Source organism: Pelodiscus sinensis, chromosome 7 (genome assembly GCF_049634645.1).
Source record: "Pelodiscus sinensis isolate JC-2024 chromosome 7, ASM4963464v1, whole genome shotgun sequence".
Lineage (NCBI taxonomy): Eukaryota > Metazoa > Chordata > Testudines > Trionychidae > Pelodiscus > Pelodiscus sinensis.
Window position 1 is genome coordinate 44,820,938 of NC_134717.1, and position 144,179 is coordinate 44,965,116.

At 43.3% G+C, this 144,179-nt stretch overlaps 1 protein-coding gene across 2 annotated transcripts; it reads left to right on the top strand.

Annotated features, from left to right (window-relative positions):
• Positions 1-25,576: 25,576 nt before the first annotated feature.
• On the top strand, positions 25,577-96,764 carry MTX2 (metaxin 2). 2 transcript variants are annotated; one of them, XM_075933707.1, is made up of 10 exons: positions 25,577-25,748; positions 60,652-60,699; positions 61,677-61,723; positions 82,229-82,301; positions 85,984-86,060; positions 86,821-86,913; positions 87,748-87,786; positions 88,156-88,281; positions 88,984-89,060; positions 96,245-96,764. In XM_075933707.1, the coding sequence occupies exons 1-10, from the start codon at positions 25,709-25,711 to the stop codon at positions 96,453-96,455; spliced, it is 831 nt and encodes a 276-aa protein (XP_075789822.1). In that variant the 5' UTR covers positions 25,577-25,708; the 3' UTR covers positions 96,456-96,764. The 2 variants fall into 2 exon arrangements, with proteins under 2 accessions (XP_075789822.1, XP_075789823.1); XM_075933708.1 differs by lacking the exon at positions 85,984-86,060 and adding an exon at positions 80,538-80,615 and having other exon boundaries at positions 25,640-25,748.
• The last annotated feature ends 47,415 nt before the right edge of the window (positions 96,765-144,179 follow it).

A 144,179-nucleotide genomic window follows, 5' to 3' on the forward strand; every position in this document is an offset into this window, starting at 1 on the left:
AGCTAAAGTTACACCAATGCAATGATGTTAGCGAGGGGACGCAATGATGTTTGTCTCAACCATAAGCTCCCCTTCTACTCTATTTTGCCTGAGTGATCCTTACCGCCTGCCCTCTCCCAGGGGCTGTTAGGCAAGAGTAGAAAGTAAATAGGCTCGCACCTCTTTGCAGCCCAATCCAGTTACATGTATTAATTTTGGGTACATCTACACAGCAGGGCTAAAGTTGTAATAAGTTAGGCAACTTAGCTATCTCAATTGCGAAGCTGAAATCAAAATAACTTCACTGGCTTTTGGTGCCATTTACACAGCAGGGAGTCCAATGAAGAACACTCTTCCTTCCACTTCCTTTACTCCTTGTAAAATGAGAGTTACAGGAGTCAGAGTAAGAAGTACTCCAGCTTGACATTATTTTGAAATAAAGGCTTTCAGTGTAGACATGCTCTTTGTTACTTCAGAATAAGTGATGTTATTCCAAAATAATGCTTCTGTGTAGACATCCTTCTAGTGCTCAGGTTCTTGATTATACCATATGAATAAAGAAATACTCCACATCACATTCATTTACAATAACTCCCGCCACATTCAAACTGCTCTAGTTCAGAAAGGTTGGGTTTGCCTGCAGATCACATCTTGTGCGAAAGGGACTGAGGTCTCTATGCTGCGCAGTTCCAAGTTAAAAATGAGGAATAGCTCTGTGACGTTCATCCAATTGTGGACAAGGCTGGTCTCTCTCACCCAACTTCTATTGTGAAATAAGGAACAAGGTAAAGCAGAGCTGAAGGAAATCTCAAGGGGCCTGTTTTAGACTGATTTCCTGCCTTCTTGGGTTTAGTTGAGAAGTGTAACAGAATAAATAATGGCAAAGGACAAAATAGGCTCATGGCGGACAGGATTTTAAAAAGTGAAGCAAACTAGTTGTTAAACATAAAATCCCAGTTCAAAGGTGATTGAATGTCTGAGGATTTGTGACTTTACGGTACCTGAGAAGAAACCAGCCCAGGTCCAACAGTTATTGCCTGTTTTTGGCTGCTTCCTGGCCTAGGTAGAATAGTGATATAAGGTAGTGATCTCACTGTGGCTCCTTCTAGGCAGTTGTCCACATTACATGCCCACTTATCACAACTGGCACTACTTTTCACTCTGTTGATAATTTTGACAGAGAGCAGAGGGGCTGAAAACCATGGTGCGTGAATTTCTCTGCAGAGGAGGGCTCAGATACATTGGCTAGGTAGCATGGGAAATGTACACGTCTTTTTCTTGCACTTCTCCTTCTTCTGTGGAGAAAGAAATTCAGTCTGCTGGTTTGTCATTAGCTCTACTCTCACTTCAAATGTCTTCTTGTGGCTGGCAAAGGGTTGTATTCCAACAGGTGATTTCAAAATTCCACGCTAATTTTTATCTTCATGTATAATCTATAGGATGGCTAATACTGCTGTGCCCCAGAATATGTTCTTTGGAAGTTATTAATGCTGACGATTATGTCTTGGATTCCCAAAAAGCAAACCAAAACATACCTTGAATCTTTTCCATCCTTGAAGAAAAATGGCTGTTGTTGTTTAGGTCCAAGAGGTGGAAATCAAACCAGGACTGTGAACTGAACTGGTCAGATAGGCTGTGAAGTTGCCAGTAGGATTATTTGTTGTATCTTCCAACCCAAGGTCCCCTTCAAAATAAGGTTGAAACAGAGGCTTTCCCACTAGAACTTCTCTTTCTCTGAAGCATCGAGCATAATCATCACCAGTGACTGCTCTGCTGATTGTTGCTATCACAGATGGAAATGTGAGAGATCGCAGGAAACAGAATTTTCCCAAACATTGTAAAAAAGAGGCCAGACAACACAGCCTGAATATTGAGGTGAAAGACAGATGGCTGGGCGGGGGGGAGGGAAGGGAAAAGGGAGAGGCACATGAGGGATTCTTGACAATGAGTATGGTAGAAAGTATCTTTAGTACTTGAGGGATGTGACCTCCCTAGACTTAAGTGTTAGGTTACATGTTGTATTTTACTTATATTTGCAAAGTAAAATGAAATTGTAAGCCCTAAATTATACATACTTACAAACTCATGTGCATAGCAACTGGATTACCTGCATGAAAAGTCAATATTTACAGCTTCTTATCAAATCAGTAGCACCAAAACTGAATGTTCATATCTTGCACTGATCACTCACTAAAGCATCAGAAACACTGACTTTTGACAGCTCTTTTAACAATTACAATAATTAAATAAAAAGAGAAGACCCCAAATAAGAGAATTACAACAAACATTGGAAAACTAAATCCAAATAAAAACGTTTTTAATCCAAATATTTAAAACTACTTGATTCCTTTACAAATAATTTCTGCTGTTTTCAATTGCATTTTCCCACCCAGCCTACTATTCCTTCTGTTTTAACTACAAATACACAGTCAAGCCCAGTAACTTATTTTCCTAACAGCATGTGGTTCTCACGCAAACTTTGAAAACATCTGTGTTGCTGCTGCCTTTAATGCTGTCACAAGGCTGAGGGGTTAGTGGGTTGTCATGGTTTTCATTTTCATAATGGTTTCCATGTTTGTGCCAGTCACTTCAATTTTGAGGAAATGTATCAATTTTATATAAAGGTCAGGTAAATTCCTCATTTGGGGGCTGCTCCTGTTCCCTTAAAGTCAAAGGAAAGACTCCTATAAATATTAGTGGAACTAGATGAGGCCATTAGACCACACCAAGCCACTTACAATTAATTTTCTCATGCTATATATTTTCCGGAATAAATAAATACACATTTAACTTGCAGCAAAGCATAGCTCCATATCTATCCAATTGACACAGTATGAATATGGGAATGTGATTGCAAATTAAGACTCAACTCTACAATTTCCTCCACAAGAGTAAAAAAACAACCCATTGGTATGAACCTAGTTTGTGTTAAAACTTAGTGCTTATTTTAAATATAGGTTTTTTTCTCACATGATATGGACAGTTTAATGACACCGTGGTTCCCCATGAACAACTTTAACTGTGCACATCTTAGCTCCTGTTCTTCTGCCTTATTCTCTCAGTAAGACACCCAGAGGAATGAGATAATGCAACTCATGTGCCAATTCCTGAATAATTGAATAAAAATGTCTGTAATATACATGGGCGTACACGAGACAAATAAATGATAGATAAGGTCTAGCATTTATTCATTCAACATTAAACCCAGCAGTTGGGGTGTTGCATATGTTCACTTTGATGCCTAGCAGTTGGAAACAGGTTGTCAGTTATGTTAATAGGAATAAAGACATAGTTCATAATTCTCATTGGAATTAGTACAGTACTCCAGCCTCACCGTAGTGAATAGTTACCATACTCTGCATTATTAAGAATAATGAATATTGTGTTATTTTCACCTTATTTCCCTCCAGACTTCATTAAACAAGAAAACCCAAAAGAGATACTATATTTGTTATAGATTACCTAGTTACTATTGGCTTAAGCCCATAGTCCCCAAAAGGATCTACAAAAAAAATATATTTTTGCCAAAGAAGATGGAACAAAATCATTGACTGGGAAGGCCAGTGGTGTATCTGTCATTTTCTATGGAGGAAATAACATGCAGCTGCCATCTCTGAGTGGGATAAATAGATGTTTGGATTATGTACACTTTGGATATTTAGATTATCATGGATAACCTTGTTTCTTTGTAAATCACATGCAGGCAATAAGAACACATCACATTTGAAATGGTCACACAGAACTGAATATGTGTGGGCCACTTGCATTTTAGTGCTGCAAACCTTTCCTTTAGGGTCATGACAGACTATTTTGAAATATAATGTTGGTTGCCTAAATAGCTGTTTTCAGGAACAAGGAACAAAATGGTAAACTAATCAACAGAAACAAGGACGATATTATCTCTTTTAAAAATCTGAGCCCTCACTCTATTTTTAGTAAAAATTGAAGCAATAATTTACACATGAAAGAGTAAAACAAAGCAAATTATTAACTTTCCTCTCAAAAACTAGACAAAATTCAAAATGAAAAGACCTGCTTTGCAGTGCAAATTATTTATTGTAAGCACCTACAAACTTTGGATGATTTTTATACTTTTAAAACTATATTATTTTCTTAATGTAAATGCTAAGTCAATACGTAATAGTTATTACAAGTCCATTTATTTGCTGTGCCATGGGAAATAGGTATGGGGAAAAAAACTATCCATAAGACACATGCAGTGTCATCATGTCACTAATTTCATTTGCATTTTAACCTTAAACATTTGACTGATTTTCCCACTACAAGTACTTACCAGTTTTTTAACTGGGATAAGGTATCTTGTTGAATCAGAGACAGAGAGATTAAATTGACTATTTGTACAGCACAGTAGGGTCCTGGTCCATGACTGGGGCTCTTAGGCAGTATGATAGTACAAGTATGTTATTATGATATCAACCACTATGACTACATCTAGACTGTAGGCTTTTTTCGGAAGAAGCTTTTCCGGAAGAGCTCTTCAGAAAAAACTTTTTCCGAAAGACACCATCCACACTGCCAAAGTGCATTGAAAAGGCGATCTGCTTTTTCGGAAGATAGCGTCCACACTGAACGGATGTTATCTTGCATTTAAGCTGTGATTACTAGGGAGAGAGTGGCCACTAGGGCACCTGTGCTTTTTCCTCTTTCTTTTTCTTTTGAAAGAACTCCTTCTTCCCCATCCACACACGCCTTTTTCCGAAAGAGCTCTTTCAGAAAAAGGCTTCTTTCACAGAGAAAGAGGTTTACCAATGTCAGAAAAGCCCATCTGTTCTTTCGATTTTTTTTTCTAAAGCACGCGATTGCAGTGTGGATGTAAGTGAAGTTTTTTTTGGAAAAATGGCTGTTTTTCTGAAAAATCTCTGTAGTGTAGACATAGCCTATGATACATAGGAACAGAAGAAAAACTGCTTTATGTCTGTTTCATCACAACATGTGTTAGGAAGTTAAATAAATACCTGTTTCTGGTCATTTACTATTTATTCCTTTGACATTTTAGTGTTTCTAATCTGCAGGGTGATTAAGTATATAATAGGATATGCACACCAAATATAAAACCCAATCGATTATAACAGTCACTCTGCGCTAATATAATTTGAATACTTTTCATTAAGATGATTTTTGCATCTGTAGGACATTGTGGCATCTAAGAAAAGATTTATGGTGTGATGCATAAATCAAAAACAGTTTCCACTAAACCTTTATATCAGGAGGAGTTCAAAGGGCAGCCCACAAGGTTCTGCAGTTGACCCATGGTTGCCCTCTTTAACACAGAAAGCTGGCCCACTGAGACTACAGATCCCAGAATGCTATGCACTACCTTGATCTGAATAGCTGATGTTTACTTATTAAATTGCTTGAGCATGAAACAGAGAGTCAGGAAACTTAGGTCCTATTCTGGACACCAACTTCAACTTATTTTGTAAACTCTGGGATTGCTATCCAATTTTTCTAGGTCCTAGGGCATCTGAAAGATGGAGATAATAATACCACTGAGACTGCTAGACATGAATGAGACTGCTAGACATGTGCAAATTACTACAGTAAACTTCTGATAATACGGCACCTTTGGGACCCAGGGGGTGCTGGATTATCGGATATGCCAGAGTATCAGGAGGTACTCCGGAAGGGGGGCTATGAAGGGGGTGGGAGGTGGGGATGGCGTGGGAAGTCCCGCGCAGCTGCCGGTGACAGGCCAGCTGGGGCTGCAAGTGGAAGCAGCGACTTGGAGAAGCGGCGGGGCAGAACAGCTGGGGTGCTGCCCTGTTGGTACCCTCCCACTGCCCCGCACCCTCCTGTTCGGTGCCCGGCAACATCCCAGCTGCTCTGCTCCGCAGCTTCCCCAAGTCCACTGCTCGTCAGTTTCAGCAGTGGCACAGAGCAGAGCAGCTGGGATGCTGCCAGATGCCGAGCAGGGGGGTGAGGGGCGGTGCTGCGGGACCAAGCGGGCAGCACCCCAGCTGCTCTATTCTGCGCCTCTTCCCCAAGTCCGCCACTGGTCAGTTTTAGCAGCGGCAGCAGCAGACTTGGGGAAGTGGTGTGGAGCAGCTCCAATTGTCCGGCTGGCCGGAGCACTTCCGGGTTCCAGTTGGTGCCTGACTATCGAGAGTGCCAGATCACTGGATGCAGGACAATTGGAGTTTTACTGTATTACTATTAAATATCTACCTTATTTTAAGCAAATTAGTTGCTGTCCTAGTTGCCCTCAATTGCACAAAGTTTTGATCATCTTTGATATATGTGTTTTGTCAATATATAGACTTGTAATCTCAGATAATGTGCAGTCTGGGCAGTTTTGTGTGAACATGGGATGCAGGATTAGGCTTCTAATCTACACTACCACTTATCTTGGCAAAACGTATGTTGTTCAGAGGTGTGAAGAAATCACACATCCCTAAATAATATAACACTGACAGTGTCCACGGCATCATGTTGGTGGAGTGGCATCTCCCACTGATGTAACTACACTGTGCATTGATATGGTTTTATTGTGATATTTCTCTCCCACCGGCATAGAGCAGCTATACAAGTGATCTTACACAGCTGCATCAGTACAGCTGTGCTGTAATAAGCTCACTAGAGTAGCCGTGGCCTTTTATGTTAAACAAAATAAGTATATATTGACGCAAACTAGCTTCACAATGAAACTCCTTTGCTTATGTTGTATTTGTGTTTTTGTTTCCTAAAACACACAACGGTAACAGCCACTGGCAATTAATGGCTTGCAAAGTAGCAATTAAAACTAAATAAACAAACAAAAATATCAGCCTGAAGCATCATCATTAGAGTTACTGCTACTATTCACCAAAAAGATATATTTGATACTACACATCAGCATAGAGCAGTTTTTTACAGCAAGTTATAAAGTCCAGAAAATATAGGTTTAAAATGGAAACCATTGATGCACCCTAGCTACAGTGGCATAAACAGTGCATTTTTACCAAAGTGTTTATCAGAAGAATAGCTTTTCTATTACAGTGTAGGCCCCTGCAGTTGGACCTCATTGCAGGAGAGTGATTTATAATTTCAGCAGTTATTGTTTTTATTAATGGTTCAATGCAGCTGTGGGTGTATAAAGTTACTGATGTGTACAGTATGTGTCTTCTGGATCAGGACCATTGTTTTATGAGGGAAAAATGGTGCACTTTGTTTATATATCCTTTATAAAAATGACTGTATTCTTGTAATACGATTTTTGTTATATTACCGCATCAGTGAAACCTGAGAGTTAAGGCTTTATATCCATTATTCTTCATCTTAATTGCCTTGCTTTAATAAATTTACATTCTTAATGTCCTTTTTTACATTCTTTTAACAAGTAAACTGGATTAAACACAATAAAGTCTAGAGTGGTATTTGAAAATAGATGATACAAACCCCACTAACTATACATTTTTTAATGACTAGCAAAGATTGGATTTTGCCCAAGTACTGTTCATATAATGGATGCAATTTCAGTTTCTGGTAATCTTTACTATTAAATTCTGTGGTGAATATGAGTATGGGATTTAAAAAAAAAAATCTATGCATTCGTCTATTCATTGATTTATAAATAAGGACTTTCTCTTTATCACATGCATGCCTCAAATTAAAAGCTCATTATAAAATGCACAAAATGTAATTTAAAAAGGCTTTCTATAAAATCCATATATCTTTGCTCCTAAAAAAAAAAAAAAAAATCTGTTCAGAACTACACTAAAAAACTTGGCAGAGCAAACATCCATTATATTGCATTCTGAAGCTTTCAGATCTGGTCTTGCATCCCAGAGGAAGTATATCCTTAATGCATGGGGCAACCACTACGAACATCCCACTGCTGATGCCAAATTGTTTAGTTGCAAGACCTCAATAGGTCTTCCCAGGACAGAAGACATCTCTGATATAACCTGTCACATTATTGGATTCTAAAGATCACTGTTGCATGGAGGAGTGTTTGCCCCAAAAGTCTGTACAAAGGGGGTCATGTGAGATGTTGAATGGAAGCTTATGTTCTACTAATTCTGTATATGCTATTCATGTACTTGTATAATATCTGTATGTGGAGTTATAAATATGTACTCTGCGTTGATGCTGGAAGATTCTCTGTCTGAGACAGAGCAATGGGCAAAGAATGTTCAGCCACTGGCTATGCTAATTAGCAAGGAGACAATGAATCTCTAAGGGTATGTCTAGGCTACATCCCTCTGTCAGCAGAGGGATGTAAATTGGACATACTGACATTGAAAATGAAGCGGGGATTTAAATCTCCTGCACTTCATTTGAATAAAAATGGCCACCGCGTTTTGCCGAGTCAGCAGTTTGTCAGCAAAAAGCAGCTGTCAAGACAGGGATCGGGCAACAAAGAAAGCCTTTGTCGCTCAATCCTGTAAACCTCGTTTTACGAGGCATAAGGGATCGGCTGACAAAGGCTTTCTTTGTTGCCTGATCCCTGTCTTGACAGCTACTTTTTGCCAACAAACTGCTGACTCAGCAAAATGCAGTGGCCATTTTTATTCAAATGAAGCACGGGAGATTTAAATTCCTGCTTCATTTGCAATGTCAGTATGTCTAATTTACATCTCTCTGGCAACAGAGGGATGTAGTCTAGACATACTCTAGGTGCCAATACACACCTGAGGAATGTGACTGATACCTGCAAACCAGCCGGGGCATAATGGCTACCAGCATGTAAACAGAGATAGGTCATTCAACCATGTGACCTGCTCTGGCTAGGAGGATGCCAAGAGGGGTATATAAGTGCCATGTGGCAACCTCCATCTGGTCTTCAGTTCAGCTCTTGATCCCAGGTGCAGCCTTGCAGGGAACAAGGAACCGGAAAGAACCGTGGACCCATCCTGACAAAGGATTACACCAGAGACTTTTAAGATAGCAGTTTATAACATCTCTGCTAAGAGCCTGTATCAAGAACTGGGTGATTCGATGCATGTAATGTATTCTCCTTAACAACCTTATTTTCATGCTTTTCTTTCTTTTAGTAATAAACCTTTAGATTGTAGATTCTAAAGGACTGGCTCAGCGTGGTCTTGTGGGTAAGATCCAGAGTGTAAATTGATTGGGACCTGTGGCTGGTTTCTTGGGACTGGAAGAACCCATTCGGGGCTGATTGGTGCACAGGAAAAGCTGGGGTTTCAGAGGGGTTTTGCTCGTGTGGCTTCTGGCTGGCCAGATTGGCACCTGAAGCATTTGGTGTAACTGATTTGTGACCTGTCTGGAAGGTCTCCAATCTGGGACTGTAAGGAGCCCCAAGTTTTGAGCAATTTGCCCTGAGCGGACGCCCTCAGCTGTGGCCAGACTCAGCCTGGTCTGTCACATAACCCCAGGTATTGGAGCTAGGGTACCGGAGTTGATTCCTCCCCCTCTTGCTTTAAGTGCTTTCCATCATATCCAGGGTTTACAATTTGGATCAATGGCTTTCAGCACTTCCACTATACAAATTGTTCTAGCACCCCTGAGTGCTAAGTGCAAGACCATGTAAGGCTTTATAATTTTGATCAAGATCTCTAATTTTAGTTGGATATGGCTAGATGGCCAGTGTAGAAAATATAGTACAATTGTCATATGCTTAAGTTAGAATATCATACCAAATGTAGGAGATGGAGCTAGCTGGATCTTCCAGCTGGATTTCAAGTGTTGCCCTAAGCAGAATATGGTTCAGTTTTCTAGCCATGAGATTGCATAGGTGTGATTTGGTGTGGTGAAGTCCGCATGAAAAAGAACCATCATAGTTGTGGGCCTACCCATAAATGAAAGAAATGTATTATGTATTACTAGTGGCTCTTGGGATCCAAGAGCAGTGATGATTCCAGCTTGCCTCAGGCTATGTCTACACTACACTTCTTTTTCAGAAAAAGGTACTCTAACTATGCTCTGCGATTTGCATACCTTTTTCTGATTGTTTTTTCGGAAGAGGCTTTTCCGAATTTTGGCCCATCCACACTGGGCCAAATTTCAGAAAACCCTTCTCTTTTGGAAGAGCCCTTCTTCCTCATGAAATGAGTTTATAGGGCTTCCGAAAGTGCACGACTGCTCTTCCACAAAAAATGTTGGAAGAGCAGACACATTCCCAGGACGCGGCGGAGTTTTTCCGGCATACCTCGGGTATCCGTAATGTAGTCATAGCTTCAGAGACTGAGAACTATACTGTTAAAGATCAGACATACACTAACAGAAAGTGCACTCACCGTTCTGGCCCAGGCCTCTGAATGTTTTTCCATGCCTATCAGCCTTACCTTCTCTTTGACATGGGTTGAGAGTGCGTTTGCTTTCAGTCCCACCTGGGAAAGCTAAAACAAACAGATCCAGATCTTCAAAGGCATTTTGGAATCTTTCAGGATCATAGTGTCTAGGCTTGATGAAAAAGACATGTATATCTGGATATCACATTTATATGAAACTTCAGGACTCCACAGATTCCCGTTACTGCTACAAGTGGGGTAAGATGGATCTCTCCTATGTGACAACCTTAAAGGACACAGAGTGAACATTTCTGACAATACTTAAGTATCTCTGCATTAACTGTGTATTGTGAACTATGTAAAAAAAATGTGACGGTCAGTCTATCTTTATTCTATGGCTAGGGCACGGCCCTCTAAGGTTCCAGGAGTGTGAGATACATGAGAGGAAACAGGAAGTGGTTCCAGGACATTGGTATTCAGGAAAAATCCACAGTACTATTTTTAAGGGCCTATAACCAAAACTGCAGGCTGAGGTTCCCTTCTTTCCCAGACAACCTGGAAGAACCCTGGGAAGGAAGGCAATGTACAGGGAGAGACACTAACAGGAGTAAAGCTGCTGATTTTTTCCATTACTGGTCTGGAAAGAATGAAAAAAGAGGACAGTTAGAAGAAGTTGGTTTAAGTATGTAGCTGGTCTGAATTAGCAAAGCCCAGGATCAGGCCTGTGGGATTCTTGATCCTAGGAGAAGTGTTTGACATTGTGGACTCAAAGAGTTTTGGCCTCAATACAAGAGTTAATGATTAAGCCCCACCAAAGGAGAATAGCCATCTAAATACACTGGTCTGTGAGTAAATCATTGCTAGACTTAAGAGGGAGAGGAAGGGATGGGGGTCTGCATTGCCACACTGTGCCACAGAAAAGGCTGTGCTCAGGGATGACACCGGCCATAACACTTGATGTCTAAGGCCATGTCTTCACTTCCCAGAATATTGACGCTGTGGCAGTCAATCTTCCAGAGTTCAAATTAGTAGATCTAATAAAGACCTGCTAAATCAGACATTGAGGGTATGTCTAGACTACATGCCTCTGTCACCAGAGGCATGTAAATTAGACTACCCGACATAGTCAATGAAATCGGGATTTAAATATCCCCAGCTTCATTAAAATAAAAATGGCCACCACGCTGCGCCGGCTCAGCTGATCATCGGCACAGCGCGGCAGTCAAGATGTGGATCAGTTGACAGGGAACGCCTTTGTCGACCACTCCCTTATGCCTCGTGAAACGAGGTTTACAGGAGTGGTCGACAAAGGTGTTCCCTGTCGACCGATCCGCATCTTGACTGCCACGGTGTGCTGACGATGAGCTGAGCCGGCACAGCATGGCGGCCATTGTTATTTTAATGAAGCCGGGGATATTTTAATCCCGGCTTCATTGACCGTGTTGGGTAGTCTAATTTACATGCCTCTGGCGACAGAGGCATGTAGTCTAGACATACCCTGAGGGTGCCCCTGTTGATTGAGAAACTCTTACTCCTCTCAAGGAGTAAGGGAAGTTGATGGGAGTGTTTCTCCTGTTGACCTCTTGCTGTGATGATGGCGCCGAAGTTTGGCTTAAGGTACATCGATTCCAGCTACGTTTTTACATAGCTGGAATTGCGTACCTTAAACTGACTGTCCCCTGTAGTGTGGACCTGGCAGATTATGCCGAGCTAACAATATGGAGTAAGGTCCCCCACGTCCTCAGTTTCAACTCCATCACTCATGGGGGAGACACAACCACCAGGCCAGTGATCACAATTCATTGAAGGATTGTATTCGCTGGCAGAAAAAGTGTGGTGGTTTAGTTGGTTGTTTTTGTTGTTATTGTGTTTTAACCATGAGATAACAAACATGCATTTGCTATCTCACCGTAAAATCTTAACTCAGACAAGGGTCTGTAATTTTACCATGAAGAAAACTAGGTAAGGTCAACTACCAACAGGGAATATAGTCTTGACCATTACTATGTATTCACCATTAAAAATAACTTGTCTTCATTGGGATTTTATGGCAAGATAGCTTATGTGAGCTTATTTTACAGTTTGCTTTTTAACAGTAAAACATTATTTTTTCCTGAGAAGACAAACTGACTGAATGTGTCCAACCATCGAACAATGCAACAGCAACCACAGGGGCATCTTTCTGCATCGGCTCAATAGGATACTCTGACCAACAGTGGAAAACCTCCCTGAGGCACTAGGAGGGGTTCATAGCTGTGTCCTAAAAAAAAAAAGAAAACTGTTGAGCAACATGGTAATGGATTTAATTGTGCTAAGAGTTGAGGAGGGATTTTATACTGGAGAGAATAAGGGCTTGTCTCCATGGGGAAATTGTTTGGCATAGCTATAGAGAAATAAGCTATTCTACTATAGCTATGCTGGAATACTTACCCATGTGGACACATTATTCTGGAAACATTTTATTCCAGAACAATCAATTTATTTTCAAAGAAGAATCACTTTTATTCTGGAACAGAGTGGCCAACTGAGGAATAGTTTATTCTGCTATGGTCAATTTTCCCATGTAAAGAAACCCAGACACCCTCACAAAAAGGTATTCAGGACAGCTCGAAGAAGAGCAGGGCATCGTGGCAGTGGTGACTAGGTTAGGTCACAAGAGGAGCTTTGCTTTTTAAAATAATCTGAGTTGGTTTGCTGCTGTTGCTGTATTTGAAGAGGAAAGCCTATCTAACTTAGCTTGTAGTTAGTTAATCTTATGCTTCTCTTTAGATGGCTGCTTGTTTTAAAATCAATATATCCCTAATGATTTGTTCCAACAGTTACATAAAAACGTATTTTTAAAGAAGCTGTTGGTCAATATTACTGACCACAGATTGCTGAAGGGAGGACCAGGCAGGCATCCAAACTACAGGTTGTACCTCCAAAATCTGGGACTCTCTGGTCTGGCAGCATCTGTGGTCTGGCAGAACCATGGAAGTTCCTGGAGCAGATAGCCCGGGAGCCTAATGGCAGGGGCCAGCTGGCTGGGAAATCAGAGTCAGCAGCCCAGCTGGAGCAGCATGGGACCAGGGCTGGAGCCTTCCAGTAGCCCCTAGGAGCACAGGGCTGGAGCCCACGGCTTCCCCAGGCTGCGTGGGGACAGGGACGGAGCCCCACAGTTTCCCCAGACTGCGTGAGTCTGAAGCCCAGCGGCTTTCCCCAGTTGTGCTGGGCCAGGGCTGAGGCTGTGCAGGGCCAGGGTTGGAGCCCTAGCTTGGAGGCTGCTCATGGCTGCACAGGACCAGAGTCCCACAGCAGGAGCCGGAGCCGGAGCCTGTGCTGTCCAGGGAGCCAGCAGTAGCTGGGCAAACAGCCCAGCCAGGTTGGGGTGGAGGGCGAGGCAGGGTTGCCTGCTGAAAACTTTCCCTGGTCTGACAAATTCTCTTCTTCAGGACTGGTCAGGTCCTGATGATGCTGGACCAGAGAGGTCCAACCTGCAGATGTGTCTGCATGGTGATAAATGCATGCTTATATTTTTTTTGTTAGATCTAACAATCCCCATAATATCTGGTGTCCATTGTTACAGGGAGATCACTGTCTCCCTGGCTATACTATCTCCAAGCTATACTCACAGGTAAAAATTAGACTAACAGGAATCCAGGACACCTCTGAGGTGAAGATGTGACTAGAGCTGTTTTCAACCACTTTTTTAGGAACACCTTTTCAATCATCCCGATTAAAAAGGAATATTAGGTGTGTAGCCAACAAAGCAGTATCAGTTCTTCACTATATGGTTTGCTTGTATGTTGTATCTTCATTTCCTGCCCTTTGTCGGCATATACAAGTTCCCTAGGAGTGGGATTTCCTGTGTTTGTAAGCGCTTAGCACAAGAGGTCCCTGATCTAAACAGCCTCTGGGAGCTACCATAGTATAAATATTTACTCCTAATATTAAGAGAATAACTAGAATTAATGTAATAAGGCATTAATAACTAAATAATTTCTTCCCAAAAATGTATAGTTTAAAAGAAAGGCCCACAAGTTTATTACTTAGAATTTGTTATGAGAAGTTAACTGGAACATGGAACTGATTGTTACTGAGATATGGAGCTTTTAACTTCTGGGTCATTGGCTCAAATCCAGCAGCACTGGTAGTGATTAATAGCCATTTTCATTTGACGGGCATTCATAGACCTATGTGAGAAGCTGGTGCCAGTATGAACTCTAGTGGAATAGTGTCCACATTTAACAAAAGCTACTGTTGTGTAAAGAGCAGCAGGACTCAAACTAGGGATGTGAACGACTAGTTGCTTTCATCCCTCTCCTCCTTGCTGCCTTTTTCGGAAAGAGGCAGCAAAGGGGGGAAGAAGAGCAGGTGACAGGCAGGTGACAGGCGTGGGCTCCATGCGGTGCTGCCACTTTGAAACAGTGTGTGGAGCCTGATGCTGGGCTTCCCATGGTGTTTCAAAGTGGCAACACTGCATGGAGCCTGGGCTCAGCTGGTGACTCAGAGTGACCGCGCCTCGGCGGGTATCATGGGGCCAGCAGGGGACTCCTTAAGTCCCCCACTGGCCCCAGGCTCCCCACAAATTGCATTGAATATTCAATTAGCCAAATAATTACAATTTTACAACCCTAACTCAAACCTTGGTCACTAGAGCTGCTAGACAGCAGGTAGCTCTATGCCATTATTAGTATCAGCTATAACCTATAACGCATATGTGACTATACACTATGGAAAGTCCCACCTGCAAGACCTGATTGGCAGCCACCATTAGCGACTCCTCTTGGCCCCTTGGTGCCATATAAACCCATGCAGAGTGTCAGGAAACGTTTAAGTAACAATGTTGATTCTTAGTGAGTGGTCATGACTGGCTCTGTTCCTGGCATTGGCTTTGGCTCTGACTTGTGTCATGAGCTTCACTTGGAAGCCTGACGAGTTCTGACCATGGCACTAACCTTTGCCTGGACAGCTAACTTTGAGCTGCCTTCACATCTGTCAGGGTGGAAACCTGGGGCTCGACAATTTAGATGGGATGGCAGGGTAGCAGCCCTCCCTGTTTCCAACCATGATGATGCAATGGTGTTTGATTAAAGGGATTCCAAACAATTTCTTTCAAGCCAATGTATTCCAAAGGTACACAGCAACCCACACAAAAGTTTTAAACCCACAGTGAGCCTGCATGCCTGGGCTTGTCTGCACCTTATCATTCTCTCTCAAAGCTTAAGTGAACCCAGCTGTCTCAGGCACATCCCACCAAGTTCTTGCCTTAACTCTACAGCCTTGCTGCTTGCTCTGTCTCTCTCAATATCTCTCAAGAAGCTGCTGTCTGCTCCCCTTCCTTTTCCTCTATGATGGAGTTTTTTTTACAGCTTAGTGTTATTTTGATTGTAGATTCTTGGCTTGGAAAGAGTGGCTGGACTTGCTAGGAAGGTCTGGATTTTGTAAAGGCTAGCTCAGGCATTTGTTCCTTTAAGGGCCTTTCATATTCTCCCTGGACGTATCTTCTCTTCGTTTTAGTTCATTTCCTGCTTGCTCCTCCCGCAACTGTCTCCTTTGATTTTATATGCAGCTAGTATAATATAAAACAGGTGAATGGAGGTACATACAATACTCAAAATAATACCTGTAATGGGGTATACAACCCCTACCTGGTGAAGAAACAGGTGAGGAACTGCTTTGGGCACCAACAGCCCTGCCCCACTGCACATACAAAACCTGTGCAAGCTGCAGGGAGAACTTATTAAACCCTGGATTGGATGCTGGTGGAGGTGAAGGCAACCTGCCTCATCCCAAATGGATCACATTGCACCACTGGGAATGAGCGGCCCTAACATAGCCTCATTCTCTACAGCATCTGACAAGACTCTTATCTGCTTTATTCTGTCCTGTAATCAGCATACATGTAATTTAATGCTGTCTTTTATTCCTGTTGTTCCTATATTTTCATGCTCATCGCTTTTCCAGGTCAGGCCTAGCTTTACTAATTAATACATCTCACCTATGACACATTTTGCAAATTATTTGTTTTGCAAATTTGGTATTTCTTCCCCCCCCCCCCAACCACATTAGGGGTACATCTACACAGATCTTAATAGGAGTGTGACAAACTAGACAGGGAGGGGGAGAGATTCAACAAGTCTAGGTGGAGCTTATGCAACTTTGTTCAGAGTTTAGCTCTAAAACAGAAAAGTAAGTGTCCCTTAAAAGAGTAGTCCATTCCTTACAAGCACAAATAAAAGGCTATCCTCAAACTAAACTTAAACTTAAGGGGTCTATGAAATAAGGATTGCTTCTTGCGGGTTGAAATGACCATGAGATCAAATCAACCCAGACCCACTTCCCTCAGCTACTGTCTCTCACTGGCAGTCAGCCCTCAGTTAACCACAGCACATCTCTTTTAGTGCAGAAAATAAATCCATGACAGCAGGGCCATCCATGATACCCTACAATTCCCTGCATTCGGGGGAGGCAATAATGAATATTTTGACAGCCAGGACAGTTTTGCTCTTAGTCCAGCTTTTAAAAAAAAATTTTTAGACCACATCACAAGGTGCTAATACATCCTCTTTAATGTTAACCAGTCTTGTCCAGCAACCACACCCAGTAGTAGCTCCTTACATTTTCAGATAGCATCTTTCGGGAATAAGCAGACTTGTTTAACTCCTTCTAACGGTAAAAATGTGACCAACTGCCCCACATCCAAATTGACAGGCTGCTTCAAGATTTTGCAGCATGGTGAGATATGCAGTACAAATACCAGAATGGAACTTTCCACCTGTTATCCTCACTTCAGCAGTCTGAATTATGACTATAAAGACTGTGAAAATGAGGATTGTCGCTACTGAGCTGCTGGTTTGGCATTCCTGAAGTTTCAGCAACAGGATTATGATTCACACCGGAAAAGATCATTGAACGTGTGTCCAGCGCTGGGTACATCATGGACCTGTGTGTACATGGAGAGAAGGTGCAAAGAGATCAAATCAGCCCAAATTCAAGCCTGGGCCCATGCTTTACAGTTCTTACCCAGTATCAGATCCTCCCTTGGGAATGTTTGCATGGCTCCCAGGGAAGTTTCCAGAAGCTGCACACCCATGAGAGGAAGAAGCTGATCCTAAATTTTCACTCTAGGACTTTCCAACTTTTTCTAACAAGGTTGCACTTCTCCCCTCACTGATGTGGCACCTGACTGAGAAGCAGAAAGACACTTCTCACATTCCCCTTTCACACCAGAGCCTAGGGGGGCCCAGCCTAGTAGATTTTGTGTGCTCCAACCCCATGGTGGGGCAGCAGGCGGGCTGTAGCACTGCACAGGCTCCTCAGTGCAGGGGTGGGGGCATAAGCTTTGGGGGCTAGACCAGGTAAACTGCAGGCCACATCCAGCCCCTGGGCCTACGATTCCTCACCCCTGCCTTAGGGTTTTGTCTACACAGCAAAGAAAAACCCATGGCTGGATTCGGCCAGATGACTTGGATTCATGGTTGCTTGGCTGTTGGGCTGTTTCATGGCTGTGTAGACTTCTGGGCTTGGGCTGGAGTTGAGGTTCTAGGACCCGTTGGGATGAGAGGGTCCAGCCCAAGTGCAGAAGTCTACACAGCAATGAAACAGTCCTGCAAGCCCGAGTTGGCTGGCACAGGGGAATTCGTTGGGCATTATTAAAGTCCCGTTGTGCTGGTCAAGTGGTACAGTGCATTTCAGCTCCTGAAATGGTTTTTTTTCTTATCTTATACTCAAATCAGAACTATAATCTAAGTTTCATACATATGCTATATCAGGAAAGAAGACTTGCACTGCACATCCCAGATCCAGGGAACCCACATACGTATTTCATTTTTATACCAGAAGCAGAGTTGAAGTGCCTGTAATATTTCAGAAATCAACCATATTTACTCTATTGAAGGATTTTGCATCAATCATAAGTTATGTAGTGAAAGTCATCACCCCCTAACGATACACTTTACTACCACTTACTGGATTGTGGTGTGGTTAATATTCCAACCAACAATCAATCATAATAAACAGAATTATAATAAATATTCTCATCCATTATATTATTGGCCAATGTTTTTGATACTACTTGACTGATTCTAATTTTGATTTGGCTCCCTTTGTGCTTTTATGTCTACAATGAGAGAGTTATTATCTCCAGGATAAAGCTGCAGTCCTTTCTCAAGCAATATTTCCATTTAATGGAAATCCATAGGAGTTTTTCCTGAATACAGGTTTGCTAAGGAGAGAATGATATTGCTCAAAGAATGAAAGCTATTTTTTTGATAAAGAAGATATTTTAAAAGATACTTTCTTCCAATCAATATTTCAATTTAGATTTTTTTTTTCAAAATTGGAAGGAGGCAGTAAATATATCAATATCTTTTATTTCAAATTAATCAAATATACAAGAACAAAAGTTGCTCTTCTCAGGCAGAAAAACTTAAAAAACAGACTGCTGAGAGAAACTGCTGAGCTTGAATTCATATGCAAATTTGACACCCTGACCCAAGGTCTAAATAAAGATGTGGTTCTTGGATGACAATAGGTAATTTCTCATTCAGGTACTCTGACCTTCTCACCACTGTTGGAGATAAGGCACATCCATTCTGAAATAATTAGCACTGATCTCACAGTCCCATCTTTCTTTCTTTCTTTCTTTCTTTCTTTCTTTCTTTCTTTCTTTCTTTCTTTCTTTCTTTCTTTCTTTCTTTCTTTCTTTCTTTCTTTCTTTCTTTCTTTCTTTCTTTCTTTCTTCAGCATCTGAGGAACTAAGTTGTAGCTCATGAAAGCTCATGTTCTAATACCCTAATAAATATAGTGATATATGGTTGTGACTACTTTCTTCCACTATTTGATCTGAGGAAGTGGGTCTGGCCCACGAAAGCTCATCATCTAATAAACCATTTTGTTAGTCTTTAAAGTGCTACATTGTCCTAATAAATATGTTAGTCTTTAAAGTACCATTGGACTTCTAGTTGTTTTTTCTCAAAAAGACTAACACAGCTACCTCTCCTAATTCTGTAAGTATTATCTTTGATGAGGCAAGACAAATAGGCTTGTTTTCACTAGCTCTGTATTAACTTATACGTATCTATCCAACATGATATTTGTATCACTGGTGAAACACAAAATTTTGCTGCAGAATGATGACCTTCAATATGCTGTATGTATCATTCAGATTTTTAAAAGTGTGAATTTTTCAGTGGATAGTGCATGGCTGTATTCAGGCTGAAATGTGCACAACCATTGTACTACCGGAATAAAGCATTTTCATTTGTGATCTTTGATATGGCAGTGTTATGAATGGAAAAGGTCTTAGACCCTCATATTTCCCCGAGGCTCAGTTCAGGGGCAGAGTTGAAGTAATTTGATGCCCTTAACTTTGCATTTCTATATTTTCAAATGTTTGTTGAAAATAAGTTCTAACTGTGAAGTTCCTGGATTTCCACTGTGTGCTTTTTTGACAACTACAATCTAGTATATATTTGAGAGAGTCTGTTATTTTCTGTGAATTCCTTTACTGTTTGTTTTTGTTTTTTTGTTTTAAATTGGAATGATTTATTTGGCCACATGCAGGTGAGAGCATAAGGCATATTCTTCACTCCTTTTGGATATCCTCCACTGGACCAGAGGACCATCATGATGCAGCTAGTGGAGAAGGGAAGAGAATTCTTCCTGTGACTCCTTTCTCCTCCTAACTGTACTGAGGAGGGTTACCAAGGTTCATGCACTATTCGCAAGGTCATATCTGCAGCCTTCCACTTTTACAATCAAGCAGCCTTTTGCTGGTGACTCACCCATCCTGCCGCAGAGACAAAACAAGGCTTCCTCTGCAGTGATTCCTCCCAGCCATTGGGGACCACTATGGTGCCAGACCTGAAGTCAGTTGGGTGGATATTTTATACCCCCTCTTCCAGCTTTCTGTTCTCCATGTTTGCTTTGGTGCCGCCATGGAGGAACCCACCACCACAAAGCAAGAAGGAATCAGAGGTGGTCGGCTGCCTCAGCACCTTGCTGGCTGGACAGGTGATGGTCTAATGGAGAGGGAGGGTAGGAGCAACTAAGGATGTTGAATACGCAATGAGATGTCTATCCAACATAAGGCTGATTCGAGAGACAAGGTAGGTGAGGTAGCACCTTTTATCGCAGGGGTGGGGAACCTCAGGCCTGGGGGCTGGATGCGACCCTTGGGTTGCTAGATCCAGTTCCTGAGGCTCAGGGTTCCCTCTGCACTGGGAGCCCATGCTGGTGCACCATTCCCCTCTGCTGCCCCACCACAGAGATGGAGCACACAAAATGTACTAGGCTTGGTCCCTCTAGGCTCTGGTGTGCAAGGGGAATATGGGGAATGTCTTTCTTCTTCTCAGTCAGGGCACCACGTCGGTGAGGGGTTTTATTTTATTTTGCTTCTCACTTTTGTGCAACCCCCAACTGATTTTTCTTGGGTCAATGACATCCGAACCCTTAGCTGGAAATAAGCTATGCAATTTTAGCTACACAAATTGTGTAGCTTATTTTGAATGTATTTCAAAATAGCTTATTTTGAAATTTTTCGAAATAGAGTGTTATTCCGAAACGTCCCTTAATTCTTGTGGAACGAGGTTTACAGGGACATTGGAATAGCATGCCCATTATTTCAAAAGCTATTTCGAAATAACGGATGCGCTGTCAAGATGTGGAGAACGCTGTTTTGGGATACTGGAAGTATCCCAAAATAGTGCCACTGTCTAGATGTACCCACACTACTAAGTGCTTGTGATTGGGAAAATATTGCCTCTTAGAGGTATTGCTGAGGGGTGATGTTTAATTTACTGGGTGGGGACTGATGACAATTCAGTTTTGTATGATTAAGGGGTGGGGAACCTAAAGCCCAGGGGCTGGATCCAGCCCCTCGGCATTGAGGAGCCTGTGCTAGCACTCCAGCCTCTCCTGCCATCCCCCCCACAAGACTGGAACACACAAAATCTACTAGCCTGGGCCTCGTAGGCTCTCGTGTATGAGGAGAATATGGGGAGTGTCTTTCTTCTCAGTTGGGGGCCAGCTCAGTGAGAATTTGTTTTTTTTGGGTTGTTTGCTTCTCACTTGTGTGCGGCCACCAACTGATTTTTCTGTGGGTCAGCAGCCCTCAATCCAAAATAGGTTCCTCACCCCTGGTTAAGAGGATCCTTTAGATCTGGAATCGGGTTTTTTGTTGCCATGCTACCAACTCCATTAGACAGAAGGGTTTCATTTTCCCAGGCCTGAAAGAAGAGCTGTGGAAGCACAAAAGCTTGTCTCACCACAGATATTACCTCACCCACTTTGTCTCTCTACTATCTGGGGACCAACATGGCTATGATAACACTGCATACTAAATAAGGCTTACAATTGACTGATCCCCATATATGGAGCCATTGCAGTTTAATGTGGTATGTTGTGTTTGATCCAGATACATCCAAGAACTACAGGACTAAGGGGTGCAGTGTGTGAGAGGTTTGATCCTCAGGCCTTTGGGAGCCTCTGCCAAGCATGGACCTGTACAGTGTGTAGGGCAGGGGCAGGAAACTTTTTTCAGGATGTGGCCCCCAAATGAGAATGAGAAAGATACTACCCACAGTCTCCTCACACACCAGAGCCTGATGGGCCCCAGACTAGTAGATTTTGTGTATTCCAGCCCCTCAGGTAGGTGGATGGGGAGAGGGGGCTGGAGCACCAGGCAATCCAGGGGCTGCATCTAGCCCCCAGATCTTTGGTTCCCCATCCCTGGTGTAGGGGGTTGATCCTCAGCCCATGGAAGCCTCTGTGCAGCATGGGGCTGTAGTATATGTATGTGAGTGTGGCGGCAACAGGGGGAGGTTGCTGTCCAATCTGTGGGAGCCTTTGCCCAGCAGCAGATTACATGGTTTGTGTGTGGGGGAGGGGTGATCCCCAGTTCCCAGGAGGCTGTATATGTGTGTGGGGGAAGGGGAGTTGATCCCCAGTCCAAGGGAGCCTCTGTGCAGCAGGGGCTATGTGTGTGAGGAGGAGGGGGGAGTTGATCCCGTCCATAGGAGCCTGTGCAGCAGGGGCTCTGTGTGTGTGTGTGATGGGGGAACGGGGAGGGAGTTGATCCTCAGTCCATAGGAATCTGTGCAGCAGGGGTTGTGTGTGTGTGTGGGGGGGGGGGACTAGGGGGCTGATCCCCGTCCATAGGAGGCTGTGCAGCAGGGGCTGTGTATGTGTGTGTGGGGAGGGGCGGGGGCGGAGTTCATCCCCCATCCATAGGAGCCTATGCAGAAGGGGTTGTGTATGTGGGAGCTGATCCCCAGCCCATAGGAGCCTGTGCAGCAGGGACTGGGGGGGAGGGGAGAGGGAAGTGATCCCCAGTCCATAGGAGCCTGTGCAGCAGGGGCTGGGGGGGGGGGAGAGGGAAGTGATCCCCAGCCCATAGGAGCCAGTGCAGCAGGGGCTGGGGGGGGGGGAGAGGGAAGTGATCCCCAGCCCATAGGAGCCAGTGCAGCAGGGGCTGGGGGAGGGGCGGGGGAGGGAAGTGATCCCCAGCCCATAGGAGCCAGTGCAGCAGGGGCTGGGGGGGGGGGGGAGAGGGAAGTGATCCCCAGCCCATAGGAGCCAGTGCAGCAGGGGCTGGGGGGGGGAGAGGGAAGTGATCCCCAGCCCATAGGAGCCAGTGCAGCAGGGGCTGGGGGAGGGGCGGGGGAGGGAAGTGATCCCCAGCCCATAGGAGCCAGTGCAGCAGGGGCTGGGGGGGGGGGGGGAGAGGGAAGTGATCCCTAGCCCATAGGAGCCAGTGCAGCAGGGGCTGGGGGGGGGGGAAGAGGGAAGTGATCCCCAGTCCATAGGAGCCTGTGCAGCAGGGGCTGGGGGGGGGGGGGAGAGGGAAGTGATCCCTAGCCCATAGGAGCCAGTGCAGCAGGGGCTGGGGGGGGGGGAAGAGGGAAGTGATCCCCAGTCCATAGGAGCCTGTGCAGCAGGGGCTGGGGGGGGGGGGGGAAGAGGGAAGTGATCCCCAGTCCATAGGAGCCAGTGCAGCAGGGGCTGGGGGGGGGGGGGAGAGGGAAGTGATCCCCAGTCCATAGGAGCCTGTGCAGCAGGGGCTGGGGGGGGGGGGGAGGGAAGTGATCCCCAGTCCATAGGAGCCTGTGCAGCAGGGGCTGGGGGGGGGGGAAGAGGGAAGTGATCCCCAGTCCATAGGAGCCAGTGCAGCAGGGGCTGGGGGGGGGGAGAGGGAAGTGATCCCCAGCCCATAGGAGCCTGTGCAGCAGGGGCTGGGGGGGGGGGAGAGGGAAGTGATCCCCAGTCCATAGGAGCCAGTGCAGCAGGGGCTGGGGGGGGGGGAGAGGGAAGTGATCCCCAGCCCATAGGAGCCTGTGCAGCAGGGGCTGGGGGGGGGGGGGGGAGAGGGAAGTGATCCCCAGTCCATAGGAGCCAGTGCAGCAGGGGCTGGGGGGGGGGGGGGGAGAGGGAAGTGATCCCCAGCCCATAGGAGCCAGTGCAGCAGGGGCTGGGGGGGGGGGGAGAGGGAAGTGATCCCCAGTCCATAGGAGCCAGTGCAGCAGGGGCTGGGGGGGGGGGGGAGAGGGAAGTGATCCCCAGCCCATAGGAGCCAGTGCAGCAGGGGCTGGGGGGGGGGAGAGGGAAGTGATCCCCAGCCCATAGGAGCCAGTGCAGCAGGGGCTGGGGGGGGGGAGAGGGAAGTGATCCCCAGCCCATAGGAGCCAGTGCAGCAGGGGCTGGGGGGGGGGGGGAGAGGGAAGTGATCCCCAGCCCATAGGAGCCAGTGCAGCAGGGGCTGGGGGGGGGGGGGGGGGGAGAGGGAAGTGATCCCCAGCCCATAGGAGCCAGTGCAGCAGGGGCTGGGGGGGGGGAGAGGGAAGTGATCCCCAGCCCATAGGAGCCAGTGCAGCAGGGGCTGGGGGGGGGGGAGAGGGAAGTGATCCCCAGCCCATAGGAGCCAGTGCAGCAGGGGCTGGGGGGGGGGGAGAGGGAAGTGATCCCCAGCCCATAGGAGCCAGTGCAGCAGGGGCGGGGGGGGGGGAGAGGGAAGTGATCCCCAGCCCATAGGAGCCTGTGCAGCAGGGGCTGGGGGGGGGGGAGAGGGAAGTGATCCCCAGCCCATAGGAGCCTGTGCAGCAGAGGCTGGGGGGGGGGAGAGGGAAGTGATCCCCAGCCCATAGGAGCCTGTGCAGCAGAGGCTGGAGGGGGGGGGAGAGGGAAGTGATCCCCAGCCCATAGGAGCCTGTGCAGCAGAGGCTGGGGGGGGGGGGGAGAGGGAAGTGATCCCCAGCCCATAGGAGCCTGTGCAGCAGAGGCTGGAGGGGGGGGGAGAGGGAAGTGATCCCCAGCCCATAGGAGCCTGTGCAGCAGAGGCTGGGGGGGGGGGGAGAGGGAAGTGATCCCCAGCCCATAGGAGCCAGTGCAGCAGAGGCTGGAGGGGGGGGGAGAGGGAAGTGATCCCCAGCCCATAGGAGCCTGTGCAGCAGAGGCTGGGGGGGGGGGAGAGGGAAGTGATCCCCAGCCCTAAGGAGCCAGTGCAGCAGGGGCTGGGGGGGGGGGGAGAGGGAAGTGATCCCCAGCCCATAGGAGCCAGTGCAGCAGGGGCTGGGGGGGGGGGGGAGAGGGAAGTGATCCCCAGCCCATAGGAGCCAGTGCAGCAGGGGCTGGGGGGGGGAGGGGAGAGGGAAGTGATCCCCAGCCCATAGGAGCCAGTGCAGCAGGGGCTGGGGGGGGGGGGGAGAGGGAAGTGATCCCCAGCCCATAGGAGCCAGTGCAGCAGGGGCTGGGGGGGGGGGGAGAGGGAAGTGATCCCCAGCCCATAGGAGCCAGTGCAGCAGAGGCTGGGGGGGGGGAGAGGGAAGTGATCCCCAGCCCATAGGAGCCAGTGCAGCAGGGGCTGGGGGAGGGGGGGAGAGGGAAGTGATCCCCAGCCCATAGGAGCCAGTGCAGCAGGGGCTGGGGGGGGGGAGAGGGAAGTGATCCCCAGCCCATAGGAGCCAGTGCAGCAGGGGCTGGGGGAGGGGGGGGGAGAGGGAAGTGATCCCCAGCCCATAGGAGCCAGTGCAGCAGGGGCTGGGGGGGGGGGGGGAGAGGGAAGTGATCCCCAGCCCATAGGAGCCAGTGCAGCAGGGGCTGGGGGGGGGGAGAGGGAAGTGATCCCCAGCCCATAGGAGCCAGTGCAGCAGGGGCTGGGGGGGGGGGGGAGAGGGAAGTGATCCCCAGCCCATAGGAGCCTGTGCAGCAGGGGCTGGGGGGGGGGGGGGAGAGGGAAGTGATCCCCAGCCCATAGGAGCCTGTGCAGCAGGGGCTGCTGGTGGGGTGATGCCCAGCACGGACCATACGGGGATGACCCAGGGTAGGCCAGGCGCTGGCTGCCGTGTCGGTGCACTCCGGGGAGGGGGCCCGCGGGCCGGGCCAGGCGGCACTGCGGGAGGGGCGGGCCCGGGAGGCGGAGCGGGCCCCGGATGCACTTGCCCCGGCGCTGCCAGGCCGGCTCCTAGTTCCTGCGCGTGCCCTTAACCTTGCGGGGCCCGTTCCGAGCCCAAGCGGGGCCGCGGCTGCGCCTGGTGCGGGCGGGCTCGGCCGCAGGGATCATGTCGCTGGTGGCGGAGGCGTTTGTGTCTCAAATAGCAGGTAGCGGGAAGGAGGCGCTGGGGGGCGGGGGGCGCTGGCACGAGGCAGGCCGGGTTCGGGGCGAGATGGGCCTCGCGGCGGGGCAGGAGGCAAAAGCCAGTGGGCCCTGCGCAGCTCCCCGTTCCCGACTCCGGCCGCAGGGTGCGAGACCCGGCTCTCGTGCAGTCTGGCCGCGTCCCGTAGGCAGGGCCAGGCCCTGCTACCTGCGCGGTGACCATGCTGTTGATGATGCGGTCGGAGGAAGGTTTGTTATGGTGTTTAAGGAGCTGGATTCTCTATTGCAGGAACGATACCACGCGGCGCGGCGTCCCGCTCTGTGCGTTCTGCTTTGGAAATGTTGCGAGGCAAACCTCAGAGTTTTTAATAGCCTGCTGTCAACAACGTGTGTCCCCTCACTGGCCTCTTACAGAGAGAAACACATGCATCGGATGATTTGACTCGCCTAGTGTGCTTTTGTTTCCCTGCCACCGCAAAAGGATGTTTGTTTCTTTTTTAATATGCAAGGGCATTTTCCTCTTATCAGAAGTAGAGGTTCATTTGCTCAGGAAGGACAGACAGGGAAATAAGGGAGGAGGGGTTGCCTTGTATATTAAAAATGTACACACTTGGACTGATGTGGAGATGAACGTAGGAGATAGCTTAACCCAGAGACTCTCTACACAGCTAAAAGGGGTAAAAAATGAGGGTGATGTCATGCTAGGAGTCTACTACAGGCCACCCAGCCAGGTGGAAGAGGTGGATGAGGCCTTTTTTAAACAATTAACAAAACTATCCAAAGCCCAAGATTTGGTGGTGATGGGGGACTTCAACTATCCAGACATATGTTGGGAAACTAACACAGCGGGGCGCAGGCTATCCAATAAGTTTCTGAACTGCATTGGAGACAACTTTCTGTTTCAGAAGGTTGAAAAAACTGCCAGAGGAGAAGCTGTTCTGGATTTGATTTTAACAAATAGGGAGGAACTAGTTGAGAACTTGAAAGTGGAAGACAGTATGGGGGACAGTGATCATGAAATAATAGAGTTCATGATCTTAAGGAAAGATAGAAGGGAGACCAACACAATTGAGGTAATGGATTTCAGGAAGGCAGATTTTGATAAGCTCAGAGAACTTGTTGGTAAGGTCCCATGGGAAGCAAGACTGAAGGGAAAAACAACTGAGGAGAGTTGGAAGTATTTCAAAGGGATGTTGTTAAGGGCCCAAAATCAAACAATTCCGCTGTGTTGGAAAGATAGAAAATATGGCAAAAGACCAGCTTGGCTTAACAAGGAGATCTTGCATGATCTCAAAATAAAAAAGGAGTCATATAAAAAATGGAAACTAGGACAAATAACAAAGGATGAATATAGGCAAGTAACACGGGAATGCAGGGGCAAGATTAGAAAGGCAAAGGCACAAAATGAGATCAAACTAGCTACAGGCATAAAGGGAAACAAGAAGACCTTTTATAAATACATTAAAAGCAAGAGGAAGACCAAGGACAGGGTAGGCCCACTGCTCAGTGAGGAGGGAGAAGCAGTAACAGGAAACTTGGAAATGGCGGAGATGCTCAATGACTTCTTTGTTTCGGTCTTCACCGAGAAGTCTGGAGGTGTGCCTAACGTAGTGAATACAAGCAGAGAGAGGGTAAGTTTAGAAGATAGGATACACAAAGAACAAGTTAAAAATCACTTAGGAAAGTTAGATGTCAGCAAGTCACCAGGTCCTGATGAAATGCATCCCAGGATACTCAAGGAGCTGAAAGAGGAGGTATCTGAGCCTTTAGCTATGATCTTTGAAAAATCATGGAAGACAGGGGAGATACCAGAAGACTGGAAAAGGGCAAATATTGTGCCCATCTATAAAAAGGGGAATAAGAACAACCTAGGAAACTACAGACCGGTCAGTTTAACATCTGTCCCAGGGAAGATAATGGAGCAGGTAATTAAGGAAATCGTATGCAAACACTTGGAAGGTAATAAAGTGATAGGGAATAGCCAGCATGGGTTTGTGAAGAACAAGTCATGCCAAACTAATCTGATAGCTTTCTTTGATAGGATAACGAGCCTTGTGGATAAGGGAGAAGCGGTGGATGTCATATACCTAGACTTTAGTAAGGCATTTGATACGGTCTAGCATGATATTCTTATTGATAAACTAGGCAAATATAACTTAGATAGGGCCACGATAAGGTGGGTGCATAATTGGCTGGATAACCGTAGTCAGAGAGTTGTTGTTAACGGTGCTAAATCCTGCTGGAAAGGGATAACAAGTGGAGTTCCGCAGGGGTCTGTTTTGGGACCTGTACTGTTCAATATCTTCATCAATGATGTAGATATTGGGATAGAGAGTATGCTTATTAAGTTTGCAGATGATACCAAACTGGGTGGGGTTGCAACTTCTTTGGAGGATAGGGACATAATTCAAAATGACCTTAGCAAGTTAGAGAAATGGTCAGAGGTAAACAGGATGAAAGTTTAATAAAGAGAAATGCAAAGTACTCCAACTTAGGAAGGAACAATCAGTTCCATACATACAAGATGGGAAGCGACTGTCTAGGAAGGAGCATGGCGGAAAGAGATCTAGGGGTCATAGTGGACCACAAGTTGAATATGAGTCAACAGTGTGATGCTGTTGCAAAAAAAGCAAATATGATTCTAGGTTGTATCAACAGGTGTGTTGTAAGCAAAACTCATGAAGTCATTCTGCCGCTCTACTCTGCATTAGTTAGGCCTCAGCTGGAGTACTGTGTCCAGTTCTGGGCGCCACATGTCAAGAAAGATGTGGAGAAATTGGAAAGGGTACAGAGAAGAGCGACAAGAATGATTAAAGGTCTAGAGAACATGACCTATGAAGCCAGGCTTCATGAACTGGGCTTGTTTAGTTTGGAAAAAAGAAGATTAAGGGGGGACATGATAGCGGTTTTCAAATATCTAAAAGGGTGTCACAAGGAGGAAGGAGAAAATTTGTTCCTCTTGGTTTCCGAGGACAGGACAAGGAGTAATGGGCTTAAAGTGCAGCAAGGGAGGTTTAGATTGGACATTAGGAAAAAATTCCTAACTGTCAGTGTGGTCAAATCTTGGAATAAATTGCCAAGGGAGGTGGTGGACTCTCCCTCTCTGGAGATATTTAAGAACAGGTTAGACAGACATCTGTCAGGGATGGTGTAGACGGAGCTTGGTCCTGCCTTGAGGACGGGGGGCTGGATTCGATGACCTCTTGAGGTCCCTTCCAGTCCTATGATTCTATGATTTTCATCTTATAAGGGGACCAGAGCTATAATAGGTTCTTCGTTGTTTGGGAGTTGGCCATCTCTTTAGAAGTGAACTTTCTTCTTTTAAAAAGAATCCTCATCATTTTCTCATAGTGCACACAACTTGACACTTGTTACCAAAATATCAAGTTCACGTTCTGTTTTCTGGATCCTAGAAAATAGTTTTATTTTAATTTCTAGAAATACCAAAATGGTGCCCATCATTATGTTGTAGTTGCCCTTGAGGTTAACGGCAGCAACTATAGATAATTTAGCATAAATTCCCCTTTTCCCCTCAATGATTCCTCATCTCGTCAGTTACAATTTTTTTCCCAACTATAAGGAAGAAAGATGAGCCTTGCAGGAAGCATATGATTTGGTGATTTTTCTGGGTCTGTGTTAAGGTGTGAACCAATGACTACAATGTTTGGCACCTCCCCTTATAAACTTTAGGTGGGGAAACAACTTTTTTTGTGATGGAAGACTGACTTTACAGCTTGCATATTTAGTTTTACTCCCAATGAGAATGTCTTGGGCAATTTGGAAGTTAGGCAAGTTGTTCTTCAGTTTCAGATAGGGATTTGTGGAAAATACGGTGTTATGGTTGTGCAGGTGGCTGAATAATTCTCCTCTTAGTTAAGATGCTGCATAACACGCAGCACCAAATAAAGTCAGTAGTTTCATAGATTTTTTTAGGGCAGAAAAGACTTATGATGATTTAGTCTGATCTCCAGCATAACTCACAAGGTCATAACATTTCACCAAATTTCTTCTTTTTAACTTCTAGCTGGGTTAGAGTGCATTTTTTAGAAACACATCAGCTTTGATTAAAGACTTCAACTGGTGGAGAACCCTCCACATACCTAAGGAAGTTGTTTCAATGGTTTATTATACTTACTGTTAAAAATCTGTACCATATTTCTAATCTGAATTTGTCAAACTTCACTGTCCAGCTCCTTAATCTAGCTCACAAAAGCATAACAAGGTCTAAGTAGCCCTCCATTCTACTCTTCTCCTTTTAGGAACTGCTTGCCTGCCTTCCGTTTTAGGAGGCTTACAAAAAAGAGACCTGTCTGGCTGAGAGAGAAGGGGATGCAGGGTAGGCAGAAGATGCTTAAGCACTATTGGGTGGGAGCAAGGAAAGGCAGGAGGACATTACTTTTAACATCTCTTAGAACAGAGGTCTACTTCTGGGGCCTAGCAATCCCAAAATAAAAGCTGCCTCTGAAGGTAGTGCTTCAAACTTTTTTGTTTGGTTTTTTTGGCTCCCTCAGTTTTGAAGCTTAGCAAACAATTTTATAATCTATTAGTGACATGCTTCAGTGCAGTTCTGCTGTATGAATGCATTGAAAGAGCTTATCCTACATTTTTTTTCATTCATTCATTAGTGATCCCTCAATTCATAAAATACAAGGGAGTGTTGGCCTTCTGAGCTTCTAGAAGAAAGGGTTTGTTTTATTTTGTTTGCGGGGGGAAAACGTGTCACATTTAAAAGCTTTAAGCACATTTAAAAGTTCCAAAGATCTGTGGAGTTCTTCGACTCAAATAATATACATCAGTGCCAGTGGTGTTTAAAATCCATTGGCCAAGTTGCCTCAGGGTCAAGGCAGTTGGGTCGTGATCAGCACACATTCAAATGTGGCAATGACAATTTGTCTGTAGTGTTCTCATTCAAGTACTTGCATCGTTTTTGTGTTTGTGAATAAAATATTGGCTGTATGTTATTGTTACTATAATACAATACAGCTATTATGTCAGGGGTTCTCAAACTTTGTGATACCATGACCCACTAAAATGCTAATTTAATTTGTGTGAACCCCCCTCCCCACCAAAGTTAAGCCCAAAAAAAGGGGGGGGGGGAGCCAAAATTGTTAAGCAAAAATTGCACCACTTTGTCCAGTTTGGGACTGCACCCACCCCTCCCCCTGAGTCAGGCCCCCCAGTGTCCCCCACCCCCTGAGATAGGACCCCCAGCATACCCCCATCCCAGTGCACTCCCCCCTACATCAGACCCAGTCCCCCTTAGAGCCCCCCCCCATCCCAGTGCACTCCCTCCCACCCCCCCAGGCAGGCATCCTCAGCGTCTGGAGCATCACGTGGCCAGCTGCCGGTCTCTGCTGGTCAGGTGGGCCAGAGCAGTGTGGGCTCCGCTCTCACCCATCCCAGCAACCCCCTAGCGTGGCGCCCGGCAACTGCTCCCTCCTGCCTTCCCCCCCTTCACTAGATTCTGCGGCTCTCCTCACTCCCCCGCCAGACGCGGCAGGGGAAAATTGACCGGACCGACCCTGGACTGTCCAGAGAGGCCAGGGAGAGACAACTGCAAAAAAAACCCCAAACAAACAAAAAAAACCCGAATCCAGCTGCGACCCCTCCTGTAAGTTGGTTGCAACTCCCCTGGGGGTCGCGACCCACAGTTTGAGAAACGTATAATACAGCTCCTATATCTGTAATTATGGCAAAATGTCTTTCAGTAAATTGTCACTATATTTTAAAGTACTTTATTTAAAAATAGAATATTCCCAAACACAAAACTTCATGAAGATTATGTATAAGACATTCCAATTATTTCTACATAAAATATGGTTAGATTGTTGTAGGTTTTAAAAAAATATATAAATAGGGTTAAAGGCAAGGGAGGAAACCTACAAATGTTTGAAAACCTGCAAATAAGATAGGAATCCCAAAACTTAACTCTTCCCTCTCTCAGTATGCCAAAGCATCCTAGAGCAGTGTTTCTGAAAGTATGCCGTGAAATCACTTTGCAAAACACATTAACTGGCCCGTCCTGATTTGTTTATTTACTGGCACCATGGCCACAGAGCCTCACGGCTCCCATTGGCTCCGTTTCATCCTTTGCAGCCAAGGGGAGTTGTGGGAAGCGGCGTGGGCCGGACCACTGCTTCCCGCAGCTCCCCTTGGCTGCAAAGGACGAAACAGAGCCAATGGAGCCGCAAGGCTCCGTGGCCACAGCGCCAGTATATAAACAAACTGGGGTAGCCAGTTAATGTGTTTCTCAAAGAGATTTCGCGGCACAGTTTCAGAAACACTGTCCTACAGTGATCCTTACACTTCTACACAATATGCATATACAGGTTGGACCTCCTTGGTCATAGAATCATAGAATACTAGAACTGGAAGGGACCTTGAGAGATCGAGTCCAGTACCCTGCCCTCATGGCAGGACCAAGCACCGTCTAGATCATCCCGGATAGATGTCTATCCAACCTGCTCTTATACATCTCGGCTGTGTCTAGACTGGCCAGTTTTTCTGGAAAATCAGCTGCTTTTCTGGAAAAACTTGCCAGCTGTCTACACTGGCCGCTTGAATTTCCGCAAAAGTACTGACTTCCTACTGTAAGAAATCAGTGCTTTTTGCGGAAATACTATGCTGCTCCCGTTCGGGCAAAAGTCCTTTTTGCGCAGAACTTTTGCACAAAAGGGCCAGTGTAGACAGCTGAGATTTGTTTTGTGCAAAAAAGCCCTGATCGCGAAAATGGCCATCGGGGCTTTTTTGCGCAAAAGTGCGTCTAGATTGGCACGGACGCTTTTCCGCAAAAGCACTTTTTGCAGAAAAGCGTCCGTGCCAATCTAGACACGCTTTTCTGAAAATGCTTTTAACGGAAAACTTTTCCATTAAAAGCATTTCCGGAAAATCATGCCAGTCTAGAGGCAGCCCTCCAGTGAAGGAGGTTCCACAGCCTCCCTAGGCAATTTATTCCAGTGTTTAAGCACCCTGACAGTTAGGAAGGTTTTCCTAATACGCAATCTAAATCTCCCTTGCTGCAATATAAGCCCTCTGGACCTACGCTGTCCTGGACCAGGGAGTTTGCCAAACCAGGAGAGGTCAGTGCTCTCCTACTAGCTGCCCTGCTCCTGGGCTCCTCTCCTTGGAGCTCCCTGCCCTGCCATTGGTCTCCCTAACACTGGCTCGGCATGGCTCCCACCCCGCTGCTTGGCTGCTGCCCCATTTTCTCCCGGGGTTCCCAGTGGGGACTGCTTGGCCACTGCTGCCCTGTGTTCCCCAGGGCTCCCAGCTGGAGCCACCTGGTGCCACCAGCCCTGCTGCTGCTAGGGGTTCCCCAGCTGGAGGGCCTGGCTGCCCCGCCCAAGTCACTCTGGCCCCGTTACCACCAGTGTTTCCTGGGATTCCTGGCTAGGGCTGCCTGGTTGCAGGCAGCTCCACTGCAACCAGGGATTCTGGGACTCCTCGGTCACCTGGCCCTGCTGTGATGGGTTCCCCAGCTGGCGGGAGCTCCCTAGTGGCCCCACCCAACCGCCCGCGGGATTCCCCAACCAGGGAGGGGGCTCCCCAGATGCCGCCTGGCCAAGCCAGGGTTCCCCAGCCCCAGTGTTGCTCCCGCTTCTCTAGGGCTCTTTGGTCCAGCAACATCTCTGGCCCTTCTGGACTATGGATGTTGCCAAACCAGAGAGTCCCAGATTTGGGAAGTTCAACCTATACTTCCAGTGCTATCTTGATAACATCCCTCTTCCCCCCCCCCCCCCCCCCCATTATAACAGCCAGAATGGGTTCTCGCTGTCAGAGCTGCATGCCTACTTGTTGGCCCACCTCAAATCTATCCTTCCAGAATAGAGCAGTCCCACAATCCCCCATCTTTCACCCATCAGATACTGATCAAGCGCTGCTTGTACTCTGATGGTAGTTGAGTACTGCAGGTACTTTTTGCTGTCTACCATCATGCTAGCCTATCTCTGTTTGTTTTATTCTTGTGCTTGTTTTATTCTTCCTCTCTCTATATATTTGGTACTTCACTCATTTGTGACCCCAAGTACTGTACTAATAGTTGTTGTGCATAGTCCATTGAACTTTATTCTACAAAACAAACTTATAACTTGATCTCTGCTTTGTTGGAAGGTGCGTCATGTCTAACCTCTTATCTGGACTTAAAAGGTATTTCACCCATTAAAAAATTTTGGGTTTTCACAGCTAGTCTGCATTACATACCATACATTTTATATACTGATATATGGAAAACAACATTTTCTAATATAAACAAAATGACTGTGTTTTGAGATTAATTCATCCAGTGTCCACTACATATCTTTTAGTTTTTTCAAGATTTTACCCAGTAAACAAGACTCTAGGGTATTACTTTAATAAGATTTTAAAAGAGATGATTTTAAAAAACAAAATAAAAATAATCAAATATGTTCCAACAGATACCGTATACTGAGCAATCTGAAGAGAAGTACAGAGTTTCTTATTCTTATGCCAAAAGCAAGCAGTTGTGCAATACATGTAAGAATGTGCTTTTGAGGGTGAAAAAATGCTATATCAAAAAGAATACCATTCACAAATTATGATTGCTTTAAAATGTTATTTCCTACGTCTCCGTTTGCAAGCACTGGTATCCTATTACACATTCATAGGAATGTAATCATGACTGAGATTTTTTTACATCAGTAATAAAAATGAAATTTGATTGTTTTCATGAACAAGACCCTCTATTATTAGCCAATCATTTTGTCATGGCAATTCCAATTAACTCTAACTGCCCTAGCAATATAGCAGCCATAAAACATGGGGTTTTTTTCACTTGTGCACTTAAATGGAATCATCCCATCATAGTTTATTTTCTATAATAATGTATTGAAAGCAGAGGATTTTTTTTGTCAGGGAATGTGTCATAACTTCTCAGAGGACGTCAGCTTCTTTTAAGTACTGCCTATCCTCTGCTTTTTTCATACTTCATGCATGCCTATGAAGATAGTGGGTGCAGCATCTCATACTGAATCATTTGTCCACATGCTTTAATATCAGGAATATTTCAGTAGACTGGCGAATGGTAATTTCTTAAGGCATTGGCATCCACTCTGTGAGTTGTGTCCATTTGAACATGCTGAGTATAGTCTGCTTCTCTAATGCACTAATGATTAAATGTAAAATGATGACCAAATCACTTATGTGGAGTAAGAAGCTCTTTATGGTAATATTGGCTGCCTAATGCTGAAACCATTCACTTGTATAGTCAAAAAGAAAAGTATAAGATGTTCCTACTGTAAGCCAGAGGGAAAAAATACTTTTTTCTGTAGCTTTATGAACTGTCAGTATAAGCATTTCATGCATAGCAGATAGTGCATTTGTAAACAAACTAGAGCAGTGGTTCCCAACCTTTTTGAGCATACAAACCCCTTTCAATCTGTTAAATTGAAACAGGTCCAAGGGGAACAGTGGGAAGTGGCAGACAGCATGTCCCTTGGCCTGGGCTGCTTCCTTAGTTTCTGCCCCCTCCATTCCATGACCATCCATGGAGGATACGGCAAAGGGGCTTTCATGGCCAAAGCAGCTCCTGCCTCAGCATTTTGCTTTTGGCCAGCCACTGGAGCCCCGGTGGAGGAAAAAAAATAAAAGGAAAAGAAAAGTAAGGATCGGGCTAAGGATGTTAACAAATAACTAATCTACTAGTTGAGTAGTTGATGGAATTTCCATTGACTAGTCAATAGGCACTTCCGTATTCTTCCTTTGAAATATACAAGGGCCCCTGCTGGGTGGGTTCTCGTACATTTTGAACGTAGGAACGTGGAACTCCGCATGCAGCCTGACTCCAGGCTCAAGGAGGGTGCTTACCCTTTGAAATGCCCCAAGGGCTCCTGTGCATTTCAAAGCTGAAGCACCTGTGTGGAGCCTGGAGTCAACGGGACTTCTCACTGGCCCCGAGTTGTACACAGTCTGCCAGCTTTGAAATATACAAGCATCCCCAGCCCTGAACCCTGCTTCTTTGAAACTCCGCCACTGTGTTTCAAAAGGGCAGTGCTGCATGGAGCCCGGGATCAGCTGTGCAGTGCTTCCCCTTTGAAACGCTGCCACAGTGTTTCAAAGTGGCCATGCCACATGGAGCCCGGGTACAGGCTCCATGCGGCACTGCCACTTTGAAGTACCCTCTCTTCTCCCCTCCCCCCCCTTTGCTGCCTATCTGATAGAGGTGGGGAATCAACTACTTGACTCGACTATCTGATAAGCATTTGCTTATCGGGTAGTCGACTAGTCCTTAACATCACCTGGCAAACACGTGATTGCAAACAGGGAGTTTAGAGTGGGAGTTCTCCAGGTAAGGGAGAAGTGGCTACTGGACTCTTGAGGAAAGTGGCTGTCTGTAGTGTGTGTTGGATTTGTTAGGGGCTATCCAGCTGTGTACTGAGTTTGAGTTTGTATTTGTGAGTGTGGTTTTTTTTTTTCTTTCCTTTCCTACCCTTCCCCCCAACCTGCCCCATGGAGTGTGTGCTGTGATTGGCAGCTGGTAACTGTTGGCTTCTAATTAAAGTTTGAAATCTAGAAGCCTCTGCTGATTGGCTGAGGCTTGGTAGGGGGAGGGGCTGTCAGGCAGTCCAGGGCTTTATAGAGGACTGGGTCAGCGACTAGGGAGCTTGGGAACAAGTGATTGCAAACAGGGAGTTTAGAGTGGGAGTCTGGAAAGGGAGAGGGAATGGGGCGAGGTACTCTTGTCTTTTCTTTAAACCCTTTTTTAGTGCAGCAGGTATGGATGGTGATAGTTCTGATGTTGTTACCTGCACAGCATGTGCCATGTTTGTCTTCCTCCTGGAAGAAAGAAGGGATTTCATCTGCACTAAGTGCAAGCTTGTCGCCATTTTGGAGGAAAAAATTAGAGGACTGGAGGCCCAAGTGTCGACTCTACGCTCAATCAGAGAGGATGAAGACTTCCTCGATAGAAGGCAGCGTTTAATCCTGTAAACAAGGCAGGAGGAAGAGCCAGAGAGGGCGGTACAGGATGAGGAAGAGAACTGGCAGCATGTAACTTCTGGAAGGAAAAAAAAGCCGTCACGGTAATCCCCCCTTCCTACAGAGGTAAGTAATCGCTTTTAGGTTCTCTCCACAGGCTCTGTGATGGAGAATGCTTTGGAAGGGACCTCACAAGGAAGAAATCGGAAGGGAACCACTTCAACTGGAAGGCATGGGATGCATAGCCCTAGGGATGGGGTTTCCACAATCACCATCGCCAAAAGAAGAAGGCGGGTGGTGGTGGTTGGGGACTCCCTCCAAAGAGGGACTGAGCCATCCATCTGCTGTCTGGACCTGGACTCTTGAGAGGTGTGCTGCTTACCGGGAGCTCGAATTCAGGATGTGACTGAGAGGCTTACAAAACTGATCAAGCCTTTGGATCACTACCCCTTCCTGCTTCTCCATGTGGGAACTAACGATACAGCCAAGAACAACCTTTAATCACCCTGACATCTGTTGACAGACCAATACGGCAGTACACCGACAATCCAGGACGTTTTTGGAGAATGTTGGGGTTAACTTCTTGGTATAAATGCTGCATGATCCGACCAGAGGCTGTGCGCAGTTTGACCTGCTGCTCACAAGCAGGGAGGAGCTAATAGGGGAAGTAGAGGTGGGTGACAACCTGGGAAGCAGTGATCACGAGATGGTAGATTTCAGGATCCTGACTAAAAGAAGAAAAAAAGAGTAGTAAAATACACACCTTGGACTTCAGAAAAGCAGACTTTGATTCCCTCAGAGACCTGATGGGCAGAATCCCCTGGGACGCTAACATGAAGGGGTAAGGAGCCCAGGAGAGCTGGCAGTATTTTACAGAAGCCTTATTGAAGGCACAAAAAGAAACCATTCCAATGCGTAGCCAGAGAAGCAAATATGGTAGGAGACCGGATTGGCTTACCGGGGAAATCCTTGGTGAACTTAAGCACAAAAAGGGAGCTTACAAAAAGTGGAAACTTGGACAGATGACTAGAGAGGGGTATAAATGTATAGCTCGAGAATGCAGGGGAGTTATCAGGAAGGCGAAAGCACAATTGGAATTGCAACTCGCAAGGGATGTGAAGGATAACAAGAAAGGTTTCTATAGGCATGTTAGCAAGAAGAAGGTGATCAGAGAGGTTGTGGGGCCCCTACTGGATGAGGGCAGTAACCTAGTGACAGATGATATGGGGAAAGCTGAAGTAATTAATGCTTTCTTTGTCTCTGTCTTTACGGACAAGGTCAGTTCCCAGACTAATGCGCTAAGTGACATAATATGGGATGAAGGTGGACAGCCCTTGGTGGGGAAAGAACAGGCTAGGAACTATTTAGAAAAGCTAAATGTACATAAATCCATGGGTCTGGATTTAATGCATCCGAGGGTACTGAGGGAGTTGGCAAATGTCATTGAGGAGCCTTTGGCTATTATCTTTGAAAAGTCATGGAGATCAGGAGAGCTCACGGATGACTGGAAAAAGGCAAAGGTAGTGCCCATCTTTAAGAAAGGGAAGAGGGACGATTCAGGGAACTATAAGCCGGTCAGTATTACCTCAGTCCCTGGAAAAATCATGGAGGAGATCCTCAAAGAATCCATTTTGAAGCACTTGGAAGAGGGGAAGGTGATCAGGAATAGTCAGCATGGATTCATGAAGGTCAAGTCATGCCTTACCAATCTGATTAGCTTCCATGATGAGGTAACTGGCTATGTGGATATGGGAAAATCAGTGGATGTGATATACCTTGACTTTAGCAAGGCTTTTGATACAGTCTCCCACAACATTCTTGCCAGCAAGTTAAGGGACTATGGATTGGATAAATGGACGGTAAAATGGATAGAAAGCTGGCTGGAAGGTTGGGCCCTGCGGGTAGTGATCAATGGCTCGATGTCAGGATGGCGGTTGGTTTCTAGTGGAGTGCCCCAAGGTTCGGTTCTGGGACCGGTTTTGTTCAACATCTTTATTAATGACCTGGATGAGAGGATGGATTGCACCCTCAGCAGGTTTGAAGATGACACTAAGCTAGGGGAAGAGGTAGACACACTGTAAGGAAAGGATAGAGTCCAGAATGACTTAGACAAATTGCAGGATCGGGCCACAAGAAATCTGATGAGGTTCAACAAGGACAAGTGTAGAGTCCTGCACTTGGGATGGAAGAATCCCAAGCATTGTTACAGGCTGAGGACCAACTGGCTAAGTAGCAGTTCTGTAGAAAAGGATCTGGGGGTTACAGTGGATGAGAAGCTGGAGATGAGTCAACAGTGTGCCCTTGTAGCCAAGAAGGCTAATGGCATAATAGGTTGCATTAAGAGGAGTATTGCCTGTCGATCCAGAGATGTGATTATTCCTCTTTACTCGGCTCTGGTGAGGCGTCATATGGAGTATTGTGTCCAGTTCTGAGCCCCCAATTATAGGAAGGATGTGGATGCATTGGAGAAGGTCCAGCGGAGGGCAACCAAAATGATTAGGGGGCTAGAGCATATGACCTATGAGGAGAGGTTGAGGAATTTGGGTCTATTTAGTCTACAGAAGAGAAGAGTGAGGGGGGATTTGATAGCAGCCTTCAGCTTCCTGAAGGGAGGTTCCAAAGAGGATGGAGAAAGGCTGTTCACAGTAGTGATGGATGGCAGAACAAGGAACAATGGTCTCAAGTTGTGGTGGGAGAGGTCCAGGTTGGATATTAGGAAAAACTATTTCACTAGGAGCGTGGTGAAGCACTGGAATGGGTTACCTAGGGAAGTAGTGGAGTCTCCATCCCTAGAGGTGTTTAAGCCCTGGCTTGACAAAGCTTTGGCTGGGTTGATTTAGTTGGGATTGGTCCTGCCTTGGGCAGGGGGCTGGACTTGATGGCCTTCTAAGGTCTCTTCCAGCTCTCTGATTCTCTGATCTTTAGATTGGGCTCGTGCTGCCGGGGCTCTCTGATCCAGCAACATTCATGGTCCTTCCGGACCACAGATCTTGCTGGACTAGAGAGTCCCGGATTTCAGAGGTTCAGCCTGTACTTGTGAATAGTTCAAACTAAGGATGTTAAGTAGCGTGTAATTCACTAATCGAATTAGTGATTCACTAATCACTATTTGATTAGTCAATAGGGTGGTGCTGCCCCTTAGAAATGCTGCCACAGCATTTCAAAGGGGCAGCACTCCACAGCTGACCTCGGGCTCCGTGGGACGCTGCCCCTTTGAAACAAACATGGCGCGCGGGATCAGCTGTGTGGCGCTGCCACTTTGAAATATTCCTTTCTTCCTCCCCCCCCCGCTGCATCTCTCTGATAGAAGCAACAAGGCGGGGGGGGGGGGGGAGGGGAAGCAACTAGTCAACTATCCTGTGGACTAGTCTTTACAACCCTAGTTCAAGCCCATATTTTGCAAACGTAATTGTACCTGCTTCAAACTAGATTTAAGCAGTTGGTACTGTAGTCAGCTTGTATGCAAGATCTTTTAAAGGGGCCTTGATACTTTGAATGTCAGGTTTAAATAAACCGATCTCTTGTACTGCTCACATCACCTTAGACTTGTGCAGTTCTGTATGCTTTATAGCTATGTTTGAGCCGATTGCCTGTCAAATCTCTTCCAGGTCAGAGGAGAAATAATTTACTTTCATTCTTTTGATACAGTATGCATTTCACTTGAGGTAGTCTTATTTCCTGGTCTAAGAAGTAATACAATTACAACTCATAAATGTAAAATGCTTCCTGAGTTGTTTCTGGATCCATTAAGACTAAGCAGTCTTTCTCTAATTGATATTTACTGTCTCATGTTTTCTGTTAAAGTAACAGCTTCTCTTGTTTCTTGGTAGACAAACTTGATTACTTAAAAATCCAATTTCAAAATTAGTCGTATGAAAACTTACTTGCAAACATGGAGTTTAGTTTTAAAATGGCTTGAATATGGAAACTGACAGATTGCAACAAAGGTCAGCACTAGTTTAAAGCATTTTTAGAGTAAGTAGAATAATTGCTTTGGGAAGGTATCGAGTTTTTCTCATTTCTTTCCCTAATTTCCCCCTTCTGCCCCTTGCTGTACGTATGTGCACCTCCCCATGAAATTCTCATTGATTTTCTTTCTTTTTCTTTTTTAGCCTCTTTTCCTTTCAAATCTAAAACAAATAGGCATGTGTGTGCATTGAGGGACAGAACTGGAACACTGTTCCTGCCATTCCAAGCTCTGAACAGGTGCCACATACCACTACATTGTTGGCACATTCCTTGGACTGTCTTTCTCAAGTTGCAATGAAACATAAACAGTAGTGTGCAGAGTTATAGTGCCTGTGTTGGGGATGAAGGAAGCAGTGGAGGAAGGTTTCCAGTAGGTTTCTCTGGGGTTTGACTTTTAAGTTCAGTCTTATTTAACATCTTTAATACGTTATTTCCGCTCCCTCTTTAATTATTAATCTGTTAATTCTACAATGAACTGGAAGAAGGGTATATAACAGTTAAGACAAATACTGCAAAATGATCAGAGAAATTGGAAACAAAATGAAATTACAAAGAACATAGGGGAAAATGTAAGCCTCATTTGGTGGAAAGGTGAGCTATTCTATAAAACACATGTTGAAGAGTGAAACCAGATAGAAATGCTGGAAGAGATGCCTTTCTAGCTGTTGCATTGCAAACTTATATCCCATATGATGTCTGGAATCCATAGGTAGAGATGTTGTCAAGGGCCTCTTATTTAACTTTACCCAGAATATTGCATTTCTTTCAGAACACCTTGTTACTAGAAAGATCTTGACAAGTTGGAAAGTTATCAAAGAGCTCCCTGCTTCTTTCAGAAAATAATCAGAAGGTTGCAGACACTGATGTAAGAGAGAGGTTTTATTTATAGTAAATGTAAATAACTTGGCTAAATGATGACTAAGTCCCAATTCAGCCAGGTATTTAAGCACCCGAGTAGCTTGATTTCAATAGGACCACTCACATGATCAAAGTTAATACATACTTAAGTATTTTGCTAAATCATAGCCAGAATAGGTCAGGTGACATAAGTCATAAGACCAGGTCTGCACGAAAAGGATAAGTTCATGAAAAAGCCACACTTCTGAGCAGCATGCTGACCTAACCCGCCTTTGTACATGGTGCGAGGTTGACAGAAGAATTCTTTTGTTGACCTATCTAAACTCTCTGGGAATTGGATTAACTCTGTAATGTCTACACTGAAGTGCTTTAGCTGCAGCTCTGCTGCTGTTCAAGTGTAGGTATAACCCAGTGGTCTCCAACCTTTTTAAGCATGAGATCACTTTCTGAATTGAAGTGCAATCCAAGATGTACCTCAGATATAAATAACCTGGCCCTGCCTCCTCCCCGCCCCTGCTCACTCCATCTTCCCTCTCTTGCCCATCCTCCCTCACTTTAATCAGTCTGGGACAGAGGTTGGGGTGCAGGCTCTGGTCTTGGATTAAGGCAGTGGTCACCAACCAGTAGATCGGGATCTACTGGTAGATCTTGGAGCCTCTGACAAGTGATCCTGACTGGTTTGGCCAAGAGGCAGTCACAACAGCTGCCCCCACCCCCACTGCTGTTCATCTCCTGCCCTTTGTCTTGGAGCTGTGTCAGCCGACGATCAGGGCAGTGAGTCCCTTATGACCGGCTAAAGTTATTTTAAATTGTGCTTGGTTCTGTTACAGCAACTGAAGAAGTCAGGTTAAAGCTTAAACAGTTACTATTTTATTGTTACAGGGTAAACTTAGTTGTTAAATGCTACTACTGTGTTACAGATAACACAGCCACTACAAAGGACAGGACAGAAATTACACTAATAAGTTACTTACAGGTACCATGAAACCCTTTTGGTTCTCTGAGCTCTTATTAAATGCATGCAAAATAGACACCTAGCAGGTATATATTCTCACCCCTGCGTTCCAGACTTGGCGTGGCCAGCGTCTTTCTCTCAATCCCTCGGGAAGAAGTAGGGTGAGGTTGGGCGTCCCACAGACCTCAGGAGACAATCAATACCTGCCAGCAGGTATAGATGATTGGAGCTCAAATGGGGTGGGCTACTAAACCCCTCTTTATACCCCTTGGGTCACGTAGGCTTCTTCCTGGTCTCAAATGGCCAATTAGGAAAAATGGCTTTGAATGCCAAGTTTCCCACGAAGGGTGCAAACCATAATTCACACCTGGGAAAATGCAGACAATGGGCACCTCTGGTATGTGATGGGCGAAGATTCCTCTCCTGGGACAGTGCAGGCGTGTCAATTACTGGTACTAGCCATCAGGGCGACGGGAGGCCCCAGGTCGTCAGCTAGCCCATTTACTGTCTGGTTTCTGTTTATGGTAGAGTCGGGGACAGGCAGCACACCTGTGTTCCCAGGGCATCAAAGGCTGACTGCCTTTCTCTTGCTCTCTTGGGGGGGGGGGGCGGGGAAACAAGATGGGGTTCGTGTCTGGCTACAAGCTGCCCCTCCTGCTTGCTGTGCAGGGCAGCGGAGGGAGAGGAGGGTGCTGATGTCAAGGTGCCCCCTCCCATTCTATATCCTTTCTCCACAAAGCAGAGAGGGGGCACATCAGGGCTCGGGAGGGGGTTTGCTGGCTGATTTAGGGAGTGGTCCAGAGCCAGGGCAGGGGCAAGCCTGCCTTAGTCCCATTGCACCACCACCCAGGGGCCACCTGAGCTAAGTAGTACCCAGCTGGAGCCCACATCTTGAACTCCTGCCCCATCATAAACCCCCTCCTACATCCAAACCCCTGCCCCAGCCTGCACCTAGAACCCCTCCTTCATCCCAATGGCCTGCCCCACGTGCAGCTCAGAGCCCCTCTCACACTCCAGATCTCTTAATCCAGTGGTCCCCAACCTTTTTGTGGCCAATGGCACATTCATGTTTTCAGAAGAGTGTGGCGGGCGCCAACAATTTTTCAAGGCTTATTTTGCATTTGTACATTAAATAATTGAAAAACATCATATTTAATATTACAGAATATATGAACCCATAAGAAAAAAGGTAATTTTACATGAAAAGGTATTAATTAAATTATTCGGCAATTATTCCCATCCCCCCCCTTGAGAAAAAGTAGAAAAAATGCATCAAATGCTCAAATTGAAGGCTATCTTCATATAAAATGTGAATTGGGTAAGTTTGATAGAAACTTAATTTAGTTGGATAATTTTTTATTTTAATTATATTGTAATTCATTTTTAAACAAAATTCTGCATTAATAAAAAGGGGGGATGTCCAAATGTTGAGCAAAAAAAGCACCCTCCCTCCCAAAAAAATCATGGCACCTTTAAATCTCACACTCCCCATCCCCACCATGTCCCCACCAACTACTGCAATGTCTCCTTCCCTTGCTCCATCAGCTCCCCTGGTGCCTGCTGCCCCCAACCTTTCACCCTCCTCTACTGTCCTGACTCCTGCCCTTCTCACTGCCCTCAGCCCTCCTGAGACCTGCCCCCCTCCACCAGCCCTTCCCTCCCTGCTGTGCCCACTCCTCCAGTAGCCCCACTCTGATCATGTGAGCTACCCCCTCTCCTAATACCTCCCTCTGCACACCTGCCCTGCCTCTCTCCTCTGGTGCTGGTTCCCTCCCTGCAGGTGTCTGCCCTTCTGCTTCACCCTCAGAATCCCCTGGCAGCTGCACCTTCCCTTACCCCTGCACCCTCCTGGTGCCTCCCTCTTCCCGCACTGCCCCGTCCTCTTTGCCCTCTTTTTCCCTGATGCCCACCCCTTCACCACCCTCTGCCCCTGTTCCCCTCATGCCCCTGTGCCCTCACACATGATTTGCTCCATCCCCGCCTTCCTCATGCCCACCCCTTCTTTCAAGCCTTCTCCCAGCACCTCCCCCTCCCCCTTCTAGCCCCTAATGCCCTTCCCCTCTCCTCTCCCAGCATCACCCTGTCCCCCCTCCCACTGACATCTCCCTTCCTGCCCTTTTCCTTATTGTCTCCACTTGGCCCCCTGGCATTTGTCTCTCCACCACTCTGTCCCTTGGTGCCTTCCCCTTTCTTCTCCTGACCTGCCCCCGTCCCCTCAGCACAAGCCCCTTCCTCTCCCATCCCTTCCCCCTATTTTTCCTGCACTCCCACCTTCTGCCTTCCAGTTTGAGTCTGTGATCCGGCCCAGCCCCAGCTGCGTCTGTGACCCCAGATCATATGCCGGGCTTGGAGCTGGGCCACGTGGTTGTAAAGTCCTGGGCTGTGATGTCACAGCATGTCGGGCATCTCCCCTCTCAGCTGTTGTGCGGGAGTTTGAACACACCGTGAATGCGCTCCCTCAGATATCTTGCGAACCTGGTGTCTCCCCTCTCACCTGTTGCACGGAAGGGGTGCACGTACCCCACTTTGGAGACCACTGTTTTAAAACACCGGCACAGGCACACATAATGCCCCAGCGGGCATCATGGCGCCCGTGGGCACCACGTTGGGGGACCCCTGGCCTAACCCTTTGACTCACTCCCAAGAAAAGACCTTGTTTTTCAGAGCATCAATATTCCCTTAACTTTTTCCATCCATGAGCAGAATAAATTTTGTTATGTGTGCCAAGGCATGTGCAGACATGCACCACCAATAGCCCACAGCTGACAGTATGTGTTTCTTTCTGCTAATCAACTGGGAGGCGTTTTACTCTCACCTGGGTTGCTGCCCAAGTGCTCAGCTTACCGGGAGCACTGATGCCTGTTGACTTCAAGTGAGAGATGAGGGTCCTCAGTTCTACTGAAAAGTTTTCAGCACATTGTAGGGTCAGCACCCTACCTTTGCAGCAAGTGCCAACTAGAACACTCAGTTCAAAGACGATAACTAAAGGCCATACTTATTTAGCTGAGCTTTTAGTTTTTTTGTAGGATAAAATAGCAAATTCTATCCAGTCACATGGCTCTTTGCAGATCCACTGAATGGGGGCAAACGGGGCAAAAAGGGCCATTGTCCAGGGGTCCTGGCCACTGCTGCAGTAGAGGCAGCTGAGAATCCCACCAAGTCCTTTTAAATTGGCTGTAGGCGTGGATTTGTGGGCGGTGGATGGAGCCCCCTGGGAGAGGTTGGCCCCCAGCTCCACTCCTTCCACTCTCATGCTCCTCCTTCAGGAAGAGCCACAAGTGGCCCCTGACCTCTGCCCAGAGAAGTCCTTAGCACCTGTCTCAGTCAAAGCAAGAAGAAGAGCCTTGGGCCAGCAGCAGCTGCAGCTCCCCTCTCTTCCCAGACCTAACCTGCTTTGGGGAAAGGCATCTCTTCAAAGATGCTTTTGCTATGCCTTATGCAGGTTTTGGGGCAGCTGAGTATAGCCAGTACTGCTGGGTTGGGTCTGGGGAAGAGAGGGGAGGCATGGCTGCAGGTGGCATGAGGCTCCTCTGATTGCATGGGGAGAGATGGTCCTCTGTGCAGGTGAGGGAATGGATCTGCAACTGACCAGGGGTCCTCTGGCTAAGGGGTGTGTGCGCTCAGGGTTTCTTCTGTGCAGGGCTTGTGGCTCCAGGTGAGGGTGGAGAGGGGCCCATTGATTGTTCTGTCCTGGGGCCAGGCATTGTTGTTGGTGGCCTGGGTGCTGAAGATTCAGTATGTGGCATTTTTCTACAAGTTGCTGACAACTGAAGTTCCAGAATTACTGCCATTTGCCTTTGACCCGGTTGCTGAACAACATTCATTGAACATACAGCTCTCTCTGTATTGTCCAGCAGAACCTCAGAGTTCCGAACTCCTCAGGAATGGAGGTTGTTGGTAATGTTGAACAAAATCTTATAGTGGTTCTTGCTGAAGTTTACAGATGAACATTGACTTAATAATACAGGCAGTCCCCGGGTTACGTACAAGATAGGGACTGTAGGTTTGTTCTTCAGTTGAATTTGTACGTAAGTCGGAACTGGTACATATGGTAGGGGAAACTCTAGCCAAACATTTCTCCAGAGCTCAGTTTTATTCTCCCACACCTCAGTTCCCTCAGTCCTTTATTCTCAAGCTGAGGTGTCTGCTGAGAAAAGACGCTCCGCGTCTCCCTGGTCTGCTGGGGGGAAGCAGCTAGTGCAGGGTTGCCTCACCCCGTTTGTAAGTAGGGATCCGATGTAAGTCGGATCCATGTAACCCGGGGACTGCCTGTACAGCGTTGAACCTTTACTGTGTAGAAGAAAAATGCTGCTTTTAATCATCACAATTTAAATCAAACAAACACAGAAACAATTTTCTTACTTTATCAAATCCTTTTAAATTTTCCACGATTTTTTTGGTAGTTTACATTTACCGCAGTACTGTACTGTATTTGATAATTTTTTGTTTTGTGTCTGCTTCTGCCTTATGTATTGTTGACTGTCCAGGTCATAGCTTTGGTTTTCTCAGAAATTCTGCTGTAACAACTTTTTTTGGGGGGGATGGAATTAACCAAATAATGTAAATGATTTAATGTGTGCACTTTAATTTGAGGACAAATGATGGATAGTCACACAAATATGAATCCTAGGATAATACATTTTTTTTTCAAAGTAATTAGTGTTAATTTTTGGCAGAGCCTTGGAATTACTGACAGTATGAACTAGTTTTCTTGACCCTTGTTAGCCTACAACATTAGGTCAATCTTATGAAATTGATCCGACTACCTTTTTTAAATTGATCTGTATCTTCTCAAAGGTGGGTTGAATTGGCTGGTGTTCAGGCAGCTAATTCATAACTTAGTTATACTTCCTTTATTGATCACTACTAATGGATGAGATATCTTTTAACTGCTTTGGTTCCAATTTGACTGCAATATCACTGCATTAATCAAGGTTTAATCCTGAACTTTTATGTTAAGGCAGATTAAAAAACATATAAATTACCACCATTTCCATATTTATACTTAATAGATGGATACTTACTAACACCCCCAAAACTTCAAATGTGTGCTGTGTTGTTATGAAAAGAGAATAAACTGGTAATCTACCACCAGTTGTGTTGATGTGACTGACTGGGAAAGAGACTGACAGTGGAGCATTCTTTGGGATAGCTAAAGCTAGAAGATACTGATGGCTGAGCAGCTTTTTTTCTGTGGCTACAATCTCAGCTTGACCTGGAATAGATCACAAATGGTCTGTCTTACTGTTAGGTGTCAGTGTGGTTGAATGTGACAGTGTTTGTGAATATTTTGAGATTGGTAGATGTGGCTTTTGCCAAAATGTACAATTCCATTGCTTTTTAGTGTTTGTGTTCTTTTGATTAAATGCTCTGTGAGAAACCTGAAAGAACAGTACAGGCAGTCCCCGGGTTACATGGATCCGACTTACATCGGATCCCTACTTACAAACGGGGTGAGGCAACCCTGCACTAGCTGCTTCCCCCCAGCAGACCAGGGAGACGCGAAGCTAGCGCCCCCCTCAGCAGACCAGGGAGACGTGGAGCAGCTTTTCTCAGCAGACACCTCAGCTTGAGAATAAAGGACTGAGGGAAGTGAGGTGTGGCAGAATAAAACTGAGCTCTGGAGAAATGTTTGGCTAGAGTTTCCCCTACCATATGTACCAGTTCCGACTTACATACAAATTCAACTTAAGAACAAACCTACAGTCCCTATCTTGTACGTAACCCGGGGACTGCCTGTATATAAATTCACTTATCTCACCTCTAAATAGCAAGGTGAATTAAGGACAAAATATTTGGTCTTTATTTAGAATATTCTTCCTCTTGGCTATTTTAAAGCAAGGCTTTACAATTAGGCGAACCTAACTTCTTAAGCCTAATTGTTAACATACAGATGTTTTTCTTTTTCCTGCTTCTTATGCAAATTAAGCATTGTCGTATGATAATATGGCAAAACAGAGAAATTAAATTAATTAATGCAATCACTTCTACATAGAGAAGGAGCATTATTTTCTGTGCTCATCCTTCCTTCATTTGAGATCTGTGAGCGTTACTCACTGTTGTAGAATACAGTAGTGGTGAATGGACCAAAATGACCCAAGGACTAGATTCTATCCTGAGTTTCGTAATTGAATGCAGTAAATCACGTGAAATAATTTGGTAGCCCATTAAATAACTGGTGGCAGCCCAACCCTGGCCCTAGCCCCAGACTAAGGGTCGGGAGCCCCGTAGCCACGGGGCCACTTCAGCTGGGCTGGAGGAGTCATTCACCCGGGATCCTGATTAGTCAGTTAACCAGCTAAATATTAGGTTAACCTAACATTTAACCGGTTAACTGATTAATTGGAATTCTACATCCCTACCAGAGCTGAGCAATAAGTGGCCTGCAGGCTGGATGCAGTTCACCAGGGTTAGTCCCTGGTGGGCTGCCAGCATTATATTTGCCTGTGCATCTGCAAGTATGGCTGCTTGCAGCTCCTGTTGGTGGTAGATTGCTGTTCCTGGCCAACGGGAGCTCTGGGAAACAGTTTGGATAGGACACCACTTCTTGCAGCCCCTGCTGTTCAGGAATGGCGATCTGTGGCCAACGGGAGCTCTGGGAAACAGTTTGGATAGGACACCACCTCTTGCAGCCCCTGCTGTTCAGGAATGGCGATCTGTGGCCAACGGGAGCTGCAAGCGGTTGTACTTGCAGATGCACAGGTCAGTATAGCACTGGTGGCCCGCTAGGGGCTAACCTTGGCATACTCCATCCAGCCTGCGGGCCGCTTATTGCCCACCTTTGGCTTAGCACATACTATACTCTCACTAAAACTATCAAAGTCTATTGAATCTCTATATTAAAAAAAAGTTTTTTCCTGAGGGATGACAGAGCGATGTCATCATGTTACTCTGTGTCCTGCCTGCCTCCTCCCTCTCTCCCTGCTCCCCCATCTCGAGCCCGAGCTTGCCTCCCCTCGCCAATTGGAATGGTTATTTTAAACCAAGCCCCTACTCCCCTTCCTCCACCCACCCCGCAGGGCTTTCAACACCAAGAAACATGGCACAGTAGCCAGCAGACCCCACATTGCAGCTGTGACAGCCCAGGGGCAGGAGGAAGGGTATGGTGCACAGGACAGCAGCCTAGGGACATGTGCTACTCCCAGGCTCCCAACTGGGCTTATGTGCCAGCAGCAGATTCTTACCATGGCTGCCAGAGCACCCTTGAGCCACCTGGAGAAGCTGCTGCACCGACCTGTCTGCTCCTTCCCTTCCACTCCTGGTGGGCGGCTGGGCGGCCTTGGCCTCTGTGAGAAGGGCTGGGGTAGTGAGCAGTGCAGGCGAGACTGCACGGGGTAGAGGTTGGGACTGCGGACCTTCATGCTGCTGCTTTCCCCACGTCAGCAGGCTTCAGTATCCCGGAGTGCCATGTGCACATAGCACTACCGTGCGGCGGGCAGGCACCCTTACATCTCTCTGGGGTCATCTAGGAAGTGTTACATTGCTGACTCTTATTTAGCTTGGGGTCCACTATAACCTTAGATCCCTTTCCATAGTGCTCCTTTCTAGACAGTTGCTTCCTATTCTGTATGTGTGAAACTGATTGTTCCTTTCTGAGGGTATGTCTACACTACCCTCCTAGTTCGAACTAGGAGGGTAATGTAGGCATACAGCACTTGCAAATGAAGCCCGGGATTTGAATTTCCCGGGCTTCATTTTCATAAGGAGGAGTAACGGTAGTTCGAACTAGGAAGCCTAGTTCGAACTACCTAGTTCGTGCCCCGTGTAGCCGCGCTGCACGGGGTTCGAACCAGCGGGGTTTTAAAAATGGCGGCTCCCCGCTTATGCAAATGAAGCCCGGGAAATTCAAATCCCGGGCTTCATTTGCAAGTGCGGTATGCCTACATTACCCTGCTAGTTCGAACTAGCGGGGTAGTGTAGACATACCCTAAGTGGAGTACTTTGCATTTGTCCTTATTAAACTTCATCCTATTTACCTCAGACCATTTCTCTTTTTAATTGCATTAAAAATGAAGAGTCTAGAAAGAGGAAGCAGAGGCACTGGACTGGGACTTGGGAGATTTGAATTCATTCTTCTGCTCTTACAGACATTTTGTGTGCACTTGGTTTAGTTACCTCACCTGATCTCTGTAACTGCTCTTCACATTTGTGCAGAGAGCTCACACAAGGCTTATGGTGAATAGGCCTTGTGTGGGCCCTCTGCACAGAGGTAATGTTATTCTCTGTGCCTGAATTCCCTATCTATACAAAGGAAATTATTATCCTGTAGGGGTTCTCCCCCTGTGCAGAGGGGCTTACGTCCGCCCCCCTCGGTTCTCTGATCATAGACGCCTTGACGCGACCGATTCCGATCGGTTTGGTTAGGCGGTTGGGGGAAGGGGGTCCGGGCCCGCCCTCTCTCCGGACCCCAGCCCAGGGCCCTAAGGTCGGGGAAAAGGCTCCCCCACCTAGCAGGGGGGGTCGAGACCCCTAAACTCCCCTGCCCTCAGGGTCCGCGTCCCCGCCCTGGGCTGCTTCTTCCCCCCAGGTCCCACAGGCTCACCCGGGCCCTTCCTCTGATCCTGCCCAGGGCCTCCAATAATGCCGACCACTCGCCGGCTCGCGGGGGGGGGGGGTGCATCTCCTCGGCGTTCCCCCTGATGGCTGGTCCACTGCGACCTTTTGAACTGCCCGCCGGTCGCAGGCAGATTACGTCACCCCCCTCGTCGGCCTCCGGCCCCTCCCAGGGCCGTCCTACCCGTGACGTCTCTGCCACGTCCGCTCGGCCCCACCCCCTCTCTGCGCTGCCGGCCGGCCCCGGCTCGTTACCCGGCCGGTGTGCCGGCTCCCCCGTTCGGGGACGGCGGGCGGTGATCCACTCCCCTCCGGGGGGTGAGTCTTTTCCCCCGCGGTTGCGGCGTCCCGGCGGTTTCTGGGAGGGGCGGGGCTACCCCGCCACACACCTTCCCCCTTAAGTCTGGCACCATACTCGCCGTTCTGGTCTCTGGGTTTTCCGCTGACCGGGATAGCCAGTCCGCGTTCCCGTTGGCGGACCCCGGGCGGTGCACGACTCGGAATTTGTATGGCTGTAAGCTGAGGTACCATCTCAAGATCCGTGGGTTAGTGTCCTTCATCTGCTGCATCCATTGCAGCGGGGCGTGGTCCGTCACCACGGTAAATTCATCGCCTAAAAGAAAGTACCTTAGTGAATCGACAGCCCACTTAAGGGCCAATGCCTCCTTTTCAATTGTCGCATATCCCTTCTCCCGGGGGAACAGTTTACGACTCAGATAGAGGATGGGGTGCTCCTGTCCCTCCTCCTCTTGCGTCAGTACCGCCCCTAACCCCACTTCTGACGCGTCGGTCTGCAAGGTAAAAGGTTTGTTAAAGTCGGGCTGGGCCAGCACCGGGGCCCGGACCAACCGGTCTTTCAGCTCCTGAAACGCGTCGTCGCACGCCGCGGTCCACCTCACCCTCTCGGGTTGTCCTTTCCTTGTGAGGTCTGTCAGTGGCGCGGCCACGGAGGAGAAATTCGGGATAAACCGTCTATAATAGCCCGCCAATCCCAGGAACTGCTGTACTTTCCTCTTTGTCGTTGGGGTGGGGTGTTCCCGTACCGCCTGGACCTTATCTACTAGGGGCTTCAGCTTCCCTCTCCCTACCGTGTATCCCAGATACGAAACTTCGGCCCTCCCAAATTGACATTTCTTTGGGTTGGCCGCGAGTCCCGCTTCCCTCAGTGCCCTTAATACGCTCGTAATGTGCTCTAAGTGCTTCTCCCAGGACTCACTGAATATCACAATATCATCAATGTAAGCCGCTGCGTAGTCCTGATGGTCCCTTAAGACCTGGTTCATGAGTCTCTGAAAGGTCGCAGCGGCCCCGTGCAGTCCGAACGGCATGTTTTTGAATTGGTACAACCCAAAGGTGGTGGCGAACGCCGTTTTCGCCTGGGCCTCAGGGGAGAGGGGGATCTGCCAATACCCTTTCGTTAAATCGAGGGTCGACAAATAGGCGGCCCTCCCCAGGCGTCCCAGTAACTCATCTATCCGCGGCATGGGGTATGCATCAAATCGCGAGATCGCGTTGACTTTACGGAAGTCAATGCAGAACCTCGTTGATCCATCTGTTTTGGGCACCAAAACAATGGGGCTTCGCCATTCGCTACGAGATTCCTGTATGACCCCCCCACTCCAACATGGCTTGGAGTTCTTCCTTCACCGTGCCCCATAACTTTCGGGGAAGGGGGCGCATATTATCTCTTACCACTCTGCCGGGTTCAGTCTCGATCTTGTGTTGTACTAACGAGGTCTGTCCGGGTCGGCTGGTTAGTACCGTCCTGAACTGGTCGAGGAGGTGGTGCAACTGTTCTCGCTTTGGGCCCGGGAGCTCTTCTCCGACCCGTATGCCCTCGATCCTCACCTCCGGCTCCCCCCACGGACCCAACTCAATGTCAGTGTCCCGAGGGTCAATCAGGAGGGCCTCCCGTGGATGCCACTTCTTTAAGAGGTTGACATGGTAAATTTGAGTTGCCCGGCGATTCCCGTCTACCCGAACCTCATAGTCGACCGGGCCAAGTTTCCTGATTACCCGGAAGGGTCCCTGCCAGTGGGCCAGGAGCTTGGACTCCCCGCTAGGCAGCAATAGTAGAACCTGCTCGCCTGGTTCGAACTCCCTCACCTGCGCCTTTCTATCATAGTAGGCTTTCTGCCCTTCTTGCGCCTTCTCTAGGTTCGCTCGGGCCCGGCCCGCTAGGTCGTGGAGGGTTCCCCTCAGTTTCTGTACGTACTGGGCGGCCCCCAAGGCAGGAGACACTGACGTTTCCCATCCCTCCTTTACGAGATCCAGGATCCCCCGCGGTCGCCGCCCGTATAACAGCTCGAAGGGGGAGTACCCGAGCGATGCCTGCGGTACCTCTCTGACGGCGAACATCAGTGCAGGCAGCAGCTTATCCCATTCCCGGGGTTCATCTTGTGCGAACTTCCGCAGCATCTCCTTCAGTGTGCGGTTGAATCGCTCCACCAGCCCATCGGTTTGGGGGTGGTATACCGACGTCCGGAGCTTCCTGATCTGCAAGACCTTACACAGTTCCGTCATAACCTTCGACGTTAAATTCGTCCCCTGGTCTGTCAGTAACTCCCGGGGCAGCCCGACCCATGAGAATAGCTTGACTAATGCCTCCGCTATGGCGGGGGCGGTGGCTCTTTTCAGGGGCACTGCCTCTGGGCAACGGGTGGCGTAGTCTACGATGACCAGGATGTAATTATGTCCGCGCCCAGATTTCTCGAGCGGTCCTACCAGGTCTAATGCTACCCTCTCAAAAGGGGTCCCTACCACCGGCAGGGGCACCAGGGGAGCCGGCGGGACCCGGCCCCCGGCTGTTCTTTGGCACTGGGGGCAGGAGTTACAGAAATTCTTAACCTCCTGGTACACCCCAGGCCAATAGAATCTCTGGAGTATCTTCTGTTGAGTTTTTTCCCTGCCCAGGTGCCCGGCCCACGGGTGTTCGTGGGCCAATTCCAGGACCTTCCACCGGTACGGTCTTGGGACCAACAGCTGCCACCTTTCCTCCCCAGGGAGTTCCCCCGAAGACACCTGGTACCAGGCGGTCGTCTTTTACCTCAAATCGCGGCCCGTCCGGCTGATTGGGCGGGTCCCCCTCCTGTGGCTCGCTTGTAGTGCGCACCTGCTCCCAGGCTGCCCGTAGTGTGGGGTCCTCGCGTTGTTGAGTGAGGAAGTCCCCTTCTTCTACGTCGAGACGGACGGTGGGCGGTGTCCCGGCGTCCGGGGCCCTTGCTGGCGCGGTCCCCCCCTCATCTTGCTCTCCTTGGGCTACCAAGGTCCCCTGCCCTGTTTCTGGCTCCCTTTTAGGATGTCTTCCGCTATCCCACTGTCCTAGGAGTCGCTTCAGGCCGGGCGAATCCCGCCCCAGCAGGAGGGGGTACGCTAACTTAGGGCCGACGGCGACTACACAGTCTCCTTCCAACTCCCCGTCCCCTATCCGTACCCGGGTCATAGGGTAGTAATGAATGTCTCCGTGGACGCACCGGAGGGCTATGGGGGCACCCCGGGCCCGCCCCGGAAGTATCACGTCCCTTCGGACAATGGTTTGCCTGCATCCCGAGTCGAGAATAGCCTCCACCGGGTTCCCATTAACCCACAGTCGTTTAATTACCTGAGCTGCGCCGGCCGCCTTCCTGTCCGTGCTCCCAGCGCGCCTCTGCCCGAAGGTGCAGTCCATCAGGGTGCAGTCCCTCTTGTAATGGCCCTCCTGGCCGCACTGATAGCAGACCACCTTCGGCGCTCCCTCGGGTGGCGGGGTGCCTGGCCTCGTTTCGGTCGCCCGGTCTCCCCTGGCCTCACCGATCGGCCGGTTCCACCGAGGTGCCAACCTCCTCGTCGGGAGGGGGCCCAGGGAACTCCCGGTGCCTTCCCCGGCCCGCTGGGCTCCCGCGGGCTTACCCGTCCCAGCCTCGTTCCTTCGGGGTTCTCTCGGTGCCCCAGCGGCTCCTTTCCCCTCTGGCCCCTCTGCGGCTAAGTAGTGTTCCATGAGGGTCACCGCTTCATCCAAGGTCTCCGAAAGGTGCCGTCGTACCCACCGCTGCCCTTCCGCGGGGAGGATGCTGACGTATTGTTCAAGTATCACGAGATCCGCCACCTGAGCCCCCGTCTTAGTCTCTGGTTCAAGCCATCTCATCCCCGCTTCCTTAACCCGTTGCGCCACCGCCCGTGGTCGCTCGCGGGAGTCGTACCTGGCCTCTCTAAACCGCCGGTGGTGGGTCTCTGGAGTCACCCCTAATTGGTCCAGAATAGCCTCTTTAACCTTATAATAACATAAGGCATTGCTGGCGGACATCCCTCTGTATGCTAGCTGGGCAGGCCCCGACAGGTAAGGTGCGAGGAGGGTGGCCCAATGCTCTGGTGGCCACTTCGCGGCGGCGGCCACCCTCTCGAACGTAACCAGGAATGCCTCGGGGTCGTCTTCCGGCCCTAGTTTCGTTAGCCGTATGGGCAATTGGGTGCCGACCCCCTCTCCTCCTCCAGACCCCGCTACCGCCCCGGGTACCGTCATTGGTGCGCCTCGCGCCATCTGCTCCTGGCGCTCCTGGAGCTGGTTGAGGAGCTGTTGCAGCGCCTGCATCTGTTGCTGCTGTTGCACCTTCTGGGTCTCTGTCCACCACTCCAGAATTTTATTTGCTTCCATTGTCTCCTGGCAATCAAGACTTTGTTAATCCTTTCCCCTTATCCGGGCCCCCGTTTCGGGGTCCACTATGCCCACATTCTCCACCACGTGTAGGGGTTCTCCCCCTGTGCAGAGGGGCTTACGTCCGCCCCCCTCGGTTCTCTGATCATAGATGCCTTGACGCGACCGATTCCGATCGGTTTGGTTAGGCGGTTGGGGGAAGGGGGTCCGGGCCCGCCCTCTCTCCGGACCCCAGCCCAGGGCCCTAAGGTCGGGGAAAAGGCTCCCCCACCTAGCAGGGGGGGTCGAGACCCCTAAACTCCCCTGCCCTCAGGGTCCGCGTCCCCGCCCTGGGCTGCTTCTTCCCCCCAGGTCCCACAGGCTCACCTGGGCCCTTCCTCTGATCCTGCCCAGGGCCTCCAATAATGCCGACCACTCGCCGGCTCGCGGGGGGGGGTGCATCTCCTCGGCGTTCCCCCTGATGGCTGGTCCACTGCGACCTTTTGAACTGCCCGCCGGTCGCAGGCAGATTACGTCACCCCCCTCGTCGGCCTCCGGCCCCTCCCAGGGCCGTCCTACCCGTGACGTCTCTGCCACGTCCGCTCGGCCCCACCCCCTCTCTGCGCTGCCGGCTGGCCCCGGCTCGTCACCCGGCCGGTGTGCCGGCACCCCTGTTCGGGGACGGCGGGCGGTGATCCACTCCCCTCCGGGGGGTGAGTCTTTCCCCCGCGGTTGCGGCGTCCCGGCGGTTTCTGGGAGGGGCAGGGCTACCCCGCCACATATCCCCATCTGACAGGAGAGTCTTGAATATATTTACACAAGTGCTTGTGAGGTGCTCCTGCAACGGTGTTGGGACAGGGCATATAAGTGCCTAGATAAATTGTATTATTAACTGAAAATCAGAAGTGACTAGAAATGATCATTTTAAATCTACAGGCAAATTGCATAGCTGAACCAGTCCTTAGTGCACCAGGAGTATAATATTCCATTACTAAATCTGAAAACTGCACTTAATTCAATATTTTTCCAGCAACAAAGAATTTGACAAGACTTTCATGTCATGTTGATTTATATGGAACCTTGTTTCTATCAGGAAAAAATGATATCAAGGAATGGCTAGGACAAGCTATGACAGAGGGGGAGCTGGGAATCAGCTTAATATATAGTCACTGTCCTTGGTAGTTAAAGCTTCTTGAGTCATATGATGACAATTTTCAGGATTTTTTTAAAGAGAGTTCAATGTGGTACCCATGAACCCTGCCATCATCTGTTAATTCTGTATGCTGCAGTTCCCACCAGTGATGAGTAAACCACTGATGTGGTTAATCTAACACACAAGATGTTTAGTAAAATTTTTTAATAACTACATTTTATATTTGTTGTCTTCAAACTGAAGAAAGTTGTACATGCCAGATTTTAATTGCCATTTAGCCTCTTTGATCACTGCAGTGCTCCTTCTGCTGAACTGTCAGTATTAGCTCCTGTCATGTCCATATTCCTGACATTTGACAATACCTCGCTGTACATTAGGCATATAACTGCTCAATTATTTCACACTGTAAGCTAGCAGTAAAGATGGTTGTTTTAGTGGATCTGATGCTGTTGAGACACTGAAGTTGATCCTTTGCACAAAACTTTCAAAATTGGGTATATGTCACATTTGTTGCTTTTCCTCTGCCCTCACCACTGCAAATGTGTCCTTAGTTAGCTGGAGAACTAACATCTGGAGACCAAAATAATCTAGTTGCTGAAGGATAAACTGGATTTGACTTCATTAGTGCACAAATGATAAGTTTGTGTAGAGTTATTATAGCATTAATCAATTTGATGGATTGGAAATATGACAGAACTGAAGCAGCGTGTAATATTAGTGCCTATTATTCCACAAATTATGTCTTCACCTACAGAAGCCAGGAGTCGTGCTGTACATTAAAAATACTATACTTTCTCCTGTTTGGGAGATCCATGGCATTTCTTTAAGGGTTTTTCCTTGCTGCCATAAAATAGGGGATCTAGTCTCCCTGCACAGTAGATTTTGGGGATTATGACTAGTTTTAGTCATTGTAGTCTTTGGGACTCTAATGATAAATTTCCGTCTGTCGTAGCTTGTCATCTGTCAGATTTATTTTGTGGTATTAAACTTCTGTCCAAAGCAATATATGAAATGATTGCATGTAGGGTGCCAACAAGACACAGGGTGAGTAATGGGGTAGTGTATAGGTGTTTAATAACAGAATTCCCAGTAGATAATTGTGCAGATCTTTGAGGATATATCCTTTGTATTGTAGTTCAGCTACTCTTCCAGCACACTTGGCTGGAAGAGTGTGTAAGAATCTAAAAATTTTTTTATAAGATGGCTCTTTTGTGATATGAGTTATAGAACATGAAGCCTCTTGTTCCAAGTTTGTTGTATGCTATCCTAGGCCAGATTTCAGTGACCAAAAGCTGTTACCATCTCTTTGGACAGAAGCTGTGTGAACTAAATTGAAAGTCTTAGTCCAGTTTTTGCAGACAAATGTCCACATTACCCAAGCACTGTCAGACCTAACAGAGAGGTAAGCACAGTTGTTGCCCTGGACTAATCAGAGACCGTAACACTCCTCTTACTTCCTTAAAGTAGTTACTGTAGATCAGGGTTTGAGATGCAATGACAATACAGCATGGAGAAGTTTGCAGTACTATCTCTGCTGTGTTTATTCACAGAACAGATGGAGGTTTTAGGCTTCAGAGACTGGATTGGCGTACACAGCCTGCCTAGGATTGCGTGAGCACACTTGAGGCTTACAATAACTATTGCACTTTTCTCCCTGACTGTGCTCCTCCCCACACCTGAGGTTGGGATCTAAGACTGCGTATCGTAGTGAAGAAAATTAATGTGACGTCTACAGGGTTTTAAGATGTTTTATTGTTTAGGATATGATTGAAAATTTTGAACAGTACATCTAGGTTGTTATAGCAAGAAATAGGTACTTTTGCCTTTAGTTCTATATCAGTGTGGCCAACCCACTTAACAGAGAGCCAAAACAGCAGCGGAAAAAATGCAAAGAGCTGCACCAGAATTGTTAAGGGGGGGAAAAAAAGCCCCCCAGAACAGAATTGTTGAGCAAAAACAGATCAATTCATTTTTTTTAAAGGAGGCTGCCCCTTTAAGATGGCCACCATCTTGGGCGTCATTTTTAAAACCCTACAGCTCTGTCCCGGAAAGCACAGGGGAGCCGGGGGGAGGGGGGAAAGAGAGCCATTTCAGGGGGCACAGGAGCAGCTTCGCGAGCTGCACTTTTGGGGGGCAAGACCCACATGCGGCTCGCAAGCCATGGGTTTGCCATGGCTGTTCTATATCGTGTGCACAGCACATCTTCAGTGAAGGAACTCCTTTGATTTCTTTGCACATCTCCTAATGGAAATATGACCTCTACATCCAGATATGAATTGAGATTAGGATTCATTTTGAGGTGATGTTGATGTTAAAAATTTCACTAGACTTCCACCCCAAATGGCAAAAACCTCACAGATCATTTTGATTTTGGTGGTACTTCCACCTCTTAGCATACAAATAGTAACTGGTCCTTTCATGTATGATGGTAGGTGTCATGAAATTTCAACATTTCTGTGAGCCTGGACTTCTACTGAATTAAAGAGATGTAGTGTAAATAGGTTATTTTAACAGTTGGTGCCACGTACACTGTGGTGGTGTCTTTTTTTTTTCTTTAAATAAACAAGAGTGTATTTCATCTCAAGAATTTTTATTCCAGGACACAACTTTAATGGATGGCTTTAAAAGCAATAAATGTTATAAGACAACATAAAATACATTGTCATGACACTCGGATGTGATTAGTTACCTTCTTGTGCCCATGCTGGTAGGCTTTTTGTGCTTGATGTTAAGGGTAGTGACCTTTGCAAGATTGTGTATACATTATTACAAGCTTTATGATCTCGTCTAACTGTCATAAAATCTAGAGTTAATAGTCCAAGAGTAATAGAAAAGAATATTTTAATTATGAAATCATGCAGTATTTTTCTTTAGCATTATTAAAGAATGCCTTATTTTCTTAGCTTCAGTTTTACTGTACATATAATTATTGGTAGATTTGAAGGCTTTAAAATATTTTGTATGTTAGTAGGATGAATTTTAATCACAACTAGACAATTTGATTGGATCAGAAAACCTTGAATTAACACCTTAAAATTGTCATCTAAAATGAATTTAACAAAGAAATGTAATAGTCCATTGTAATGTTATTTTGTCAGTTCTCTAACCACTATTAGCATTAGTCTTTCGCTACTGATGATTATTTATGCTCTGCCAGAAATTCACATGGTGCATGATTGATTACACATAGATTCTCAGTTGGAATATCTTGCTTTTTTGAACAAAAGATGATACAGTCTTTCAAAAGAATACTGACAAATACACAACATGTGACAGCACCAAAGTGGATGAGGCAAAATAAACTCCAGTGCTACCATCACTTGGTGTATTGCCTTTTGAAGTGCCTACTTAGCTGGGTGTGTCTGTTGTTTGGTTGTGGGTGGACTTAATAAAAAACCAACATTAAAAGAACAGAAGACCTTTTTGTTCCCATGCAAACTCTTAAACTTAGTTTTGTATGTTCCAGTTGCACCATCTCTTCTTAGTATGTCTGTTGGTCCTGTTCTATTCAGAATTCTTTATATTACTTTTGGGAATGGAGAAGAGTGTGTTTTGACATGTACAAGAAAGCATACAGTTAGGAAGAAATCTGCTGCTGCTATTTTATATCTGTAACACATAGCTTGAATTTAAGAATATTGTGGCCTTTGTTTTTGGGAGGAATCAGATTTCTCTCTTCTTTCATTCCTTTCTATTCCCTGGGAAAAGGAGAGCAGCATGAATAATAGTGGGCTGTTTTTAAGCTAGGTCAACTTTTGCACGAGTGGCTCTAAAATTCTAATTTCTGCTTTAGGTAACATTTATGCTCAGTTCACGTCTGCTAGCACATTGTTAGTTGGTTTACTTAATTATGAATTTGAATTCCTTTTCTTTCCACAGCTGCAGAACCTTGGCCTGAAAATGCTGCATTATATCAGCAGCTGAAGGGTGAGTACATTATTTTTCGCAGTTAATGATTTATTTTTAAAAACATTAAATATACAGTAATATAATTAACTTCAGGAAAAATGGAAACTGTTAAGAAGGGATTCCTTTGTGTTTGTCTGGTCAGAGGCTTTAGCTAAGCTTGCATCTGCCAATATAAGCCAGCTATTCATGGCCTATAAGGTCCTTGGTTTATTATTGACTCATTATATTGGCTGCTGTAGGCAGTGTAAAATGATGTGGTTGCAGGCACTGTTGGCAGATTTACTGCACCAATAGCTGAGGCAGCAGATTTTTGAAGTCTTATGGTAAAGTGGGGCTCTCAGTAAAAAGGAACTGTTAAAATGTATAGGCTAGGATGGTTCAGGCTCCCTTTAGCAGCTCTTCATATATCATCAGATCACATTATGGCCCCCATTTGGGGCTCAGCAGCCTGCTACAGTTGTCAGAAGACTGCAAAGTAATGAAGACTAATAGGTAGCAGCCCTAGTCTTCTAAGCATGGAATTTTTATTGCAGCGAACTTGTCATCTTTCTTTTGTGTGACAGACCTAGACACAGTGTGCAGTATTAACTGTTTTTTTTTTTTGAGGAATCTGAATGCTTTTTCTTTTTAGCGAGAGGAATTATGAAGATCTGTTTTATTTACCTTTGATTAGTAGAGGAATAATTGGCTTAAAATTAAGATACAAATTTGTTTTTAGTTGGGTATTCTAATTGTACATCTCTGGTAAAATAAGATAAATGGGAGAGCATTTCTAGAAGAAATATTCTTGGTATATTTTTGTGTTCATACATCAGATTTTTGTTGTCAAACAGCATAACATAAACTTAATATAGCGGTATATATATTTTCTGTTGAAGTATTTGCCTTTTTACTTTATACAAGAGAATTTAACACAGAATATTATGCGCTTATATATCAATAACTACACAAGAACTGTTTCTTGTAATTATGTCCTTTTCATTTTCTTTCTACAGAGGAGCAAATTTTGCTTTCTGACAATGCATCTTCTCTTGCTGTGCAGGTAAAGCATCATTTTCTCTAAATTAGAGAGATATTAATTTAATGTATTTCTTGGTAGGATAAAATCTAACCTAACTTACATAAAAAGTATTCAAATGAATTACTTAGAAATGTTCTAAGTATATTGTAGATTTAATATTTTATATTCCTGTATACAACATCATTTTCCAAGTTGAAATTATTCCTTTAAGTCTTTTATCATTGAGATGTTACTGATTTTTTTTTTTTAAATTCTAATGTTAGGGTGCATCTACACTGCACCCTAGGGCAAAATAAGATACACAATTTGAGCTACGCAAATTGCATAGCTTATTTTGAGTCAATTTCTAAATAACCCGCTATTTCGAAACATCCCTTACTCCTCATGGAATGAGGTTTACAGGGAAGTTGGAATAGTGAGCCCATTATATTTCAAAATAATGGGCTTGCTGTGAAGACACGGGGATAGCTATTTTGGGATACTCTCGAAATAGTACTGCAGTGTAGACATAGCCTCAGTGACTATGTACTGTATATGTTGTTAATCACGTTTGGCTACTTATTTATGATCAGATTTGGAAACACTATTGGCAGTTCATCTTTGACCTTTGTTGTTGTTTTTCACCAGCTGTCATCTTCCTTTTGGGTGGCTTAAGGAAAGATGTCCTCCCAAAGACCACTCGTGGTATACTTGTTGATCACATTATTCTCAAAGCCAATAGCCCCAAAACACAAGGAATTCATTTCCACCATATGAAGAGTTAGAATCCATTGTATATTTGTACACTCCAAAGTAGTCCATATAATTGACAGATTTAAGGCTCTAATCTGCTTAAAAGTGTCTTTGGAGCTGTAAAGTCCATGTTGGTTCCATTAACCTGCTAAGTTCAGTGACCCTCTCCCCCTGAGGCTGCTGTTTATTCTGAGGAGACACTCCTCCTCCCCCCCCCCCATTAGTAGAGAGGGACTGCCTGGAAAAAATAAGTTTGTCATCATTCAAAGCAACTCTGGTACTTGCTGTGGAAGAGAGTTCCTTTATTCCCTCATTTCTACTTGTTCCCCCTATGTGGACTAGTCCGTTGCACAGCTAGTTAATATAGCCTTTTGGGAACTTATAAATCCCAGAAGACTGCATCTCTTTTGGTCAGAGTGGGACTATTTGAGAGATTATGTAAAGGTTCACTAATTTGTATTTTGTAAAAATGCTAATAAATTCAGGATTCTTTGGTCACTCTAGCTATCCTCGAAAGATCCTATTCTGTCAAAAAAAAATTGGGGGCAAGAGTCTGAGAGTCTGGAAAATACCAGTGTTCTTTTGGTAGACCCCCCCCCACCCCAAGCACCTTGTTTCATTGATAGATGAAGAAGTTTTCCATTTGTTTTTAAAAACAGCTGTTAGTATTCCTCCTCCCCCTCATACAGTATGATTTAAATGATTCTTTACAGTGGAAAGAAATAAGGAGTTGTGTTGAGCATTTGATAACTTGATCTCAGTGTTACCTTTAGCTCCTGAAGCCCTTACTTTTGTGGTTCTCATGAATGTTCTCTTCATCCATCAGGGTTACAGGTGTGATTTTGTTCTCTTTCTAAACAAAACAGAAGTTCTCTAATGTAGCATTTTGCTTGACCATTCTAATTCTATTGTTATCCTGCACATGTCACTTAGATGATATATTAACCATAATATATTAAAAATGCCTGCTTTTCTTCAATATTCTTTGGCTTGACAGCTGATAGTAGCCATGACTATAAATATGGCTTTGGTAGATATCTGATTTAAACTTTATGGAACAATTTTCTTCTATATGGCAGAATAGTATCAGTTAAGAAGAATCTGTATAAAGAACACAATTGCCACCTTAAAAAAAGGAGCAGTCCACAAAATGTAAATGATATTATGATGTGTAATTGTTTAAAAAAAAAAAGGCTTAATGATCAGATAGTTTTAAAATTAGTTTACCTGACATACATTGCATTAGACAACATCAAAAGCAGGAACAGTTATATTTTTTTCTGTTGAATTTTGTGTGTGTGTTTAAGGAAGGGCAGATGGGCATGTGTTGGGGGTAAGAAGAGAGGAAGCCAGTACCTGGGACTTCTTTCATCAGTATATTCTTATGCAACCTACATTTCTTTTTTCATTCTCAGCCACTGGCCTATGGTACCTGAATTCCTTAGGACATAGTACACTGGTTGTCTGAATTTGTTTAAGCTTGTTTGATCTTCTGCATGCTGAAGATGACTCAGAGTTCTGCATACCTCTGATTAAATGGGGTTATGGAGGTGGCTGCTAGGAGACCCTTCAGAGAAGATGGCTTAGAGAAAACCCTACATAGGCCATAATTTGGCTGTCACCTACACAAAATCCTTCTTGAAATCTCCTTTCTACCATAGTAAGGGAAGTGAAAGGTTAACTGGTGAACTGGTAACCAGTGGGAACTGGAGTAGCTCCCCAACCGCAGCAGGCTAGCGGGTGCTCCAGCCCCGCAGGGGCCCACCGTAGACAGGGCTGGGGGTGGGCGTTTCTAGCAGACAGTGGCTGCTGCCGGAGCTGCCTCTGTCCATGGCCAGCCTGCTTTGTGGCAGCCACAGGGGGAGGGGAAGGCAACACCGTGGAGACAGAGCTGGGGGGAACCAGCTTTTAAGCCAGCTCCTGCTCCCCCTCCACTTGCTGCCTCTGATACAGAGGTAGGAAGGGGTGGGGAAGAAGTGAGTTGTCTTGTAGATTAACCAACTACTTGCTTTCATCCCTAGCTGGAGTGGTCCCCCACCTGGGTTGTGCTTAATTGATTAACCAGTTAAATGTTAGGTGAACCTAACCAGGATTTTACATCCCTAACCATAATAGCTCTTTATGATGTCTTCATGTCTGCTTTGGTCGGCTCCTATAAAATCCATGAACAAATATATTCACCTATCCACAAAACAAGATAGTTGGGGGAAGCAATGGGGATGCTACCAAAGGAACACTGGTATTTTCCAGACTCTTGCCCCTTCACCCAAAAATCTTGATCAGAATAGGGACCTCGAGGATTGCTAAAGTGACCAAAGAATCTTGAACTTTTGATGGACATTTTTACAAAATACATGTTAGTGAACCTTTTACATAATATCTTCTTAATGGTTCCACTCTGAAAAAGAGATGCAGTCTTCTGGGATTCATAAGCCCCCAAAAGGCTATATTCTATACTTATATTACATATAAAAATAAAAAGGCAAAACTAATGACTTACTAACAGTCTTTACAAGTGGTAACACTACTATGCATCTATGTCAGTTTCTGTTTTGGCTATGGAACAGAGACTGTGCACAGCAAAGTAAGTTCTCTGTATATGTGTGTGTATGAGAGTGAGTGATTATTGCAGATATTTTCTTATAAAGGCTAAAAAATTAGTATAAGGAATTAATTATGTAACTTTTTAAAATATTGAATGGTGTTATATGGCCTATTCCTTGCACATTGCAGTGCAAACTTTGATTATGTGACAGGGGTGACCTTTTTAAAAAAAATGATATGATAGAGTTATTATATTGAATATTAGTACCTTCTTGTGCTTATTTAAAAATTCCCATTGTGGAATTCCTGTTCTGATCCTGCTAGGATTTTTTTTTAGGTAACCTGCAATTCCTGAAAGATTCAATTGTGAATCCCTTGATCTTTCACAGAGTTTGGTATACATTTCCTGAAAATATAATGTAACTGCAAACACACACAATGAGTCAATGAGTTATCTGTAATATATCTTTCACTACTTGTCCATTAAACTAAAGTAGCATATTATACAGTCCTATTTGAAATGAAGGTAATTTGATTTTATGCTGCAAATCTTGATACAAAATGTCAATTTACTTTCACAGCAAAGAAATTCATATAAAAGGAAAATGGTGTAATTTCAGTAATGATTATCCTGCTACAGGGTAGTGTGTGTCATATGTAGAATAAAGCCTCTTTTCTTCCCATGATATGTGCAGCCTTGCTCCCATTAAAGTTAATGAAAAATTACACGCACAAATCAAAATAAGTGATATATCTCAGTGTCCTTTTCTTCTTCACCAAAAGTCATTTCCCCCTACCTATTTATGATGGAATTTTCCATTACTCAGTATTCCTGTTTTTTCCTTTCTGCCTACTATAAAAACAGTATTTCAGTAGCTAAACCTCAGTATATCCAAAACAAAGAGGATGTAGTTCACAATTAAAGCCATTAATAGAATATTAATCAGTGGCATCCGAAATATATACAGCATAGTGTGTGTGTGCATACACATACACAATACTGTATTGCAAAGAAGAACATTCTGTGCTCCCTCAATAATTCCTTTTGGCAAACTGCAAATTTGTTGACTTTTTTCTAAAGCAGTAGTTTTAAAATATATATTTATTTTATTTTGTTGACCAGTGTATACATGCAAAATGTTCTCCTGTTCTCCCTTGCCCAACCATTTATTGCATTCTATGGATAAATAGAAATGAGTCTACAAACAGCTAGCAATACAAATGATATAATTTACATCCTCCAAATACTTCCCCAAAGATGAAACTCACATTTAAATGCCTCAGATTTTACAGTCTTTGGCTGCTGTATCCTGTTGTGCCTTAAACATGCACTCTAATTTTGGAAGAACCTTAAGAATTTGACAAAAGAATTTTGTGTTGGTTCCCTGTGGTACCATTTTACTGTGTTTGTGGGAGAGAGCAGCAAAATGGAAATTACTAACTCTCAATTTCAGTAGCTTACACAATATTATTTAAGGAACTCATTTTTAACTGTACATTTTTCAGGATGGTGTTCCAAGTTCACGTCACCTACCACATCTGGGCCACAGTCCTTATTCAGTGTCTTTGGACAGTCTTGCAATAAAAAAAGCAATAGATTGTGTTTTCAAGTTCCTATATTTTATTTCCTTGTAATGAGCCTATATGCTCTCAAGTCAATAAAGCATTTGTGAATCATCATATGTAATCCATGTAATGACATAAAAAGAAATTACAGAATTAAAACCTAACTGAATAAGGGTTATTTTAGTGACCATTAGTAAGTCTGGAAGCCAAATTTATGGGGACTTCTGTAATACAGACATTTAACAGTCAGAGAGAAACCAGAAGTGGGGCAATTGGATCTGTACTTTTATGAATCTAATGGCTTCAAATAAGGGTATACAGAAGGTTTGTGGATAGTATTCCAGCTTATGGGATGCTTTATATTCAGCATTTACTTATGGGAAGTAAATTCTGGCTCCACAATCCCCATGTTGTTTTCCATATAAAGTTCAATTACTTAGGCATTGTGCTGGAAGGAAAGGGAGAGTATGAATTTTGCTCAAGATGAGCAAGGAATTCAGATCTCTTTAGTATTTAGTTCTAAATTCTAGAAGTGAATGTTCTGTTACGTCCTTTAATAAAATGGTGAGGCTCAGCATATATGTAGATACAACTTTAAGTGCTATGTATATTGTATATCAATGATTTTGTGTTTAAGATTCCTAACACTTTAAATTATAAATGATTTTTGTAACCCCCCCCCCCCCCAAACATGTTATGTACACAAGCCTAAACATGTGGTCTCTTTAAAGCCTTCCTACAGGTTACTACACAGTTTGTGGTACTATCTCGTGGAAATAAGTGATATTAAAATCCAGTATCCGTTGTAGATACCATACATTTGGTCTGTGCATTGCTGCAAGAAGGGGGTTAGAATTGGCTAATAATATTACATCAAAGAAAGATGTTTATGCAACAGACACTTCAATTGCCCAGGTTAACTGGTTATTTACATAGTTATTTGATAACTTGTTGAGGTAAATTATCCATGATTAATAATTGTTCTCCTTGACCTCTGATGATAGGACAAGAAGCAATGGGCTTAAATTTCAGCGAGGGAAGTTTAGGTTGGACATTAGGAAAAACTGTCAGAGTGGTTAAACACTGGAATAAATTGCCTAGGGAGGCGGTGGAATCTCCATTGTTGGAGATATTTAAGAGCAGGTTGGACAGACCTCTATCAGGGATGATCTTGATGGTGCTTGGTCCTGCTGAAAAGGCAGGGGACTCGACTTGATGATCAATTGGGGTCCGTTCTGGTATTCTATGATTCTATTAATAGCTTTTACAAGCTTGTGATTTTAGCATATGAATTATGTAATTTTGTTTTTAAAGCTAAATAGTAAACCCTACACAAACCAAAGATTTAGTAGTGAAATGAAAATCTGACAATCCATTTTTAAACAGAATAAAAGCTAGAATTCTTCATGATGAGAAATACAGCATCAACATAATCGATCTAACAGCATTACATTGTAGCTGAAAATACACTTAAATCCCTAGCCATGAAACTGCAGTATGTGAGTGAAACATCTTTCATATAGTTCTAAGATGAAATTACCCCTGAATGAATAGCATCTTCATTTATCTTCAAAACCTCCTCTGTGCTACCAGTGAATACTCTTTCCACATTCTACAACAGGAATTACATTATACCATTATAGCAGTGTTCTGCTGCAGTGTAAAATAGATTGTTTTGGAAAATGAACCTGGCTTTGCTATAAATTACATTCACAGGTACAAAGGAATTTGTTATTTTGTTTAAAATAGTCACAAATATAATTAAGCTCTTAATTTATGTTAAACTACAAATGTGGCCATTACCACAACTGGATTAGGAATTTAATCTGTCACTCAAAGAATGATACTGAACAGTTTTCATTTGTAGCCTTAGACACACTGTTTCAATTACAAGGTCTGCAGCTGTTTGATATAAAAACTGAATTATTTTGTAGATTCGTTCATGGTTTTTAATTTTAAAACAAGTCCCTTCAATAAGGGGAAGAATAATTCTTCAGTTGTCATCACAAATTCTCCTTTGTCTTGATGAAACAGAGTAAGAATGAAAACACAAATCTCTTTCTTCACAGTAGCATCCTGTGAGTGCTTTTAAAATAGTAGTCAGTAAGATATTACTTACAATGGTTTGGACTTAATTATGAAACTGATCATGTGAATTTCTAAAAGAAGCTTGAAGCTTGTCTTCTGAAAATAGTCTCTCTCATATAGGACATAGAGTTGGACATAGTTCATGTTCTGGAATAAGAGAGTGATTCTGACCTAAATTCTGAAATCTTCACGACATTTACATCCAGCTGGAATTTATCCTTAAGAGTATTGTGTTTAGTGATTGTTTGTTTTTTTTTGCTTTGAGATGGAAATACCTAATAGATGATTCACTAAGAGATACTCTAGAGCAGTATTCACATTGGTAACTTGTGAAATAACATTTCTGTTGGAAAATTTTTGTACCTATTAGTGTTTCAAGTAACACTTAGGATGACTAAGAGAGAGGCTGAAGAGAATAAACCTATTTTGTTTATTTTACTTTGTACATTTGACAGCAGGGAAAATGAGCTCTGTGTAAGCTTCAGAGCTTGTCTCTCACCAGTAGAAGTTGGTCCAATGAAAGATATTACCTCACCCACCTTCTCTCTCTACTAGCACTTGATAGTCACTTTCACTTCCCATCTCATGTCCATGTATGATGACATCAGTCTATTGCATTGCTCCAAGGGGAGCTTTCACAAGCATCAGCAAAGGTGAAAATGGCAGGCATGCATGAGCATACAGAGAATAAAGAGGCACATTGTATGAACCATGCCCTGTTCTCTTGGGCCTGTCCCAAATCCCTTCTGAACACTAGCAATGTATTCAGAAAGAGTAAACTTGCTGTTTAAAGGGTACTCTATTAGAAAATTGGATTTTCTGAAACTGGATAACTAAAACAAGTTGATCGTGTTATTTTAAGCAATGCGGTTGTTCTTTTAAGAATCAAACTGATCTCATGTCCCACTGAAATTCTGTCGATTAATATAGACTTGCATATTTTCTTAGTTGAGAGTTCTTTCAGTTAAAATCAAACTAAATTTACAAGTGAAATCCGTTTTCAAAAGCTCGTAGGGAAGCTGAAAATGTTCATAGTAAGAGTCACCATGTACTTAGTAGCTTGACATTGTAAGGCAGTATATAGGAGCATTTTAGAACTTACTGACGTATTCAATGCTGTTTTGATAGGATGTGCCTTCTCCTTTGATTAAAATGAAAGACACATGAAAGAGGTTTACTAATTTCATAATGAGTCATGTTAAAGCTTGACATAAACCCTTTCTTACATATCTGCTGTTAGTTCATTCTCTTGCCATTAAAATGCATTTGTTTTGTTTTATACTGACATTCAAAATAAAGTAGATGCTGCTGCTGCTATTGCTAATCATACTACTGCCTCAAAGTGGAACCAAAATGTGTATGAAGTCAGCAAACTAAGATTCTGTACTGGAGTACATTGTGCTGTAAAAGATGGGTTCTTTGTCTACCACTTTAATAACCTTAACTACAGAGAAAACAACATATCTTAAAATTAGTAATTTTTTTTGTATAGATACTAACCCTCAGAAACTATACTGATCCTAGGATTTGCTATACTAAATTGCACTGAAGATCCAGGCTGTTTAGTGTTCCGCTTCTGGCAGTGGCCAGTACCATTGTTTCAGAAGAAGGTAAACCTCTCCTGAGAGAGCAACGTGGGATGGGTGCCTGGTGGAGCTGGGGCTAGAGGGGAGAAGGCAAGACAGCGCACCGAGCACACCCCAGCCAGGATGAGAGGCAGGGCAATGCACCGAGCGCGCCTCAGCCTCTCCGGAGCACCAGAGAGTAGAAAAGAGGCGAGGGGGCATGTGTGTGCGGCACATCTCCCTGGAGCACCAAGGGAGGGGAGAAGGCCGCATGGCACAGCTCCCGGAGCACCAGGGTAAGGAGGAGGCCACATGGTTCTAGCCTCCCCAGCCAGGAGCACTGGGAAGACAGGTGCTGGGGGCATCAACACTCTGCCTCTAGAATGCCTACAACAGGCATTCTGGGGGCAGAGTGGGCATGGCAATGCCTGGCAAAGCCTTCCCCTGCCTAGGCTACTGGACACCTATGGATGGGTGGATAGGGAAGGAGTTCTTGATGCCGGTGACAGTAATCTTATACTCAGATATGTGAGATTTGATGACGCTTATCATAGCATGCTGAATTACAAATGCAGGCCATAACATCGAGTCTTTTTTAATCCAACCAGAATGTTAGGCATGGTGTCCTCCATGAATTTCACATTGACTCTTTTGTAGGAAGGTTCCTTTACTTTATATGCATGCTGGACAGTGGTGGTGTTGCTGCTATCCCTTATTTTTGTAATACAGGCTAGGGAGATAAAGGGAAGACTGATCACTTTTCACTCTATTCTTCTTGGTTTTTAAATATTTCTGTTCATCTACTCTGACGCTTATGACTAATAAGTGAGAAAAATACATTTGTCCTTTCTTAGCTACTAAATAAGAGTTTGCATTTTGGAGCTGTTTTCCTTTTTCTATTGATATTTGAGTATTTTTGGCTGAGAAGGCTAAGACTTCTCTAGAGGGGGACTTGGAAAGCTATGAACATTTTTCCTGACTCAGATAGCTGTGAAAACGTTTTCATCTGAAGTTATGAGTGGCAGATGTGTTGCAAGGGGTGAATCTGTGCTGTTTTCACTCAGAGTATTTCCCTTAAAGAGCTCATTGGCGAGATTGCTAAGATTTGGCTGCTGCTTGGGTAGCAGATCCATGCTGAGGTCAGTGGATGTGTGCAAATGCTACATTTTTCCTACATGAGGTTCTGAAGGTCTTGGGGAAACATTAGGTTGTGTCCTGCAACTTGAATTCCTCTTGGCTTGTAAAATCATTTATGGAGAAAGTTGGATGCACTTTTGATAGAGATTAATGTTTCCCATTAGAGATTTGGCATCTTTTCAACAAATGATTGTTGTGCCCACTCTCAGTGAACTATCTCTTGATATTGGTCATCTTGCCAGTTACTTCCCAGTTCCCAGTCTTTTGGGATATTTTTTCTTTTCATTACTTTTTAATAGAAGGACTTGGCAACACAACATTTTGCGTCACCTAGAATCATCACATTTTCTTGGCCTTTTGTATTCTGGTTTTAGTCCTAACCATGGGACAGAGACTGCGTAGGTTTGGTTGACGGAACCAATAGATCTGTCTGTCTGCCTTTGCTACCATTGACTGTGAAGTAGAGCTGACTTGATGGAGGACCTAAGCAGAACTGGGTTGGAATGAGTCCAGTCTGTTCTCTTTGAAAAGTCCAAGAGAATGTTGGGTAATGTCTCTGCCATAAGGGCTCTATTGTAAAAGATGAAGTAAAGCTTTACCTTGCCATGCCTCCAGCTCTTCATTTATGTGAGGTACCATGGTAAGAAAATGAGATGCTTGCGGCTGCAGAATCATCAGTAATCTATTTTTTTTTTAAATTCTCGCTGGTATTGCAATGCATTCCAGTTCAGTATTGTCCATAAAAAGGAGTGCTGTTCACTCCTTTGTAGTCACTAACGAGGATGTTAAATAAGATCAAACCTAATGGAGATTCTTGCTTTGTTCATTAGACCTTTCCTTCCAAATACCCCCAACTTAACACATTGTCACTTTGTGCACCTCTTTGTGGTCTTCCAGTCTATTTTCTCACCTCATGCTTATTTAGATCCAGCCAATTCTGAATAATTTTGAGTAATTTTCCTGACACTATTGGAATTCAAATGTATTAGTTTTCCGCATTCTAAAAAGTAGTCAAAATTTTCTGGCTATAGATATCTCTAAGTATATGTTACTTGTGATTTCCTTATTCTATAAAAGGGTAACAATACCATTTGCATGAAAAGCATTAACTGTGCTTAAATGTAATTGTGGTTTTTCAATTACGTTTTTAATGCTAATAATTTCCCAGTCCTATCAATCACATTAATACAGGAGAATGTGAATGTTATAATGGTGAAATACATTGTCTAAGGCTATGTCTACACTTAAACCACTATAATGGCACAGCTGCAGTGCTTCAGTATATACACCAATGGAGTTGTGGGGCTCTCCTGTCTGTAGTTAATCTCCCTGAGAAGCTAGGTCAACAAATGAATTCTTCTATCATCCTAGCATAGCCTACTGAGTGATCTGAATAATCACACCCAGCCTCTCTGTGGCTGAGAATAGTGTTATTTTCTGTAACAATTGTCTAAATATGTAATTAAGTCACTAATGCTTAGTTTAAATAAACTGTCATGTTTTGTTTCTAGTAAATGAATATTTAAGGAGAATCCAAGAGCATCACTTTTGAAAGTGAATATATCAACAGTGAATACCAGTAAGTCACTGATGTTGTGATAAACCTTACTGGTATTTCCTCGGAACAAAGACATTTTGTTGAAGTGTGTGATGGCGCGTTAGGGTTTTCCCGTCTCCTGCACCCCCGTAATGGCATGGACAGACTCCACCAGCCCGTAGAATAGAAGTGTTTATTGCTTCTCCAGGATACAGCACAGCACAGATGTAATCTGGTTACAGGGCAGGTCTAGGATCCCTCAGCCCCCCTTGAGATGGGGGAGACTGGGCCCCTAAATTCCAGCCCCTTTCCCTGGGCTGTCTCCTCCATGCTCCTAGACAGAAACTAAACTCTCTTCCAGCCCTGCCCCCCAGCCAGGGGTGGCATTCCACCTTCCTTTGTTTCTCTCCCTGGGGGGTAGCTGGTCGGACAGGTTGAGAGACCCTTGCCTAGTGACTCATCCCCTGTCCTGCTGGGCCATGCTACAGACAGCGGCCAGTGGAGGTCACCCACAGCCCCAGCATAGCATCCAGCAAGGTACCCCCCACTACGTCACAAAGTGCAATTAAGATTTATCGCTTAGATCCTTGTTTTGAGTGTAAATTCCCTTTCTGGAATATTAGTAGGTTTTGTGAGGACAGAAATTCAGGACACTACTTCTCATGTGTGGAGATGACTGTACTGGTAGAAATGTGAAGGTGAAATATCAAAAAATCTGCAGCACCTTGAGTTTTAATGGGTTTTATAGCCATCCATTGTGAGCATGCTCTCTGAGGTACTGAGGGTTCTCAGCACCTTATAGGATGATGCCTCTATGATGTTTACAGTTTCCTGATTAGGAAGATAGTACACAGACTGTGGAAAAAGTGCCAGTCACCTCATTCCCTCCCTTCCCCCCACTGTGAATAGTGGATGACCATAAAGAAAGCCAGAGTTGGTACAACTGCTATGTGATTGATTAATATCTCCTACTTTTTGTAATTGCTGAGGTAGATGGGTAATAAGGCACTTTGAGTTCCATTTCTATAAGGGCACAGTTCAGCTAATTTGAGTACCTTAATTGTGAACTTACAAAAACCCTAATCAGTTGAAAATATGGAACAAATTACTTCTGAATTTTCTAGATCTTTAACGCTGTGGGGTTCTTCCAACTCTCATGTTTTGGTAAGCTAACGAACACCCAAAACACTAAATGTTTGGAACCTTAACTTCTTTAAACAAAGTTTCTGTGCGAATTTCCTTATATATATATATATAATTTAAATGGTTGAAGGTGTGATGAGGAAGAAGAGTTTGTTTCCCATAGACTTGAGGAAGCCCACAGTAGATTGCAAGCTCTTTGAGGCAGGTACTGACTCTGTGTTCTCTGTTTGTACGCCATCTAGCACAGTAGAGTTCTGGTCTGTGACTAGACCTTGTGGGCACCATGGTAATACAAATAAAAATAGTAGTAAATCTTAGAAAGTCTTCTGGGTGTGGGGAATAGGGAAATAACCTCCCTTGACCTCCAAATTTCCTGCTTGCTTCCTCACTAAGTCAAATCTTGTCTACTATCCCAGTTTAGCCAGAGGTGTGCCTAAAGCATTGCAGATCTCTACCATTGCAAATCTCTAGCACAGGCAAAGAAAGCAGCAATTCAGTCAGTGAACTTATGGTTTTCCCCTGCTTGAAACTGGAGTATCTGTGTAAATTATGTCTTTCTTGTCTTGGGTTTGACAATGAAACAGTTCTGATGGTTCCACTCAAAGCTAATTCCAAGAGTGGGCACAGGCAGCTGGTGAAAATATTATTTGGACATTCTGAGCTCCTTCCTCACTCATCCTGAAGGGCAGCTCCTGTCTAGGGATGCCAACTGTCCTGAACTGGACTCCATTTGTGGCAATGGTGCCTGGTCCATCTGGTCTGAGAGAGTTGGCAACCCTACTCCAGTCCCTTAGGGCTGGACCCAGCTCCTCAGTTTGGCTTGCTGGCACTCAGTGGAGATTCAGAGGAACTTTTCTACAGCACCACTTGACATGCACGTCCACACAAAGGTGAGGCCCTTCCCTTGAGAGGCCCCATCTCCTTCATGGCTCTGGTTCCACTAAACATGCCAGAGGACGCACGCGCGCGCACACACCCTCTTTTATAGATGTTATGTGCTGTTCTCTGTTCTGGTTCTAAAGAAAGTGTGCTTGAATTATCGTAGAGTTAGTGCAGCAAGCAAGTCATTGCAACACTTTAAAAATGTGTAGCTACAAGCAAGGATAGGACCGTATGCCAAGGAACTATCACTGACCTTTCCAGGGATGTGCAATGTAGTTATAGTGACATAAACTAGCAGTGTAGATCAAGCCATAAACTTTTCCTAGAAGATACAGACTTCACAAATGTAAGGGAGGCTTTTCAACAGAAAGAATAATTTTTCAAAATTAAGGCTGATCACATAATCAGCAATGGCCACCAGAAAGTTCTAATTCTTATTTTGCCAGATCTTAGCTGGAGAAATTGAAGCAGGAATCACTTCAGATAAAGTTAAATTGATTCATTCATCCTCCCTCCTGCACTTACCCCACAAGCTATAGGATTCTTATAGTTTCCTGCTTCTGTAAACTTTAGTAAGCTCATTAGAAGACTCCCAAATCCTCTACTACGCAGTGCAGGATTATCAGATCTCAACAAGCCTAAGGTTTTGCCTTCAATCGTAGGCAGTGGGTGCACTCAAGATCATTTCATCTGAAGAAGTGAGTTTTGCCCACCAGAGCTCATGATACTATGTATTATGATAGTAAATTGCTCATCCCTGGAAAGGTCAATGATAGTTCCTTGGCATATGATCCTGTCCTTGCTTGTACCTCTACATTTTTTTAAACAGTTGCAATGGCTCACTTGCTGCACTAACTCCAAGATAATTCAGGCACACTTTCTTTAGAACCAGAACTGAGAACAGCACATGGCAGCTATAAAAATTCACCTCCGGCTAGATGTAGAATCCTGAAGTTAATTTAGTGCCCTATTGCAAAGGGAATTACTGTGGCAAGCCTGGACAAAATTAAACTCCAGCTACTTTTTCAAGAAGGAAATAAACAGCTAAGAAGTAAGAGCATGGATTTGAGTTGTAATAAATTAATTTAAGAATGTTTTGCTCCTGAAATACAGCCTTTCTGAAAGCCGTCATTTAAGATGTACACTGTTAGCACTATAATGCTGTATTGCTGATTGAATGCTCTTTACATTCCTGTACAGCTCTGAAAGCTAAGCAGAATTAGTAACCTCATTATGTACATTTCCTGTGTATATTGCATGTAAAATTCTGGATATATCAGTGCATAGAATCTAAAATCAAATTTGATGGGTTTTTTTAATTATTTCGTAAGAGAGCTAGTATATATGGGGCCAAAACTATCTCCAAGTTCAGGAGTGTTTGGGGTTACATTTAGGGCCCTTCTCTAGTGGCCTTTGCATTTTGACGTAACCTTATGGAGAGAGAACAGGCCCATCTGTATGAAAAGGTTCATAAAAACACATATAGTCCCAGAGTAACAAAGAAAGAAAATTCAAAGTTAAGATCAATGGCCTACACAGTAAAGACTTCTATGACTTCTTATTGTTTATTTGATATTAGGAGGCTGATGCTGAAGTTTTCAATGAGTTTTTAAAGAAATTTTGGGTTTTAAAAATATTATTTCCAGACATTTTTTTCTGCTTCCTGGTTGAAATTAGGGCAAGATAGAGCAGAACCGGGATGCTTATGCAGGAGAAGACACCAGTCCTGGTGCTGTTTTGTGGGGGAAACTGAATGGAGCAGAGGAAAGCAGGAAAGGGGGTCTGCCCTGGGAAGGCAGCTGAGTGGCTCTGTTTTGTTTGCAATGATGAGAGCAAGTGGGGGGAAGATATTTTTTAATCTCTGAGGCAGGACTGTTGCCATATAAGAGATCAGTTCCCTAGGAGCAGCAGCAACCTTATATCTCCACATACCAGAAGGGAACCAGATGAGTTTAAGGAGGCTGATTCAGTCTCTTGGAGCAGTGAATAAGGAAGATTGTTCCTGGCAACTGTCCCAGCTCTTGGCTGTCTTGTTGGAGGGTAAAAGGCTCTTCCTTCTTCTTACTCGCTGTTGTGGCTGGAGAAGCAATCACATAGTCTGAGAGGGCACCTCTTCTTTGTATCTCATTCAGTTTCTGTTTTTCCTAACTTTCCAGGGAGGAAATGCCACTTGTGCAGATGGTGTTTTAGCATAGTCTCTATCAATTGAGAATTATTTGAGACCTATTCTTTTAGAATTCTGGCATCGTTCTAGCAACAAAATACGAGAGCAAAATTTACTCTGACTTAAATCAGGAGAAGGAAACCAGGGTTTGGAAGTGTGTTCTAATTAGAACTAATTTACTGAAGTGTAATTATATAAAAATGTTCCGCCAAAAAATGTAAAGTCATGCATTAAACTAACTCCCTTGTGCCTGAATAGCAGAATATTTTGTACATCAAATCACACACTGAACAGCCTTAATGTGGAGTCAAAGTTAATCCAGCTAGGTTACACCAATCTGTTTTGCCACCCAGATAAGACCACCTTTGTGATAGATGGTCGCTTACACCAAGGGTCACAGCAATAGTCAGATTGGTCCTTTGAGATTGGGAGTAGTCTCTTATCCTAGGTCAGTTGCATTTTAGGTCTCATATCAAAGACAATGCTTGTAACCAATCCTTTAATAAACCGCCAACAGATTTATTAATATGAAAACCCTATGGCTGTGTCTACACTGGGCCACTTATTCTGTAAAAGCAGCCGCTTTTCCGGAATAAACTGCGAGCTGTCTCCACTGGCCGCTTGCTTTTCTGGAAAAGCAATGATGATCTAATGTAAAATTGTCATTGTTTTTCCGGAAAAACTATGCTGCTCCTGTTCGGGAAAAAGTCCTTTTCTGGAAAAACTGTTCCGGAAAAGGGCTAGTGTAGACAGCACAGTAGTCTTTTCCACTAAAAAGCCCCGATAGCGAAAATGACGATTGGGGCTTTTTTGCGGAAAAGTGCGTCTACATTGGCATGGATGCTTTTCCGGAAAAAGTGCTTTTCCGGAAAAGCATCCTGCCAATGTAGACGCGCTTTTCCGGAAACACTTATAACGGAAAAACTGTTCCATTTTAAGCATTTCCGGAAAAGGGTGCCAGTGTAGACATAGCCTATATGTCCTTAGGGCTAACCCAAGATAAGCGGTTGGGGATTCCTTGCTTATGCTTAAAAAACCTACCCCTGAAGATACAGTTCCTTCGTGTTAAATGTTTATTCTCTTCTCCTCATATGCTTTGAACTGCAAACTGAGTTGATGAAAGGAATTTATTGCATGACTCATCATTGGGGGGCGGAGCGAGGAAGCAGATCATGAAAATCTTTTATTCTCTTTAATGTTCCACTATAGTCTGTCTCTGTCTGGTGTTGATGGGACTTCTTGTTGGCCAGCGTGTAACATCTTCTGCTGGAGACCAACACTTTACATTAGTTATTGTCTCTCCTGTCTGGTGATTTTCTCATTCATGGAGGTTTACAATACAAATTCTTAAATATTACCTTACAGTATAGTATACATACATTATAGGTGAGATTAATGCATTTAGCAACTCACAAACATTCAATAAAGGGCAAATACTAAACTTAGTATTATATAATCCTATAATCTCTTTTAACCAGGCTAATATAAAGGTGAGCCTACAACGTATCCTGGAAAATGATCCCTCACTCTCGCAGACCTTGGGGAACAGGCCAGTCCTTGCCTACAGATGGACCCCCTAACCTGAAACACATTCTTTCCAGCAATCACGAAACACACTTCAGTCGTACTCACCCATGAATCCAACCCTGCATAAACTCCGGTGCCAACTGTGTCCATACATCTATACAAGCGACATCACAGGACTGAACCATATAAGCCACCACATCAGAGGCTTATACAACTACACATCCACTAATGTGACATATGCCAGCAATGCCCCTCTGCCATGTATATTGGCCAAACTGAACAGTCTCTACGACAAAGGATTAATGGACACAGATCAGATATTCAAAATGGGAACACAGAGAAACCTGGATTTAAAAGTGACTATACTCTTAGGCTACGTCTACACTGGCCCCTTTTCCGGAAGGGGCATGTAAATTTCATGAGTCGTTGTAGGGAACTCCGCGGGGGATTTAAATATCCCCCGCGGCATTTAAATAAAAATGTCCGCCGCTTTTTTCCGGCTTTTAAAAAAGCCGGAAAAGAGCGTCTAGACTGGCCCCGATCCTCCGGAAAAAGCGCCCTTTTCTGGAGGCTCTTATTCCTAACTTTGAAGTAGGAATAAGAGCCTCCGGAAAAGGGCGCTTTTTCCGGAGGATCGGGGCCAGTCTAGACGCTCTTTTCCGGCTTTTTTAAAAGCCGGAAAAAAGCGGCGGACATTTTTATTTAAATGCCGTGGGGGATATTTAAATCCCCCGCGGAGTTCCCTACGACGACTCATGAAATTTACATGCCCCTTCCGGAAAAGGGGCCAGTGTAGACGTAGCCTTAGGGTATGTCTACACTGCATTCCTCTTTCGAGAGAGGAATGCAAATACAGCCGACTGAAATTGCAAGTGAAGCGTGGATTTGAATTTCCTGCTCTTCATATGCATAATCATGTCCGGCTACTATTTCTAAATACCCTATTTCGAGATTAAAAAATGACGTGTAGACGCGGTCATTTTGAAAGAAACCCCTTCTTTCAAAATAACCCTTACTCCGTACAGTCCACTCTGTTAGCCTCATTTAGCACGGACACTCTAATTGACAAGATTTTTTTTCCTTCTCTTTCCCTCCCCATGTCCCCTCTTTTTCTGCTATTTTTTTCCTCCTTTCATCTGAAGAGGTGGGTAGTACACACGAAAGCTCATGATTCTATCTACATTTTTTTGTTAGTCTCTGAGGGTATGTCTACACTGCCACCCTAGTTCGAACTAGGGTGGCTAATGTAGGCATTCGAAGTTGCAAATGAAGCCCGGGATTTAAATATCCCGGGCTTCATTTGCATCTTGCCGGGCGCCGCCATTTTTAAATCCCCCTTAGTGCGGACTCTGTGCCCGCGGCTACACGCGGCAGGGAGTAGGTAGTTCGAATTGGGCTCTCTAATTCGAACTACCGGTACACCTCGTTCCACGAGGAGTAACGGTAGTTCGAATTAGAGAGCTTAATTCGAACTACCTACTCCGTGCGACGTGTAGCCGTGGGCACGGAGTCCGCACTAAGGGGGATTTAAAAATGGTGGCGCCCGGCAAGATGCAAATGAAGCCCGGGATATTTAAATCCCGGGCTTCATTTGCAACTTCGAATGCCTACATTAGCCACCCTAGTTCGAACTAGGGTGGCAGTGTAGACATACCCTAAGGTTCTGCAGGACCATTTGTTGTTTTTTAAGTTAATACAAAGGTGAGCCAGACTGATTCTAACTATGTATTTGTCAGTGTTCAGGTGAGACAGGGAGACCCTGGCATGAGCCAGAACCTGGTCTGCCAGTATTACATATAACAGATAGACTCCTAGAGACTGCTATGTCGGTGACGCTGTCATGCATGTGTGTTAAGTCTATATACCATCCTTGAAATCATAGTGAAGCTTTTATTCATGTGCAATAGATTGTCTTGAAAACTAATGTAACTGTTTTGTTCCTTTGTTCAGAAAGTACCAATGGGCTCGAATCTCGATTAATAGCTTTCAGATTTGGAATGTGAGGTTTTGGCCTTTTCACAGACAAAGGTGAATGCCAAATACACAAAAGTATTTAACACTGTGATCCTCATCACTGAGCTTGAGAGGTTATTTATACTTATTATGCTCTCATTATCAGAAGTGAGTTAACTTTCACAAAGTATTTTGTTCTTGCAGGGAAACATTCTAAGTACTTTATGCTGATGATTTCAGCTAACAAAAATTTGTATCCTGTAGAAATTGGTTTGTCCAGGGTTATAGGTAGATTAAAAAAATTATGTCGGTCAATGATGCACTTAATTCCAGTAAACTCTACAGGTAATAAACCAGTGATGGGCAACCTAGGGAAATGAGTGGGCTGCATGAGTTGTTTTCCTTAATCTCGGTGGGCCACCTGATTGTCGTAACCATGATGTTCTCCTGGGATAAGGTAGTTTTGCCAACTGGCTTGTGTACCTAGAATTTGTGAGGTGGACCGATTGAACCATAGAATCACTTTAATTGAATGCATAGGGAGCGCATGGCTCTCACAGTCCATGTTGTGTACAGTTAACACTCACCTCACTTCACATGCACTTGCATTACATTTTGTTTAACTTTAGCAATACTGGTAAGGAGAAAACTATGTAGACAGAAAGCAGCAGAATCTGGAAACCCTATGTGTAGGCAACAGTAAACAAAATGTCTTGCCGGCCACACATACAATGGGTCGCATGCAGTTTGTGGGCTGCAGGTTGCCTACCATTGTGTCTACCCAGCAAAGTTATTTCAGAATAACGGCTATTATTCTGAAATAATTATGTGAGCATCTATACAGCAATTTCATTATTTTGAAATAATTTCAAAAGAATAGACAGCTTATTCCAGCTTCTGTAAACCTCATTCTATGAAGCATAATGGCTATTCCGAAATAGCTATTTCGAAATAAGGCATGTGTAGATGCACCACTTCTGCTATTTCAAAATAGCCCCTCACCAGGGCCATTCTAAGTTATTCTTCCTGGGGCTCTAAATCGAGATAACACATATTCATTAGGGAAGCCTGCTTGGACTAATTTTGAGGCTTCCCTGCAGTATAGACGTGCTATTTCAAAATAAGCTATTTCGGAATAACTATTCCAGAATAGCTTATTCCAAAATAATTGTGCAGTGTAGATGTAGCCACGGTGTTCAAAGCAAAAATCATAAAAATGGTGCCTAGTGAAAATATGGCAGTGGAAGGACTTGTAATTTGTGTGTGTTTATTAAAATATGCTAGAGATGTAACACATGCTGGTGCTTGTCCATAGTCAATATTTACCACAAAAGGTACGTGCCCCAATGTTCAGGTTGACAAAATGTCACTTAGATTGGTAGTTCGTGACTTGCAAACAACAGTAACTTTAATAGTCAAATGCTACCATCAAATGGGAAAAATAGACACAACTTTTTTAAATAGAAGAATTCTTACTAATGATTTTGGGCAATATTTTTGTACACCGTTATTAAATGAAGTTTTTAATTTTTCTTTCTTTCCTTTTTTTGCTTTTCCCTAAAACAGAATACAGATATTGATAATTTATAAACATTGTGCTAAGTACAAATTTAATATATTAAAAAATTCATGTTTTTGCTAACAGCTAATACATGTTTTCCTTTTTCTGTGCTTCTCTTTGTTTTCAGGCCTTTTTGCAAATGTGCAATCTGCCAGTCCAGGTGGTTTGTAGGGCAAATGCAGAATATATGTCCCCATCTGGTAAGTGTGGTGTTCATTTAAATTACTGTGTTAGTACCTATGTTTTGATACCATGGCAACAGCACCTCATCTTGCAGATAACAGCCAGTCAGTGCTAGTGTATGTGGGTTGCCTCTATTTTTTCCTTAGTCTACTGCAGTTTTTCTTCAATAGTGAATGAGAACAAATGCATATATTTAAAATGTACTGTTGCATATTTTAAATTGTGGGCATACAGTGGATTCATGTACTTGATTGCTCAGAAGTCTGGGTATAACATTCTCCGAAAATACCTACAGACTTTTGGCCTTCTCAAGCCAAGAGATTTCTGTACTGCAGAAGTGTTTCTACTGATCTTGATATCCCTGGGAATACCCTATTGTCCAATGATTGGTGTTCCATTTTCCATAGTTTTAAGGGTGGGAAGAAATGTCTTTTGTTATATTATGTAGTAGGAAGGTGATTATCAGAGTGTTGATAATTGCAGACAGATCATGGACAAACTGTCAGTCCCCAGAACAAGAGTGGTGCTTATGTCCTCTTCTGATTCAAAAGACCATTTGCAAAAAAATGCAGATTCAGTATTTGATACTTATGGTATTCCAAATTCTGTTGGAATTTTCTAAACACTCTCATCTAAAGGATTACTAGAAAAAAATTGCTGAATGTTCAACACAGTTCTGATGTCTTAAAATTCTTCATTGCAATAGGAACCATTTGTGTGAGTTAAATTAAGCTACTTCTACAATTTTTGTTTCAAGTATGCAGCAATAAAAATGACTGCCTGCATGGGTCTTTTTGCACACTGTACATTAGCTCTGATCCTCCTTAGTCTGAGAGGGAAAAATCAGCTGGAATCCTGTCTTTATTAAATGCTTTAGGTTTTGCTACAAGAATTACCAAACATTGCTTTTTTTTTTTTTTTTTTTTTTTTTAAATAAGCCTTTCAAAATAAACCCAATGGTTTCAAATGCTGGACTGCTTGCAGAAATAAGCCAGTATCTTACGTTCAGGGAAATAGAAGTGGTGATGCTTGTATTTTCCAATCCTCCTTCTCCAGCCACAGTGATGCATCTAATCCACCATTACTTGCATCTGAAGCTTTTTTCCCCTAGACCACTGACTAAATAATGGACAAAGGGTATGGCTGACATGAGCTGATGACAGTTGCTCTGTACTGATCACATTTAGCATATTCTATTTGTCATAATGGTTCCATTTTAAATACAGGTAGGCATATAAACGTGGTGGTTTATTCATTCTCCTAAGAGCCTCTGTTTCTACTATTTTTGCACAGTGTTCTGCTTGTTTTTCTGTTTATTTCAATATCATTTTAACAATATTAAAATTAATTCCTACTGCAACAGAATATTCATCAACATTTTTCACTCCTGAAAAAAATGCCCAAACTGATTGCAGTGGTTGTCCACTGTGCATCTCAACATTTGTGCAGGATACTTTGTAACAATTCTTTCCATAACTAGATCCTTTTTTTGAGGGAGTCACATGCTTACTGAGGTTGTAGGAATATCAACAGATCATTCTTATATGCTAGTAAACCATTGCATTTTTGCAATTCAGAAAACTTTGCCCGTCTTTTGTAATAGTTCATCATATGGATGCAGATGAGGCTTTTGTTGGTGCAGTGCACATCATCTGTTACCCTTTGGATGACTGTGAATCAGAGAGGAGTGAATCTCATGATAAATACCATGACTGAACCTGCTGTTATTGTGAACTCTGTTTGAACTAGATCTAGCAGTACGTGCAGAGCATTTTGGGATAGGGTTGGACTTTTTAATCTTTCCAGGGATATCTTTCAAATCATATTACTTTTTAAAGCCCTGTAAATAATACTTGATTTTGGTTTGTTCTTTTAAAAATATTCTATGAGGACATATTTTGCTATCCTCATTTTCCTTGTCCTGTTGTGCTCCATCAGAGCCTGTTGTGTACTGTGACTTGTTTCATTTTTGGGCATACTCCATTATTGTCTCATATCAAATTCAGTGAACTGCATTTACTAATGTAAAAAAAAAAAGTCCAACATCTCCTCATTCATGTTGAGATCATTAAATAACATTATATTATAACATATTGCATATAATATAAATGTTCTTCAATTTACATAGCACTGTATACTAGGGATGTTACATTTAGATTAATTAACTAATCGAATAGTCAATGAGATTTCCATCAACTCTACTGTTAGTTAATAAGGGTGCCTCCTCCTTTGAACTGTAGCAAGGCTCTTGCCACAGTTCAAAAGCAGAAGCCCAGCAGGGAACACGGGGCCAGCGGGGACTTCCCTGCTGGCCCTGTGCTCCCTGCGGTGGTGCGTGAGTCTTTGGAATGTACGAGGGCCCCGCTGGGCAGAATTGCAGCAGAACCGGTTTGAGCGAAGACTGCTTGCCTCCCTGCTCATGATGTTTCCCGCTGTGCCTTTACCTCCCTGCCCACCGCAAAGACGTGGCTGGGGGGGAATCGGCTTTTAAGCTGACTTCCCCCCCCAGCAGCAGCTCCTGCTCCCCCTCTTGTTGCCTCTCTCTGATAGAGGCAGCAAGGTGGGGGAAGCAATGAGTCGCATCACTAGTCAACTATCCAGTAAGCTTATGTGTATCGGATAGTCGACTAGTCACTTACATTCTTACAGTATATATACTGCTGTTAAAAGATGGTATCTGTGAAGTAGGTGTTTTGTAAAGACACCCAAGTACTCCATCTACTTCCCCGGGATTTCCACAGTAGTGCTGTGGGGAAATATTGAACTAACAATTTTCCCAGCAATTCAAGATTAATTAGTGAATTGAGACTTATAAATTTGTACAGTAACTTGCAAATATTTAACAAATGATCTGGTAGCACTTTATAGACTAACAAAATATGTAGATGGTGGTATGAGTTTTCGTGGGCACAGCTCACTTCTTCAGATGACCGGAGTTATGAGTAGGGGATATGAAAACTCAAAATAAATAGGAGCAGGGAAGGGGAGGGGGGAGTAGAGGAAGATTTCGAGTTTTATTTTGAGTTTTCATATCCCCTTCTCATAACTCCGGTCATCTGAAGAAGTGGGCTCTGCCCACGAAAGCTCATGATACCATCTACATGTTTTGTTAGTCTAAAGTGCTACCAGACCATTTGTTGTTTTTTTTCCTGTAACAGACTAACTCGGCTACCCCCTGAAGCTTGCAAATATTTGTTAGAGCAGTGGTCCACAAACTGTGATGCACACCTCCAGAGGAGGGCAGGGAGGAACTTTCAGGGGGGCAGGGTGCGACAAGGGCCAGCCGCCACAGGGCAGGAAGGCAGTGCCCCACAGCTGTGCTCTGTCCCAGCACTTCTCCAGCACTGCCTCCAGCGCCAGCCCTAGCTGCTGGCTCCTATCTCAGCCTCATTGTGGTTCTGCAGCCCTGGCTACCTGCTCCCACCAAGGTGCTGCACCAAGCCCAAGCCACAGCTTGAGCCTCAACACCCTTCTCACTCATTCCCTCAGGCACAGCTCTGACCCAGCCCCACCTACGTCCTCAACCTCAGCTTCCTTACTCCTGTCCGTTGCTCCTCTACCCCAAAGTGTAGGGAAGGGGGTTCGATGGTGAAAAGTTTGAGAGTCACTGCATTAGAGAGAAAAACTTCAAAGCCAAGATTTCAAAAGTAATTTGTAGAAAGCTTTCATTTACTGAAATTATACTGTATCTCACTGCAGGAAAAGTACCCTTTATTCGTGTAGGAAATCAAGTAGTATCTGAACTTGGTCCCATAGTCCAGTTTGTAAAAGCCAAGGTAAGGATATCAAATGTATTTGATCAGTAACTGATAGATACAATAGTCATTCTTTTTAGCCTTTGCAATCTTTTATCTTACTCTTATGTACAGTAATTTGTTTCAAGAGAGTATAAAAATGGTAGAAAATACGGTGTACTGGGGGATTGTGGTAGTATGATGGGAGTATTTTCTTCTGGCATTTATTCAAATTACAGAAATCAGTGCAGGATTTAATATTAACAGGGAGCTGGAAAATAACCTAAACCTTATAAATACACTCCTTTTTTGCCTTCCACATTTAGTATTCTTAGAAAAGACATAGTCTTTTCTTGCTTAAGTCTTGAAATTTCAGCTAATATATGTTTGTATTTGTACTTTTTTCTCTCCTTGTAACACATCTGCTTATTAAGTGGCTTATTTTGATAAACTGTGTCATCAACTTACTTCTTCACACAGAAGAAATCATAATAATAGTGAAGCCATGATATCAGGCTGAACACAGCTGAAAAAAAATTGCACAGTAGTTCTGTAGCTGAAAATAAATCTACATTTGTCTTTAGTATTTGACTATATTGCAATGTAAAATTTTCTCTTTAATATTGAAGGTAATATTAGTATGGAAGGTAATTCATAATATTTATTCATCTATTTTACAATTTAATGAACTATATAGGGAGATCAAGACCTACTCATTGACTTCTGTGGGCTTTGGCACAAGCCCTAGCTGAGTATTGTAATATTCTTTCTTACAGGGTTGTATATTCTTTTGCCCCCTTAGGGCCATTCACTCAGTGATGGGTTGGATGAAGTCCAAAAAGCTGAGATGAAAGCCTACATGGAATTAGTCAATAATATGCTATTGACAGCAGAGGTACAGCAAACCATAATAATTTGTTGTTTTTTGTGAATAGGTGATAAATGGGCAAAAATAGAAGGATTTTTCTCATGTGGAAAATAGTTGTATTTTATTTTTTCAAGTTCTTAGATTGGGAAATAGTCCATCAACTCATAGGCTACAGTCCTGACAAGAACAGAACTCCATGTTCTCTGTGCTCTCTTTACATAGCCATATGGAAATTTTTTCAATTGGACTTGATTTTTTTTTGTAAAAAAATGGTGAGTTTATGAAAACTAACCATGTAGATGTAAAAAAAATTAACAGGAATTCTTAAATTGGGGATCAGGACCCTTGAGGAGGATCATGAGGTTATTACAGGGGGATTGGGGGAGGGCAGGGACGGGGAGGGCATTGCGAGCTGTCCGCTTTCAATCCAAACCCTGCTTTGCCTCCAGCATTTATAACGGTGTTAAATCTATATAAAAAAGTGTTTTTATTTTAATTTACAATGGGGGGAGCAGGGGTTGTCTTGCTCAGAGGTTTGCTATGTGAAAGGGGGTCACCAGTACACAAGTTTGAGGACTACTGTTATATAGCATGTTCTGAATGCCATCTTCATTTCAAATCTGATCTGGTGTCTGTTCTTAAAGAGAACTAGTGATTAGGTTTTTGTCTTGCAAGTGTCACAATTAGCTTCCCTTCCGTGTTGGTAGAAGGTACTGGTAGACTTAAAATATATGTGGGATAGGTTGTTAATTTAACTTAAGAGAGAACCTCAGTAGGTAGACTGCATGAATTATTTCTAACTAAAATTTCAGAATAAAGAAGTGTTCTTTCCTCTTCTCTCTCTCCCCCCTCCCCCCCCAGTTGTATCTGCAGTGGTGTGATGATACTACGGTAGAGGAGGTGAGTGGTTCTGCAGCATTTATCTTAATTAAAATTTAATGAGAAAACACTTTTGCTCACAATTGCAAGTCCCTACTCATAAATGAAACATTGAGGTTTATACCATTAATGATATAGTTTTTCACTTTAATTTTGCTTGCTTATACATTTTAGGGAGGCTGTGTGTCATTACTGAAGGTAGCGGACTGCAAAGTTTATATGTTTTTATATATTTTTAAGGTAATCTAGTAAACTATGAATTTCTGTGCAGAATAAGTTCTTAATATTTTACAAAAATCAGTGTGTAAATGCCTTGTAATCCATAGCTATTTTGTAAATGGCAGTCTTACCTGCTTTTTTTTTTAAAAATGTATTTTTTTTTAAACAAAGATTACTCATCCAAGATATGGGTCCCCTTATCCTTGGCCTCTCAATCGCATTTTGACCTATCAGAAACAATGGGAGGTCAGACGTAAGATGAAAGCCATTGGATGGGCTGGCAAGTCACTTGAACAGGTCAGTCAAATAATAGCTAGAGTTGGATTCTTTTGGTTTTTTTAAAACCACCTCCAAGCTTTGAAATATATATACACACAATATCAAAAGTGTCAAAAATCCAGAGAAGCAATATAATAATTTATTTCCAGTGTTTCATAAAATATATGTATTGTGCAACTCCGTACATTTAAAACAATTGTCTGCGGAATCCATGTCTCTGGCTTGAACAGCAATAAACTTTAAATCACACATGCAGCCTGAGAAAAATGAAAGATGTTTTCTCATGAATATGTATTTCTATGCTTAATGTCAGTTTATGTGAGTTTAGACCATTATACTGAAAAGGGATTACCAGCCAGGGACTCTGATTCCCATGTGGAGATAATGGGGGTCCCTTTTCTGGATTGTGACAGTTATTTTGGAGAAAAATTATTTTCCAAGAAAATGCAAAGAAGTTGAGGAGTAAAGTTTAATGCATTAATTTTAACCCAATTACTCAGGAAATGTTAACAACTTTCATTATGTTAACAATAAATATAGTTGTCATTTTAAATATGAAAATAAGATATGTAATCTGAGTCTATAATATCTATGGTCTATATAGTTAATTTAGTCATTTATTACAAATGTCTTCTGTTATGTAAACAATAAGGGAGCTACTTTGTAGAGAATTGTGTTCTCATCTGATTATTTAGGTACTAATCTTTTGTTTGGTTTTAGGTGTTGGAAGATGTAGATCAGTGTTGTCAAGCTCTGTCTCAAAGACTGGGAACACAACCATATTTCTTCAATAAGCAGTAAGTTATTTTATATGGAAGTGTAATGCACTGTAGTTATATTACTCTTCAGAACATAGGGGATTATTTTTGCCTTATTTTAATACCTTATGAACAGTCAAGGAACAGGTGGGAAATGCACATATAAGAATTTCTGAGATTAAAAGGAATTGTAAATATTACCAAAGATACTAAGTTTCCATAAAATATTCATATTTCTCTAGATACAGAAATATACAATATCTATAAGTTAAAAACATATAATGAAACCTGAAGTTTTCATAGGTAACTAAGCAAGAATCCATGCAATTATATTATATATGTTGGTGTTTCACATATGGTACCTATTAGTTTAAGGACCCGACTATATCATAAGTAGAATGAATGTGATGTATTTTGATCCACAGCACTTCCTGCACAGTTTAATTCAAGTGACCCAGTGGTGAGGGAGGGTAGGTCTACACTGCAGCCCAAGATGTGATTGCACCCCAGGTGGACATGTCACACTAGCTTTATGGGTGGTAGCACAGTTAAAAATAGCAGCAAGGCCTGAATAAGCATGCTGGGAACCCTGAGTAAATACTCATGCTGCTAGCCTGTGCTGAAGTCTCTGCCTCCATATCCAGGCTACTGTTTTTAGCTGTGCTACTGCATGTAAAGATGATGCAGCTAAGTGTGTCCATGCTTCATTCATACCTTGGATTGCAGCGTAGACATACTCTGAGTTGGGTTAGCATGAAGATGTCTGTGACGTCATATGACTGTGAGGAAATGCTGGTCTTCTTCCAACAAAGGATTGATTGCATAGTAATGATTGTGTAGGAGAGCACTCCTTCTGGGCTTTTTCAGAACAGCCATCACAAGCCCAAATCTGTCCTTTGCTATTGTCCGTCACCTCCAAGTTGCAAATGCGTACTTCCTCACAATATTCTTTTAATAATTGTGGATTTAAACTAAGGTGCAATGTATTCATGGACTGCACCCATCAGCATGGCATATGGACCATGAAGTTGCATAAAGAATGTACATTCCAAGTATAATATATGTGAATGAGCCAGTGAGAGCCTGAGGGTGGGAAAGTGGAAGGGGGGGAAAGAAGCAATTGTCTTGTTCAGCCATGTCACAGAATCAGAAAGCAAGTAGGACGTGGGAAATTGAGTGAGTATATATTGGATTGTTTGGGTTTTCCCATAGGTTAAGTTTACTTCCACTGTTTGTTACGTCTTGGTTTGGACCAACCTGAAGAAAATCCATTTTCTGATCTCCAGATCATTAGGTGGGGATGGAGAAGTGCCACAAGTAGCAGGCTGCAATACTGTGTTTTTTTGCCTCTTTGCCTCTGAAGACTGGGCAAAGTTAAGGTTAGGTGGGCAATGTAATTGGATGAGAGTGAGTGCTGTAGGATTACATAGCAGTAGAGAACAAACTGAACCGGGATTGCAGCTATTCATTTTTGAGGCATTCTGAATTGTCTTTTGTAAAGGCGGTATGTGTGTCAGGATTGCTATTTTAGGAATGTTAACTGGACGTTAAGCCTTTAAATTGTTTAATATTTTTTGTCTGTAAATAGTTTCTCAGTAATTAGTTTCATAAAATATTTTTCTAGTTCATTAATAGTTGGTATGTAGTTCTCAGACATTAACGAAGCAAATTGTTAAATTGTTAAATGTACTTAAAGACAATGGGTTTTTTTTTTTATGTTTGTATATGGATCAGTGCTGCAAAAAGTTCATTAAGGTCAAGCTATGGAAGAGTTGTATGCACAGCCATGGGTATGACTGCAGACTTATCCAAAGGAGGACGATGGTTTCTTGAATAGTGGTGGCTTTGGTTACAGTGTTCATTTCCATTTGTTTGGGGTTTTTTGAATAAAAAAGAGATGGCCCTATGTGCTACTACCATGAAGTTACTTTTTCTCACAAGTCAAGGAAGTTTTGGTGGCTGAAGAGTCCTGGAGAGATGTGTGTGGGGTGGGGGTTGCTATTTTGAAGAGTACTATTCAGCTGGAATGGGTAGTTTTGTTATGCACAGTATCCGCAACAGTGTTCCCTGTAAGCTGTGCACTTCTGCAGCCACTCAGGAAAAATTGAGATGCCACCGAGGTGATTAGGTGTTTCTACTGGATGGTGCACATTTGCACATGTAACAGTGCAGGTAGAAAAATTTATTCTGCACACAAATGGAAAAATCCACACATGGATGAAAAAATCTTAAAGGGAACATTGATCTGCAGAAGGGACTGGGAAAATATACTCTGTTCCCACAAAACTCAAAAGTGAGGAACAGTTGGTGTTGGACAAATGAGTCAGAGAGTAGACTGGATTCATTTTATGAAAACATATATTGTAACCTTTTCACTGTTTGGAGGGAAAACACCCCCCCCCCCCCCAAAAAAAAAATCTGTTAATGGGAAATTGAGCAGCACATTGAGAATTCAGGCCAAAATTTGTTAGTGTTTATATAAAATACAGTAGAATCTCAGTGTTCTGAATACCTTAGGAATCGACGTTATTCATAGCTCTGAACAAAACAGCTGTTCTTTCAAAAGTTTAAACATTAACTAATACAATCCTATGCGTAAGAAAAATGAAACAAGAACAGAAACAGTTTTCTGACCTTGTCAAATCTTTTTTTAGAAACTTTCCCTTTATATTTTTAGTACAGTAAAACTCCATTAGTCCGGCATCCAATGCTCCGGGACTCCTGATGGTCCGGCACCATCAGGAACCCAGAAGTGCTGGGGCAGCCGGACAGGCTTCCCCCATTCAGCTGCTGCTGAAACTGACCAGCAGCTGAATCGGGGAAGCCGGGAGCAGAGCAGCTGGGGTGCTGCTGGGTTGGTCTCGTAGCGTTGCCCCTCGGGGCTGCGGGACCAACCTGGCAGCACCCCAGCTGCTCTTGGGGATGCCTGGGGCAGAGCAGCTGGAGTGCTGCCAGGTTGGTCCCGCGGCGCCAAAGGACGGTGCCGCGGGACCAACCCAGCAGGACCCCAGCTGCTCTGTCCCAGGCGTCCCCAAGAGCAGCTGAAGTGCTGCTGGGTTGGTGCCGTAGCGCCGCCCCTCAGCGCTGCGGGACCAACCCGGAAGCACCCCAGCTGCTCTATTGCAGGCATCCCCGATTCAGGTGCTGCTGAAACTGACCAGCAGCGGCTGAATCAGGGACGCCTGGGGCAGAGCCGGACTATCGTAAGGGGGGGGCTATGAGGGGTCTGGGGTGGCATCCCCTCCCACCTCACTCCAGACCCCTCATAGCCCCCCCTTCTGATAGTCCGGCATATCTGATAATCCGGCACCCCCTGGGTCCTAAAGGTGCCAGATTATCAGAAGTTTACTGTAGTTTGTTTACTACAGTGCAGTACTATATCATGCCTAACATATGAATGCTAGTGGAAATGGGGTAGATCTAGAAGCTAAAATAAAAAAGAACAAGTTAAAAATTACTTAGGAAAGTTAGATGTCTTCAAGTCATCAGGGCCTGATGAAATGCATTCTAGAATACTCAAGGACCTGAGCCTTTAGCCATCATGGAAGTCGGGAGCGATTCGAGAAGACTGGAAAAGGGCAAATATAGTGCCCATCTATAAAAAGGGAAATAAGAACAACCCAGGAAACTATAGATCAGTCAGTTTAACTTCTGTGCCAGGGAAGATAATGGGGCAAGTAATTAAGGAATTCATCTGAAAACATCTGGAAGATAATAAGGTGCTAGGTAACAGCCAGCGTGGATTTGAAAAGAAAAAGTCACTTCTAACCAGTCTGAGAGCTTTCTTTGATTAGGATATCAAGTCTTGTGGATAAGGGAGAAATGGTGGATGTGGTGTACTTAGATTTTACTAAGGCATTTGGCACCTTGATGGAGCTACTATAAAGTGGGAGCATAACTGACTGGATAGCCATTCTCAGAGAGTAGTTATTAACGGTTCACAGTCATGCTGGAAGGACATAACAAGTGGGGTTCCGCAGGGATTTGTTTTGGGACTGGTTCTTTTCAATATCTTCATTAGCGATTTAGATGATGGCATAGAGAGTATGCTTATTAAGTTTACAGAGGATACCAAGCTGGGAGGGGTGCAAGTGCTTTGGAGAATCGGGTCAAAATTCAAAATGATCTGGACAAACTAGAGAAATGGTCTGAGGTAAATAGGATGAAGTTTAATAAAGACAAATGCAAAGTACTCCACTTAGGAAGGAACAATCAGTTTCACACATACAGAATGAGAAGCGACTGTCTAGGAAGGAGTACTGCAGAAAGGGATTTAGGGGTCATAGTGGACTATAAGCATAGTGTGACACTGTTGGGGAAAAAAAGGCAAACATGATTCTGGGATGCATTACCAGGAGTATTGTGAGCAAGACACGAGAAGTCATTCTTCTGCTCTACTCTGTGCTGATTAGGCCTCAGTTGGAGTATTGTGACAAGTTCTGGGCACCACATTTCAAGAAAGATGTGGAGAAATTGGAGAAGGTTAGAGAAGAGCAATAAAAATTATTAAAGGGCTAGAAAACATGACCTATGAAGGAAGATTGAAAGAATTGGGCTTGTTTAGTTTAGAAAAGAGAAGACTAAGAGGGGACATTATAGCTATGGTGACCATATTTTCTGTACCAAAATTAGGGACACATAAGTCACGCCACTTTCCCCCATTAGTCACACCCCCTTCCACAAGAAGTCCCAGCCCCTGGGTCAATGGACACATGACCAGAAGTAAAAGGTATCGTGTGACCCCTCTAAGACCTCCTCCTACCAGTAGGGATGAGTTTGGTCCCCACATTACCCCTCATGCAACTATCCTGCAGTTGCATTAACCCAATTTGCATTGCATTAACTCCGGGGGGGGGGGGGGAGGGGAAGTGGTCCTTCTAAAATTTTCCTCCCATGAGTGGAATGAATTTTGTCTTGTGCACCAGTATTGAGTTCATATGCGCTTGTTCGGATGTGCCCCGCTGCGACACCCAAGTTATTAATAAATATCTTATAAACCTCTCCCTTTTCCCTCTGCTGCCATATCTCCTGCCCTCCCCTCGCCCTGTCTGCTCCCCTGGTGCCTGCTGCTCCCCAGTCCTACCCTCTGCTGTCTGACATCTGCCTTTCTCACTCCCTTCAGCCCTTTTCTTCCCCCTGTGTCCACTCCTCCTCTAGCCCCACTCTGATCATCTGTAGCTACCCCTCCCCATCACCATCTGTAGCTATCCCTCCTCTACCTTCCTCTACCCACCTGCCCTGCCTCTCTTCTCTGCCCTCTGGTAACCCGCCCTCCTCTCTGCCCTTCTGCTTCACCCCTACAATCCACTGGCACCTGCACCTTCTTGGTGCCTCCCCCTTCCCTGACTGACCCTGCCCTTCTTGCCTGCTTTCTCCCTGGTCCCCACCCCTTCATCACGCTCTGACCCAGTTTTCCTCATGCCACTCTGTGCCCTCATACATTACTTGCTCCATCCTCTGCCTTCCTCATGTCCACCCCTCCTTTCAACCCCTCTTCTTCTGGCACCCACTCCTCCCCTCTTCCTTCCTCTTTCCCCCATTGTTCCTCCCCTTTCCTCTCCCAGCATCACCCTGTCCTCTCCCTTCTCCCACCCCCACTGACACCTTCCCTCTGCTCCCCCCTCCTGTCCTTTTCTTCGTTGTCTCCTCTTGACTCCCTGACATTTGTCTCTCCTGCATCCCTTGGTGCCTTCCCCTTTCTTCTCCTGTCCTGCCCCCTTCCTCTCCTGACTCCCATTCCCCTTAGTTCTCCTCCTGCCCTTTCCCTCCCCTTCTGCCTTCCAGTTTGCGGGGGCTGGAGCTTGCAGTGTGGCCCCAGAGGCCCCTGCAACGCTGGCCCCAGCTGCTCCTGGGGCAGGACTGCTTGCTGGGGATGGAGCAGAGGCCCCTGTGATGCTATTTTTTGTGCCACTGTCCAGGTCCTTGTGAGCAGCCCTGGCTCCAGCTGGAGTTAAGCAGCAGCCGCACAAGGCCCATCCCAGTGAGGCTACCCTGGCTGGAACGCACCTTGCATCGCTGCCACTTGACTCCAATTGGAGCCAGGACTGCCTGCGAGGACCCAGACTGCAGCACTAAAAATACCACCACAGGGGCCTCCGCTCCAGTCCTGACACCTCCTAAGCCCAAGCACGCCCTGCCCCGCAGCACCTACTTGGGCTCCACGTGGCTCCTGCTGGGACTCCAAGGCAGCTTGGAGGAGAAGGAGGCAGGGCCCCCGGACCAGGACCCATGCGTCAGAGGCAGTCACCATGAAAGGAGGGAGAATGAGAGGGGTGCACTAGAAGCCGGCCTGGCTGCTCTAAGTGCCCTGCTGGTGAGGAGGGAGAAGAGGCTGCTGCACGGCTCCTGTGTCCCAATCCAGTAGTGAAATGTCTGGCGGGGCTTTCTGGCACATTTTACTACTTGATGGGTCACTGGGACAGAGAATTTAAATTCCAGACAGTCCCGGAAAAATTGGGACATATGGTCAGCGTAATTATAGCCAGGGCTTGACAAACTGCAGTGAAATCCACTCACCAGCCCTGTACTGCGCATGAGCCAGGCCTGCATGCCGCCAGTGAACGGGGCGACCGGCTGAAATCTACTCGCCACGGGCGAGTAGATACACTGATTTGTCGAGCCCTGATTATAGCAGTTTTCAAGTACCTAAAAGGGTGTTACAAGGAGGAGGGAGAAAAATTGTTCTCTTTGGCCTCTGAGGATAGTACAAGGAGCAAGGGGCTTAAACTGAAGCAAGGGAGGTTTAGGTTGGACATTAGGAAAACTTCCTAACTGTCTGGCTGGTTAAATTGGAATAAATTGCCTAGGAAGGTTGTGGAATCTCCATCACTGGAGATATTTAAGAGCAGGTTAGACAGACATCAGGGCAGAGGACTGGACTTGATGACCTCTCAAGGTCCCTTCCAGTTCTAGTGTTCTGTGATTCTATGGTATTTGCTTTTTTTAAATTCTTTTTTGGTCTCTGCTGCTTTCCAATGGCTGGTTCCAAACAAGATGTATGTTTGGTCAGTTTGTAACTGGTGTTCGTAACTCTGAGGTTCAACTGTATTAAAGTTTTATGCATTTGTTAAATCTTGAGTTTAGTTTGGTTAAATATGATATGCTTGAGTACTTTGTGACAATACATGGAGTTTTTTGAGTTAATGCTTAAAAAAATCCAAGTACAGTAGGGTTTTCAGTGTTTTCTGATTCCCAGAGGTCCTTTTTTTCTGTCTCTTTTATAGGCCAACTGAGTTAGACGCTTTGGTTTTTGGACATCTATTCACGATTCTTACCACTCAGCTGACCAGTGATGAACTCTCTGAAAAAGTGAAAAACTACAGCAACCTTGTGGACTTTTGCAGGAGAATAGAACAACACTATTTTGAGGATCATGATAAAGACAGCTCTGCAAGTGCTGCATCCAGATCCTCAAAAGGTTATCTTCCAAGTTAAATGCTTCATTTGCTGGGGAGGCTACATTTCTGAGACGAGTTTTGATTTCATTGTTTAACTGCTGATGATAATGTCTTTGAAATTGAAAATGTGTGTAATAGAACCTATTTGATGCTTCTGAAACATTCTGGAGCAAGGCAAATTCAAACTGCATTTTGTGTATTTATAGAATTCACTGAATACATTTAACATAAAAGGATTTCTGAGATATTGCCATTTAAATGCCATATAGGCTATTAAATATTAAAGTGACCTTGGAACAATATTGTATCTTTGTTTAAAAATAAAAATAAATGAAAATCTACTGGTTTTAAAAGTTTCTCTTTGATCTTTCCAAAAATCTTTTAATAAGTTTTTATTCATATGTTAGAAACAATGTTTTCAGATCCTTCTAGCCGAGAGACAAAAGGAAGTAATTTGTATTACACGCTACAGGATAACTTTTTGACTACATAGAGCAAGCAATGCAAAAATTACTCTCTGTTCAGGCTTCAGGAAAGTCTATGTGTTTACGGGGTGATCTGGTCCTTTTAAGAGATTGGTATTCAAAATCAGATGGATAAATTAGGAGTGTGCCTACAGTTTTATCAAATGTAGGGTACCACCATCTTGAAATGAAATAGTAACAATGTAATAAAGTTAAAGGAACTTTTTACAAAGATTTCTTTGTATTGTCTTGAGAAATTAAAAACAATGAGGTAACTGTAATATTTGTGAAAGATAAAACTTAAACTGTGTTGGAGAGTGAAGACTTCCTTTCAATGAACAAAACAGGTACAGCATGAGCATCATCCATGCAGATTTCTTCTCAGGGTCCCAAAAATGTGTCTCAGAATGACAACTTCTAGGGAAAACAAGGACATCAATGTTTGACCTCTGCTAAGGTAGCTATTAAAAATGTCAGAAATAATTATATTTTTTCTAGTTTGAATTACTGAGCAAAGAGTGAAAGGACTATTTACCATGTGGCAATTATTTCACCTCAACAAAAGCTTCTCTGTCTGGGAACAGGCAGTAAAACAGCCTTCTTGTTTTGTGGTAACCGACTGATTAAAACTAGTAGAGAAACCCAATTTAACAGGCGCCAGTAAATTTTATGCATCCATCTTTTAATCTTGTCACTTCTCACTTTTTTGTGTTTCAGTGTTTCTTATTGGCTTTGCTTTTCCTTGATCTCTTCTCTCTTTTGTTTCTGAATTTTTTAAATTTATGTTTCTTTGGTGTTTTTCCTTTTTCAGCTTGTCTTGTTCTTCCTCTGACACACTAGCTGTTGGCACTTGAGTGTCTGTGCCGAGTATGGGCGGTGGGTGAAGCTGCTGCTTGGAGAGGCAGGTTCCGCAGCCTACGGCTTTGCCCATCTCCACCCCTGCTTCTCTCAGGTCACGCCCCCACTCTGCCCAGGTCTCCTCCTTCCCACTGTCTCCCTCTTCTCTTCTCTTCCACTCTCAACACATCCATTCCCACCAAATTCTTGAACCCCGAAGTACCAAATATTAAAAAAAAAATGTTATGTAAAATTTCTTTCTGAAGAAAATGGGGCATGTTTTCTACTTCATGCCAGATTGCGAAAACTGGATATGCAAGAAGGTATCTAATTTAAAAGGAGTAAATTTAGGAATAAAAATGTCAGGATTTTATATATGTTGACGTTTGTCAGTTTGTTACTCAGAGCTAGCATTGTTTGTAATATAGCAGTTCAGGGTTATTAAAAGTGGAAGATGTGGTTCCATTGCTGCTTATAGTCTTTGAGGAATTTCTCAAGTCTGCATTTTGGCCTACTACCATTAAAAAAAAAACAAAAAAAACTCTTTAGGTGAGATGTTCTGTTATCAAAATATTAATTATAACTACTGTGCTAAAACTCGGATATGCTCTCCATAAGACACACACAGATTCAAACTCCACAAATCGTGGATGTGAGTTTAACGCAGTCTGAGAAAGGAAATACTGATGAATACCTACCTAATTTTAATATCTTTTTTCCTGAGATAAAAACTAATAGTTCTGGCTCAAGAAATTTCTAATTGGACTAGATCCTGTGTAAAATCTCAAGTATTATATTTAAGCTGTGATTACCATATTTGGGACCAGGAAGAAAATTTTTCCATGTCAGATTGGCAGAGGCCCCAGAGATTTTTTGCCTTCCTGTACACTACAGCATGGGGCGCAGTTCACATTCAGCTTGAAACTAGTGTAAATGGTGGAATCTCTGTAATCTGAAGTCTTTAAATCAGTGGTGAGCAACCTGCGGCCCAAGGGCTGCAGATAGCCCATCAGGATTCTGTGTGTGGCTCGTGAGACATTTTGTTTACCATTGTCCACATGCAGGGTTACCAGATTCCGTTGGTTTTCATCTGCATGGGTTTTTTTTCCTACTGGTATTCCTAAAGTGACATGCACTTAAAGCCAGGGCATGTAAAGTGGGGTGCATGCTGATTTCGCATGAGCCATGCGCTCCTTCTGCATCCAAAGTGCTTCTATGGTTCAATCAGCACAGCCTGCAAATCGTAGGTACGCAAGGGCAGTTAGCAAAACTACTCCAGGAGACCATCTTGGTTATGACATTCTTAAGGCTTACTGAGATGAAGGAGAAACTTAAAAAATGACAAACAGTCTGGTAGCACTTTAAAGACTAACAAAACATGTAGATGGTGTCATGATTATGAGAGTTAGCCAGCAGCCTGGGGATTAAGGGGTTAACTACACCTAGCCAGGTGGAGTGACCAATAAGAATGTAGATGGGATTTTTCAAACTGGGACAAAGGAATTTGGGGGTTTTTTTCTCCCTTTTGTCTCTCTGAGGGAGTTCTCTGCAGCTACAGAGAGGGACAAGCATGTCTCTCTCTCTCCAAGACATCATTCTTCATTTTCTGTAAGTAGGGTAAAGTTTAGGTAGTTTCATTAGGTTTTATTTTTTTATGGATTGGGTATGGGATCTGAGATCTGGCACCGTTTAAAAGATGTTTTGGCTTTTCTTTGTAACTAAGTTCTAGGCCCATGGAGTTTCTCCATGAGTATATTTTGTTACCTCCCTATCTAGTCATTATGTTTGCAACAGGAATATTGTTGTAATAATAAAAGTTCTTTCTTTTCTTTTTATTAACCTGGCAGTGGTTAATTGTGTGCCTTGATTTTTATTTTGGGGGTAAGATTTCCCAAATGATCTTTCCCCTGATTTCTTTATCAACATTTGGGTGGTGGCAGCAGAAGTTTTATTCCCAAGATCTAGGTTTTTAAGATTTTGGGGGGAGTTTGATACCAAAGCCTGGTAGATAAGGCTTTGGGGTACACTTGCTGGCCCCCACTTCTGCATTTATCATGCCAGAGTGGGGAAGGAGCTATGACAGATGGTATCATGAGTTTTCGTGGGCACAACCCACTGCCACTCATGTGGCCCACTCACCAGCCTAGGATGCCCCTCACTGCTTTGAACCATGATTTGAGGACTCCAGTAACAAAAGTTCTGTGGCTGGCAATAGGCAGGAAGTCAGACTAGATCAGTGGTTCTCAACCAGGAGAATGTGTATCCCTGGGAGTACACAGAAGTTTTCTAGGGACCTCAACTCATTTAGATAGTGTTTCTGAATCTATGCATTGCAGGATGGGTTTAGGGGGAGTAACAAGAGCAGGGCTGGTATTAAGGAGTGGCAAGCAGGGCAGATGCTAGGGTCTTCATGCCACAGGGGCTCCTGCAAAGCTAGTTACATGCATTAGCCCCAGATAGCAGGCTCAGGCTTCAGCCTTGCCACCCAGGGCTCCAGCTTCAGACAAGGTTCACAAGTGAAAAATAGGCTCAAGGATCACACTGCAGTGCAAATACAATATGTACATTCCAACGATTTATTTTATAATTATATGATAAAAATGAGAAAGTGATCCACTTTTCAATAATAGTGTTCTGTGACACTTTTGTGTCTGATTGTGTAAGCAGGTACTTTTACAGTGAGATGAAACTTAAAATACACGTGACAAATAGATGCCTGAAAGGAGTATAGTAGTCTCAAAAGGTTGAGAACTATGAGACTTTAACACCAGAAAGGCACCAACTTGTTCATAAAGTTCAGGATCCAACTTACCTTCTACCACATGCTAAGCACAGATCATTCAAAAGGAGAGATTTTAACCCAGCGTAAGGTTTTGGGTTTTTTTGGTCCATTCTTTTACCACTAGGACTTAGCTACCCGTATATTTTACTCAATGGATTTCCAGTGTCCTTTGTCCACGGACAGTAGCTTGTATAGGACCAAGTTGCAGGAATGCTCATAGGCACAAAAACCAGAACACATAAGACCACTTGCTCTTAATATTCTGCAGTGGCTGCTAGTGAAATTCCAGATTTGTAGCAAAAGTTGAGTGCTTTGAAAACCCAGCGGAGAGCTTAGTAATCTTTTATATTTTAGCAATAACATGTTTCAGGAGAGAGGAAGAGCATTAGTAATGGAGCACTTTGGATATGGAACTCTTTCTTCTGAAAGGAATTAATCCTAGCAATATGATTTAGCCTTTTTCTAATATGTGAATGGATAGCTTTTTAGAATAGCTCTTTCTGAACTGATGCCAGCCAGCCCTGATTTTTTTTTTATTTTATTTTTTTGTACTGCATTCCGACAACTTTTTGTATGAAAGTTACTATATAAACTTGGGTTTGGACTTTTTGTACGACTCTCTCATTACTAATTTGAAGCAGAAATTACTGCAAATCTTGTTCGGTAACATCTAATCAACTCCCCCCCCCCCCCACCCTAAAGTCTGAGAGAGTCATATGCATTAACTCACTTTGATTGTCTGTTCCAGAATATAAATTCAAAGTCTATGAAAGTGGTTGGCAAAAGATACCCATCTATTATAAACAAATAAAGCTTGTGTAAATCTATTTGAGCCACTCAGACTGCACTTAAGGAAGCAGAGAATGGTGAATTAGATTGAAAACTCAATATTAAAATAAGATGAGATGCAGGACTGTAAGACTTTGCAGCTAAATTAAATAGTTTCTGTAACCTTAATCATCATGTCCCCTATCTTTTCAAATGTCTGAGTAATTGAGTTATCAAAATTCCCAATGCAGTTTCAGTTGGAAAAAAGTATTCTCGGCTTCTGAGTCTAAATTGTTGTGTGGTCTTGAGCATTGGTATAGCTGCCGCATTTACCTCTGAGACAGCTGCGTTTCAGTGATAGATGGAGTGATTGCCACGTGGGATATATCTATAAGGTAAAGTATTTTAAGTGCTTTTGAGTCTATTATGGGGATATATTTTTATAGTTATTAAACTTAGTCAAACTGCAGTGTAAAATCTGATTGCACTATTAGTAAGGTTGCCAGGTGTCCGGTTTTGAACCAGACAGCCCAATATTTGAGCTTTCTATTCAGGAAACAAATTGAAATATAAATGTCCAGTATTTTCTAAATGCGATGTAATGTCAAGTGTGTCTGGTATTTTTGTTGAAACCATTTGGCAACCCTAATGATTAGATTTTAATGTCTTTTTTTTTTTCCATTAACCCTGTGGTATTCTGTGTATTCACCAAAAATAACAGAATTATCACTCCTCAATGAATTTATCAACCACATTTGTATTTCATTAACAAAGAGATTGTCTACACTAGATGGTGGATCAATGCTGCAGAGATTGATTCACCTTCAGTCGATTTATTGTGTCTGCTTAGATGTGATAAATCGACCACCGAGCACTCTTCTGTGGACTCCAGTACACCACCAGGAGAAGAATAGCTGAAGTTGATGGGAGAGCAGCCTCGGTGATCTTACTGCATGGAAGACACCGCAGTAAGTATGTCAACTTTAGCTACACCATTTGCGTAGCTGAAGTTGTGTAGGTTAGATCGACAAGGTGCAGGATGTAGTGTAGACTCAGCCAAAGATATCAATAAAGCTTAATGCTGATATAAGGAATTTAATGTTGAGTAGCATAATCGTTTGATTTAATACAAAATAAAAAGGGCATACATTAAATGGTTTAAAACGGGTTTGAAACCTTTCCAAACCAAAGAGCCAAACTACATCAAAATTCAGAACAAGCGGTCAACAGAGAGCCGAGTAAGAATGCCCATTTGCATGACTGAAAATATACAACTTAATATTATTGATAATTGACATGATTAATAATAGCATTAATGAAACATTGTACTCACAAACTTTACTTAATGGGACTTCTGCTGCATCTTTTCACACATTTCTTCATGCATACATTCAGGCTGTCTTCTGTCGATCTTATGACAGGTGGCTGGGGATGTGGGGGTGCAGGATTCTCAGTCAGGTGCAGGAGGTTGGGGTGTGTGGGAGGTGCAAGAGGCAGGGCAGGGTGCTGGGGGTGGGAAGCAGAGTTTGTGGGGGGAGGCCTGGGGCCGGATTACCTTACCTGCCGGGGCTGGGCTGCTGCACCCGGGCAGCAGTGGCTGGACAAGGGGCTGGCCCTGTATCCCCGCAGCTGGATTGTGGCCTCCCCTCCTACCTATGCTGCAATGGGGCGAGGGGAGGGTGTTGCTGCTAGCCCTTCCTGCGGCCTGGATCAGGGAGGAGACAGGACACTGCCAGATTGTGGCCTTACTAGACCCACCACCAGCACATGGAGCAAGGTGCCTGCCACACAGCCCACCCCAGGAGCAGCCAGGCAGCCACCACCAGCTTCTTCAGTGCTGGAGCTAGCATCATCTGAAAGTAGGGAGGTGGGGTGGGTCCCAGTGGCCTAATGGGTAAGGCATCAGCCTCCAGAGCCTGGGATTGTGAGTTAGAGTCCTACTCATGCATCCCCCTATCCCACCCAGAAGCAGCTAGGGTTCAGAAGCACCACCAGCTTCCCCAGGGTTGGGACCTGGGGGCTGCACGGCAGCCGGGCTCTTGCTCCAGCACACTGCTGGGGGGAAGCAGCGCTCTGGTCCAGGCAGTGCTAGGGGCTGATTGCCCTTGGCCCCACTGTCTCTGGGGGTGTGGAACCATACTCCCCCTCCCCTCCCCTTGCCCTGAGGCCTGTGGTGGCTGGTGGCTCCAGTGGTTGTGGAGGTGAGCTGGAGGTCAGGCTAGGAGAGAGGGTGAAGGAGCCGTCTGGGGTCTTGGCAGGGCTGGGGGGGGAGGGGTGTTCCAATCTCTGGGGGGAATGTGGGAGGGATTCAAACTCACAAGGGGTTTATCCATTAGGACCAGTGCTCAGATTTACCAACTCCAAACTCGGTGATCATTGCTCTCTTGTCTCTAAGCAGAGGCACTGCCTGCCTTGTGTAAACTGGTGAAATGCCAGCTCAGAGAGTCTGGGAAACATGCATTTTAATAGACATAAACTTCAGGATTATGACAGCTAAATGAGGAGCTGCATAAATCCCAAATATTGAACTGCACACTATCACACTGACAATTCAGAAGTCTGCTTCCTTGATATTCTCCCAAAGGTGTTTTCCCTTTTTCCTTATCTCCTGTGAAATCACCTAATCTCTGTGGTCAGTTGCCATTATGTTATCTGCTTACACAGAGGTCTAGGCATTCTCTGAAGAATGTCCATGATCAGGGCTTGATGTGGCTGCTAACTGGCCTGACCTTGTTTTTGTTTTTTGTATGAATTTAAAGTACCACACACACCTAAATAAATGAAAAACGGTAAGGTTGTGTATTGCCTTCCCTTACTAATTTCTATCAGCAGCTGTACATGTTATAAGAATCTACTAAAAGGTCATTTTTTGTGTGGATATCAACATTTTTATTTTTGTCTGTGTTTTTTACTGTGATAGGAAAACACCAGCTATAGCCTGTTCATGCATTTCCCCCCCTGACTTTTAATAATTTTCCTATTTTATTCAAGTTCTCTTTCTGCTTGATTTTTTTTTGCTTTAAGCCATCTTTTAAAAAAAGGTCTCTTACATTAAAAGATTTGAGATATTACTTGTGTTCATTAAATAAAAAACATTTGTAATGTCATTAAAAACTGGCTAGCTGATGGTACTCTAATTATAAATGAGGACTCCTCACTGAGCTGATGTGTTTTTGTAGAGTCTTGCAGGGAATCTTTTTGCAAGGGCATTATTTATGGGGGGCTAGGAAGAACAGTAGTCCCCCCCCCTTCCCAAGTTGGAACCCTTGGATTTCACACTTGAGATGAGATCTGCTTAAAGCCCATGTCTTGAGTCCAGAGGCAGTTCTTAAATGCAACAGAGTTTGAGCTGCTTGCAGTTTTGCCTTTGGGGCAGGGAGTTTGTTATAAAAAAGAGGAAGGCAGTTGGGCATTCAAGTAATTGAAGGATCATTAGACCATCATGAAAACATTGTTGGGTACTCCACTTAAAAATAGGGGGGATAATGGGAGTCAAAGTACATTTAAAAAAAATTCTTTGGGTGCATATCCTAATGAAATGTGCTGCGCATGCCTATGGGTGCTAGGCATGACTTGATCATGCCCCCCCTACACGGGGAACAAAAATTTGAAAATTGGAGATGCTTCACTCAAGCGGACAAGGCAAAGCAGAATCCAGTGCCTGGAAATTGAAATAAAACACATTCAGACTAGAAATAAGGTGCACATTTGTAATAGGACAATTCATTAAGGCTTATGGGGGATTCTCCATCTCTTTTTATTTTTTAAATAAAGCTGTCTTTCAAAAAAAATATGCTGTAGCTCAGGTATTGGATTTGAAGCGGGAACTAATTCATGGAAGTTTTATGGCTTTTTTTTATGAAGGAAGTCAAAGTAGATCATCACAATCGTCCCTTCTGGCCTTAATTTCTATGAAATAAACTCCCAGAAGTTGCCTTGTGTACACAAAACACAAAATCTTGGAACGATCACAAATAGACTTAATTTAGAGAAATGTGAAATTGAATAAGACGTCTAACACCATAATGCCAGTAGTTTTTATTCTCCATGACTTGATATCTTTGAACATTCCAATGATGAATTCCACCGGAAACTGAGAACTATGATTAAAATGAAACTCAGATATGTAATAACATCTGCATGTCTTACAAGTGAATATACATTCTTGATTTTAAACTGTGGATAGAATATCTGATCAGTGTTACATTGTTTTAATGCCCCTTTCCCTGAGAATTAACAGTTTGATGCTTAGATGGTAAGTCCATATTGAATGATGTTTTGACAGTGGTGAATTCTTTTCCCACTGTGATGTGACAAAAATTAATCCAAAGTCTTTAGTGAAAATGGAGGTGATCCTCTCTTCCCAATTAGTAAGTTGGACTGGTCTCACTAAGGGTATGTCTAGACTGCGGGGTTTTTCCGGGATACTGGAGGAAACACATTTGCTCTTCTGCTTTTTTGTGCAGAAGAACAAACACGCTCTTTCAGGGAGCCCTGTATATCTGGTTCTTCAAGGAATAAGGGATCTTCTAAAAGAGGAGGCTTTTCCACCATTTGGCCCCATCTAGACGAGGCCAAATGGCGGAAGAGCGTCTTCCGGAAAAGCAGTTGGAAAAAGCTACACAAATTGCAAAGCGCAATTTGTGTAGTTTTTTCCGAAAAAGTCCATAGTGTAGACGTAGCCTAACTGTCTGAATCATGGAGACATGACAATATGAAGAACATGTCTACCTTAGCTGGCCTGAATCCAATACTAAATAAAGGAGAATGCTGTACAGGTTTTAACATGGGTAAAACAACCCTGGCATGGGCTCAGTGTACGTACTTGGCTCTGAGGCTGTGCTATTTTCTCTGTTGTTACTTGTGCTAACTGGATTCAAGATAGGTCAGATAAACTAGTCTTTGCACATCTCTCTGCTATGTAGATGATTTATCTAGAACAAATTGATTTATCGCTAATGAACCCTATTGTTGGTTCTGGTGGCTTAACAACACAGAATTGTCCGTGTCATCTTGCAGACATGACTAAGGCCTCTTCTCTGCACTACATCATGCACTTTAATCACAGTAGGGGATAGATAGGCCAGAATTGGGGCCACAAAACAAAGGGAAGTTCCTACAAATAAAACAAAGTTACACTTACTTGGATAACCTTTCAGTATCCCTAAGTTTCTGGTGGTTCAAAGATAAACACTGGTATTTGGGCAAAGCTTCACTTTCCCTATGAATATGATCTGTAAGTCAAAGGAAAAAGAAGAGTCCACACAACACAGTTGTTACAGTGACTCTGGTTTACAATCACACTCTATGTATAAAATGGCAGTGCTGCTGGGCACCATTCTAATCATCCATCCAGAGAATTCTATAGACAAAGGTTTTATTAAATAATTCTGTATGAGGGACTGTTTGACTCTTGCAATTAATAATTACATTATTGCATAGAATCAATAAGGATGGGATTATCACCCTGAAAGCTGTAGGAACCCAAGTCCACAATTTTAGCAATAAATCAAAATGGTTTGGGGGTTGTTTGTGTAAGGGGAAGAGAAGTCCTTTTCTGACTAAGCCTCAATTTCCTATGTTACCTCAAGCATCTTGGTACTACAGCTGCAGAGTTGTTTTATGGATCATTAAATGAAACTGGATTCCACTACTGTCTTTAAAAGCAAGAAAAAAGTAACAAGGAGGTGAATTTTAAGGATTTAACCTAAACAAACTGAAAGCAACGCTGTCCCTGGCAGCAAAGGTTATTGCATTCTGTGCTAAGCTAAATAGCCAAGAGGAACAAGGTGACATCCACTGGAGTCAATGGCAAAACTCCTTTTGAGTTCACTGGAGCTAGGATTGTACCCCCAGCTCTTTTAGCAATGCAGCTTTGTTTCAGCTGGAATAGTGATAGAAATGTAGCCGTGTTAGTCTGGTGTAGCTGAAACAAAATACAGGACTATGTAGCACTTTAAAGACTAACAAGATGGTTTATTAGATGATGAGCTTTTGTGGCCCAGACCCACTTCCTCAGATCAAATAGTGGAAGAAAATAGTCACAGCCATATATACCAAAGGATACAATTTAATGGTTCATTTTTTTAAATTGTATCCTTTGGTATATATGGCTGTGACTATTTTCTTCCACTATTTGATCTGAGGAAGTGGGTCTGGCCCATGAAAGCTCATCATCTAATAAACCATCTTGTTAGTTTTTAAAGTGCTACATAGTCCTGTGTTTTGTTTCAGCTGGTCATCAATATGAGGCCAGTGGTTTGCTTTTTTCCCTCTGAAAATAATTCCACTTTGTTTGGCCTTCTGTTAGGCTGTGTACTATGATATAAGCGATGAGGTGGCCAGCTTTGTTAGAAGCACTGAATTATTTAAAAAAGTCCTCCTGGTAGTGGAGTTCTCAGCTATGATGTTGCTAAGATATTGTACATATTACAATATTAAGCTGTGTTAATGAGGTATTTATCTGCTCTTTTCTCTGGCTTTTTTCAGAAAAAAATAACATTGCAATCTTCTATTTCTCAAAAGATAATTAAAGGTCAATATTGGGAAGAAATACCACAAATCTAAACATTGAGAATGCTCTTTAGCTGTTCTTAATGAAGCCTCTTAGGATCAGCTGAGCTGCTAGCAAACACTTCATTTTCTGTGGCTCACTTTCTTTAGAGCACAGCAGAGCACAGTTCCAAATGGCTCTTGCAACAGTTATCATCCCCACTTGTTCTGCAGGTTTCAAGTTTTTTGCATCAGGTTGAGAAATTCACGATATTAATCATTACTCAAGTTGTTATTTATCACCTGCTGGGTGAGAAATAATAATTTTGGCACTGGTGGGGCAGTGGGCCAGAAGTACCAAATTAAGTAAAACATCTAAACACTAGCAAGGATCATTTCTCTGATTAATGAATGGTTACAAAGAAAAAGTGCTATTCATTATCTGGTCTTACAATAAATGCAGGAGTTGGAAGTGAAGAGTACTAGCTAGCTTACTTTGCGACGTAGATCATGCTTTGTCACTCACTCTTCTGTCTCTTCCCTTTTTATTAATATGTAATATTTGAGTCTCCTAATAAGTGCATATGATTGGACTTGCACCCTAACAACATCATAAGCTTTTAAAAAAGTAAAAGTTTTTCAGGGGGATCATGCAATAATTGACATGCCTCAAAAGATGTGTTGTCTTAACTATTTACGTTTCTCTGTAGTGCCTATAGAAAGTTTGCCACTTTAAATAGACATAAATGGTTGAAGCAGTGACTCCCCCATCTCCCCAAGTAAAGATACAGTTTTTGAGTTTCACTGACTGTCAACTTATATCTGAGTAGGATTATGAGTGGAAATTAATTTCCACATCTAGGGCTCAGAAGATGTGCCATGGTAAGTCGATGTCTTATGTTCCCTCCTTCTGTCGTCCAAGGTGACATGATAATATTCAGCTGCTCGTTCTGCTTTCTTCATAGCAGCGTGCCAGGTCTGCCTGTCATGGCTCATGGATACAGTTATACTAATATAAAAATGCTCACATGGTTCGGGAAACAGAATAAACTATATTGGTACGAGCTGAGGTATTCAGTGTTGCTCGGGTCTTTAACTGAAGTAATTAAAAAAAAAGAAAAATGTACATGCTTTATTTCAATGATTGTATAGTTTAAAAATGAAGGCTGGAGCGAGAGTTTGGGGATGGGGAGTGGCAGGGGGTGGGTGGCTTAGGGCAGAAGGTTGGGAAGTGTTGGGGGGCTCAAGGCAGGGAGTAGGGGCTTCAGGGAAGGAGGTGGGAGTGTATAAGTCAAGGCAGGTGGGAGATGCAGGACTCCCGCCAGGGGCTTGGGACAGGGGGATGTGAAGGGAGGAGGGGCTTACTGAGGCCACCCATGGTGGCAAGGGTAGCGCTACTCTGGTGGCAGCTCCTCCCAGGGGAATGTGGCAGTGTTCCCCAGCTAGCTGCTCCTCCCGAGGGGCTGGGGCTGGGCTCCCCAGAGGATGGCTTCTCCTAGGAAGAGGGGGATCCAGGTCTGTGCACTTGTTGGGTGGAGTTGGGGTTCTGTGGGCCAGTCCCAGCCTCAAGCGGCAACCCTCCCTGCAGCTGCTCGGGGGGGGGCACCCCGATTTGTAGGTCTGTTGGTGGGGAGAGAGGCAATGCGCTGTGGACTGGCACCAACCTCCAGCTGCCCCTCCACCATGCAGTTGGTCAGGTGGTGGTGCTTTGGGGGCTACCCTCGGCCTCCAGTGACCCACGCCATCCTGCAGCCTGTTTGGGGGGTGCATAGAGGGCTGGCCAGGCTCTGGGAGCTGCTTACCCCTTCAGTTCCTTCCCCACATGGCCTGCAGGCTGTCTGGGGAGGAGCAAGACTCTAGGGGCTGCCCCCTCCTCCAGCCCCAGCCTTGCTGGTCACTCTCTTCATGCTGCAGCTGCCCCGGGTGGCTACTCTCAGTATCGCATCCCTCTTCTCTGTGCCCCTTCCTTTCTCCTCTCTCTACTCTCTGCCCCCTTCCCTTCCCATATTGTCAAAAACAGTCCCATTTACCACACTTCCCATTTTTCCAGGCACAACCAAACCCTGACTCTGGGTTAAGTGAGGATAAGAGGAAGTTGCACACCGAATTTGGTGATCGTAGCTCTTACAGTTTAGGAGGAGTTCTTGAACAAACAGACTCATAGATGCACAGAAAGACTCACAGACAGACACACTCTAAAATATATAAATAGATAAGGCCCCTTTGTGCTGGCTTAACTACAACCATATTAGGGCTTTTACCAATAGAACTAAGTTTTTTTTTAAAATAAAAATCCCCAAACCTTCTGACACACGATACTAGTAAATTTAAAGTGTAGTCCAGCCCTTTGGTTCTGATATAGAATTAATGTCTATATGACCTGCTGTAGTTCAAAACCCATATGCTATGGGTGACATAACACGTCCTGTCTCAGCAACTGGATGTGCCTGAGTGAGGCCAATTTGAAGGAATGGTCAGTCAGCACTTTCCATGTAAACTCTTTTGTCAAGGGATTTATAAATCAGATGTAAAAACTGACATCAAGCTGACACTTGATACAGCAGGGTCTCACTCCAGGAGAAGGGAGCAGGAGGGCTAAATTCAGGGTGAATTCTTTGTCTATTATACATTGGAAAGAGGAAAAATAGAACTTTGGTGTTTTCAGAGGGCTGTCTGTTATTTCCAATAACTCAAATTCATTTGCTTAAAACATGTTCAAGGCTCTTTGCACATAGAATGTCAAGTATTCTTACCGATTCCTGTAATAGACAAGCTATTAATGCTGAAAAAGTGTCAGCTGTTATTGTGAATGAACAGTAAACTGCTTATAGCCAGCAATAAGATGAGTGTATCTTCCAGTCTAGTGTGTAGACAGATTGACTTGAAATCATGAATGCAGTTACATGCTGTTTTGTTTCTTCTGTTTGGTTTGACACTGAAAGTAATCCTGTTGTTTCCATAAAGTCATTTTTGCAATTAAATATATTTTGGAAATTGCTTTTCTTTACAAAATAATTGTTTATTTAAAAAATAAACAAACATACATAAATAGTGCAAGATGTCATTATCAGTACTCAACAGTTTATACTATACACCAGAAGGTTTAGATAAGTTTATAAGAAAGATTTAAAATACTCATCCCAAGAGTGAGGAATGAGAACCAAGTTTCTACTTTAGGCACTATTCAAATTGTCAGTCCTCCTAGATCACTGAATTCAATCAAGAAGAGAAGGTCTGATACTGAGGAGATGAAAGTGGAGAAGCAGAAATGAGAGGATTTAACACAAGCTGGTCAAGGAGAAGAAACTGCCATTGCCATTGCATGTGAAAGGAGCATCCATCTACCTAAATGGGCTGTCATGGGAACTGGCTATGAGGAAGGTGGGTAAAGTGGATGAGTTTGCCTTGCTGCAGACAATAGGGGGAGGGAGTGGCATAACCTCCTCATTACTCAGCTTCCAACAGGTACTGGGGAAATTGAAGGTGAAAACAACTGCCCAGAATCTAGCTAATCCAACCAAATTTTGGCATGGCCTAGTCTCCAGAGCTGCCTGTTTCTATGGCCCTTCCTTTGCTGACTTCATATCCTCTGTCTAGGAGAATTCATCTCCTTATACAATTCAACTACCTCCTCTTACACGAATGACTCACGATCAGCATTCTGACCAGTCTCACTCTATTCAGTCCTGCCTCTCAGCCTGTCTGACATCTCATCATGGATTCTCACTGCCAGCTTCAACTTCTCTTGCCAGGAAAGAACACAGATCTTGCCTTTTAAACCATTTCTGGTCTTCCTTCTCCCCTCACTCTCGCTCCCCATCCCTGCTGACAGCAACACCATTATTCCTCAGGCCCTTAACACAGTGATTATTTGTGTTTCATCACCCTGCTCTTACAGACTATGTTCAAACCATGCCACTCTTTCCTCCAGAAGATTAAGATTTATCCTTTTTTGCCCATACAGGCTAAAATCGCATCCAAGTCCTAATCTTCTGCCTTGATTATCCATCGATTGGTTAGCTCCTCACACAAACATGCCTGCATTTTCTTCCACGGCACCCCTTAGTCAAGAAGTGTCTTAACTTATCTGATCTGTAAGGACCTTTTCCTTTTTCAACTCTCCAAAGACCCAACTCTGTTGCAGCCCTCGTTAAAAAAATCAGTGATGACCAGTTTGGTGGCCAGCTGGAGAGAGTGTGGAATTTAAACTATTCGTTTAAATGTCATATGTCACTTGCTTTCTGTGTTTTTCATTCATGTTTGTATAATGCCTAGCAACATTAGGCCTCCATCCTGATTGGGGTTGCTGAGCACTACATTTAGCACTATATTTAGGGCCCCACCAAATTCACAGTCCATACTGGTCAATTTCACGATCATAGGATTTTTTAAAGATACCTTTCATGAATTCAGATATTAAATCTGAAATTGCACAGAGTTGTACTTGTAGGGGACCAGACCCAAAAAAGAGTGGTGTGTGGGTTATTATATGGGATTGCAGTATTGCTATCCCTTATTTCAGTGCAGCTTCCGGCAGCAACACTGCCTTCAGAGCTGCACAGCTAGAGAGCAGTGGCTGTTGGCCAGGAATCCAGCTCTGAAGGCAGAGCTACTGCCAGTAGTTGCGCAGAAATAACAATGCATAGTATGGTATCACCACACTTCTGCACTGTTGCCTACAGAACTGGGTCCTTAATCAGCAGCTGCCACTCTCTGGCCACCCTGCCCTGAAAGCAGCAACACAGATGTAAGAGTGACATGGGTATGATAAGGACATAAGACTGGCCATATTGTGTCAGACCAAAGGTCCATCTAGCTTAGTATCCTGTCTTGTGACACTGGCCAATGCCAGATGCCCTAGACAGAGTGAACAGAAACAGGTAATCCTCATGTGATCCCTCTCCTGCCATCCATTCCCAGTCTCTGACAAACAGAGGCTAGAGATACCATTCTTACCCATCCTGGCTAATAAGTATTGATGGACCTAACCTCCATGAATTTATCTAGTTCTTATTTTAGCCCTGTTAAAGTCCTGGTCTTCACAACCTCCTCTGGCAAGGAGTTCCACAGGTTGACTATGTGCTGCATGAAGAAAAACGTCCTTTTCTTTGTTTTAAACCCACTACCTATTACATTCATTTGGTGACCCCTAGTTCTTATGTTATGGGAACATGTAAATAACTTTTCCTTATTCACTTTCTCCATATCAGTCATGATTTTACCACACTTACTTCTGCAAGCTGCTGGCACGGTGCTGCCTTCAGAGCTAGGCACCTATAATACCACTCTATAGTTGCCCAGCTCTGAGGCAGTGCAGAAGTAAGAGTGGCAATGCTGTGATCCTCCAAAAATAACCTAGTGAGTCCTCAGCAGCCCCCTTTTGGGTCAGGACCCTCAATTTGAGAAATGCTAGTCTCCCCAATGAAATCTGTATAGTATAGGGTAAAAGTACACAAAAGGCCAAATTTCACAGGATGACATCCGATTTCATAGTCCATAACACTTTTTGCATGATTCTGAATTTGGTTGGGCCCTAACTATATTTATAATAAACCTGAACCCGTGTGAAAGGGCATATGTTGTTATGCCCAAACATGCTTCTGTCAAAAAATTCCCCCTTCCTTTCCTGTCCAATTGCTTTTTGTTGCAGAATCTGCTGCTATTTGCATGGAAATAACTTTGCAGCAGAATTTGATAGCTCTTGCATCACTAGTTCCTATGGATGCCATTTTTGTTTGGCTTCCTGTGGGTCTCCTGGACCCTACCTGAGTCCTTTCTCCCTCCAGATGGCCTTTTGTAACCCCCGTTCACTTTTCTCCCTGGAGTATATTCTGCCTAGGGCCAGCTATTTATCCTGGAACTGGAAAAAAAAAAGAAGTGGGGGAGGGGGGTGAGAGATATGTCACCCTTATGGAAGATACCCATATAGGGGCCTGTTTATGCAGTCCTGCCACCTTCACAGTTCCACATGACTGCAATGCTTTAAACCTCTGTGGCTACAGGAAACAAAAGACATTGACTCAAATGTTCTGCAGGTTACTACATTGCGTGTGCAATAGATTACTGTGCTGTCTAACGTCTACTTCTCTTAAAGTCAGAGATTTAACTCTCATCTCCAGTTACTGCAAAAAGTAGGCAGAAAGGGCCAAATTCATTTAGGCAAGGCACTAGGCTGGGCTTTTGTTTGAGAAAATTACATAGGAAAGTAAAATTGTACAGAATTATGAATGATGCAAAATCATTTAGAAAGTGCAGGTTTCCCCTCTTTGTTTGCATTGTATAGTTTAGTTAAATTACGTAGTATAATAAATACAATGAGCATAAACTGTTTACTTGTGGGCAGACTCAGAAAAGCTGCTCATGGCAAGAAGTGGATTTCTTCATACCGTGATGATACTCAAAATACTCAGAGAGAGGACAATGCATAGTGGAAAGGACAGACTTGACGCTTCATTAACCTTATATTTTCAGTGCACTGTCCAAATCACTGTAGAGATTTCATGTTGAACTAAAGTTAACTGTAGTCATTTGGCTAAACACTATTAAAATATAAAAAACATGCTGAAATGAGTGATTTTTCATCTAACAATCTTGAAGCTCTTCACAGGCTAAAAACTTAGGCTTGTGCTCTAGGTGAGAGGTATAATTATATATGTTTTGCAAGAGGTGCAAGCTAGGCATTAAATAAGTTGTCGCAGGACAGAGCAAGTCAGTGGCAGAATCTGGCATAGAAGTTTGGGTGTCTTGCTTCCTCATTTCCTGCTTGGATCACTATGCTGCATTTTTTAAAATCATATTTTAATAACAAAAACCAACTGCGGATAATCTTCAAAAGACAGCCACTGAATATTTTATAATAGAAATAAGGTATTTCAGGAACTAGACAAAGAACCCAGCTCTTTCTTGGTTGCAGATGATACCAGACAACTTTTACAAATAGTAATAACAAATATTGTGTTGGCCTCTGCTTATTTCCAAATAAAACAAAAAAGCAGATCATTTATAAAGTCTCTTTCCACCCCCACTCCCATCCCTGCCTTGCCTGGAGTCACCCAGGAGACCGCACCGTGGTCCTTTGCTTTCCTATCTTTAAAATATATTCATGTTAGTTTTCAAATTGCTGTTTTGTCCTACTAAATCTCTACCCCCACTAATTTCTACAGGTCAGAATATGACCCTGATTTGAACAAAATCTGGAGTCAAATATTCACACCAGAATGCTTTTGCCTCGCTGCACGTCAGAAGCCATCTTGCTGCAAATGCTTCACACACCTTGGAGTGCAGCTTGTGGAACTGATGAGGTGAAGAGCACTGCACAGCAGCTCTGTGCTGGTAATCACAGGACTGAAGAAACACATACATCATCTGCCACACAGGTTGGCATTTCAAGTAAAAACCTTCACATTGTGTAAGATGTTGGACAAATGATGGCCATATGCATGTTTGTCTCTGTGCAGATGGCTCTGCGTTCTCAGCCAGGAAAAAGCTGAGCTAGGCTTATTTTGCAGACAGTTTAATATTAGTGACACACTTTATGTCCTCTGCAAAAACAATAATGGAGGATAAGGTGACATAAATTATTTGCAAATCGTTTGACATATGCAGGGCATTGTCCTTGCAATAATCACCATCAGTCTGTCAGTTTAAGATATGAACCGTGCCACTGCCATTTTATATCATTGTGTTAAACTTTCACATGTTGTAATTTTACAGATTTGTTCTTTGGAGAATCACTGCAACACAAATCAAGTTGTATTATGTTTAGTCAGATGCTATATAGTGCATACTGCTAAGATTTAAAAAAAAAAAAGGCGATGCAAGCAAATGGTACTCAGAAGCAGTATGCTCTTTAAAAGTTGGGAGATTTGTCAGAGGTGACCATATCATTATTCAACTTTTCTGTTCATTCTTCAAGACAAAATGAATTATTTAAATTCATGTTAACCGTAGTTATTAGGCTTAGATGAAAAAGTGAGCATCGGGAGGTACCACACTGACAGATCAATTTAAGTACATCTATCTAGGTGCTTATGTGGCCTTCATCACTGTAATATCCAAGCACAAAAATTTCAAATTATTTTCACAAATATATTGTGAGAAAATAACCTTATAAAAATAGCCTTCAAGCCTCCTGTAGTTATATTACAGTAAGATAATAGCTTATCTTTTTACAGCAGTGACAAAAGTTTCTGAGATAGGGACAAAACTGATTTGATCACCATTTCCTATGTAAATTCCTAATATATATAACTTTAAAAACTGATTGGTTATATTTAAATTAGTGTTTTTTCCCCAGTAGACCTGTAGTTTACCTAGATCTTTGCATGCTGAAAATATTTTAAATCAATGACAGGTCCCTTACATTATCCATTTAAAAAACAAATTTGAGATGTTAGTGTGTGTTAATTGGTGAGGGGAGCTAATTAGAAATTCTGTATTGCAAGTTCTGGAATAGCATATTTCAATGACTTTTTACTCTAATTTGATTTAGAAATCTGGTTTGTTTTCCTTGAGGAAAGGTACCACATTCAGCAAAACAGAATCTCGTCTCTTTCACTGAGTCCTTAAACTTGAAAGATTTATTACTCTTACATCCTTGAAAAGAACATATCTTTTTCTTTGAAAGCAGCCATTATCACTATACTATTTTATATCTATTCCAATAAGTGCAGGCGGTAAAGAAGATAAACTCCTTGCATACCAATTAAAGACACGCACACACTGAGGATTCTGTAAACTATCAGAAATGCTTAGAATAATGTCCTCACTCACACAGTAGATATATCTGAGAAATTTGACTTTTATTATTCTCAGCTTTACACCTCTGACATTTCTAAAAACATGGAGGAAATTAATGAGTACTTATCCAAGATCCCAGTGCTTCGCCTTGCTCCAATGCTCATGAATTATGGAAAAGGGCATCTCGACTGATGACGTAGAATAGGCTCCATGGACTGAGAGAGGCATAAGGTCGAATTTATAAAGTACTGTGAAAAAATATTTGTCTCCACATTCATGAAACCTTAGAACACTCCTGTTCTTTTTGGCCTCCAACAAGGTTTGGTGGGACGATAAGGTCCCACAATGTGCCTCAGAAAAGGCTGCTTCTTTTTTCAGCAAAGATGTAGAAATTTTATTCCAAATGTTAGTAACCTGGATTGCAGTAGTTCTCCCTGGCTGTGTCTACATTGGTATCCCTTTCCGGAAAAGGGATGCTAATGAGACACTTCGGAATTGCAAATCTGCGGGGGATTTAAATATCCACCGCGGCATTCGCATTTACATGGCTGCCGCTTTTTTCCGGCTTGGGGATAAGCCGGAGAAAAGCGCCAGTCTAGACGCCCTTTTCCGGAGGATCCCTTATTCCTACTTTCAAGTAGGAATAAGAAATCCTCCGGAAAAGAGCTTATTTTCTGGAGAATCGCGTCTAGAGTGGCGCTTTTCTCTGGCTTACCCCCAAGCCGGAAAAAAGCGGCAGCCATGTAAATGCAAATGCCGCGGGGGATATTTAAATCCCCCGCAGATTTTCAATTCCGACTCGTCTCATTAGCATCCCTTTTCTGGAAAGGGATGCCAATGTAGACGTAGCCCCTGTGATGGAGTGGACCAACCTCTGAGGCCCCTTCTGGAGGCCCTATGTTCCTGCCACACCCCGCCCCAGAAAAAAAGCTATAGACTAGTCCTCCTGGAAGCTAGAATGGAGACAGAACAAACCAGCCAATCAGGGGCCAAGGGGCCCTACAAAAGGGCTGCAAAACTCAGCAGCAGCTCAGTGTCTCTGGAGCCCTGAACCAGTAAGGCTGGCTGGCTGGCTACAGAACAGCAGCACCAAGGGAAGCTATGTGTGGGCAGCTAGTGTGGACTATATGTTGAACTTGAAGGTAAAGCTCTGAGGAAAGGACAAAGGAGTTGTCTTTAGGAGGGGAAGCCCCTGGAAATACCATTCTTGGCTAAAGTGGGACAACAGGTGCATCTACACTGCACCGTTATTTCAAGATAACTAGCATTATTTTGAAATAACAATGTTATTTTGAAATAACTGATGGCTTAATCCAAAATCTGTAAACTTCATTCTATGAGGAATAACACCTATTCTGAAATAGCTATTTCTAAATAAGGCGTGTGTAGACAGTCCACTGCTGCTATTTCAAAATAGCCCCTCACCAAGGCCATTCCAAGTTATTCCTCCCCAGTGCCTTCTGGGGCTTTAACTCGAGATAGCACATCTACATTAGGGAAGCCTGCCTCAGACTAATTTTGAGGCTTCCCTGTGGTATGGACGTGCTATTTTGAAATAAGCTGTTTTGGAATAACTATTCAGGAATAGCTTATTCTGAAATAGCCCTACAATGTAGACCTACCCTGTGAGACAGAGAGAGACTCCACAGAGGGCACCAGGGTACATCCCTGTTAAAGGTGTACCACAGAAGGGGTTTGTGATATGCATGGTATGACTCAGCTGGAGGGCTAAGGTCAAAGAGGCTTTTGGCTAACAAACTGAGGCAGTGAAGGAACTCAGAACTTGGCCAGATGGGGTCACTTTTGTGACGAGAGTGCCAACACCATTAAACTCCCTTTACTGAGCTGCAGGCTACAGTCTGCAGAACTTATACAGATTAGCCAGGGATTGGTTAGAAGTTATTCAAAACTATTCACTCTGCTACCATAAGAAATACTTCTGCTGTTATTCTATCCCTACGTGGTGAACAGGGCCCACACTGAATGGTGTTTTCTAAGTGACCTGGAGCAGAGGAGATTTGTATTCACATGTCTTACTTGGACATGTTACACGTATCAGACCAGGGCATCCAAGATCCCTCTGAATGGTTCTGAATAGAACCATGCAAATCCACAGATATCCACTTTATATCCCATTGGTAAGTATCTGCATCTGTGGATGTGGCTATCTGCAGCATTTTTGCACATGTGGATGCAGATACAAATTTTGTATTTGCCCAGGGCTCTAGTTATGAGTCTAAGGGTAGTAGTCTGAAATGGCACTAGACTTGGCTGCCCTCGATTTTCCTTATTTGATCTTCCTATGGAAACTTCAGCCCAAATAATTTGCTCTTTCATCTGTATGACCAGTCTAAAGTCAGGAATGTTTATCCCTGGATTGGACTATATGTAACTGACACTACTTTTTGCCAGCAGTAACCAGGGGTTTCAGGAAACCACCAGCCTGGTCCCACCGATACTCTGCCCCCAGAATCCCTACTATAGGTGTACTGGGGGCAGAGTGTTGCTGCCCCCAAGCGCCCACGGGGGTGACTGGGGTAGTGCGCTGCCCCACTTCCCCATGGTGCTGAGGCGGGGGTGCTGTCTCCTGTGGGAGGGCATGACCTGGGCAGAAGGGGTGTTGCTGGGGACTTGCCTTCCCCAACCTTACTTTCACCCAGTGCTGTGGCAGTAATCCAATAATATTCCTTTCCAGTGGTTCATTATAATATTTTTTCTATATTGGAAATAAAATAGAGGTTTTCCCTTTGGCTCTTAGTTTGAAGCATTTGGATAAATGTTCTTTTCTCCTGGTCTTCACATCTGTTTGTTATTGGGGAAGGGTATAATTTCCAGGGCATAAATGACACTGAAAATCTTATTTAGTTACACATAGATTGTAAGGCCTTTGGGGCAGGGCCATCTCTTGGATATGGGTTTATTCAGGGCTGAACACAATGAGGCTAGGACCTATACAAGCACTATCACAATATACATTAAAATAATTATTTTCTTGGATAAACACCATTAAGATAAACCTCTCCTCATTAATTTCCTTTTCCAAGTTTCTTCTAGTCCCTAACACAGTTCAATTTTTTTAGACAATTGCTGTATGACACATTAACATGGAGTTAGACAGGAGTCAGAACAATATATATAGTGGAGAAGCTGAGAACCAATGAACCAAACTGTAAATCTTAGATATAAAGGAATCCATTTCAAGTCAGGAGCTGTGGCAGCACTCTCAGAATCTCTAGTTCCAGCATCTATGACAGGAGCAGATTAAAAAAAAAATATAGTCAGACAAAATCCTGAGGTAACCCTTAAATAATCAACAGTTCAGCTAGGACTGGTCGCCGGACTAATGTGGAAATAATCCTCAAGAGCATTGGATATCTCTGGAACAATCACAAGCCCCAGAGATTTCATTTGAATAAAACCTTTTTCTGGCATGGTCTGTTCTATAATACTTAACCCATTTACTCAATGCATAACCAGTAGGTGGATAAGAGAAGCTAACCTTCTTGCAACAGTTTTCATTCTCTTCTCCACTTTAAATAATCCATTATTTCCTCTGGAATTTTTTTTTTCTGTCTGAAGACTGGAAACTTTGTGTTCTTACTAAATTCATCCTGTTTCTTGATAAGAATAGTCAGATATACTCCTTTGATGAATAAAGAACATTTTATAATTAGATAGGCACGCCATTATTTTAGTGTTTTCAAATACTTGTTACAGGACAGTACCATTTTTATGAGGCGACACTTGTCAGAATTTGAACAAATATTTAATATGTTTACTGCTTATCTGAAATCTAGGCAATGTTTTAAAAGCTCAGCACATCCTACATCAAACACACAGACAACTGGGAGTTGTATATTAAAATGCTTGCTCATTTTAAAATTATGGGAAAAAGTCTGGACACATACTTCTATGCACTAATTGTTTCCAAATTGTAAAATGGGGATAAATAATATTTTCTCTCTCTTACCCCTGTGTGTCTCATCTGTTCATCTCTCTTGAAAGCAGGGGACAGTGCAGTTCAGACAATGTCATGGTAAAGGGGTGGACTTAAGTTACTAGATATTCCTAGATATTCCTATCAATAATAATAATAATAATAATAATGATAGAGTAAAAGTAATAGAGACCCAGGCGCTCATGTGAACCTTGCAAGACCTTGGCAGCTCATCAGTAACATTTCCATTTAAAATCTTAGCACAGATCTTTGTACAGCATTAGCTGTAAACTAGCTCTTTGCCCTAATAGAAACGCCTTCAAGGTATATTATTTTTCCTGTATTGCACAGGCTGAGCGCATAAACACCTTCACTGTGCATCGTGGCTGAGTCAATGTTTGTCAAGTAAGAGCCAGCCCTCAGCAATGAACTACGCACACCACTACATCAATTCAAAATATTTGCAAGAGCTGAAGCTATTTAAAGCACTAATCTGTAATTAATACAAATAAGCAAAGCAGTCTTTCACATCAGTGATGATAATGATGCCCTAGAGTTTTTTTAATCCATCTTTTTGTCAAACGAAGCACCAGGGAATTTGCCTATCACATTTAGAGCTTTCTTAGAAGACTCTGCTTTGATATGTGAGTTGGGTTTTAGAGTTCTTCCTATCGGATTCAGAACACGATACAATCAACAGTAGTGGTTTGCAATGCTGAGACACACGGGCTCTGTAATTAATGATGTGCGAATAGAGTTTTAATAGGCAGAGGTGGTGCTGTTTCTCTGTTTATAAGCCATTTATTAACTAGCGTCTCCAAATGAGTCTCTCTTTTACAGCTGCTGTTTATTTTTATTGTATCTGGAAATTCTTAAGAATATAGCTAGATTCCACTGGAAAAAAACCCTTAAGAAACCAACCAGTCCACAGGGAAGTTGGTGAGAGTTGATTTAAGTAGCTGCAGGACCAGGCCTTCACACTTCCTGTCCCGAGAGGCAATGATGAAGGGCTCTGTGTAGCTCAAAAGCTTGTCTCTCTCACTAGCAGAAGCTGGTTGAATGAAAGATATTACCTCACTCACCTTGTGTCTCTAATATCCAGGGACCAATGCGGCTATAACCACAGTGCATCTTCCTACTCTTTGTTATTTTAAAAGCCTTCATAATGACTAAATGTTAGTCATGTGTAGGCCCAACTACTTAAGAGATTTCCTGACTGCAAACATATAAAAGACTATGCAATACAAGTAATACCTTGAATAGGCTAAAAGTGAGCAAAGCTATTTCTATAACTTTCCAGTTTGAGGAGTCTTATATGCCCAGGGCCCTCCAGGAGATCTCAAATTAAATTGTGCACACTCAATATTAAATAGTGCTGCAGTCCCGCTACTGTGGATCTGATCACAGATATGAAAGTAGTCAGAAAAATCAGTCCACTACCTTCTGTCCCTTTTACTCAGGACTTTTAAACCCTCAACCTGAGGCTATGCAGCTACAAGGCCTCACAACTGCTCTGCACCCTGCCCTGTCTCAGGTTTCTCCCTTTTGGAGAGAAGTGTGGATTTGGGTTCTTGCTTCTACCCCTGTTCCTTCCTTCTCTCATGGGATGAGCAATGGGTAGAAGGTACAGGAGGGGGATTTAATTCTGCAAAATATTTTTAGAGGTGCCTCTCAGTCACAGCACAGTATTTGCCCCACTTACCAGCTGAGCAGCAGTGAAAGTTAAACTTCATGCTGAAAAGTAACTATTGCTGCTGTGCAATGTTTTGTTGATGTGGCTTTAGAATAATCATTGTATCTCAGCAGCTGTAGGGCATTATGTTCTGTCTTGTAAAAATTACATTTGAGAATGCTGGTACACGCCATAACAAATAATCAGCAATAATAATAATAATTCAACACTATAGCCTTTGATAAGAATGCTGTTAATCCTGTGGAGAAGGAAGTGAGCCACTTATGTGGAAATAAAGCACAAATGAAGACTATAGCATTCATAGAAAATATCTTTTTTTCTTTAAATACCAGAGACTGAGGCAGCGATACTACTGGAAAGCTGATCAGCTGTTGAGTTTTTTTCATTAAAACATTGATTGATGTGGACTGTTATTGAGAACAATGAACTAAACACTGCTATGATTCTCACCAAAACAAGACAGGTGAAGCATGCAATTTTCAAAAGATTCTTGGTCTCAAGGCACCAGTATCTTATGTTTTGATATGGGGTCAAAATTAAAGCAGGAAGCAGGAATTATACTAAAACCCCTGCCAGGCTGTATAAGGAGCTGTACATAGGAACTTTAATTTGTCCAGAATAGTTAAGTTTCTGCTTCCTCATATGGGTGTTCTCATTCCAGCTGTCTTTATATCAGAGCTTTTCTGTTTATAGTCAGTAATCTATTGATGCCAGGAAGCGAAGGCTGTATGATAGATTGCCATTGGAAACTGATCTGTCCATTGGTTACCACTGGCTCTAATTAAAGAAAGACATGGGCTACTGAGTCACTGGTCCCTTCCACTGGTGACAATAGGGCAGCAGTCACCGAAAAGCTGCAAAGGAGAATGGATTCATTTGACTGATTGCATGATGTCTGAATTAATGGTCAGGAAATGAGCTATTATTGTCTCCTTGCTGGTACGCTGCTTCATACTGCCTCTGGTGTGCAGTCTGCTTCTCCCTTCAACTTGTGTAAAATTACAAGGGACTGTTATATACAAAAATATAATATTAAACTCTAATGCATGAGAGATTTGCATGTATTGGGTATAAACCAGCAACCATCTATAATCCAAATAAGCTATGTACATATGTAATCTATCTTTCTAGCTTTCTTTTTCTTTTCTTAATTTGGTGAAAGGATTCATCACTTCACAAATAAACAGTAACAACTGCTGTTACGTGATTTGGTATTTCTATCTTTATCTAAAATGTCTGTGATTTGAGACTACCTGGGGCAAGATGCTGAGCTACACTGGAGCAACACTTCACACAGCTGCAGTGGTGTAAGCAAAAGTGACTTCTTGATCCTAGTACTAGGTGGGGGTGGGTGAGCACCCTAATTTAATTTACAGCAACATCAGGGGGCTGTTCTGGCAGCACTGATCACAGGGGTGAAGAGAAGTCATCTGGCCTCAACTCCCAGTGTCATGAGTTTCAGTTTGAGTTCTCTTTTGCCTCTAGAGTCCCGGAGCTGGTTAAGCCAACTTTCCTTCTTCTTTGCACTGCTGGAGTGGTACAAAGCAGCCAGAGTGGAGGAGCTGGTCAGTGATCAGTGGCCTGAGAAGCTACAATCTAAGTCTGTGCATGCAAGAGCAGTAGCCAAGTTGATAAGAGATGTTTTTCCTGGATCTATTTTTACAGGGCTGAGTGTCTAATACATAATGAGTGTTCAATAAACTGAAATACAAATGCCTTGCAAGGAGCAGGCTGTTAGTCAACCAACAGCTGCTCTAACTTTTCAAATAACCTTATTGTTTTATTGACCATGCAGGTGGCAGAGACAAAGCAAAGCAATAAATGCCATGAAGCAGAGCACCAAAAACTTTGGCTTTTCAGTTCTTGTCTTTCCTGCTTGCTGGGGTAGAGGGAAAACTTTATAGTCCATTTATAGTAACCTCTTTCCAAGCACTTTTGAGTGCAGACTACGGCTGCCTGGGATGCAATGATTCTATCACGTGAAGAATGTTTGAGGTATTGCAATTTGTTTTTATTGGGCAGCCTCAGAAAGAAAATGAGACCTCATTAAATTTTTCACAAAAACCCACAAGCCAAACAGGCCTCTGTCCTGCCACTAGCAGATGGCGAGAACCCTCATCGAGATGGGAGAGCCTTATATTCAAATCCCTTCTCTGTCTGGTTCACAGCAGGGACTTGAACCTGTGTCTCCCATGTGCCTGGTGAGGAACTGCAACAAATCTGCAATTAGCCATGAGCAGTGTTCTTTGGATAGCTTCAAAATGTCTGATTTTGATCATGTTGAGTCAATTGTGGCCGGTCACAACAGGGTTAGGAAACAAAGACATAATATTAGACTTTCAAAGGATGGTTGGCCACTGTCTCTTCCCTTCACCTCAGTTGTTAGAGAGCAGGGGTGGGGAACCTTTTTCAGGTTGGGAGCTGCTGACTGACAGAAAAATCATTGGAAGCCGCAAACAAGTGAGAAGCAAAAAAGAAACAAACCAACCCACAGTGATATGGCTCCTGACAGAAGGAAAGACACTCCCCACATTCCCCTCGCACACCAGACGCGAGGGGAGACCAGGCTAATAGATTTTGTGTGCTCCAGCCCCGTGGTGGTGGTATGGGCTCCCCAATGCTGTGGGTAGCTTTGGGGCCTGGATCCAGACAAGTCAGGGGCTGCATCCGGCCCCCAGGCATGAAGTGCCCCACTCCTGTTAGAGAGGGAAGAGGGATAGCAGAAAGCCTGATCCAGTATGCATTTATATAGTGCCCCTGTAGGTACTGTGCTGAATCCTGATTCCTGAATGCTCCTGTGCTTTCAGCTCTTTGCAACATGACCAGTGATTTAAATACAACCTGGCCCATATGTGTACACACACACACAGAGTCCATTTCACTTAAGAGCGAAGAGCTTTGCAAACTTAATGAACAGACATCAGGGGAACAAAAATAAATTTACACTTTTTCTATCTCCTTTGATAAAGACCGACAATATTCAGTTTCTTCTTGTCACCAAAAATTACATGGTGCTTTTAAAGTACTACCACTGTTATCCATCAACTGTTAAAAACATTGTCCTGCAGCAGTTGGAAAGGATGTGAAAAATCTAGCAGTTCCCAAATATGGTGTAAGCTGTAGAGTTAAACAAAACATGCAAGCTGGAGCAAACTTAAGAGCTAAACCATACTGTACAGCCGGAATGTGCTTCTGGGCTACACGATCTATAATCAATGCTTAAAACTGCATGAGCATTTTTAGTAATCTGGGCTCTGAAATGAGAATTAGGGCAGGAAAATACTTCTACGGAAAGACATGGTACTGCTAAAATAGAGTGAACATGTCTGCTTTATACTTCTGTAGCCCCACCAGTAATTAGGTCATGGCTCATCAACCCTGTCCACCTGATTCAAAATGGAGTCTTACAGCTTTGCTGTAGCAATTTTTCTCAGCTCTCAGAGAAGTTTGTCAGCCTGTTTCTTTGAGGTAAATATATCTATCAATTGTTTCAGCCATTTCAAAACAAAGGGAAAGGGAGAAAGCATACCTTGCAGTTGGTTTCCACTTTGTCTATTTTCTTTAGGATTTAATAGAAAACGTAATTCTGATAATGAACACCTATCTCACTCTTACACATTCCAGCGCTTCTCAAAAACCACTGTGCTGTTGTTTTGTGGAAGCATCCTAGACTTCTTGCTTCCTGATAATATCTCATGTTTCCCCTCTTCTGTTTAAATCATCTGAAAAGTTAGAAACAAAATGTACTTGTCACCCCTGAAAAGAAATTCCCTGAATACACAGATCTGCAATCCAACATAATCCGAAGAGGAGACGTCACTACTCATTCAACAAAAGAAAGTTATAATTGATAACCTGTTTTCAGGAAGATGAGCCTATCCTTTTAGATTTCAAATAATAACCTTTGTAAGTGGCAGTATTAAAGCTGATACAGAAAAAAGTACATTGAGGCACTTAATAATATCAAGTGTCTGTATGAAAGATAACCTATATTACATTGTTAGCAGTCATTTAAACAATTTAAATCAGTGAACTACACAGAAGAAAAGAATATTAAAACACAACTGTAAGTTTCACTGACTATATGTCAGAGTCCACTTTCCTGATTATTTATAAGCAGAAAAATGTTATTTAAAAATTGATATTCAGTCATTTGAATTGCACCCATTAGCCCTGGTACACTTGAGTCCTACATTTAGGAGTTTACATTTAAGGTACCATTGTGATGTTCTAGTCTGACCTTCAGTGTGATATAAAGAACTTATATCAAAGATAACACAGATCAAAGAATCTCACTCAGTAAACTCTGCTTCAAGTCCAGACATTTTGTTTGAGGTATACTATAAACTTGACATGGAATGTCTCGAAGAAATTATTATTTCTGTTGAAAATTTTGAAACAATTATGTTGATTATTTTTAAGTTATTGCATTGCAAAAACACAATGAAGTTAATGATTACCATCTCTTCAATGGTCTATCCTTGGTCAACAAAGATCTCAAAGGGGGTGCTTATTTCCCATCAAATTCTATGAGACTTAGGTACCTAGTTAAAGTTTAAGCCTATGCTTTAAAGCTTTGCTGGAATGAGACTTAAGAAGTAGATGTGGTCTTTCATGACATATCTGAAGCAAATAGAATGTTTCCAGAAATTAGGCTACAATGTAACCACATTGCCTTTTCATTTAAAAACAAAGACTACAAAAGCCTGAATGACTGTTAAAATGTTCTTTATTGAGTTATTTAACTTGCCTGTGTCTCAGTTCTACATCTGTAACATGGAGATGGTGATACCTATATATCAGGGACTAAATCTAGTAATGTTGGACTAATGCGTTCAGATCAAAGATGATCTAGGAGTACAAATAACTGTTGTCATGCTCACTGAACTAATCAGAGCAGAGAAAGGTATTTAAGATATAACAGCCCCATGAACCACATGTAATAGGAAGTTTTGCAGTCTTCCTTTAGCAGTTCCTACTGCTGCAGAACATGAGAGAAACCCATTATTAAGTGAGCCAACTGGTCAGTGCTGTACAAAAAGGGAAGCAATTCCTTGTGGTCCTTGGATGGGTATCAATTTATGTGAGATCAGTGACTATCCACACTTAACAAAATCTTTCAAGACCACACTATAACTTTAATGCCAACCTGTTTTATATTCAGGTTCATTTAAAATAGTCACCATGACAATTAAGATATCAAAGCTCTAGCCTATTCTACTACCTGAGAGTCTGTCTAAGCACACATCTCTAATGCTACAGGTATTCCCTATGGTGCCCTGTTTTCTGGAACTAGACGCTATTCAGACTTCATTGCCTTTGGGAGCAATCGGCTGCTTTGAGCAGCCTAGGACTGTGGTAGGCAGGGAGCCTGCCTCTGGATCCTACAGGGCTGCTGGCTGGGAGCCCCCTAGGTAAGCACCTCCCAGCCAGAGCCTACGCCTGGCACCCCAACCCCTCCTGCACCACAACTCCCTGCCCCAGGTCACCACCCAAACACTCTGTCTTTCCCCCCGCCTCCCTCCAGGACACAACTCCCTCTTGGATCTTGCACTCCCTTCTATGCCCCTCAACCCATGACAGAATCCTCTCCTGCATCCATATCCCTCTGTAGCCCAAGCCCCTGTCCCAGATCACATCCCTTCCCTTCACCCAAGCTCTCTTTCAGATCTCACACAATCTCCTACACCTCAATCCTCTACCCCAAGCTCTCTTCTGCACCCAAACTCTGGCCCAGACCCCTCACCTCTTCCATAGACAAATGCAGCCCTTGACCACTTACCAAAATCTTGGAGTGGCCCCCACCCATCAGAAACAATTGCCAACCCCTGCTGCAAACCATGCTTTTGGTGCCTCTACATGTTCTAAACTAGCCAAAGAAGTGTGGTAAACAAACATTAAGGTTGCAAAGCCAAGCACTCAAAAATTAGGATATGCCACAATGAAGGATGTCTGGGCAATCTTAATTCACCCCCTTGTATATATTATGTCACACCTTTTAATTGCATAATCATATCCTCCCCCCTTTTTTAAACAAGACCTCTGCCTCTTTCAATATACAGGATAATCTGTACTCTGCGGTTGAATCATAGTAATGTCTCACTCCTCTCCTATCCAACTCTCCATCCTGTGCCTTCTATGACCCTTCTCCATGCATCAGGCTACTGCCTCCCCATCTTCTCCCTGCCTACCAGCTCTTGCTCCAGCACCTCCTTGCCCTCTGACTCCTGAACCTCCTTTCCCATTCCCTGCTCATTTCTTTTCCTGCTGTGTTGGAATAAAATGTTTCCTCCTTCCCCTTCTCACTGCCTGAGCCACAGCAAGAGCGGTATTAAAAATATAGGAGGAGAAAGTCTCCCTGCCCTCACTTCTTGTGTCCAGCCCCACAACAGACCCTGGGAACAGGCAATTGCAGGAAAAGTCCTCCCCAGTCCCTGCAGCCCTAATGTGAAGTATGCTGCGTGAAATGATGGATACATAATCTGGTCAGTACGTAGCAGTTGTAAGGGGCTGGACCATGCTCAGTGCAAATATTTGGAAAATTTAGCAGCCAAATTTTACAATTCTCTACAGAGAATGGGCAAACAAAGAGGTGGCGGTTTTTTTTAAAGGCTTATAACTTAGCCATCTTTGGATAGATTTTCACAGACAGAAAAAAAAGCACATCTCTGCCTCTCTGCCACCAAACTGACCTCTCTGCCACCAAACTGACCTCTCTGCCAAATTTCAAGTCATTGCTCCAATGAATGGAGCTTTAAGAATTTCTGAACAAAAAGGCTGGAAGATTCCTAACATGGACAACATAAAGCATTTGTCTCTAACCTCAATTTCAGAAATAGCTGAAACATTTTGAACTGAAACTTTATAATAATGAAAAACGTTATAATAATGAAATCAGCCTAAACAGATATTTAGCATGGAAAATTTCAGCGCAAATGATTAAAGGATGGCAAAGTTATAAGCAACCCAAACAAAGTCTCATTGCAGGAAATAAATGCCAGAAAACTTTAACTACAGGCATTGCTATCGGGCCTAAAATCAATACAAAAACAAACTATTCTATGAGCCTGTATATTAGAAATAGTACTGGATCATCACACTTAACTAATGAGAAGGTTCTTTCACACATTTTTAAAAAGTTTCCCTGCTAGTCAACATCCTGTAAGAGCCCAGAGTCATTTAACAAATAAGGAAACCCTTAATGAGCGATTTCCTTTGTTTTTCTAGAATAGTGCTACTGAGAGTTCAGCGCTGCTACAAGGAGATATTATAGCTCATGAATCAAAAATACTGAAATTGTCCTGAGGAAATTAGAGGTATATCTACACATGTTCAATTCAGCCTGGCACGAATTGCACAGATACATGATGAACAAATGTATCTGTGACCACACCACTGGAACATTATTACACATTCTGGAATGGGGCATGCTGAAAATGTCTCAAAGCAAGAAACCAGGCTGCCCTAGGAATATCTGACTTTCCTCTGATCATTTCCATGTTGCCTCCTGTACCACTCCAATTTGTTTGTGATGCAATGATTAGTTTCCTCACTTTCCAGTTCTCTCCCTGCTTTTAACACTTCCCTCACTTTCAGACAGGCAAAGCTGATCTGTATAGTAATGTGTGTGCCAGCACTTCTGGTGTGAATATCAGATTTCTTATGCTAGCAAGTATTTGAAACTTATCCTGAAACTCCTCTGCAAGCATATATGATATATACTTGAACTTTCACGAAAAAATAGATGAATGGCATGAGAAATAGGGTTGACTCAAACCCTGAAATCTGGTTTTGTGAATGTGATCACAAAAGCATTGTCCCATTATTCACTCAGCTCTTCTTCATACTCATTAAATGTTAAAAACAGCTTTTAACATCAGTATTCACCACCAATCTGCTATTACCACAAAGTGCTTTACACTAGTAATCTGTTATTAGAGCATAAACATGCAGTAGAGTGGTTCTCTGAAACACACACCTACACAGCAGAAATCTGCTCTTCGGTGGAGAAGCACTGAAAATATTTTTTCTGTGTCTCTAATGTAAAGGCCCTTGAAGAAATGTTCATGTTTAAATGGCCAGTGTTAGAATGTGGCATTTGTTTTCCATATACACCTAAAGCAGGGCATCTTTATATGTCCCCTCCCCAAACTCCCCCAATGTGATCAGTGAACTGAAACTTCACTAACAACTACTGTGTTCATAGAACATCCCACTCTTCCTGCTGGCAAATGGTACTCTGAGCCCCCTTGCCACACAAGACCTCATGGATGCTCTGCCTTTGAATGGTTGGTCAGTGTTTTGGAGCTCCTTTAGTGCTGTTCTGGTACTGACCATCCCTCCATACACTCCCAGGGTTCCTTTGTGCAAGTTCACCTTCCTACAATACCTTTGGTGGCTACATGATGCATCTTGGTCCTAATTTGAACTGATTCACAATGCAGCCTAAAGGGGATCACATCACCTCTTTCTCATTTGATCAGCACAGATGAAAAGCCTGATAAAAAACAGAGTCATACTAAATGCCAGCCCCAGGCATGTGTATGACTATTGACTACATTGGTTGTGGATTACACAGCCTTGCAGTAACACTGTGTAATCCACAACCAATGTAGTCAATAGTCATACACATGCCTTCCCATTTTCTTGGCTGGCCATGTTCCTGACTCCCTCTCCCCCTGCTCCACATTAGCACATCTCATGTGTCCAGTGAGTAAACCCACCCAGAGAGTGCTGCTTATGCTGGAGGGTGGAGGATGGGGCAAAGATAGGGAGCATCGTGGAGGTTGGTGAATTTTTGTTCCCATTGTTGTTTTCTGTTCTCTTCATGTGCTCTCCTACTGCTGCACATTGTATAGAGATGGAATGGGAGCACCCTGTGATTATTATAGTAGGCGCTGCCCTAGGCGCTGATGAACATTTAAGGAAAAATGAATAGAAAATGAAGGCTTTGGGAATCAAAAGGCATATTTTAATAATTAGGGTGCATGGAATCTGCATTTTACTGAGATGGCAACTCTTATAATTTTTTAAACAAACATTTACACATGTTGGAAAACAACCGAGACCAAAGATCTGGCATTTAGTATGACTGTTTTTTATCAGGCTTTTCATCTGTGCTGATCAAATGAGAAAGAGGTGATGTGATCCCCTTTAGGCTGCATTGTGAATCAGTTCAAATTAGGACCAAGATGCATCCTGGCTTCTAAATCTTTATTTACCGCCAGCATACCAGCAAACGTTCCACAATCAGACATTGTGGCTGCAGAGATGAAACATCTGTGTTCTAATCTAACCAAGAAGGCGCACAGCTCATGCAAGCCCTCTTGAAAGAATCTAGTTGAAGAATGGCTAGGGCGATGTTTGCAATGCTAGATGGTGTGTACTCCAGGCACTATTCCTTTTTCCAGCTCTTCAAGCAAGGACATACTTATTTTCTAGAATTTGTGGGACAAGTTTGTTCCCCTTGGGACATCGTGAATCTTCTTGGTTTGCCTGGCAGTAGTAAGGGTAATGGCTGTGTAAGGTAGCTTTATTTAAACAGGGATGAGTGGATAATGAGATATCACATTGCCTCATACTCAACAGGGCTGAGGTCAGAATTCTCAGCTGAAAGAAAAATGCCAGCCAAAATTGGAGCGGAGAACCATGTGGAGCCATTTTATTCTAAAACTGCATGGCTTCTACTCTGATTTCAGGGATGCAAAGTTAAAGGATAGCTGCAGTCCTGAAATACATGCAGGAAGTATGAACTTTCTGTGTTACCGAGACTGTAAATTAAGCAAATTAGAGGGCCAGGCCAGCAAAGTGCTGAGAAACTTCAACTCCCAGTTGAAACCAATGCAAGTTGAGTGTGTTTAGCACCTTGAAAGATTAGCCTACTAATTTGTTCCTCCTGCCTGTAGTCCACTTGCTAGGAGGATCAACTTGACAAGGGTAGAGATATATGACCATTAAATTGTTTGCAGATTTGACCTATCTGTCCATAATAAAAAATAATACCTGAAGTGCTATAAGTCTGTCAAACATTTTAAAGAAATACTTGTTTAAAGATCAAATATATCATGTAATCTCATAATGTCAGATTAGGACATAAAACCACATAACATGACACAAAGCAGCCCTACAAGACATATTGTGTAAGAAATTTTACAAACAGTTTCTTCTGGACCTTTCACATGTTATCAGTTTGAATAGTGAGCATGATGCATTTCAAGTTTCTCCTGTCTGCTGGAGTCAAAATGAAGCAGCAAAAGGACAACTAGAAATATTATCTAGAAATATTTATCTTATTAACTAAAAATATATACTCAGAGATTTTGGTAAAATCAAAGAGAGAAAAAACAAAAACAAAACCCTCACCAAGTCACACCTCCCTAGTTTGAGACTGATCCTAAGAAGCATTGAACCTCTAAGATTCTGGTGCAACATATTAAAACTGATCAACTGAGTTAGTAATTCAAGCTTTGAAAATATGTAGCCCAAAATTCCAATTAAATATTTAAGTAATTATTAATAATTTAACACACAACCAGCACAAAGGTTTAGAATGTTCCAAATGTGTTTTGTTGTTTATTTTTTCTTAAACAACATATTTTTGCATGTGAACAAATTTTTTATTCCATGTTATCTTCCTAAAGAGTACAATATTTTTGGGGAGATAGATATTATATAGATTGGTATGTTCTATATAATCTGCTTGAAATATACAGCACTTTAAAATAAGCTGTTTTAAAAATAAAAGCTAGCAAAATAAATCAAAATAAAAAAACAGAGCTAAGAATGAAAAAGGAAAGGAACTGAAATAAACCACGTTGATATTTAGCATAATGATAGTAAGGACAAAATTCTTTAACTTACCTTAAGTGCCAGCTAGTGGTAAAACAAAAAAACAGCCAAGCAAGTAATGTGCAGTGTATCAGGCTATGAACATCTGTCAGAACTGATTTTCCTGTGACTTTCTTTTATATTTACACTTAATCATTTTTATGGCCTTATTCAATATAAACTGAAAGTATGTAAGATGATAAATGCCATCTGTAACATTTTTGTGAATTGAAAATTAGCCACATAGGAATCTATCGAGGGTTTCTTCTTCAGTGTCAGGTAACTGCCACTGCCATAAGCAGAATAATAGTCCAGGTGGATCAATGATGTGATCAGTTATGGCAATTACTTTGCCCCCCATGTTCCTCCCTTCAATCTTAGCAGCATAAACAGGAGTGAAACAAAGATCCATTAGGACTGCGTGGAGAGAAAGGGTGGCTAGGTGGGATGTCCTATTCCATGTGGCCACATCCTCCCACTAAATAGTGACCACGTTTGCATGGAAGAGCGATGTTAAGTGATGTTACCTGCTGCAGGACTGTGTAAGAAGTGGGGTGAGCCCAGCAGAAAGTTCACCTTCCTTTGTGTGGCATTAACTCCCTCTTTGGTCTGCCAATCTTGGGAAGGCAATCCGAGTGCCATTGGTACTTGGCCTCGGCACTGGAGCTGGAGGACAGTACAGAGGAGTTGTGACGGGGCTCTGTGATGCTGAGCTCACCAGGTGTCCATTCTCTGCTTCGTGTTTTGTTTTGTTTCACTCCTATAGCTCTGGGAAAGCAGCTGCTGGGATTTGGGAGGATGCTGCAGCAATCACTGAATCTTGAATTAATTTGTTTTCCTCTGCAGGCTTTAGCACAGGTAACTGGCCTGGAAATAGGTGAACAGCCCAAATCCACATAGCTTATGCTCAAGTCCAGCAGCCAAGCAGCAGCCCACCCTTGCTACTCTCCTCTCTCCCCACAGCAAGCCTAGCTGTGGACGTGCTGGCTGCTCTTCAATGGGGCTGAGAATTCCCTACCCAAACTATTAGCTCTCATTTAAATGTAAGCACCATCAGGGAGCTTAGACTTTACTTTCATTCCAGCATCAGCCCTTCTAAAAACAAATGGCTTTAGACTACAGCCAATCATCTCTAACACAGCACAGCTGATCTGGGTGTAGGATGGAGCAATCAGTTCTGCACTCAGCTTCTAGGAGGCAAGGAGGTCTCTTGAGATGGCTTCTACAAGTTCTGCTGTGTAGGCAGAAAGGAACCCAGATTGAGACCCTGGGTATCATAATGATCTGGACTTTGAGGGGTTCTGAAAGGCTTTGGAAGGGGGTTCTGAGTGGCAGCTGTTTCCTTCTCATGTAGCATTGGGAAAGAGTCCCACTCCGGCTGCACAGGACACAGACTTACTTCTAACTCCCAGTTTGGAGCTGTTAATCAGATTAGTTCTTGTGCACCACATAGATCCATTTAGTCTTTCTGGGCCAAGAGGACCTTCCTTCCCATTGGCCAACAGGCTGCTAGTGAGGAATTCATTCTTTATGCTTTCTTGCTGTACTGAAGGAGGCAGACACAACTTGCCTTGTAAGTACAAATACACAGGGACAACCCTAAGCATTTTAATGGCCTGGGAGGGTACATCTTTTCAAGGAATGAAAGTTGGTGGCTTGGGCAACAGACAGGATCTGATTCAAATTCTCTGAGAAGGCACCTGGCAGAGCCACATAACTCCAGCTGGGATTTGTACTGTGGCCATGCCAGGGGCTGGATTTATCCTAGTTATTTAAAATACAGCTATCATGGAGAAAATTGGTCAAAAACCAAAGTGCTGTCCAGAAGGAATAAAACCCGCAAGTCTGGTTTCATGTGCCTTCAGTCTACTGTCTCAAATACATTGAACCATACTTTGTTGACCTTACCTGCTAAATCTCCCAGTGATTTCAGTCAGGGCTGGATTACCCAATAGGATAAGCACGTGCTTAAGGCACCAGCAAAGCAAGGGCACCAAAAAAAAAAAAAGAGATTTTACGGTATAGTATTGTTTTTATTTTGAATTACATATGGGGGGGGCACCATAATCTTTTCAGTACTTAGGGCCTCTGAAGGTCTTAATCCAGCCCTGATTTCAGTGTTCAATATGGATTTCAGTGGGGGTTCTGTTGGAGTAAGGCCTGTGAAGCTCAGCTAAACATTAGCAATTTACTTTTACAAGACTTTATTTTATGTATGCAGTGCTTTCCAGGATTCAGAATGCTCTGTACTGTCCAGTATGCCCAAAGATCATTTCACTCACCACTGAAATGCAGCCACTTCAGAAATGCAAGCATAGCACAGTGAACAAACATGTGAAAGAACAGCCTCTCTTAGTGCATAACAGTGCTAGTAGTGCCTCTCTTAGCAACTGTGGAGTCTGTATTGTGAAATGGGAGCCTACCTGTAGAATGCTAAAGTGGAAAGAGCAATCTATTCATGGATAATACAGTACAGGAGGTCCATTCCTCCTCTTCTCTTTTTCTCTCCTTGGAATTGTTGAACCTAATAAAGATCAGTGTTCTGTTCTAGCTCCACAGTCAGTAAATTCCAAAGTTTCAGAGGGGGAGACATGTTAGTCTGTTTCAGGAAAAACAAGGAGTCCTGTGGCACCTTAAAGACAGATTTATTTGGGCATAAGCTTCTGTGGGCTGGAACTCACTTCTTCAGATTGGCAGGTACATAGACACATGCAAAGATGGGTGTGTTATATTATATGAGGAGGACCAGTGCTAACGTGTTGAATGGAGTGGGTGTGGTCCATTCCCAACAGCTGATGAGAAGATGTGAATACCAAAAGAAGGAAAACTACGTTTTGTAGTGAGCTAGCCATTCTGACAGCATCAAGTTTACACATGAATCTCAGCTCTGCAGTCTCATGCTGAAGTCTCTTTTTGTACTGAAAAATGCAATGAGAGTAATGAGAATAGCTTCCAATAAATGAAAACTTGTTATGGTGCCCTATCGATGACAACTGAGTCAGCATTATATTACCTTAAATGTAATACCACTTTGTTCATGCCTTTCTGTTGGCAATAAGTGGAGTTCCCTAACATCCTTCTTCTTGGCCCTACCTCTCTAATGATGTGTATGTTAAAATATACATTATTTAACTGGTGCTTCAAGAAGCATGGGGAGGGGAACACACTGTATCATCTCCTTTTCCCACATTCTGCATGATTAATGCACATATGCTTCCCTCTACATAATACAGAGAGCAAAGGATGAATTATGCTGCTTCATTGCATTAACTGGTAGCATGTCTTGCTATGCCTAGATACTCTCATCACCACCTGCTTGTGCTTGTGTTTGTAAATGAAGTAGGTATAAAGAGTAGATATAGAATGATGGTATGTTCCATTACTGTAATACTAGAAACCCAAAGGCAGGATAAAGACAGTGGCTCTCGTGGTATACAGTTACAATTCTGTGGCTTTTCATGATTACCATGTTGCTGTCATATAGAAATCTGATCCCCTTATCTTGTGTGTTGAACTTTAAAAGCTTTTTAGCAAATCAAAGAGGTAGAGAAATAACTTTTCTGCATGTGATGAAGAGCAAATATGAGTAACTAAAATATCCTGAACTGCTACACTTTGACCACAGAGAACCTATGAAAGTTTTCAAATTCACGGGAAAGTCTGTGTGGTACATCTGCACCTACAATTACTGCTAACTACAAGAGCCAATGCTGGCACCACCATAAGACTCAATCTTTGTGTCTAAAAAATACTATTTTCTTCAGATAAATAACATTGTTATTTGGAAGCAGGGAGGAATAATGGATGCTGTTAAAACAAACAAAAGAAATCGAAGCAATCCTGTCTGGATAGACATTTACTGAATTAATAATATCTTCAATGTATGGCCTACCAAAGTGCTTTTACTATCTATCTACTGTGTGTGTGTATGTGTGTGTGTGTGACAGACAGAGTGAGAGAGGTGCTACATGCACATACAGTACCCACCATAAAGCAATATACAGCAGCAAAATGCTTTAACAGTTCACTGCAACACTATAATCAATCTAAAACTAGAGAGTGGCAAATACTAGGTACAGTGGACAAAATGTAGTTAACCAATGTTGTGTTTGGTCAAAACACTAGAACTGTCAGGCCTAGTTTTGAGAAAATGCCATGGGCTCTTTGATAAGAAATCCAATATTTTTCTACCTTGTAAAGCTGCCAGATGTAGATGTAGAAATAAAATCAATTACATAAAGGTAGAGAGTAATTTTAAAATCAGTGTACTACTTGAAAAAAAGTGCACAATGTGGCTGTGGAAAATGGTGCAGCAGATGTAGGTATGAAGCAGATGCAATGGTCAGAATCAAAGATACTGGCCACAAAAGAGATTTTTCAGTAAGGCCAGGAAGAAGAGAGTTGTAATAGCAATTCATTTTCTCAAACAAACAAACAAAAGCCACCAGAAGCATATCAGACCTGTCCTCTGTTGCTGTCACTGGTTCCCCATAGGCTACTGAAGCAATTTCAAAGTCTATGTCATTATCTTCAAGGCATTGGTCCAGGGCATCAGAAAGATCACTTACAGCTGAGGACTGTGGCTGACACCTTGGCTTCTCAGGCACTAGAGAACGTTTTGTACCTAAGGAAAAAGCTCATCTATGCTGGAGGTGCGGGTCACAACTGTGGATTGAACTCCCACAAGAAGTAACTGTCAGATCAAATTGCATTATTCTGCACTCCAACTGCTAGGTACACATCTTTGCCCTGCATTCTCCAACATAAATCCAGAGCAAAATGAATAACAAAACACTGCACACAATTCTCTCCTTGGGAAGAGGATCAGAGAAGGAACAAATCAAATATAACAGATGTTAGTTATGTCACGTAGTACCTGAAGGTGTTCAGATACTACCATGTAGTGTCAAGGACTAGTCATACAACATGACATGCAAATAACAACTAACAAACTTTGCTTGCTAACTCTCATATTTGATCCCTTATGGCTACATTTGAACTAAATATTATTGATATACCAGGGTAGAATAGCAAATGGAAGAATCCTTATGCATATTCTCCTAACTTCACATGCTGTTAGTTCTCACTGCTCTTACTCGAAAAAGTTGGTTCAAAATGTTCATTGAAATGAAAAAGATTTTTGTGCAACATCTGTGTATTTGTATGCCAAGATGAGTTCAGGGCTTGTAAACATACTCATTGCAATGACCATTTCTGTCAACTAACAGTAGGCAATTTAAGTGATGTTTGATTTTTGTGGCAAGTAGAAAATACTGTTCTTGGTTTAGAAGAACCCTATTACAGACTATTCCTCTTCTGCAGAATTTCCCAGTATGATTCACCATGATGATTGTTCAGTCTTGGCACCTGTCTTCTCTATGTGTTAAATTGATACCACCACAATCAATGCAGCAGGCATCATGATGGGTTGAACCACAAAAGTCCCCTAAGGGTTGTCCTCTGGTGTGCTGATCATGCTGTTGATCCTCACCTTCCTCTTCCTGGGGTTCCCCACCTTCTTGCTCTCTGGGGCTTCCCCTATGCTGTCCTGCACTCTCCCCCAGACAAAGCATAGAGCTGGGATTACCACGCCCTGCAGAGTAACCCAGACACTGAACCAGTTCAACCCTGGCAAGGTTCAACTGTAAGGACTCAGCACCAGTATTCCCTGTAAGTCGAGTGCTTGGGTGGCCATCCAGGAAAGAATCAGGTGCCACTCAGCTGATTAGCAGAGCACTCTCAGCCAGCAGCATATGTTTCTACTAGTGGTGCACATCTGCACATACCTTGGTGCGCATAACAAAATTTATTCACACATAGATGAGAAAAATTAGAGGGAACATTGCTCATCACTCAAGAAAACAACATCCAAATGGGACCAAGACCCCAAATAAATCTATCTTACTCTGTAAAAATGTTACACAGAGAAAGCTCATAAGGATGTCTGCTCTCTTTATCAATGAAAGAGAGATATGCACAGTGATTGCTCTCTGCCTCAGGTAACAATTATTTACTCTGGGTCTTATAACAAACACATGTTTTTATTAAGTACAAAAATAGGATTTAAGTGGTGGCCAGTAAATAGTCAGATCAAAGTAAGTTACTAAATTAAAATGAACAAAAACACTTAGCTAGTTCTAATCCACTAAGAAACTTGTTACGTGCAAATTCTTACCCTAAACAGCTGTTCTTATCTCAGGTAAAGAGCGAGCCAGTTGATCTTTATTCTGCTGGGGTCTACAGCTTCTTCAAAGTTCTTTGTGTTCCCCATAGAGTAGGCCAGGCAGGCAGTTTTAAAAGCCAGCTAAAGACAAAAGCTGATGTCTTCTCATTGCTTAAATAGACTTTCCTCTGGGATGGGAATCCTTGGTTTGCCCCCCTCCCCTCTGCCTTCCCTGCCATCTCCATGGAAAAATATCAGGTTCAAGATGGATTCCAGTATCAAGTAGCATGGTCACATGTCCTTCTAGTATCAACCACAGTTTGGGCTTATAGGACAAACAAGACCATCCTCAGGTCATTGGGTTCAGTACTGAGTCATTAGTTACCTGAATTATCACTAATGACCTCATTAGCACATTTCAAACTATAAACAGATTCACACTTCATATTTCTGTTGTCAAACACAGGAATGATACATGCATAATAGGATATACATATTCAGCAGATTGTACCATTAACATTGAAGGGTTACATAAGGCATTTTGTCTAAAGCATCTTCAAGTTGTGCATATTCATTTTCATAAAGCATGGGGGGGGGGGGGATCTGTGACAGCATCGATTTAGGAAGATGTGCTACGTTGACAGGGGAGCATCTCCCATTGACATAGTATGGTATAGACATCCTGTTAAGTCGAGGTAAGTGATGTTGATTTAAGTTATGCAACTTACTTAACTTAACTAGCATAACTTAGATCTACTAACACCACTACTGCAGACAAGGCCTTGGAGAAGAAAGATCTCATACACAGAGCTAACTTTTCAGTATTAGATGCTTCTAGTCAATGAATGAACCTTAATATTTAGAGCTCTAAATTCAACATGAAAACAGAGCAGTTCACATTTATTTATCACTGCAACAATTTTTTTCTTCCTCGTGTTGGTGCACTAGATTAGTGCTGCAATGTTTGTGTTACAAACAGTACTGGGGAATATTTAAACTCAAACTAAGTTCATTGATTTTATTTCTGTTCATGAAAGCATTTGTAATACATTTTAAACCCTTATTTTTCATTAATGTGTGGGCCTAAATTACCTGACAGTGAACCTTTTATAGTATCAATTTGTTTTAAGTTGTCATTCATCATCAATACCATGCTATTCTTCAGTAATTCTTGTTTTGCTGAATACACAATAGCAGTACTGCAAAAGAAGCAGTAGTATCAGCAGTATTATAACTCTAGCTCTCCTATGGTTAATGTTCTAGGACCTTCAGAGACACTAGTAATAAGACCAGTGGCTGTAGCATCATATCTGTCTTTTGTGATCTTTGCTGTGTTTGAGTTTGACACAGTTTTGGTACATACCAATAACTCAGAGCTAGTGGATGAGCTTGCTGACACAGTACATGCATTAAAAAAATTCAGTGAAAAATGGCTTTAGTGGCTCATGAATGATGTAAAGTGATGTACCCCTACCGGTGGCTAGACAAGGTATGCCGTCCTAGAAAGCTGTATTAGGTAGGCACCAATAGATGGACTCATCCAGAGAGATCAAACACCAACAAACATTCATTGAACATCCTGTTTCCTGGACAACTTTCCAAAGCCAGACCATTAATTATTTGCTTTAAATGTGTTATGGATAATGCTCTTATTCCCTGGGTCCCTGGGATTTGAAGTCATGATTTTTTTGGCCCCTACTTTAGTTACCTACATAAAGTGAAAACAATGAAGAGTCCTAGGGCACCTTGAAAATGTATTTGGGCATAAGCTTTCATGGGCAAAGACTCACTTTGTCAGATGAATGACAGCTTATGCCCAAATAAATCTGTTAGTCTTTAAGCTGCCCCAGGACTCCTTGTTGTTTTTGCAGATACAGGCTACCCCTCTGATACTAAATGAACTGACTTCATATAGTATAAAGAATTAATTGTACTGCATTAAGAAGTGCACCCACAGTAACATAACTGATCCTGTTACTGTAATATTCTTATTATTACTACAGGAAACTCCTCCTTACGACGGCCTGAGTTGCGACCTTATGACCATTTTTGTAAGTGCGGAAGGGGCCAACCCCCCTCCCCCGACTTACGTTCTTGACCCACGTTTACAATGGCACATGGTGTCTATCATAAATGTGGGTTCGAGTTACGACACTCCCGACTTGCGACGCTTCCCCAGGAAGCAATTGTGTCGCAAGTCGGGGATCGCCTGCATAAAGAATGGGGCACCCATTTTGATAGGCCATGTTGAAACACATACAAAGGTGTGATTTCTGTCCCAGAGAGCTAACAAGTCAAGAAAAACTACTTCCAAAGTTTGGAGAAAGAGATACACTAAAATAAGCATGTACACATTTGAAAATATTTTTTCCTCACCCCAGCCTGTTGTTTGTTTCTTAGGCCTTGTCTGGAGATCAGTCTTCTGGGCATCGGCAATGGGTAAACATAGGTCTGGAGGACACAGGCCCCCAGCCACACCCCTTCTGCCCAAGGCCCCACCCTCCACTGGAACCAAGCCCTCCCATCAAAAGAATAAGCATCCAGTCCCTCACAAGTGGCATGTGGTTCCAGCTTCCCCAGCCCTGGAGCATGGGTAAGGCACACCAGTGTCTCTTGCCTCAGTGTGGCTGAAGGCCCAGAGGCATGCTGAAGCAGGAGGACATTCTGGGGGTGGAGTGTGGATGGGGCCATGTCTGGCACTTTAGGAAGACACTGCCTTCCTCCACTCTTATACCTCCGCCCATGCTTCTGGGGTTTGATTTAGTGGATCTAGTAAGAACCTCCTAAATCGACCTCTGCTCTCACTTCCGTCGACTCCATTACTCCACTGGATCTTAAGGCATAAGGTAAGTCTACAGGAGAGTTTTTCCCATCGACCTCCTGAAATGGGGATGCCGCAGAAATTTGACATGAAACACACCAGCTCCAGCTACACTCTTCTTATAGCTGGAGTTGTGAATCTTAAGTTGACTTTTTCCCAAAGTGTAGACCTGGCACAAGATATGCTCACTGCATTATGTCTAAGCTCAGATCCTGCCATTAAATTTGCTAGGGTAGACCATTGTGCTTGTGTGGAGCCTATGATTAAATGTTGCTTGGAGCAGAAACTATTTGATCTGAAAAGTACCTACTATACTTCTGGGTGTTGCACCAATAACAATTAACAAGCTACAATTTATTCTATCATTAAAGTCTCACAAGGGTTAAATATTGGCCCACTGACTCTCCAAAAGTATCACTTTTTGATTATGTAGAACTGACTCTCTTCTATTCCCTCTCTGACTTGTCATGAAAAAATCAATTCCTCGGTGCTGACATTTGTGAGTGGTTCATTGCCAGCAATCGGTGATGTGCTGGGGAAATCTGACTACAATTACAAAAAGGTTAGACTTTAAAACACTATTTTAAATAAAACAAAATATCCAGAACAGGCAATGAATGTTATTTCCCAATATATTTTAGGGGTTTCGAAAAACTTCTGTACTAGCTCACTGGATGTAAGTGCAGATGTGTAAGTGTGTAGGAGATTTGGAAGATCAACAAAAGAAACTAGAACAAATTAATAATCCTCTCCTTCAGCAAATTAAACTTCACTCTGCTAAATTAGTTGACCTTCAAAGTTTGCCCTAGGGGAATGATGTAAGATCGGAGGGTTTATCTGAAGCAACAAAGAAGAAAGCTAGTTGAAGACTGTGAGATGGCTAGTGGAGTGCTTAGATGTATAGATGCTTAGATGTTTATTTAGCCACCTTTAATGAAAGCTCTTTGAAACTGAGGGCTAAAGCTAGCTCTACATACAGGTAGATCATTGTAATGTCCTTTTATTCATTGTAAGGGATTTAATTTCCTGGAGAAGGCCTGAGTACTGAAATATGTGGAGAAGGCAAATTCCTCACAACTTATTACAAACTATGCTGCACTACTATGGAAAAGGTCTCTGACTCTAGGAAAACAGAGCCATTAAAAGGGAAGACAGTTTATTCCAAGCAGGTCCAAGTGCCAACTGGACAATCTAAAAAAACCTTGAATTTTGACCTGATGTCAAAACCAGCTCCAACATCTGAGAACGGAATGAAGCATCTGTGTATTGTAAATAACTCTGTTCATTTGGAAATTCAGTTTATTTTTCCTCAATAATTTAATTGTTGGTATGTATCAGTTTTCTGGTCTCATCTAGACTGCGTGGAAGATTTGAAAGAGGATATGCAAATTTTGCGGGAATTTGCATATCTTCTTCTGATCTTACTTTCAAAAGCAGAGCTTTCGAAAGTGAAAGTAGTCAAGAGACGTGATTTCTTCAGCAACCCCCCCTTTTTGAAAAGTCGCTTTTCCTAAAAAAATTAGGTTTACGCAGCTTTACGAAAAAGGGGGGGTTGCCAAAAAAATCCACATCTTGACTACTTTCACTTTCGAAAGTTCCGCTTTCGAAAGTGAGATCGGAAGAAGATATGCAAATTCCCACGGAATTTGCAAATCCTCTTTCGAATCTTCTGCATAGTCTAGATGAGCCCAGTCTGTTACACAAAACTCTTAGGGCACGTCTATACTGAAGCGTTATTTCAAAATAACAAGGTGAGCTTCTACACAGCAAATCCATTATTTTGAAATAATTTTGAAATATCAGGCTTCTCGTTCTGGAATAGTAAACCCTCATTTCACAAGGAATAATGCCTATTTTGAAATAGCGTGTATAGGCAGCGCAGATATGCTTATTTTGAAATAATTGGCATCCAGGGCTTCTCACAGCTGCCCTGGTGGCTGCTTTGTCCACATCCCTCAGAACTCTCCAGTTTCCCTTCCCCCTGCAGCCTTTAAAGGTGCAGCCACAGGGAAAACAGTTTGTGGCACAGATAAGGCTCTGACAGCCCTGTACCACACTGCAGGACCCATTTCTGCATTCTGCAGCAATGGCTGACCCCCATGCACCCACCAAGCCCCTCAGGGCTGCTAGTGAGCCACCAGCCAGCTCCCAAGCCCCTGCCCAGGAATGAAAGAGGCTCCATTCCTGATCTGGTGCAGAGATCCTGGATCTCATTGAGGTCTGGGGAGAGGAGGCTAG

Coding starts and splice junctions, on each gene's coding strand:
- MTX2 (XM_075933707.1), top strand. CDS start 25,709: ATGTCGCTGGTGGCGGAGGCGTTTGTGTCTCAAATAGCAG. Junction 82,302..85,983: donor AGAATATATGTCCCCATCTG/GTAAGTGTGGTG, acceptor ATCTCACTGCAG/GAAAAGTACCCTTTATTCGT. Junction 86,914..87,747: donor ATATGCTATTGACAGCAGAG/GTACAGCAAACC, acceptor CTCCCCCCCCAG/TTGTATCTGCAGTGGTGTGA.